Here is a 136,753-nt window from a genome sequence, read left to right on the forward strand (position 1 = left end):
AGCGGTAGGTATTGGAACCTTAAATGTCTATGTGCTTTAGCCTGGTGAGTCTAACACTAAGAATTTATTCCAAGGAAATAACCACTGATAGGACATAAAGATGTATTATAAGAACGTCCTTTACAGCAGAATTTCTGTCATAAAATGAAATTTTTGTTACTATAAGTAATAATATGTTATTACATGTTTATAATATGTTATAAAAATATAAATATTTGACAGTGGGGAATTATTAAATACACGGTGCTATACCCATATAATAATACTGAAAAATACATTGTGAAGAATTATAGGATGGGGCATGTGGGTGGCTCAGTCAGTTAAGCATCTGCCTTTGGCTCAGGTCATGACCTCAGGGTCCTGGGATCCAACCCTGCATCTGGCTCCCTGCTTAGCAGGGAGTCTGCTTCTCTCTCTTCCTCTGCCCCTCCCCACCATTCATGCTCTCCCTCTTGCTTTCTCTCTCTCCCAAATAAATTTTTTTTAAAAGGAATTAGAGGATAAATGCTTGCTTATGTTAAATCAAATTAGGAGATATGAAGGAATACTTTAGATGATTTTATTAAAAATTTACATTTATAAAAAATGGGTAAGAAAATACTCTATAGTAGAAGAATCTTTGTCCAGTGATGTTATGGATTATTTTATTTAATTTCTATTTTTCTTTATTTTTCTGTTCTACAGTGAATATGTAACACTGTATAATCTGAAGAAATACATATTTTTTAAAGATTTTATTTGTCAGAGAAGAGAAGCACAAGCAGGGGGAGTGGCAGGCAGAGCGAGCATATATATGACTAATAAAAATCCCATAAACATAATTCCTTCATTTTAGTCATCAAGGATATGTCCTATTAGCTGTTCTTATCAGCCAGTTCTCACTGGAATTACATGAGTCTTCATCTGGGGCCTCTTAAAATCAATCACATTTGTCAACTGTCAGTCTGAGATTTTCTGTCAGTTTGAGATTTTAACTTACCCAGTCTTTGCACAATTAAGATTGTTTTGGTACATCAATGGGTGACTCACGAAGTACCTCTGTTAACTAAAACCATTTCTGTCATTGCTCTTGGTAAAACCAGAAACACCATTAACTTGGTAATTTTTTAGATCAAGAGATTATAACTGTCAAAGTCTTCTAACAAATAAATATTTAGTAGCATCCAGATAAACACATATGGCCATGTACAAGATGGCACCCATGCACTCTTAAAACCCTCATGAATTTGATAAGTTCACGATAGACTTTGGAAACAAACTGAGGGTTGCTGGAGTGGTGGGGGGTAGGAGGGATGGGGTGGCTGGGTGATAGACAGTGGGGAGGGTATGTGCTATGGTGAGCGCTGTGAATTGTGTAAGACTGATGAATCACAGACCTGTACCCCGGAAACAAATAATACATTAGGTTAATAAAAAACAAAACAAAACTCATGAATTAGGTAGGTATGTGTAGAAAGCACCCTCAGGGTTTGTGAAGATAACTGGTCTTGTCAAATGATGGTTTTTTTGTTTTGTTTTCTGCCATCCAGACAGAGCTATGACATTCAGATTGTGGCGCTGGTAAACCAGACAGGCTTCAGATCTGGGAACATCCTCGATTTAAAGAATCCTTTCTTTAGGTAAGAAATGCTCTCATCCATTTCACACCCATGTATATAAAATCTCAACTGACCTCATGACCTGGTAAAGAGAGTCAGACTAATTCCATCTTTCCTATGAGGAGAAAAAGCATCCCCACTTCCTCTCTGAGGAGACTTGGATCTTGAGATATGGAGTTGAATGTTTTCTGTTCCATTAAATGGAATTCAATATGTACCAATCTAATCCTGGAACAGGGAGCACTGGAGAGTCCTAAAAAGTGAACTCTCATTCCACTTGAGCTCTAATGAGCTGTGTGACCTCAGGCAAAGTCACTTCCTTCTGGCATTCGGTTTTCTCATCTGCAAAATGTGGAGTTTAAATCTGGGCTCCTCTGACCTTCCCTCACTAACGGATGATTTTATGTAGCAGTTATTCCAATACATCTAAAACATCAAGTCCATTGAAAACATGTTTTTGAGACCTTTTTTGAGATCATGTAAGTCAGGACATACCTCTCTTTAGAAGCTATGCAGATTTTTTCTGATACAAAGAACTTGCCACAATGAGATGGACATGACAGATGTTTCTGGAAAAACTCCCCATCTTTACACCTAGTCAGTATGAGCCCACTCACAATCCACACATGAAGTCAACCCCGCAATTAAAACCACCGGACACTGTCACTCTTGACTTCCTTATTTAAAAAAAAAAAAAGACTTTTCCCTCATATTATAATGTCTCCCAAGGCTTTTATTCAAAGCATCATGTCTCTATAGTACTGAAAAGCCTAAAGAGAAGAAACACAGGAAACCAAACCAGGAATTCTTTGGTAGAGATGGGAAAATGAAATGGTGACCTTGACGCGTGGGAGGAGAAAAACAGGCAAGGCTGCCATTGTTTACATTGTGTGCAAGTTGTCACACATAGTAGGAATCTTTAAAGCCTATTCCCATTGAGGGATGTGGATGCCATCTTTAATTCTGAGGGAGGAGGGGAGTTCTCACTCCCATCCCCCTACACAGTCCTGTCACGTAAAGTCAAGGGCACAGATTGTGGCCCCAGAACATGCTGACTATTCACTAGGACAATTTGACCTGCCTAGGCCTCAGTCTTCTCATCTGTGAAATGGGATAAACAACACAAGGATGTCCATACCATGTCCAAGTACTTAACAGTTGACATAATGGGTGTTCAGTAATTGCTAGTTTCCTGTCTTTCTCCCTTTGCTTACTGGTCTCTGCGCTCCTACTCTCTCAGTAAGTAAATAGATGATGATCTGTAGTTCATTCCAGACAGAATCATTTGGATTTGGGGATAGAAAATGAATTTTCGTGGGGTTTTAGAAAACCCACATTTTGAGTGCAAGAACCACGTGAACTAGTAACTCTTGAGTCCCACTTCACTTCACCGTAGAAGAACAAGATTTTAACCAGGAAACACGGGGAAAGGGCCTTGGCCTTGGCCAGCCCTGCACAAAGACACAAACACAGTGGCTACAAGGTCAAAGTGAGGGCTGGTCCAGGTTCAGTGACACTCAAGACCACAGCACTGTCCAAACACACAGAATGTTGGGTCGGCGGGGGGACAGCAGATGCCCTTCTATCACTCAGCACCATGGCTGACTGATGTATTTAATTAATTAATTAAGTAGATAAGGGTGCTTAAAAATGTGACTCCCCTGGGAATTCCAGATCTTGATTCTTACTTTTCACTAACCCTTTCCTAATGTCTAGGCCTCAGTATCTTCAATGAGGATGTGTGCTAAATGACCAAATCTTTGAAGAGCACCTAGCATGTAGTAGATGCTCAGTTAAATGTTCAGCTGGGGTAATGCCCTTCTGCTCCCCGACAGTGAACTCCAATCTGCTATTGAGGAACTGAAAAGCGGCACAGGGGTGTGTGTGTGTTGGAGAACTAAAGTAATTGGCATTACCCAGAGGAATTATTGGTAATTTTCCATCAAAATAAGTAACTTTTTCTCCACCTGCTTTTTATTCTACCCATTCTTAGGGCTTAAAATAGACTTACACACGGGCGCCTGGGTGGCTCAGTTGGTTAAGCGGCTGCCTTCGGCTCAGGTCATGATCCTGGAGTCCCTGGATCGAGTCCCGCATCGGGCTCCCTGCTCGGCGGGGAGTCTGCTTCTCCCTCTGACCCTCCCCCATCTCATGTGCTCTCTCTCATTCTCTCTCAAATAAATAAATAAAATCTTTAAAAAAAAAATAGACTTACACACAAAAACAAAAGATTCATTTTTGTTTTTTGTCTGACCCCTGATATCATCTAAAAACATCTAATGTGGCATGCTAAAAACATCTCAAGATCAACAAGTTAATTACTAAAAACATGAACATCCACCATTACAGTCAATTGATTTTGACACAGTTGCAAAGACAATTAATGGAGAGGTGACAGCCTTTCAAAAGTTGTGCTGGAATGATTGGATATCAATATGCAATAAAAATAGTGACCTCCCACCCATATCTCACACCATCTATAAAAATTAGCTCAAAAGGGATCACGGATTGAAACAGAAAACCTAAAAATATAAAACTTTGAGAATAAAACATAGAAGAAAATCTTTGTGATCTTTGGGTTAGACAAAAATTTCTTAGATATGACATAATTCCTGAAAAGAGAAAAAGGATAAATTGTCCTTTATCAAAATTAAAAACTTACCTTTGAAAGACACATGATGAGAATGAAAAGATGAGTTACAAACTGAGTGAAAGTATTAGGAAATCACATATCTGAAAAAAAATAATATCCAGAATATAGAAAGAATGTATGATACAATAGTTTCAAAAAAGCCCAATAATAAGAAAACAATTTTGTTAAGGGCAAAAGATTTGAACAGACCTTCCATCAAAGAAGATATAACAGCAAATAAACACTTAAAAAAATGTCCAGCCTCATTAGCCAACAGGGAAATGAAAATTAAAACCATAATGACATACAGCTACACAACTATGAGAATGGCTTAAAATGAAAATTTGGACGATACCAAGTTCTGGTGAAGACGTGGAGCTACCAGAATTCTCATTCATCCTTGGTAGGAATACAAAATCGTACAGACACTTTTGAACATAGTTCACCAGTTTCTTCTATAGTTAAAAATGCACTTACCAGATGACCCAGCAATCTCACTCCTAGGTATTTATACATCTGAAATTAAACTGTATTTGAATGTTTATAGCAGCTTTATTTGTAATCACCAAAACTGGAATCAACTCATGGAGAATGAATAAACAAACTATGATCCATCCAGACAATGAAACGATTTTCAGTAATGAAAAGGAGAGAAATACTCATACATATAATAATACAGATGAGTCTCAAATAAATTAAGCTAAAGAAAGTGAAAGAAACCAGACTCAAAATGCTACATAATATATGATTCCACTTATATGACATTCTGGAAAAGGCAACACTGCGGATACAAAGACTAGCTCAGAGCTGGGCTTGAGAAAGGGTTAGCTATGAAGAGATGTGGCAACAGTTCAGGGCAGTGGAACTTTCTGTATCTTGATTGTCCTGGTGGCAGGACGTGTCTGGATGCATTTGTCGATACTTGCAGAACTACAATAAAGAAGGTCAATTTTACTGTATGTAAAATTTTTTCTCAGTGACATGAAAACTTACCAAAAAAAACCACCAAAAAACAAAAAACCCAAAACTGCATAAAGGGATAGCAGAAAACAGAGTGTTGGGCCAGACAGTGGCGAGGGATTGGATGTGAGTGTTGTTTACATTGAGTAATCTGGGAGGCTTCTCGGAAGAGGTGGCAACTGAGTGGCGACTTAAATGTCAGGAAGCAACTGGCACGGGCAGATGTGCAAGCAGAGCCTTCTACAAAAGCACAGTGAGGGCAAAGGCCTGAGGCAAAACAAGCCTACCGAATAGCAGGAAGAGCGAGAAATAAGTTGGTCCTTCATCTTTGCTGTAAACCTATAAAAGAAAAGAAAAGAAAAGAAAGTTCTTTCAGTGAACAAAAATCTGGATCATCATCTCAGATCTGAATTTAGGCTATGCATAATCAAACTTACTAAATATAGTGGGTAAATATAGATCTAAAGCTGCCCATAAAAACTCCAGGAAGGGCACGGAGTGGGAAGGAGGGAGGGGGAGGGGACGAGGAGGGAGGGAGAGGACGAGAACACCCAGCTTGCCTGCCGTGAGCTTTGGATCGAGATGGAACCTATTTACTCAGTATCATAGAAATCACCTTCTCTGTTTTAGGTTTGCTTAGAAGATAGCCACAAGCCAATCAATAAGTAAAATGAAGGCCTGAGAAGTCCCTCAACATCCAAGTTCATATTTCATGTTCCAAATATGCACTCTAAATTTTACAAGGATGATTATTAGGTTGATTTAAATTCATATTTTTTTTCTAACTCTAAAATGTGCATCCTCATTTTATTGACAAGTCTGTTTCTTGGTGCTTCTTAGACTGGCTCTTTACAGCTTTCCGCATGTCGCTGAAGAACAATTTTTTCTCAATTTGTGGTTTCTCTTTATTATTGTTTTAGTAAAGCCAACAGCTCTGCTTTCATTCTTGAAGCATTTACAACAGAAATTGAACAAAACCCTACCTCACGTTTATATGTATGCGTATGTGTGGCATAAGAGCATGTTAGGAGTGAGCTTCTATGGACAATTTTAAGCTGTTTTCACAGTTTCAACCAATCAACACTAGTTTCTAGCTCAGCAATGTGTTAAAGAATTTTTGCCTTATTCGTGTAATGGAATAATAGGACGTCAGGAATGTTCTTCATTGGTAATATTTGATGAATCTGTATGTAGTTAAGGAAATAAAGATGGAACCTTTGTCAGTTCTTTTAGGTTTACAATAAAAATATATAGTGCGAGATACCAATGGGGCCTCTCCTTTACTTTAAGACATTTGTTATATGTCACACGTCAAATGGTGATGAAAGATGATCTTTGCAAAGAGCAGGTTTTCCCCTGGCCCAGAAAACTCTTATGAAAATGGATGTCACATCAGCACAACAAGCTAATGAAGCCCACAGCAGCCCGCTCACTCGGGGGTGGGGGAGGGAGAGAAACTGGAATAACACCACAAGGACATGTCCTCACCAGCCAGTCAGTCGCCCACAGCTGGGAGCTGTCCACTGTGCTGCTTTGGCTCATTCTGGCCGCTCCGTTTGAGACAGTCTTGCCTTTCTATCCAGCCCAAGTCTTCCTTACATCACTGCGGGGCTTCCCATCCAGTGAACCCTCACTGCCGTGCCTTCTGCCACCTTCCACACTCACTCAGAGGATGCTTTCCTGCCTTTGACACATCTCCTGTCCCTCCCTTAGTCTAACCCTTTCTTGCAGCTCTGTATTCCCTCATACCCTAAACACACACACACACACACACAGTCTTTGTCTTCTATTAACCAATGTCTTTGTGGGTTGGAGTGAGTCGGATTCACTTTTTAATTTCCTACAATGCCTAAGGGTATGTTTCATGCATCAAAGGTGCTCAGTAAATGTACACTGCTTGAGTACATAACTTTATCCTGAAGTTAAGAGTCATTGTAATTATGGAATCAGGCCTGACAACCTCCTAATCACCTTTCAAGCAGAGTAGGCAGAAACTGGGAAACCCTGCACTGCAGGAACACTGTATTGCTGTCCACACCAACACAACCCACACCCAAGGCAGACGTTCCTTTTTTTTTTTTAATTGATTAACATAATGTATTGTTTCAGGGGTACAGGTCTGTGATTCATCGGTCTTACACAATTCACAGCGCTCACCATAGCACATCCCCTCCCCAATGTCTATCACCCAGCCGCCCCATCCCTCCCACCCCCCTCCACTCCAGCAACCCTCAGTTTGTTTCCTGAGCTTAAGAGTCTCACGGTTTGTCTCCCTCTCTGGTTTAGTCTTGTTTCATTTTTCCCTCCCTTCCCCTATGATTCTGTCTTGTTTCTCAAATTCCTCGTATCAGTGAAATCATATGATAATTGTCTTTCTCTCATTGACTTATTTCACTTAGCGTAATACTCTCTAGTTCTGTCCATGTCATTGCAAATGGCAAGATTTCATTCTTTTTGATGGCTGAGTAATATTCCATTGTATATATATACCACATCTTCTTTATCCATTCATCTGTCGATGGACATCTTGGCTCTTTCCACAGTTTGGCTATTGTGGACATTGCTGCTGTAAACATTGGGGTGCACGTGCCCCTTTGGATCCCTACATTTGTATCTTTGGGGTAAATACCCAGTAGTAAGGCAGACATTCCTAATTGATCCCAGCACTCATCTCCACCCAACAGGACAGGCCCTCACCATCCTTCTCAGCCCACACTCTAGGAAGACATTATCAGTTTCTGGGAGTGGGCATAAGAGAGAAAAACCATGACTTTTAAGCATGCCAAAAAAATTGATAGTATTTCCGAATCTTTCAATGATCCCAAAGATATGTAATATTTATGAATTTGTGATTTTGCTGAAGCACAAATTTGATATGGATATATATCCATATATTTAAACTGTGGGTGTGGGCGAGTGAGTGTCGTTTCTCAATCATTTAGAGAACGCCTCTCCATGTAATCAATAACTCTCCTGATGTATTCCTTGCAAATGTTTTTCATCCTCTTCACCTTATTTCTGGAAATGTAAGTTCTTAGTGTTGCTTTTTAAGAAATGATGTAATGTAGGGTAGAGTTTATTTTAGTGGAAAAATTATTAAGTTTACTACTTATTCCTGTCCTTAGATCTATAGAATCATTAAGAATCAAAGGGGATTGTTCAAGTGTTAACTTACTGTGTTTTATGGAGAAATTACATTGCCATAGTGTCTGCAAATTTGAAAGAGACTTCAAAGCACATGTGCTGTGAATATCAAGAGTAGATGGTGGATTTCGGGAGATCTTGGAAGTCTCGGAAATCTTGGCCTTTCAGGAAGCCATCCCATCATAATTAAGATAAGGCCAGCAATGGGGGCACAGCTGGTTGGCAGGAGCTGCTCTGGGAGAGTCCACAGCCAGCACACCTGTGGGACCTGGAAGGCACACCCCTAGAGGGGCTCTGGGACAGACACCAGGAAGCCACCCTTGATTCCAGGAACACGACAGTCTGACGGAAAACACCCTGAACAAGAAATGTCTAGCATCTCATAACAAGGAGTCCAGAGGTAGAATGGACTCCAGGATTGGTAACAGTGTCAGTGACTTCATCAAGGACTGAGGCTCTTCCTCTCTTTCTCTCCTTCTCTCCGCTTTCCTCCCTCCTAGGCCAACCACCCTTATGTGCACAAGGCCACAGTGGAAGTTACAGGAGTCACATCCAGACACACAGACATCCAGGGTCATGAAAGAGACTATCACCTCTGGCATCTCGTCTCAAAATAATGATAATGACAGTTAACACTTACATAACACTTACTGTGCACCAGATACTTTTCTAAGTGCTTTGCAAATATTTATTAAGTAATCTTCATCCTTGCCACAACCCCATTAGCTATGTATTATTATTAACCCCACTTAAAAGATGAAGAAATGGAGGCAGAAAGGTTAAGTGACTCCCCTGATGACGAAGAACTAGCCAGCGGTGGAGCCAGGATTATAAAGCAGGCAGTCCACCTCAGAGACTGCGCCCTTAACCACAAAGTTACCTCTACTAAGAAAGTCTTTCCAAAAGCAACCCAGAGACTTGCCTTCATGCTTGATGGGCCACAGCTGAGTCACATGGCCATCTCTAAGCCGATCACCAATGGGAGACTTTGCCACAAAGAGAGAGAAGCCCATCGAGATTTACCACTGAGCTGGAGAGAGACTCATCTTTCCCAAGGGACAGACCCTGAAAAGAAGTAGAATTCTATTCCTGAAGAAGGGAGATGGACCTAAAGCAAGGAGCTAGCATCTCCTGCCGTGAGGTCCTGCCTAACAACAGTCCAGCTTGACCACTAATTCCATTTGCTTTGCTTTGATAAGGAAAAGAGTGTGTTACACCACGGTTACCCAGACGTGTATCTCTACCTCCCCTCTTGCCTGTAAGCACTCCCAAACTAGGAACAAATCTCATGATCTGCCTATTCCCCACAAGGCCCGACACAGGGCCTTACACATAGAAAGTGTTCCAGAAATGTTTGCTCATTGTAATTGAATTTTCTTTCTCAAGTCTACTTAATTGAAGAGGTCAACAGTTGGGCATGCTCAAGACAGGCAGATAATGCATTTTCACATTGATCTAACAATCAAATGAATTCTGAGAAGCTTCCCTTGCCATGCAAAATAGCATAAAATCACACATTAACATAGGTCAATGCAAAAGCCTAAATTTATTAAATTGCTAGTGTCTTGCACTCAGCACCCTTGGAGGTAACCTTAATGTCATATTTTTATTACGACTTGACATTTCCACTGTATTTGAAGAAACACATCAGAGAATCCTGAGAGTAGGTTACATAATCTGCACCGCCCTGTGCAGAAAGAAGAAGCAGACACCGGTCTGGGTAGATCAGGGAATCTCCCCTTTCATGGGCCTACTGCTCTAACCTTCAGTGGCTAGGTGACCCCCAAGACATGGCAACTTCCTGGGATTGGGAGTGGGTGAGAAGGCTGCATGGAGTTGCCCGGTGAACTTGCTGTGGTCACCTCAGCCCAGAGCAGGGACTTGCACTGCCTCGCCCCACCCCAAGAAGCAGCAGGATGTGTGCCTGACCTTGACCCCACCTGTGCTGGGTGGAGTGTAACAGTAGAACTTGGGCCACCCCACCAGGTTGCTGTAGTCATCAGAGGCAGGAGCAGGGACTGGGAGGCCAGGCAGAGCCTGGAGGCCTGGAGTTGGGTGGGCGGATGAGAACTCATCTCAGAGGGGCACTAGGGAGGTGGGACCACCTGTGAGTTAAGGCTTCAAGCCCTGGGTGTAGGCTGCATAGACCCATCATATTTCACTTACAGAACACAAACTCAAAGATAAAAGTACTACAGATTTCAAGATGACAACCACAGGGCATTAAACCCCAAACACTTCTGAGCACAGGAGCCTGTGAGATCATGCTTATCACACACCCTGGCCATAGAGGTGTGGTGTAGTAGCTTGTTTCAAGTGAATATCCATCTGTGGAGAAGATAGACAGCATTTTAAGACATGCTGTAATGCACAGGCTTATTGAACGAATCAACTTATCTAATGAAATGGGAGAAGACCTCGGGCAGCAAGGAGGGTAATTGCTTGCTGTACAAGTGTTGATCCCATGTTCCATTCCGCAGCTCCTTTCCTAAATGTCTGCCATGGCGACTTTGGACTGACTGGCAATGAGGAGCCTATTCTGCATGTCCTAAGTGGAGGAGTGGCATAATTGGATCTCTTTGGTGGCAGTATGAGGAGGAATTCGGGGAAGAAGAGACTCTGAGCAGGCAAATCAATTAAACTCTAGACTGACTATGACTGAAAGTAACATGATAGCACAGCAGCTAAAGGTGTGGGCTCTTTAGTTAGAGACACCTGAATTGTCACATCCTAGATAGACTTGGGCCAGTCACATGCCTTCTCTAGCTTCACTTTCCTTATCTGTTGAAGTAATGGCGAGAGGGTTCTTTGTGAGGGCTGAAAGAAATGATTGTGTATGATGCATATAACACAGTGCCTGGGTCATTACAGGTAGCTAGTATTATACTATCATAGGAAATGGATTCTTACCAGTTTCTCCTAGTCTCACATTTACATACTTTCTAAAACTGCTGTGCTTTCAGTTACAAGAAGGAAAAGCCCACATGCCTGACCACCCCCATCTACGGGACTCTCTCCCCTCTGCAACCCATAATTGCTTGGGGCGGAGGGAGTGACTATTCTTTCTCCTGCTTCATAATCTTGTCTTCACCTTCTTTCTCCTGCTTCATAATCTTGTCTTCACCTTTAGGCAGCAGTCTCAAGCTCTCCCGTATGGAGTAGCATCCTCTCTACTGTACATGAGGAACTCTTGGTTGGGTCCCTAATATACGAAAGGAATTTAGAAAAATCCACTTTCCGTTCAGAGCCTCATTTTAAACATCTTGTCTTGCCCAAGAAATCACCTCATTCATGTATTCATCCCTTCATTTGTTCACCATCTCTTGCCCCCAGTCATAAAAGATGATCTAAAGGATGATGATGCAAGGAAGAAACAAAAATACGTTAGTTTGATATTTCAAATATATTGTCTCCATTAAAAACGTAATTCATCATTGTTAAAATAATGTAATAAGTAAAATAATTTATGGAAACCCCACTTATCTGTAACCTACCAGGATACAAGTTACTTGGGGGACACAAGTTATTTGGGGGACACAACAAAAGCAGTTATACCTCAGAAGCACCAGAGGCTACTGGCACCGTTTCCCAGGTATTAAGAAATAACTAGAAATCAGATTGAAAGAATATGTTCATCAAAACAGAAACTCTAGGGCCATATTCTTTCAAACACGGAGGCACCGTGAGCTTTAGAATCAGGCATACTAGGTTTGCTTGTGTGAGGGTGCCGCCCACCACTATTTCCAGTTTTCTTCTGCTTCCAGGCACAGAAGAGGATCACATTTCCCAGGGCCCTTGAAGTTAGGCATGGCCTTGTGACTTGCTATGGCTTGTACAGGATGAGCAGAAATGACGCATGTCTCCTCCGTGTGGAAGCATTTAAGAGATGGCGTGAGATTCTCCATGCCTGTTCCCCCTCCTTCCTCAGTAATTGGGGGACTCCTGTTGAGGTGACAGTGTCACCACACAGTAAAGCTGCCTTCAGCCTGGGTCTCTGAATAGCTCAGAACTCCCCTGCCAACCTATGTCATACATGTAGTTTGAGCGAAAACAAACCTTTGTTGTTTTCAACCCCTGAGCTTTGGGAGTGTTTCTTGCTGACGAATTATTAAGCCTCTCCTATCCAATACAGCATCATCCCAGGCTCCGAGGATACATAAATTACAAAGATAGACAAAGTTTCCCTTTCACATGATAGTGGGAGGGATACATAGAGTAGACACATAAGCAAAGAAACACATAAAATTTTGGAATGTGCAGAGTGCTGTGAAGAATATAATCCTGGGGGATGAGGTGTGGAGGGTCCTGGACGTTGCTACTGGGCAGCGGCCCTCAGAGGAACCTCACCAAAGTGCTTGGCCCTGAGCTGGGGCAGAGGGAGCCACCTCAAGATTTAGAGGGAAGAACTCAGGCAAAGACTTAACAGCAATTCGAGAGTTCGAAGCAGAGGGTGGTATGAGTGAATCTATCTCACCTCCTGCTTGCTCTTGAGAAGTAGACTGTATGTGGGCAAGAATGGAAACAGGAAAATCCTGCTGCAATAAAACAATGAGAGACAGGGTGTTGGGGTAGGAGGACAGGGATGAGATTCAGGATCTCTTTTGGAGATGACCGTAACAGAACTCGCTGGTAGATTGATGAATGGTGGTAGGAGAGGAAAAGAAGAATCAAGATCAACTCCCAGGTTTTTGGTCTGAGCAGCTGGTTGCTATTTACTAAGATGGAGAAGAGTAGGTGGGGAGCAGGTCTGGGGACAGAAATCAAGAGTTCTGTTGTGAGGTTGTGGGGTCCGAGATGGCCACTTGACATCAAAGTGGAGTTATCAGGCAGGCATCTAGATGTGCACATGTGGACTCAGGAGGACAGAGTCTGGAGTCAGGGGTTGGAGAGTCATGGAGCATACAGGTGGTAATTAGAGCGCAGACCCAAATGCGGTCCCTTGGAAGGTAGTATAGAGAGGAGAAGAAAACCAAGAGCAGGGAACTCTAATATGTAAAACTTGGAGAAGAAAGGGTCATCAAAAGAGACTAAGTAGTTGGCCCCGTAAGGTCAGAGGGGTGGAGTGACGTGGAACAAGAGAAGAGCTTGCTTCAAGGAGGAGGGAGGAATAGTTTGTGTCAAATGTGACCATCAGGTCAAATATGATGAAAATGGAGATTTGGCCATTGGAATGAGTAACATGGATGTTGATTAAAGCCATTGCAGGAGTGAAGAGTGAAGGGAGTAATGATAAAGTGGAGAAAGTAGATGAAGACAGCTCTCTCCAGGAGTTTGGATGTGCAGAACAGCAGGAAAATGGGGTGACAGCTGGGTCCCTGTATCCAGATCTGCTTTGACAATGTGCATAACTTCACATCCTCCAACTTTGGTTAGACTGGAGCCCATCTTGGTCTTACGGACTACATATGGGCTGAAGCCTTTTCCTGAATCTTAGCTCCTCATCTGGGAACATAAAACTAATTGTCTGCCAGACTACCCTGAGGACACTTCTCTGCCTATCAGTGTTTCCACTTAAAGTAAAACTAAACCACACATCCTGGAGAGATATGGACAAAAAGAGAAAGAAAAAAAAATTTAATCTTTTCACAAAACCAGAAAAGTTCCATGTACTTAATAGCAGTCAGTGACAATGCTGTGATGTCCCCAAAAGACATGGCCATCAAGAAGATAGATGAGTGGTGATGGTAAGGAAGTCAAGGGCCTCACATGAGCAGCAATTAAAAGCAAGGTGACAGATGGTCACAATACTGGGAATTAACAAAATTTAATTTTTGAATTGTCAATACAGTCACAGGGTTCAAAACTCAAAATGTAAAAAGGATGTACCACGAGGTCTCCATCAACCCCTGTCCCCCAGCCTTCTCATCCATGTCTGCCAAGTCAACTAATGTTCTAAGTTTCTTGCCCTTCTTCCACACGCACGTGCAAATACACTGGCATCCTTTCCTCTCTCCATCTTTTGGCTCAAATGCTATAACACCCTACGTATTCTTCTGCATCTACAAAGTCAGAAGTTTGGCAACATGTAAAGAAGTGGATTTTTGCAGCTTCACCTAACAGCTACTGAATTCATGCTAAATATTTTTAGGGAAGTTTTTTTATTAGGTAGTAGGCATGGTAAATGGAGTCTAAATTGAGTTCTCCTATGTCTGGGAGCATCTGTTGAATGGGGTGAACCTGTGAGGAGGGGGAAGGTTCCCAGGAGAACAAAAATAGGAGATGTGACATTTGTGCCTAAGCATCCTTATACAAGTTCCCAGGGACTGTCACGGAACGTAGTCATCACTGATGTGTTTGCTTGCCACAACCCCATCCCTCCCAGCACTTCTGGGAAGGCTCTTCCCTCCTGCCAGCACACCCACGGGGGTCCTTGGCTGGCTCTCTCTGAAGTCCATCAGCTGCCAAGATTACCACCTGTCCCCTGTCAAAATTGGCCTTGAATTGCAAATGCCCCCCACCTGGCTGACCATCCTCGAGGTGCCTCCGTCAGGTCCCCTGCTCCTGGTTTGATGTCCCAGCACCAGCTGCATGTCTGAGCCCCTCTCCTGCAGGGGGCATGTGCCTCTTGAATGTGAACCAAGTCTGATACTTGGGGAAAAAAAATAGGACCCAGCTTTTAAAATTGTCATCTGATATGCCAAGTGAAGTGAAGCTCATTTTCAAATGATTCCCGGCTGTCATAATAGCATCGTGCCTGGACGGCTCAGTCATCACAGAAGCAGAGAGGGCACTTTGATGTCATATTTGACCTGATAACAGGAATTGTGATTGGAAATCAGTTTGAGATACTTAGAACAGCTACTTAGAATCACATCAATTAACATTTGTACGTTGCTTTCCTGTTTATAAAGCACTTTTTATGTACACTGTCATAATATGTTAGGAGTGATGGTAGCTTTAAGGAGAGAACAGAACTGAACGATTTTATTGCCTCAGAAACAGGAAGGAAACAGGTTCTTACAAAAGGAAATAGCAAAAGCAGACCACGGTGCTAAGCATAAAAGAATAAGCATTACCTGTCCCAAACCCAGGGAAGTGGGAATGAAAACACTGCCAGTTCAAGAGAGACACTCCGCGGGAAGAGGGTCAAGCCAAACCGAGGTCCTGTACCAACGTGTTCAAGATTGAGGGCTGCTGAGTGGCTGTTTGACCAGAGTAGGTGGTTCTTTCTTTCATTTATTTTGTTGGTAATCCATAGCTTTGGGTTAAAGTATCACAACCGCAGATAAACCAGAAGAAAATACGTAGTACATTTAGGCCTCTCTGCCTAGCCTCTCTTATGACCACATTCTTGGAGAGAGATGCCGGACACCCACTCCCATGATGCCCCCATTTTGCTGCTTCTTCCCGAACTCTTTCCTGGAAAAGCACTTACCAGCTCCCTATCCAACCTGCTCCCTCTCCCAGTGGTTCTGGAATAATTATCTTCCTAGCTGTTGATGACTCAGTAACGGGCTTAATTGATGATAACTGCCATTTCCTGGAGAGTTGGTACTCATAGTTATCTTTTGTCTCGGAGGCTGAAATGCACAGTATGTCCATACAAACGGGGGAAGAATTCCGCTTGATTAATGTCACGGCAATGAATGCCAAGCAAAAGCGTGATTCAGCACATCTGGTGACTTTGATTTGCTAATTCTGAATAAATATTTTCTTTATGGGACTTTCCACAAAGAGTCCTACGGAACTGGCTCGAACACAGCTTTTTGTCTCTACTCTCCACCTGCACTGCATTTGCCTATCAGATTCTCTTGCATATGGCAGGTAATCGATAGATGTTTACTGAATGAAGGTTTTCTTGGTTGGAGTGTGATGAGGCACCACTGTTGAACTGACTCAGTAGGCTTTGCTTTCACATGAGCTCCTCCCGTATGAAGCCATTGCCCTGATGAGGAAACAAGAGCTGAGTTGTTGAGAGGATTGATTCTGCCCTCCTCAGGGGTAAAGGTAAGGACATGTGTGAGTGTTAATGGCATGGCTAGAATGTGACTAGCCCGGTTGTGTGCGTTTGCACATAGGTGTTAGTACTTTATTCCAGGTCTAGAGGAAGTTCGCAGCACGTGACTCTTCTCACCAGAAGCTAGCACGAGGACTTTCTCCTCTGACAGTTCTCTCCTCCAGGCTCCCCTCCCTCCAGAATTCTCATCCAACTTAATACAGTCATACCCAAATGCTTCAGGTAAAAATTGACCTTAATTCTTGGAGAAAACCAGACTGAGGCCATGCTGGGCAGGACACAAGGTGGAGGTAAGCTTTCCAAAAGGAGGACCAGGGATGGACCAGAGAATGGAACAAGAGCAGGAAGACTGTGAATGAGATCAAGACTGGCCTAGCATTACTGGTACATTCGAGGAGTTTTTTTTTTTTCTGGAAAGTTCTAATATTGCAAAGTCTGTAATTTCCCTAAACCCTATCCTGGCCCAGAGATGAGGAGAAGAGCAGGGATGGAGCACAGGAGGTAGGAGAGGAGAATGAGTGCAAGGAGAAGTTAAATTAGGAGAGAAGAAAGGGGATCTAAAAGTAGTATCAATGGAAATAGTCAAGATTTGTCAATAGCCTTTTTCCTAGGTGGAAATGCATCTATTTATCTTTCTCTCTCTCCATCCATACATCCATCCACACATCCATCCATCCTGCCCTTTTCCAAAAGGATTTACATCAGTTTCCAAGGATACATTGTAGATGATGATATAAACTATCATTGGGCAGAATAACAAAGAAATACTAGGATGGGGACAAAATGGAGCCAAGAGGTGGGCTGGCTACACACACTTGCTGGACTGGATTCCTAGCCTGTGACAGAGAGAAGCAGTGGTACCCAGAACCACAGAGAGCATCTTGCTACACCTGGGGCTCTGACCTGGTGAGATATGTCTTCCTCTTTAGATCTGCTTCTCCGGCTGTGTAGGGCCTGGACGAAGCACACCCAGTTGGGCTCTGTGGGGCCGACCCTCTGCACAGTGGGTGGCAGGGAGAAGGCAGAGCTAAATATCTGCGACTGTGAGTGTTGCAGATGTTAAAATCCAAATGCAAATATTGCTTCACTTGCATAAGGCAGATCAACAGAAAAGAACCCACCCAACTATAGAAAATACGCTGTCAGAAGTTATAAAACAACAATAATTTTTTTCCAGAGCTCAAAAACTAGCAAATTTTTAAAATCTTTTTTTTTTTTTTTTTTAAGTTAAGACCAAAAAGAAAAGGGGGTGGGGGTGGATTTAAAATCATAGTGACAGGGCCTATGAGGTTCTTTTCTTGTGTGACATCTCCCTCTACTGATAGCACCTTCTCTCTCTTTTCCCAGGCAACCCAGCAGGGACGTCCTTTAAAAGTGAGGTGCCCATGAAATAGCTTTGCATCCTTGCTCACAGATTGGAGGGGACAAGGGGGGAAGATCATAGGTTCTGCTTGGGACTTGGGGAATTGGGCCATCTGAGTGCAGTCGGCAATAGGACGCACATGTCTGGAGCTCAGAAGAGGGGTCTCAGACAATGAGACGAGGGGCAGAGTGGCTGGGGGGAGAGGATGAAAGATGAGAAGAAGGATGCCTTCATCTTGAGAGTCTCTCAGACATCAAGGTCAGGCAGACGGGTGGGAGCAAAGCAGCTCATTCCTCTGAAGGCTTTTTTACAGCACTTGCTACACAGGGCCATCCGTCTCTGGCTTGAATAATCCCAGTGTTGGGAAACCCATTCCTTCGTTGTCGAGAATTTTTTTGACATTGTTCATTGTGAGAAAGTTACCACTTCAGGTGAGCTGGGGTCTGCTCCCCCACATACCCCTCATTTTTATCATTCTGCCGTCCTGTATGATATGGATGCTCACCCCACACGTTTACCTGACAAATGCTTCCCCGTGAGAATCCCACCAGACAAAGCTGGCTGCATGGGTCATTCACCCAGTTCAAAGTCTATGCCTCCCCTCCCGTCCCTGCTGTTCTCCCTTGAGACCAGAGACTGTGTCTTATTCCTCTTTCTCCTCAGCCTCCAGCCTATCAAATCATTCAGGGAGGCTTTCCACAAAGTAAGTGCTTCACGTGCATGATCTCTTCAGACATGGCATCAATTGAGTGAGCTAGACATCACTATCACCCCACTTACAGATAAGGAACCTGAGGCCCAAGGAGACACATAACTTGCACAAAGCCACATAGAAAGTGGTTGGAAGAGCCCGGCTTGGAGTCCACGTCTATTGGATATCAAAGCTTGGGCACTTAAGTCAACATGATTCTCCCTGTTTTGTCCGTAGACAGCATCAGGCATAGAAACAAAACAAAACAAAACAAAACAAAAACCCTACATTGGTGTCCACTGGGTGGAACCAAACTGTGATAATACGTACTTGAAAATTGGTCATCTGGGGGCATGGGGCTTATAGATGGAACAAGTAAGACTTAGTCTCTGGAGCCAAGTTTCTTCCCCGTCGACCCTACTGACTCCTCCTGATCTCAGCGTCAGCATCCGGGAAACCGTCCTCCTTCCAGCTTTATTCCATCAGCTCAGCAGTTCCCACAAGGGCTGTTACCTGAGCCCACGTGCAGCATGTCCTCCCTCCAGCCCTCTCTGGGAAGCACCCTAGCCTTCCAGGGCTCCTGCTGTCCTACAGGTTCTTCCAGTTCCCAGCATTCTTTTCCGGCTTCCCCCAGAGGGCAACAGGCTCCCGCCAGCCATATTTTGGGTGTAACTGGCTCCCCACTAACCACTCCATAACCTGAGGTGAGTTACTTAACTCCTTTGAGCCTCGTGTTTCTTACTGTTACAAGGGGAGTAAGTACCTGAGGGTATGGTGTAAGTGTAATTGAGAAGTGAGTCAAGTGTCCAATAGAAGGCCTGCCCCCCACCATAGTTGCTCAAGTAGCCATCCTCAGCCTGGTGGGAAATGGAGAAGTCTGTGATTATTGTTTCTACCTGGAGGGGATGAACGATTAGGGGAAAGAGCGGCAGCAAATGGGAGAGTGAAGTCTTGGGGGTGAGAACATACAAAATGCATTTTCATGGAAGCCATTGAAAGAATGTTCTTCTCGGTTCCTATTCCCTAGTGGGTATTCATGAGTCCCTATCTTTCCTATGACTTCCAAGTCTTGTTTCTGTAGAAAAGTAGAGATAGAGACGGGTGGCAGAGAAACCAAGCAAGGTCTTAAGGAAAGAAAGGCAATTATTGATTCCTGGAAGGTTTGGCAGGAGAAGGAGGAGAGGGGCAGCAATCCAAAGGCAGTGGGTTTTGTTAAGTAGGTGATGGAGAAGAGCCCCCAGAATCAGTGGCTGAGGGAGGATCTGAGTGAGGGAACGTGAGAGTGATGCTTGGGGTTTCACGAAATGATTTTAATAATGTTGACATTGTTGGGTCTGTCACCTTTATGCCTTTTTGGTAATGGTGGGAGAAAAATTGGGAAGATTGTGCAATACTTTCAGCCAACTCCCCCCACCCCCATTTTAACCAAGAACATTAGGTAAAAAACCTTTCACCTGCTACCATCTGTGGCTCTCTAAACTGCCAAGCTTTTTCTAAGAGTGCCCTCCAATTGAATGAGAGCTGAAATAAGGCGTCTGTCAGAGAAGACTCAGGAATACCAGTTTTTGGTTGGAAGCTGGTCATCAAGGATTTGAAGATGTGTAAATGTGAGTTTGAACATTTAAACCCATTCAGGAGCACCTCCTGAGATTCTTATGCTCACATTGAGGGAGGCTGGATGAAAACCTATTCATCTGTTCCCCTCAGCTCATTACCTAGAGCCAGAGCCCCAGTCCTTGAATGCTAGTGGCTGGCAGAATTAGCTTAAGTTTTGCAGGGATGGGTGGTGAGTATCTGACGGGCCATTTACTACAGATCAAGGCTTCTTACACTTTAATGTGCATGAGAATCCCCGAGGGATCTTGCCAAAATGAGGATTCTGCCTCAATTAATGGGCGTAGGGAGATGGGGGTGCTGAAAGTCTATTTTTAACAAGCTCCCAGGTAGTGCTGATTCTTAATGCTGCTGGGTACCAGCACAAAGGACGATACCTTGAGGAGCAAGCGCTAGTGTATCTGACACTGGTTTGCCCACACCCACCTTTGTGACATTTGATGGGTACCTAACACACTCTTGGTGTCAGTTCACTTCTGGGACTGGCTTCCTTCCCCTTCCCCACCCCCCCCCCCCCAACAACAACAATCCCTGCTAGGAAAACGCAATAAATAGAATTTCAATTGCTTAGAATTCTGAGTTCACCACTTAGAGGTATTTTTTCTCTGTTTGCTTTGGGAGGAAAATGTTTTTTCTTCCTTTTTGAATCCCAGAATTCTTGATTTTTTTTCACCCCTTAATGGTTTGGCACAAACCCACTTTTGTTGATTTGGTATTTCCTCTGTGGATAAACTTCCTGGCTTTGGAAAAAGCCTCCTTCTTTTATGAGGCACTCTTAACCTGCAGGATTTCCATTTAGCTTAATTGGCATATTTATGTATTGAGATGGGTACCTAGAGGGCTTGGGCCACAGCACTTTTGTATAAATCGAAAAAAAATGAAATGAGCTGTTCTCACAGTTGTGTGCCCTTCAGTCATGGAGTGTGGTAAAAGGCTCATCATTTATAGGCTGTGAAAGCTCAGGAAGATCAATAGGCATAATGCAACCCGGAGTCATTTAGAAAAGCAAAACTCAGGATTTTCAAAGCCCAATTATTTCAGGAGCTTGGCCATTACTAATTCCCTGTTAAATCCTTCCTGGGCCTTCATTCCCTCGCCATGTTAAGGAATGGCCTTCGAAAATCCTGATGAATCATCCTCCTGAGAGGACACCACAGAGCCTTCTCCTGACGGTCAGACCATCTGTAACCTTGGAGGAGCTGACTGTTCCTGGCCAGCCCCTTGTGATCACAAGCCTGGCTGCAGACTGTGACTTTTCAGGTCGCTTCTGAAGCCTCTCATGTTATGAAGGCAAGTGTGGGAATTGATTGTTATTGGTTTCATATACCTATGGTTAATAGCTTATAGATTTTTATATAGTCTGGCCCCTCTAGGCATGTCTGTTAAGTCTCTATTAAGGTTGACAGAGAGGAGAGAAGGTTAAAGGACCTAGGACACATGTGTGGCTTTCCTCCGAGGCTGACCGAGGAAGAACTCCTTAATGGAAAATTCTAGTGACCTGAAGATTTGAGAAAGAGGAACCATTTGGTGGATACTGGAGGAATCTGGCCCCAGAGTGCAAGAACGCATGTTTCGTAAGAGGGCCAGGTGATGTCAGGAGCACAGATGCCCTGCTTACATGAATTAATGGAAACAGATAAAAGGTGAACCAGCTGCCCTGAGAGTTTTTAGCTTCTGCCAAGATGTCTACAGGGAGTTGAGTGGTGGTCCCAGAAACTGTGAATGTGACCTTATTTGGAAAAAGGGTTTTTGCAGATGTAATTAAGTTAAGGATCTCTAGGTGAGACCTTCCTGGATTATCTGAGCAGGCCCTAAATCCAAAAACAAGTGTCCTTCTAAGAAGAGGCAAAGACACAGACAAGGAGAGGCAATGTGAAGTTGAAGGCAGAGATTAAGGGCTGTGTTGCAGCCAATGAGCCCCAAGGATTGCTGAAAGGCACCGGAAGCTTGGCAAGAGGTGCCGAGCGGAGTCTCCCTCAGAGCCTCCAGAGGGAGCCAATCCTGCCAAGAGCTTAATTTTGGACTCCCAGCCTCTAGAGCTATAAGGGAATACATTTCTGTTGCTTTAAGCCACCAAGTCTGTGGCTATTTGTTTCAGCAGCCCTAAGAAATGAATACAATGACCAATACCCAGGCTGCTGGCTCTGTCCTCCACAAGCAGCCCTGGAGAAACTCATGAACCAAGAGGAGACATGGATTCTAGAAACCAGTGATAACAAAATGTGAGGAAGGAGACCGAAGGTCGTCTTGGGTCATGGTCAGGCAGGTGGGTGGCTGAAGTAATAAGGATGAGAGAAGGTGGAGGTAAGCTGATAAAATCCTGCACCCGCCTCTCCTCCAGGTCATTGGAGAAAGTGCTGACTGACCCTTCCCATTTCCTCTGTCCCGTGATGGGGACACAGACACCAAAGCCTTGTAGGGGTGGGTGGGGAACGAAAGGGGGCACAGGACTGAGCAATCTCTGCTTCTCCTCCTCAATCCCAGAGCTATTGCTTACAGCCTGGGGAGGAAACTCCCTGCCCCCATACTGCTTCCCCCAAGTTTTTAAAGATGCATTCCTGACCAGAGGGGTTGCCCTGTAAGATAACAACAAATGGCAAACACCAGCCATGGTTCTGGGGTGCCCAGGACTCCACCAGGGGGCTCAGTGTCCTCCTCTCCTCAAACTCATGGGAACTCACACAGATGAACCCTTTAGATTCTATCTAAAGCAGGAGTGCTGGAACAGTAATTGAAAATGAACGTGAAAAATGCCTGGCAAAAGGGATGATAGATACATGAGACAATAAGAAATCCAAAAAGAACCAGGTGAAAACTGATATTTTAAAGACAGAATATAATAGATGGAATAAATAATGGGGCAGATACAGCTGAAGAATAAAGCAGTGGATTGGATCGGTCTGTAACAAAGACAGTGGGGTGATAACCTCAGTGTACAAAGAACCTGTGGAAATTGAAAATAAAACCCCTTAACACTCCACACTCCAGTTTTTAAACATGAGGAGAGGAGCAAAAATTCCCAACAGAAATAGAGAAAAAAAAAAAAAAAAAGACCAAGAAACATGAAAAAAACCCAAGCTTACTAGAAATAAAATACATCTAAGATAAAGCAATGAAATACTGTTTTACTCCCAAATGGTAAAAAGTGTAAAGCAATTACAGTGATCCATTTCCAATGTTTTTGATGAGTGTTTACCTGGAACGATCACTGGCAGAGTCATGGGCTTCACCGGTGATACGGACTTTCTTGTCCTACCGGAAGCCAGGGCTTGGGAGCAACTTGGAGAAGAGCATGATCACACTGGGGGTTAGAGATGAGGCCAGGGATGGGGGCAGGGTGGGCTGTGAGGTAGGCACGCTCTGCTCTTAACGATGCTGGTTCACAGCTTCTCTGGAGAGCAACTTTCACACAGGAATCAAGATCCTTTTAGCTTACTTAAAATCTGAGATCTAGACAGAGATGCGAGCAAAGACTCGTGACATCTTTTGACTTCTGACCTCTGCTCTGTTAGGGGAAATTTCCTTCCCCGTTCTCTCGTCCGGCCCTCAAAGGCAAAGCCTCTCCATCCTCCCATTCTGGGACTTCTTGTAACCTGTTGACTTCGCTCAGGCTTTGCTAAACGACACGATGACGGGTTGCCTTCTGGCAGCCATGGTGCATGATGAAGCTTGAGTGGTCCAGCCATGGCCCATGGTCGTGAGGTTAGGTCCTTTAACCTTCTCTCCTCTCTGCCTGTGTTCCTGGTGACAGTGAGTTGCCATACCTGCCTTGTCCTGCCTACCTCTGGATCTTTTTTTTTTTTTTTTTAAGTTCCAGTATAGTTAACAGTGTTATAGTAGTTTCAGGTGTACAATATAGTGATTCGGCAATTCTATACATGACTCAGTGCTCATCTTCATCCTCTTCACCTATTTCACCCATCCCTCCACCCACTTCCCCTCTGGGAACCACTAGTTTGTTCTTCGTATTTAAGAGTCTGATTTTCTGTTTGTGTCTTTTTTATTTTGTGTGTTGGTTTTGTTTTTTAAATTCCACATATGAGTGAAATCATCATCCAAATATGGTATTTGTCTTTCTCTGACTGACTCCATTTAGCATTATACTCTGTAGAGCCATCCATGTTATTGCAGGTGGCAAGATTTCATTCTTTTATATGGCTGAGTAATATTCAAGTGTGTGTGTGTGTGTGTGTGTGTGTGTGTACCACATCTTCTTTATCCATTCATCTATCAGTGGACACTTGGGCTGCTTCCATAATTTAGCTATTGTAAATAATGCTGCAGTAATCGTAGGGATGCATATATCTTTTCAAATTAGTGTTTTCATGTTCTTTGGGTAAATACCTAGTAGTGGAATTACTGGATCATAAGGTCATTCTATATGTAATTTTTTAGGAACCCCCATACTGTTTTCCACAGTGGCTACACCAGTTTGCATTTCCACCAACAATGCATGAGGGTTCCTTTTTCTCCAGATCCCTGCCAACACTTGTTGTTTCTTATGTTTTTGATTTTAGTAATTCTGACAGATGTTAAGGTGAGGTGATATCTCGTGGTTTTTGATCTGCATTTTCCTGATGATGAGTGATGTTCAGCACCTTTTCATGTGTCTGTTGGCCATCTGCAAGTCTTTTTTGGAGAAATGTCTGTTCATGTCTTTTGCCCATTTTAAAATTGGATTCTTCATTTTTTGTTGTGTTGTTCTTTGTTGAGTTATATCAGTTCTTTACATATTTTGGACACTAACCCTTTATTAGATATGTTATTTGCAAATATCTTCTCCCATTCGGTAGGTTGTCTTTTAATTTTGTTGATTTTTTTCCTTTCCTGTGTAGAAGCTTTTTATTTTGATGTAGCCCCAATAGTTTATTTCTGCTTTTGTTTCCCTTGCCTCAGGAGACATACCCAGAAAGATGTTGTTATGGCTGATGTCAGAGAAATCACTGCCTATGCTCTCTTCTAGGATTTTTATGGTTTCAGGTCTCACATTTAGGTCCTTAATCTATTTTGAGTTTAATTTTGTGTATGGTATAACAAAGTGGTCTGGTTTCATTCTTTCGCATGTAGCTGTCCAGTTTTCCCAGCACCTTTGTTGAAGAGATTTTCTTTTTCCCATTGCAAATTCTTGCCTCCCTTGTTGAAGATTAATTGACCATATAATCATGGGTTTATTTCTGGGCTCTCTTTTCTGTTCTGTTGATCTATGTGGCTGTTTTTGTGTCAGCATCTTACTGTTTTGATTACTACAGCTTTGTAGTACATCTTGAAATCTGGTATTGCGATACCTCCAATTTTGTTCTCTTTCAAGATTGCTGTGGCTATTTGGGGTCTTTTGTGGTTCCATACAAATTTTAGGATTATTTGTTCTGGTTCTGTGAAAATTACTGTTGGTATTTTGATAGGGATTACATTAAATCTGTAGATTGCTTTGGATAGTATGGACATTTTAACAGTATTTGTTCTTCCAATCCATGAGCATGGAATATCTTTCCATTTGTTTGTGTCACCTTCAATTTCTTTCATCAATGCTTTCAGAGTATAGTACAGTGTTTTCAGAGTTTCTTTTGTCAGTGTTTTCACCTCCTTGGTTAAATTTATTCCTAAGTATTTTATTACTTTTGATGCAATTGAGATAGGATTGTTTTCTCAATTTCTCTTTCTGCTATTTCATTATTAGTGTATAGAAATGCAACATCAAATATAATTAAAAGTTGGAGGCTTTTAATAAAGTTTTTGAACTTAGCTCTATTCACTATTACACTTGCCATAAATTTCTCTAAGGTTGCAGGTATTTGGGTGACATCCATTTCCTGAAGTACTGTGAAACTTATATTAATCATCAAGTAGTTTGTTTTCTAGATGAATTTTTCAAATCCAGTTGTTCTGTGGCAGCTCCGGAGCAGGTGGTTGATGATGCATGGAGAGGTCTTACCCAAGTAATACACAAGAGTGAACAGATGTGGGCTTTCACGGTTAAACTGGAAAGAACATCTGTAAAATACATTTCCTCCAGTTTTCCACATGTAAATCAACCTCCCCCTAATGACTCTTAGTGGCCTCCAAACTTATGTGAAGGAACTGGTAAAAGATGAGCCTGACCAACCTCAGTGGCCAAATGTGTGGGCTACTTAAACAGAAGAGGTAAGGCGAGTGGCCCTGGGAGTGGGGCATGTGTGATGTGGTTTCCACGACACCAAGAAGATTCTTGCTTCCTCTCAGATATCTCAGGCTGGTGCCTAGACGTCCTTCCATGAATTTTTGTCACTTTACTTAGAACCTTGTTAAGAGACTAGAAGGAAAAGGATCGAATTGCTAAGAATAGCCAGGGAGAATAAGTTAATTATTAGAACTTACTCCAGATGTCTGAGGAATTTGGGAAGGACTGTATTTTTAATTGGAAAGCTGCAGCTCTGAAATTCATGGCTTCTAACCTTACATGTCCCTTGTGACATCATCAATATACCATTAACCAGATCTTTTCCATTGGTAGGTCCTTCCCACTCCCAGTTGCTAGGAGTGTTTACAGAATCAAGTTCATTAATATAGTCTGTGTTTAAAGCTTCCTTACCAGTTGGCCTAGCAGGGTTTCTCATGCCTCAGAGATTCTGCTCTTGTCTTTTGGGACATTGTCTGAGAAAATAAGATGCTCTATCTCATATTCCTTTTATCTACCAAGATCTCCTTGGGGATGGTCAAGTTGTATATTGCACTCTAGCATTCTAACAGATTGAGTCTCAGCACAGACACAGACCCTTACTTCTGCAAATTTTACCCCAGTTTTCCTAATGCTAAGTTATGTCAATGTTCTTATGTAAAGACAGCATAAAAATACAGTTAGAGCTTGTGAAATTCTGTTAGATGTCTTTGGTTATTGTTTGGATACAGGTATCACTGGGGGAGATAGGAGCTTTACAGGCAATAAAAATTTGAGCTTAATTCCTGAAACAGAGACTCAATAGAAAGTTAGAAGGAAGAACATGAGTGCCCTGGTTGCCTGGAAAGATGAGGCCAAGCATCACGAGGGAGGAGAGGGAGGGCTGGGAGGCGCAAAGGAGGTGACTGGGACCACCAGAGAGGTTAGCATAGAAGTGATAAGTGTGAAGGTACTGTGGTGCTCTGGCACTTTGCTGTTTTATATCATCTGGTTTCTCAAGTCACATGAACTGTAAAGTTGGTCTGAATGATCCATCGAGGTCATTTATAAGCAAGATGTGAAGGCATTACGAGAGTTCATCTCCTCTCTCATTTCCACTCTAATAGATATGTAGAAAAATTATTTTTTACTGGAAAAGTAGGAGACGGTAATTCTCTTTTAATTCAAATCTTCTGTGTCTAAAAGAAAGCAACAAGAATTGCATAAGCATGCATGTTGTTATGAAATGGATTTGGATGGAAATATTTCCTAGGGACAGTGAGTGGGAAGAGGGAGGAAAGAAAGAAATGAAGCTAAATACATCTACGTTTACATTACTGAAGATTCAGCACAAAAGCAAAGGGCAAAGGATAGCCAGGGCACTCCTGAAGAAGAGCAAGATGGCAGAACTTGCTCAATCATATATCAAGACTAATTATAGTGCTCTAGACACAAGATCTGAGGTGCTGGTGCAGGGATAGACAAGTAGACAGTGGTACAAAATAGAAAACCCACAGATTCATACATAAATTATCACTTAATTTATAACTAAAGAGCCACTAAAAGTCATAGGGGAAGAATGCCATTTTAAATAAATGGTGCTGTAACAGTTGAATATCCTTACGTGAGAAAAGGAGGAGGGAGGGAAGGAAGGACGGAAGGAAAGGTCTTGATTTTTACTTCAAACCATACAGAAAAGATCAGCTCTTGGGTATTAAAGCTCTAAAAGTGACAGGCAAAACAATAAACCTTTTACAAGTCAATGTAGTAGAATATCTTCGTAATCACAGAGTATGAAGATATTAAACAGAACACAGAAGGTGCTATTGAAGGAACATATTCATAAATTGGACTATATTAAAATTAACACTTTAGTTCACCAAAGGATACCATTAAAGAATGAAAATGCGAACCGCAGAGTGGAAAAAGATATTTGCAACACATTATTCAGAATAAATGAAGAATTCTTACAGGCAATAAAACAACTCTGTAGAAAACATGAGCAAAAGACTTAAGCATTTAATAGATGTGGGAATCCAAATAAAAATGTACTCACCTTTATTAATACAGAGGCCACATAAATCAAAGGCACAATGCGATGTCACTGCATATTCTCGAGACTGGCTGAATTTAAAAAGTCTAACAATGTCAAATATTGGTAAGAGCGCGGAGCATTGAATGAGATTTCACTTGCATTGTTGATGGGAATATAAGTTTGCATTTCCACGCTGGAAAATAGTTTGGCACTATTCAGTAAAACTTTAGATATGCATCCTCTTGATCTAGCAATCTTACTTTTAGACGTAGATATCCTAGAAAATGTTTGCATAAGCGCATCAGGAGACCTGGAGACCAGCCAGAGCAACATTGTTCCTAATTGCAAAACCAGAAAAAATGACCACCAGAGTAAAATTGATAAGTTGTGGAATTTTTATACAGTGGTATTCCATATAGCAACAAAAATCAAATCAACAACACGAGAAACAACAGGTGTTGGTGAGGATGTGGAGAAAGGGGAACCCTCTTGCATTGTGGGTGGGAATGCAAACTGGTATAGCCACTCGGGAAAACAGTATGGAGGCTCCTCAAAAAGTTAAAAATAGAACTACCCTATGATCCAACAATTGCACTACTAGGTATTTACCCAAAGAATACAGAAGTACTATTTCAAAGGGGCACATTCACCCTGATATTTATAGCAGTATTATCAACAATAGCCAAATTACAGCAACAGCCTGTGTCCATCGATTGATGAATGGATAAAGAAGATGTGGAAGATAAACAAATATATATATATCCATAATATTCCATTACATAAATGTATGTATAATGTATGTAAATGTATACATAATGGAATATTACTCAGCCATAGAAAAGAATGAAATCTTGCTATTTGCAATGACAGGGATGAAGCTAGAGAGTATTATGCTAAGTGAAATAATTCAGAGAAAGACAAACACCATATGATTTCACTCATATGTGGAATTTAAGAAACAAAATAAAGGAGCAAAGGGGGAAAAAAGGGTAGGATAACAGATCTTAGAATTTGGAAGATAGAAGAATGCCCAGTTATTTATTTTTAAATGCTCTGAATTCACCTCATTTGTGCTTAGCCTACGTCTTTCCACTTGTCAGAAAATATATCACCATTAGTGCAGTCCTCCAGCGTCTGTGAGAGGACTCGGGGACTTGGCATGCGGGTCCAGTGTAGCACGCTCTGCAAAGCGAAGTTCCTAAGTTACTGAGCGGCCATTTGTCCTGGGTGACTGCACGCTAGCTCCACCTACTGGCACCAGAGTCCCTCGCAGCTTCTCCAGGCGGGCTGTCTCTCCCCGCACAGAGACTCGGCTTCCCAGTCTGTGATTTGCAGAACTTAATTTTTCCCTTCTTAGAAAAGTAAAATGGTGTGGATTTTTCACGTAGACTCTTCTGTTACTCATGTTATCCATTAGGTTACAAAAGTACCACCAGGAACAGTTCAGTATCTCGGGAAACCACACCTATATTTGCCTGGCTCAAGACACACAAAGGTAAAATGATTAAATATCCTTGTCTATCTTGGCATGATGAGAAAGTAAGACAACTTGCAAAGAAATTATCAATAATAAAAGTACCAACTTGCATTTGGACTATTAAAAGACTATATATATATATATATATATAGTCTTTATATCCCAGCCTGTAAGACTTTGCAATATATATGTAACTCTTTATGATATATATGTATTCATTTTCATATTTAAAAGAAATTCACACAATAGAAATTCACAAGCGTTTGACAGAATATGAAATACAGGATTCCTTTCTTCATACTTCAAAAAAAGAGGAGAAAAACACTTGTTTTCATTAAATATTTTCTAGCCTATATAACAAGGCAAAAAATGAATTTGCATTACATAAAATGAAGATACATACGTTTCTATCACTTATAATTATCAAAGCTCATCCTCTGTTTTATTCCTTTAATTCTTAAGAAGTCACCTTCTTTCGAGACCACCGTCCCACTCCATTAATATGGCCCTGTACAACTCCCTCAGGGTGTTTTTATACTTCTAGAATCAATAAAACACAATGGTAGGGGAAAAGACTGAAAATTTGAAATGCTGGAGTTATTTGCATTCCCGTTCCATTCCAAACTGGTTCATTCCTTTAACAAATTATGCATCTACAAATAGTGAGCATCTACTCTGCACCCAGGCCTGTTCTGGGCACTGGAGAGATCAAGAGATCGTCATGACAGAGACATTCCTTCCCCCATGTAGCTTGCATTTTAGTGTGGGAAATGGAAAATCACAAAGTAAATACACAAATAATTTCAGGTAAGGATCGGAGCCATGAGGAGAATAAAGCAGGTAAAGGATAGAGACTAGTGAGGGGTATTTGAGGTAGACTGATGTAGAAAATCTCCAGCTGCCACATTTTCTGTTACTGTCATGAATGGGCTTTTCTGACTTTCATCCATTACCACATCCTCCCTCTTCCTCCTCCACCTCCACAGAGGGAAGGAAGAGAAGGAAAAGCAAAGGACAAATAACTGAGCATTATTTCTGGGACAGAGGGAGACTAATCTTTTCTTTGGATAAAGAAATAAGGGGAGGAACAAAGCAGTCCCCAAAAGTGGCTTTGGCTGCAGTTACTGAAGGAGAGAGAATAAATCCCGGGATGAAAAGATGGTAAAGAAATCTTAGAGCTTCAGAAGTGTGACAAGAGGGGCGCCTAGGTCGCTCAGCCAGTTAAGCGTCTGACTCTTGGTTTCAGCTCAGCTCATGATCCCAGGGCCATGATCTCAGGGGTCCTGAGATTGAGTCCCACATTGGGCTCCATGCAGAGCAGGGAGTCTGCTTGTCCCTCTCCCTCCTCCCCGCCCTTCCCCCTACTCATGCTCTCTTTCTCTTTCTCTCTCTCAAATAAATAAATAAAATCTTAAAAAAGAAGTGTGACAAGAAAGGATGAGGAGAGGAAGAACTGTAGGGCAGGGTTACACGGGGAGGGTGGGGAGGAAAAAGGAGTGTTGGATCCCCATACTGAACCATTTCTTCTTTAACTTGAGCCTGCCTAGCTTGAGCGATATTTTGCTTCCTTCAGTTGACAAATGTGTGATAGACCCATTAAAGAGACATTGAACCAAGGATTATTAACCTAGGGTCTTGCAATCTCCAAGAGGTCCCTGGATGGACTTCAAGAGGTTCATGGACTGTTGTTGTTCTGTGTTTTTGTTTTGTTTTGTTTTTAAAAAGGAAGGAAAAAATCTTTGTTTTCACTAAGTCCTAACTAAAATTAAGCAGTTTCATGAAATATGATTGTAGGCCACAAACATCACATTACACTGGTTGCAGAGAGCTTGAGATATCATTTTTGTGCATTACTATTTCAAAAGCACACTGATGGGAGGCTTGCCCCTGGATCCTATTCTTCCCTGCACTAAGAAGCACATAGATTACTATGTCTCACATTTTCTTAAATATTCTGATAACTGCATTTCAGTATAATTGGCTTCCTTTGTAGTCCTATGCCTTCTGTTTCATGCATTTAAAAGCACGATGCTGAGAAGGAGTTGAGAAGCTGCCAAAGGGGCTAAGAACCCCTGTATTAATCTCTGTTGAGAGCTTGATTGGGAAGAACAAAATCTTCAAGTCATTCATGCCAGGGGAGCCTGCAGAATTGATCAAGAAGAGACAGGACTACGTTCACCCCTTCGCTCTGGGGCTCCAGGCACTCGACTTTAGGAAAGATTAATGATCACCACTTGCTAAGAATCCTGGGGAGTAAGTCATCCTGTGGGTCTGAGTAGTCAGGCAGTTCAGGGGGAAATAGCGCCATCTGGTGGCAGATGTTCGGCCTCGGCCGCACGCTTCTATGTGTCTCGCAGTTGCGAACGCTCAGGGCAAACGGATTTGGCAGAGTGGTCAGTGCGTGGCTCTACCCTGTTTCCTTGCACCTCATCTGTTCCGTCCTGCCAGTTCCCACTCTCACAGGTGCAATGCATGATTATACTCGAGCAAGGTTGTGCAGAATCACATCTTATGTCTCCTCTTTAGAAATGTTCAGGCAGGGAGCAGTGATTGGCAGTATTTGAATTGCCGTTCTCACAAGGCTTCAGTAATAGTGAAGGTCTCCCCCCCATCAAGAAAGCATTTTCGTTTGTGAGAGCACCTGGAGCATTTCAAATACAAAGTGCACGAGGAGGTCGGAGGGCTGCAGGGGAAGGCCATTTCAGTCTGTCCAGAGGCTTCGGGTTGCATCGACCTTAGTGGATGGACTCTGGCTTTCTGACACACGGACACCGGACTTGCTTCCGTGCTTTGGTCAACTTGTCCTGGAATCATCAGTTGTGATGCGGGCGCCTTGCCTGAATGCTGCTCTTCTCCCAACATCCCCCAGCACTTCTCCCGACTTCGGCGGCTCCCTCCCCAAGCTTAGCTCCCATCCTTCCCTCTGGGATTATCAGGACAGCCTCCCGTCTGGTCTCTCTTTATCTACCTTTGTGCCCCTGAGTTCATTCTCCACATGGCAGAGCAGATGATCCGGCAAAGATGGAAGTCCCATCATCCACTCCTCTGCTCAAAATCCCTCTCACTTGGAGTAAAAATAAAAGGCTTCACGCTACCCCACAAGGCCCTGTAATCAGGCCCGCAGACAACTCTGATACTCTCTCCTGCTACACTCACTCTCATCAACAATACTGGCCTCCTGGTAGTTCCTCAAACAAACGTGGCCTGCCTCTGCCTCAGGACATTTGCATTGGCTTTTCCCTCTGCCTAAAACAGGGTACCTCCAGGTACCAACAAGACTCATTCTCTCCCTTCTTCCATAGGACCAGAGGCACCCTTACCCTTTCTTTGTTTCATTTTCCCCTACAGTATTTATCACCATCTAACATTTTACATCTTTTACTCACTAACTTTTCATTGTCTTCCTCCTCCTGCTAGAACATGATTTCCATGACAGCAGTGACTGTTGTCTCTTCAGTTTATTGCAGCATCCCCTGTGGTCTCAGAAGTGCCAGTCACGGAGCAGAAAATCCAATGTCTGTTGGATTAAAGACTCCTGTTTCCTGCCATCAGGGAATCACACTCTACCCAGAAGAGGCACCTTCTTTCACTGCCTACAATGAGATCCGTCCCCCACCCCTGACCCCAGACTCACCAAAAGCAAAACCCCAAATAGCAGAATGGCCCAAATCTACTTTTCATGTCACAGTTGAACCAACCTTGAGACACAAGTGTCGCTCAATGAGAAGTTTTGACTATGCATACTTGGGGAAAGTTACGGTATACAAATTGACAATGCTCTTATAGGAGGGCTGTGCTTTTGTTTCTCCTTGGGAGCTTTTTAAAAATACCCGTGCTTAGACCCCCCTCCACTAAGGGATTCTGACGCCATCCGTCTGAGCGGTGGGGGACAGGCTCAAGCATCGGTAGTTTATAAAGCTGTGCAGCCCGGGTTGAGCACACCAGCTGAGTGCTTTACGACTGACAAAGCAAAGCCAGGCATTACTGCTTTTGCTTCTCACCACAAGTCCATGTGACAGGTGGGATGGCGGGTGTTTTTGTTCCCATCTTATAGGAGACCCAAGAGGATGACTGATTGGGCCAGCCCGGAAGGGGAAGAGCTAGGATTTGAACTCAGTTCTGGCCCCAAATCCAGGACTCTTTCCCTCCGGAGTATAGCAAAAGTCACCTCTACTCCAGGTTGTGTATCCCTATGTAAACCACCACATCTTCTCCTGGATGACATTATTCCAATTGCGTTTCATTGTCTTCTCCTTTTTTGCTCAGCACCCAGCACATTCGAGGCCATCCATGAGGTAAGCGAGTGAATGAATGAGCAAGTGAACAAATGCAACCACCGTGCCCTTGACCCATTTGCTCTGTTGTCCTCGGCAAATTCATTGTCAGGTTTGTGTGTGTCTGTCCTGCTTCGGTGGCTATGCTTCTGGACAGCACAGTTAGACCCCAGGCTGGTTTCACTCCAGGAACAGCTGAGCTCACATTTTCCCCAGGTCCGAGGACCCCTCTTTCCTTTCTTTCTCTCCAGAACATTCCTGCAGCTGGAAGATTGACTGAAGCCTCAGCATGAAGAAATTAAATTTATGCCTGCTCAGAAATCCCAAAGCACTAGGCTTGTCATAAGTAGGTCTCGGTGGAATAATTCTCTTTCCCAGCAAGTCAGAGTGGGAAGAATGATCCTCATTAAGATGTTGTTACCAGTTGCTTTCCAGATGAACCTCACGGTGCCCCACAAACTGAAAAACACCCATCACCTTCCCGTCAGTGATGTTATAGTCCTGTTCCCAGGTGCGTGACTGGAGCCTATGATCTGAGGTTTCTCAACCTGGGCACCATTGACATTTGCAGCTCGATAATTCTCTGTTGTGGGGGCTGTCCTGGGCACTGTGGGATTGTAATGGCATCCCTAGCTGCCAGATGCCAGGAACATGAGGCTAATTTTGTGTCAACGTGGCTGGGGCACAGTGCCCAGCTCTGTTGTCAAAGATTATTCTCGATGTTTCTGTGAGTGTGGTTTGGGATGAGATTGCCTTTGAATTGGTAGACTTTGAGGAAAGCATGTGGATGATGCTTTCTCGATGATGTGGATGGGCCTCATCCCATCAATCAAAAGCCCAAGTAGAACAAAAGACTGACCTCCCTGAAGCAAGAGGGACCTCCCCAGGAGATAGCCTTTGCACTTGAAGTGCAGTATCAGCTCTCCCCCAGGTCAGCAGCATGGTGGCCTTTTGACATGAGCTACCAGTTTTGAACTTGTCAGCCTCCATAATTGTGTGATCCTTTAAAATAAGTCTCTCTATATGTGTACACACGGATCTTCCTGATTCTGTTTCTCTGGAGACCTCTAATAGAGCCCCGGTAGTAACAACCCCAAATGTCTTCAGACATTGCCCGGTGACTCCCAGGGGGCAGATGAGGCGGTCTCTCAAGGCACGGTTTCTAGAGTAGTCTAGAACCCAGCAGAAGCTGAAATATCTTCAGGGGTGTGTTCTCTCTGTATAATTTGGCTGGAGTTTGTCCCAAGCCTGGCCTGACTGCAGAGGTCTCAGAAATCTCCGGAATATCTTAAGTTAAAACTAATCAGCCCTAGGCTTGAGCCATCACATTCTCTCTTCTAGAAAAACTGTATCCTATTTACCTGAATTTTACTTCAAAGAAAAAGAAAAGGGAATCACCTTTGAATAGAATCCTTGCAAACATTCTCATTTATAGGGCTCTCTCTCAATTACTTTCCGTTGGAAAACAAAGTATTGCTTGGAGAAGATGAGCCATTAACTAGCTCCATTAATGTGGATCGTGGATGCTAATGGAGGGCACCTGAAAGAATTCGTTTAAAAAAAAGGCAAAAAAAATTTATACAGTCATTATTTCTTAAAGTTGTAAACTTTAATGTTCTAAGTCCTTTCTGAATACAAGTATTGGGTGACTTCAGAAGTGCCTCTCTTGATGACAAGGATACTCCCACCAAAAATGAATATGCAGATTTCATTCAATGAAATGGGACAGTAAGAGCAAACAATAGTTCCATGTTTGCATGTGTTTTTAAATGTGGCTTTAAATATGTACGTGTCACTAAGTAAATGAAGTATGACCAGGAGACATCTGGCTAATGCACCTGTGTCCATGAGCGTTTAACTAGCAAGTTGGTGCAAAGACACTTTGGGGAATTCTCCTTCTGACCAAGGAGGGAGCACTGAGCACCGAATATTCAGCTGTGTGTAGCATTTGCTAAGGCCAAAGGGTCAGGGGTTCAACAGTCCCCTCTTCCTTCTCCCTCTTTTCCTCTGCTTTTCTACTTTGCCTTTCTTCCCAGTCTTCTGTTCTGCTTCACTCTCTCGCTTTGTCTGCTTGCTCTTCTTGTTTTGCTCCCTCTCCCTCCCTGGTCCTGATTCCTCTCAGGTCTGTACCTTTCAAAGAGCTCCATCCCCTTGGGCATATGTACCCCTTCTTGTTCACATATCAAATCCTGATGGAGGAAAGAGAAGAATTCAGAAGAGGAGGGGAAACCAATTCTGTTCTGTCACTGGGGATGTGAGCGCTGAGGAGCCTGTGCAGATGGACAGGGTCTGGGAAAAGTCATGCAGGTGGTGCTTGCAACCATAGACTTGGCAAACCATCACCCACTGCCCCCGCCCACGTGAATCTCAAAATGGGGCTTCCCGGTGCATAATTCCAACAAAGCAAACAGAAGAAACAAAAGTAGAGGTGATGTCTCAGTTATTCTTCCTGCTGCAGGTGTGAATTTGCTGCAAAAATCAGCTTTTTTTTTTTTTAAATCAGATTGATTTGGCTACGCTCCCACTCACCAGAGGTAGTGAATACTTTCAGTTGGGCTTAGACACCCTCCCTTGTTCATGGATCATGGGGTCCTCTGGGGCTCTCACTGCCTATAAAATTGAGGAGCAGGGTCTTTGATGTTTAGTTCATCATGATCACCAAGGAAATGCCCGTTCCCCGAGCCCCATGACCCTCAGAGGCTGGTCCTTGTGCTCCGCCTCATATTTTCCCACATTCCAAGAGCCCCACCTGCCCTGACCCCACCTCCACCCCCCTTCCTATCCCCTCCCTCATTCTACCCTCCTAACACCTGCAGTAGTTTCCCTTCATTTCTGTTCCGTTCTTCCAGAATCCCGGCTGTTCCTTTTCCTTTTCCTTTTCCTTTTCCTTTTCCTTTTCCTTTTCCTCTTCCTTTCCTTTCTTTTTCCTTTCCCTTTCCTTTCCCTTCCCCAGTAAATTGTTCTCCAATGCTCCTATTATCTGATTATCAGACTTTGGTGCATTTTCATAAAAGCTCCTGCTTGAAATACTTGAGCCCACTGCCAGGTTGTACTTATCTTACTTTTTTTTTTTTAATCTCAGTTATTCCTAGGTAATGCTCCTTGATTCGCATTATTTCTACATTATTTTTTCTTTTGTTCCCATGAAAAAGGCAGAGCAGCTGAAATGAGCGAATCTGGAATTAGGTCGCATGATCCCCTGCTCTCCCGTGAGTGTGTTTATGAGCGTTATCACCCCTTTCTCCAGGTCCTGTCCTAATATGTGTAATTTATAGGTATTTTTAAATTAGTCTTATGAATACTTAAATTCCCAGATGTATTACAAAGGAGGCATGTGGGGCCAGGCCGACTTCTCTGAGTTTAATTCCAAACTCATTAAGCGGCTTGAGTTACTTGTCACCTTATAAGGCAAGAGTCTGTAAGACCAAGCTTGCAATTCTTCCTTTATAAAAGCTCTTAAAACCTGTTCCTTCTTTTCGCTCCCTGCTGTTGGCACATTGGTCCATACCCGTGTCACTCTCTGCTCAGGGATCTGCCCGTAGCAGATCCTGCCAGGAGCTGGTCCATACCTGCTGCCTTCACCTGTTCACTGCACACTGTCCATCCCCCGCCCCCTTGCCAGCAGATGCATCTTTGAGGGTTTCTCCCAAGGCTGCCACATGACATCTTATTGCCCCTATGGGGTGGGCTGAGTGCTGGGGGTCTACAGCCTCTGCCCCCAGGAGCAACCCTCAGCCAATAACTGGTGGGAGCTCATGTGTAAGCACCCCAACTCCTATACCCCTTGGGTGGGAAACTACAAAGTGTATGCTCTACATCGGTCCCTCCAGAGTTCCCCAACAAGATTATTCTCCAGTTACCTACAGTGGTAAAGAGCTTGACAAGAAACACTTGGTTGGCAGCCTTCTTTTCTCTCTCTCTCTTAGTCTCTTATGGGTATCTCCTGGCATCCCCTCCAAAATCAGTTATTTTCACTTGAATCTTTGTTTTGGGGTTGACTTCGGGAGGAACTCACTCTAAGACACTGCCTGTCATGGTTACCCCCCCACGAAACCATGTTGGCACAGACTTGTTATATTGAGCTTTCTTAAAAAGTTCAAAGAGATTTAAAAAAAAAAAAACACAAAAACTTTGCAAACATCACCACCTCCCCTCAGAAATTACTGTCCACTTCCCTTGGATCAAGTACAAATGGTCCTTAGTCTATGGCCTGGGACCCTATATAACACGGCCTTTTTCTACCTGCTGTGATTCTGTTTCCTCTAACTGCCACTCAAAATGGAGATTCCAACTGTTTGTGTCTATGCACCCATTCCAAGGGGGTACAGTGTTCATCCTGACCCCCAAGAATTTGCTGGCACTATTCCCACCACCTGAATGCCCCCCCACACACACACATGCACCCATTTCAGTGTATCCAAGACTACCAGCCATTACAATCATCATCCCCTTTGTGGACCTTTTTGCCAAACACACCATAACTTTGGCACCTTGCCTCTACTTTTTTATTCTGATATATATACCACAGTTCTGTTTATTCCTATCCTGGCCTCCCACCTGCACTGTGAGCCCTGCCTAGGGAATATAAACCATTTTGCATCTTTCAGACCTAGAATGTGGCCCCATAAACCCTAGATGAGGAGGCAAAATTCAGACTCTGCCATATATATATATATATGAACTCCTGTTTTTCTATTTGTAATATGTTTGTTATCTAACACCTATCACATATAGTTGTCATGATAATTTGAGTGACATAATAAATATTAAAAATGCTCTAGAAACTATCAAGGGGTATCTAAAAGTTGGTCGGGATTACGTGGTTGGCCAGCGATTCCTCTGCTGCTGTTGAAAGCAGGAATGATACAGTGGCATTAAGACCAGCAGCTCCCCAGAGATCGACAATGTGACTATCAGGAAAGGATCAGAAAAATATATATCCTTACACTGAATTTTCTAGAACCCGTTCTTGGGCAACGGAATTGGATGATCCTCTCTACTTCACATATTCATTAATTCTACAAAATTTATTGTTTTGTTATAAGTCGGGTCATTTTTCTCCACTGCTCATAACCCTAAGGTGGCTCCTCTTTTCACTCAAAGTAAAACCCTAAGTGCTTAAAAGGTCCAAAAATCCTTTCTCTCTCTGCCAAGCACTCCTGTTCTCCTTCTAACCTTGTCTCCTGCTAGTCTTCCCCTAGCTGACACCAGCCACACTGGCCTCCTCCCTCTTCCTCAAAGACACCAGTCATGTGTGATGACAATTCCCACCTTGTGCCCTTTGTTCTAGCTCTTTCCTCTGCCTGGAAGGCTCCTCTCCCAGAGATGTTTGGCAAACTCCCAAGTCTTCCCCCAAATCTCTCCTCCTCAATGGGACCTACTCTGACCACTCTATTTACTACTGCAATCTGTCCCCCCAACCTCGCTCTCCCATTACCCGGCTCTGTTCTTTCCACGGTAGTACTTGTAACATATCCTACAGTGCACTTAGCTCTTGTTTGTTGCTGTTTGATGTTTATTGGCAAGGATTCTTAGTTTTGTTGACTAATACATCCCTAGTGCCTAGGACAGAGTAGCCACTGAATAAATCTAGTTGCTGAATTTGTTGACATAAGTTCTTACTGTGTGCCAGGGAATACGATGACTCTGGTCCCTACACTTAAGAATTTATAGTTGAGCCACAACACTTATTTAGCAAATACTATGCCAACCAAATACATGCTAGACAATCTTCTAGGCCCTGGGGATGTTACAGAAAACAAGACAATTTCTGGGCTCTCATATGGCAAATTCTTCTGAAATGATACAATGATGTTTGAAAAAACAGATATTAATATATGTAAAGCTCTTGGCCACCAAATTTAAAATTCTAGATTGTTATGTTAGTGTTCCCTTCTTGCAGACAGGCACCAAGGGCACCCTCCCTTACATAGACTAAATCTCAACAAAGACACATCAAGACAAACCCTGGATTGTATAGCTCCCCAAAACCTAACTTCTACTTTCAATGTTGGGAGGTATTTTTGTTCAATAGTTTATATTATTCATTGTCCAAGGAGGTTTTCTGAGGGCTTATTGCTTTGAGTTGCTAAATACTAGATGATTCACTGAAGAAGATATGGCAGAAATTAATCTTGTCCAAAATATAAAAAGAGCAAAGGATTAGTCTTCTCAAACCCTAGTGATAATTCTGGTTTTTGTCCTTGTCTTGCCACTGAACTCATCATATGACTGAGGCAGGCAGAGAGTGTACTGCTCCCATCTCCCGATAAAAGCGAGCCTGCTGAGAGTGGTAAGAGGCTTGGTTGGCTGAAAGCCTCCAGCTCTCACACCCTCAGGTCCACCATGGCATGCAAACCAAGGCCACCGTCCCCCAGGGCTTCTGCCAGCCAGGCTCAGAGCATGGCCAACATGCATAAGCCACACTCCTGCCCAACTGGGATTCTTCCAATGGCACTTTGCTTTGCGGCTGCCCTCCACCCTGGCCGAAACTTTCTCAGCCTTTCTCTGATGTCTCTTCCCACCAATCCCTCCTTCCCACATTGCAGTTGGAGATTCTCCCACTTACCTTGTTCCCACTTTTCTTTATATTCCCTGCATAAATCTCTTACATGTCTAACTCTGCCTTTGCTTTTGCTTCCCAGAAAACTTGAAATAACACAAATGGTACCAGGAATGACTCCAGAAAGCTGGCAATAAGATGGGGTTTTGAGACGGGATTATTCACCATGGCTGGCAAGGAGGATCACAATCCAAGTGGTATGTGAGGCACAGCTAGTCCTTGGCATGAGATGATTGCTCAGTTGCTAAAAAAAAAAAAAAAAAAAAAAAAAAAAAAGTCACCACTGATGACCGGGGGACATCTGGTGGAATGGAATTGCCAATACAGTGGTTCAGGCATTTGAAAGTGAAGGGGGGGTACAATGTATTTAAGGATAGTGGAGTTGGAGGATTCCCTGCAGAGTGGTAATGAGAAACTGAAAGCAGTTAGGTAGTTAAAGGCTAGTGGGAGAGCCAGAGGCCTCTTTGGTAACTCACAAAGGTGGTCCACGCCTTCCACTTAAGAGCTAGACTTCTCTTGTGCAGGAAGACACTGCAGACACCTCTCCCTGCAAGACGACACCTGCTCCCCTCCCCATACCCTACCCCCTGGGGCTGCCTCAGCTGCCCCTCCTGGGTGGCAGACCAGTAACATGAGTTGAATCCCAGCATAACTGACCTGAGGACATGCTGGGCCTGATGACTGAGAAAAGAGAGTATGCCCCCAGAAGACCTGCAAGAATTGGCCCGCATATACTGTCAGGAGCAGAGGAGAAGCCAGGGAGTGGATTCTGAGGGTGCTTGGCCAAGGGGTTGGAGGGTGAAAGTGAACAAGCAGGGAAACATTGACTTGGAGTCACTTTCTCAGGACATGGGATTTAACACCCTGGCAAGGACCCCAGGGAATGGGGCAAACACATTGCCGTGTGGCTTTCCAAAGCCTGGAGAGCAAAGGTGTAATGCCGGAGTTTGCCATAGCAGATGGTGAAATAGGATGGAAAAAAAAATAGATGGAAAATAGGATCAAAAGCAGTTCACATTCGTTGGAATGAACAACAATATTCATTTACAGTTCTGTACCAGGGCTATGTTGGCTCGCCCACCTCCTGTCTTAATTTAGTCCGAAGAGATCTGGACCATCTGGGCAACCTGCAGAACAACACATTGATCCATCACGTCAATAAAATAAATCCATGGCTAGTATGCTAGAGACCTTGGGAAGGAACATGTGCTCCAGAAACTAGAAGACAAACCCTATAAGGATTCAGGGTTGAGCCACTTCAGTAAAGCTTTCAGGATTCCTAAAAGCTAGGACTGAAAATGAGGAACACGTTTTTAAGGTCAGGGATGTGTCAGGAAGTCCCCTCCACAGTAAAGACACATTGTTGTATCTTGCATTTCCTATTACAAAATAAAAAGTACAGTGCCTGGTGGGCTTCTTCTGGTTCTGGAGGCCACATATTCCACATGTAGGAATCCTGCTCTGGTGCGTACCCCAGAGGACATGGAAGGGTGCCCGCTCTAGTGGCGCCTGGGTCAGGAAAGTGTTGCACAGCATGTCCAGGCAATAATGAAAGCAGGTTTCCCACTTAGACCAGATCATCTGGCAGACCCTGTGGTGGGGAGGTGTTGGTGATGAGAAAAAATGCAGTGCAGAGTTCATGGTAACCCAATTAGGAAGATCACATCACAGGACCTTGGGGTTCTGGCTCAAGATCATGCCATCTGCAATGGAGAATTATACACATCTCAAAAAAAGAGCTTCTGGCATGTTACTGAGCCCTAATGGAGATAAGAGACCTGACTATAGCATACCAATGAGCCTCCGTCTAGATCTACCCATTAAGAGCCAGTTCTGTTTTGCCTGTCAATTCAAAAGCCAGATGGGCCCAGCAACATAAGATAGAAATGATACATCAGGAACTGAGCCCAAGTAAGACCAGAGGGCATGAGTTAGCTGCATGAACAGGGAGCACAGACCTCCATATCACCCACATGACTGTATCAGCCCTCCTCCCTGAGCTCTCATCCATGGTCTGATAGTAGGGTGCCACATAAACAGCTGAAGGAGGAGGAGAAAGCCCAAGCGTAGTTTACAGATGAGTTGGCTCAGTTTGTGCGTGGAGACTGAAACTGAACAGCCTCATACAGGCTGAAAGACAGCAGAGAGGGCAAATCTTTTTAAAGGGTAGGGAGTGCACCTGGTCATCCACTTTATGGGGAAAGAAAAGTGGCCAAAGATGGGAACATATAGAGATTCCTAATCATTGGCCAGTGGCCCAACCAGCTGGTCAGAGCTTGGAAGGAAAAGGACGATGGGAAATAAAAAGGTCCAGGGTAAAAGCATGTAGATGGACGGACACATGGTAATGGACACAGAATGTGTACATTTCACACATTAATACCCATCAAAAGGCATCCACCCTGAACACTGAACAACTACGTTGACAAAATGACTCAGTCAGTTGACATTAGTTTTCAGCACGGGCTACCCTAGAACCAGCATGATGGGTGCATGAATGGAGTGGCCATGATGTCAGAATTGGAGGCTACACACGACCCCAACAGCATCACTTCCACTCACTAACGCCAACCCAACTACTACTCCCTCTGAATGTAGAACCTGCCAGCAACAGAACCAGTGCTGAGCCCCTGATATGACACTATTTCCCAAAGAGACCAACAGGCCACCTGGTGGTAAGTTGATGACATTGGGTTCCTTTCATTCCAGAACGGCAAGCAGATTCACCTCATAGGAACAGAGTCCTATTCCAAGTACGGGCTGGCCTTTCTGCCCACAGAGCTTCTGCCAACATCACTCTCTAAAAGCTTATGAAGTGCTTGATCCATAGGGACAGAACCCTAGTTAACATAGCATGTGAACCAGGGATGCACTTCAAATCAAAAAAGACATGTGATCCACAAGTCATCTTACACACTCTACCAGCCAGAGGCAGTCAGCCTGATAGAGTGCTGCAATGGCCTTCTGAAAGCACAGCCGAAAGACCACCATAAAGGCCATAACCTACAAACATGGGGAGCTGTCCTTCAGAATGCAGAGTAAATGCAAATCCAAGATCTCTCCATGGTGCTGTAAGAAGAATACATGGGTCTGGGAACTAAAGGGGAGAAGCAAGAATGACCCTACTTACCATTGTTCTCAATGAAAACTCTGGGGGAAATTGTGTTTTCTGCCCCCCGGGACTTTGGGGCTCTGTGGAATTAGAGGCTCTTGTCCCCAGAGAGAATGCATTCTTGCATTCCACCGAACTGTAGATGCCATCTGGACATACTGAACTCCTTGTGTCCAGGACCAATAGTGAGAAGAGGAGTCACCATCTTGGCAGGGGCTATTAATTCTGATCATTATATGGAGGTAAGGCTGCTTTTACACAATGGGGCTGGAGGGATCAATATAGCCCAGGTGATCCACTTAGGTGCCTCTCAGTACTCCTCAGCCCCCACTATAACCGTAAATTGACCTGTGTAGCAACCCTCACCTTAGAAAGAGGTCTCTGGGTCTCTGACTCCCTGAGTAAGGGCTAAGGCATGAGCAGGTAAGCTACCAAGACCTGCCAAGTTAGTAGCTGAGGGCAAGCTAAAAACAGAATGGACAGTGTAGAGGAGATGATGAGTATCTGTTGCAGCCCCAAGGAGATTACACGTCATCCCTCGTCTGCCTCTTCTAGCTTTCCCCCCTCGGAGAAGAGAGCCATAGGAGTGATGGAGGAGCTACTCCCCTAGCATGGATGGAGAAGTATGTCTGTGCTGTGCAAGAGGTAGACCCTGGCAGCCATGGGAATGAACTGCTCTGATCTCCTTTCAAGAGAGAACCTGCTTCAAGAGGTGTGACTAGCTGACAGCCTACAAAGGCCACAACTTCAGGGTCTACCACAGCATCACACTGAGGCCATACTCTCCCTGGGTTGCCTAAACAATGACTGAGCACAGAGGGGTACTAGAGCTGGGCCATTCCTACACATTCCATTTTCCTTTGATGGGCAGTCTTTGCTCTGGAGCCCTTTGATGGCTCAGACTTCCTCAGAGCTCTACTGCAGTCTGGACATCATCCCACCACATCCTTGGCCCTTCCGTCTCTCCCTTTACAGGTGTCAGATCAGCACTGTGGTCTGAGGCTCTTCTCACTCATTGCTGTTCCCTCTCTTCTCCTCCCTCGTAGGCTTTTCTGCCAATAAATTTCTTGGCCTCCTAATTCTATCTTTGCATCTGCTTCCTGGAGAATTCAAACTGACACAATGGGTTTAGGCTAGTTGGTTAATTTTTTCTTTATCTCAAAAGGAGGAAGAAATTTGGGTAGGTAGAATTAGATCATCACTGTAATTCCTGACATAAACTTTCTATAGTTTTAAAAAGTTAAATGGAGGGAACAATTAGAAAATGTATAATTATCGAAATGCTTGGTTATCAAGACTTGATTGCTCCTAAATCAAGGAAATCAGAGGCTGAAACCAGTCACTACTTTCCAAAGGAAATACCTCTTATCAAGCCTATAAAGAAAATTTAAACATAAACTTAAAAACATGTTAATTGTTCTCATTCTAGCTAAAACCCGAAACTGGTACACGTTGCTTGAGGAGTTTTGTTTTATAAAACCATAGTGCATTGTAAGTGCTCTCTATATAAATGATACTTTGTGGGCTTTATGTGACATTAATTAACCTTGGTTTTTATTTCTCCATCACATGCGGACGTGATCTTTCATTAAAAGTGGTACTTTATACTGCAATCAGATACACTTTCATTTTGGTCATGTTATTTTTCTGCTGCCCCTAAGCATGGAACCAAAGAAAGTAAATTAGGGCCAAGATCGATTTTGTGTTTATGAGATAGCAACCAGGACATTATGAATGCACAATTAATGTTTAGACTCTATCAGTACACTTTGTAGCAAATTTATGGTATTGAAAAACATAATCCACCCTACTCAGAAGCAGTTCTTTTTTACTAAAAGAAAATGTGTTGGCAACTGCTCTGTTTCCATGGATTTGTGATTCTAATAGGCCCTGAAAATAAAACTCGATCTTTGCCAAAATCTCACTTAACGGTTTATATCAATAACATGCCCTTTATCCCCGCTTATGCATTTGGGAAACAGAGAAACAACACCAATTAGTTAAAAATCCATTAATTAGAACTCTAAAGAACTGATTTTAGGAAAGGGGAGATGTGTGGGAGCTAACACCTAACACTTTATTTTTATGAAAAAGAGAAAAATTGCACAAAATCATGAGAAAAAAAAAGCAACCATTTTCCAGAATACATTTGAAAGTATATATTTCAAATTTAAACCACTTTCAATATATCATAATATTAAATAACTAATGGAAACCTCAAGCAGCAAGAAAGATAGTTATGTCCAAGACATTCTACCTACAGAAACAAGTGTATTATACATTTAATTCTTTAATTCTGGTGGCACAAAAGGAGGGACCAGAGGGTTATAGGGCTTAATCCTCCGTTAACTAGAAAATCAAATCAACAACTAGAAATCCATTCTTTAAACAAGTGGCTCTTAATTTTAGCTACATGGTAGCGTGGGGAACTTTCCAAATCCTCAAAGCCCAGGTCCCACTTCAGACTAATTAAATCAGCATTACTGTTTTGTTCTGTTTTTTTTTTTTACTCTACAGGTGATTCTGATGTGTGGCCAAGATTGAATCGGCCACCTTGACTACTACAGTTATTTTAAGTTTTAAACCAGATTAGTTTAAATTGCAGATTAAATCCCTACTGTGGGATGGAGGCATATTTGCCAAGTGACCTTTAATTTTACTAGAGTACTGGAAAAATAATTAAATCCAAATGCCATGATTAACATTATGTTTTATGGTCTTTTGATCCTGAGGGTGGCCACGTAACCCAGTTCCAGGCACTGAAATAGAAGGTAAATCCTGCTGGGTCTTTTCCTTTTGGAATAAAAGGACCGAGTCCTTTTGGGTGGAAAAAGTGAATTTGACCCCTTTCCCCATTCTCCTAGTCCTAAACTCTGATATAAACCCTGTAACTGAGTACATCTGGCTTCAGAAAGCAACAGTAAAATAAGTCAGAGATAAACAAATACTGTGTGCTTTCACTTATATATGGAATCTAAAAAATCAAAACTCCAAGAAAGAACAGATTGATGGTTGCCAGGGTGAGGGGGACATGGGGGGACAAGAGGGGATAGGTGAGGGTGATCAACAGGTACAGAGGGGGAGGAAAAGAAAATAAATAAAAGCAAAAAGTGTGAATATTAAAAGTCAACACACTGAGGATGGTAGAGCCCAGAAACTGTGAAAGAGCTTGGGTCTTTGATGATATCATTGTGTCATTGAACTAGGAAACTAACTTTAGAATTTTTGTTGTGTGAAGAATTACTGCTTAAGCCACTAATAGCTGAAATTTCCATTACTTGCAGCCAAAAACATTCCCAATGGATATAGCTTGGTTCTCTCTCTGTGTCTTTTTCCTCTCTAAAGCTATGCATCACTCAACATTTACTACCGGTTAATATCTTTACAGTTATTATTTTTGAGTCATGCAGCAACTCCAAAAGATAGGTGCTACTATTCCCATTTTATATATGCAGAAACCATAGTCCTACAGACCTTGGATTCTAAGCCAGATTTGATTCCAATGCCAATCCTCTTAATTACAGTGCTAAAAAACCTCTTACACATGTAGAAGTCCAGGTGCTCTGATTAAGTTGTGTGCTCTATCATTTAGGAAGAGCATTTTATGCTTCTAGGAATACACATGTTCCTAATGCTCGACATTTAGACCATTAGATATTTGAAGAATTAATGGGCTTAACCTGGTTAACTGCAAAATTACAAGATAAGCATTTTTTTATTGCTATTCTGCAAAACCAGGAGACACTTTCAACTCATTCCAAACAAAAACATTCAAGTCAATTCATTTTTTTGGCAGCACAAAGGACTTGATAAATAGCATTATTAATAATAATCTAGGACTTAGGTATGTGATACTTTTCTCTCCCTCGTGAAAAAACAAATGAACAGTAGGGTTTTGATGTATATGTTTAAGATATTCACATGGATATGTCTGAGAGGATATGGGGTGCTGCTATCTGTGGCCTTAAAAAGAAAAACGTATCTCCCTCTCCTTCTGCCCCTCCCCCTGCTTGTGCTAGCTCTGTCAAGTAAAGAAAATCTTAAAAAAAAAAAAAAGAAAGGAAGGAAGAAAGGAAAGAAAGAAAGAAAGAAAGAAGAAAGAAGAAAGAAAGGAAAGAAAAGAAAAAAGAAAAGAAAAAAGAAAGAAAAACATACCCCTTCCAGCTATTGTGTGGTACGGCGTATCTCTGCTCTCGAGCATTTACTGGAGAACTAATGGATTAGGGAAAGCAGTCCAGAGGCAGCCTCGCTGAATTTGCAGTCAGGCTCACCTGGGCAACTCTACTGTGTTTCCCTTGTTTCCCTAAACCGAAAGGAGAAGACCTACTTCAGCTGTTCCTGTGAGACTTAAGTGAGCTGAAATGCAAACATACTTATAATAATTAGGGCAAAAAATAAGTACTTAGTAAACATCTATGTGCTGAATAAAGGGATGGGTGCCTGGGAAGTAATGATGGCCCCTCTTTAGTGAATTACCAGTCTAATGCCTTAAGGGACAAGAAGTGGCGTGGTCTGCAAGACAGTAAAATCTGTGCTTGACACACTTGAGATCATGTCCCAATTCCTCTTTCCATGTGGTCAAAAGACATGTTAGTGTCCCAACCCCCAGAACCTGTGAAAGTGACTTTATTTGGGAAAAGATCTTTGCAGATGTCCTTAAGTAAGGGCCTTCAGATGAGATCATCCTGTATTATCCCAATGGGCCTTAAATCCAATGACAAGGATCGTAACCAAGTTTGTCGTGTTAGTCTCTTCATCTGTAAAGTGGGGATAATATCCTAACTACCGTCTCATTTCCTGGGGTGGAAAATAGGATAACTGCAGTCCGGAGAAACGAGCAGATATTAAAAATGACATTCACTGAGCGCCCACCATGATCATTCACTGTGCTAAGCGCTTGCTGTGAATGACTTAGCGATCTCTATTTTATTGATCTGGTAATCAACGCTCAGCGAAATACAGCATTTTGCCCAAAGCCACACAGCGAGCAACCGGTAAAAAAAAAAAAAAAAAAAAACAGGATTAAAATTCAAACCGACTTCCGAGATTTTATCCTTCACGCTAGACTGCCAGAGAGGATACAAATGTACGCACTCTAACAAAGTCAATTATTTTGGTATTAGCTCAGGCGCCACCCGACATCACTTCAACAACCGACCACTGGGTGAGGAGCTGCCGTCTTTCCCCTAGCGCGGCAGCGACAGGGTTAATGACGTCACTCCCAGGGGCCGGTGATACGCGGTCGCCCGACGGATCCTTTCAAGGGCCAAAACCCGCGCGTGGCGCCTATAGATGAGGTCATAGAAGCGGACCAATAGAAATGCCTAATTTCCGTTTTCCGGGCTAATGCCTATCCTTTAACCCCAGCTCCGCCGCGGAAGAAGGAAAAGGCGGGCCTGGGGGCGGAGCAAGTCGAGGAAGCGGAAGCGGCCCCGCGGAGCGTGGACAGGCGCCGGCCTCGGCCCCACGCCTGCCTGGACCCCCACGTGTGCGGTGAGTGCGGCTGGCTAGGCGGCCGCCCTGAAGGGGTTAGCTCGCCCTGTCCGCGGCGCTGCAGGGAGGGGTCTCTCCGAGCGGTCCGAGCGGGGACAGGTGCTCACGCCTGTCACGTGCTGGACGGTCTTCTGTGGCCTTTCTGCTCTGGGGGTTTGGGGGTTTGGGGGTTGACGGGAGCTTGGAGACTCCTCTCCCTCCTGCTCTGCCCTGACAGTGCTGGGTTCACCTGAACTGCCTTCACTTTCTAAAATCCCGGCCCGTGCTGCTTGCGGTTGGCTCTTCTGTGGTGTGTTTGGCAAACATCCATTCCGCCCTGTGCGTGCTGGGTGCCGAGTTTACAACCTGAATGTACAGTTGCAGGTTATCGGCGCTGGGAAGGAAGCGCATTGGGGGCTGAGATGAGCGTAGGGGAATCTGAAGTGATGTTTAAGCTGAGACCTGCAGCAGGATGAGAGGCAACTCTGCAATCCGGAAGCCCAGGGAAAACTACTTTCAGCAGAGGCAGTACTTTTGGCTAAGTCCCTGCGGTGGGAGTTGTAGAAAGGGGACCAATGTGAGCTAGGAGTACAGCGATACAAGATGAAGTTAGAGGGGTAGGGCAGTTCTGTAGGACTTTAAGGCCGTGATGAGCGGTTGAGATTTTATTTCTGTACAATGGGAAAACATTTCCGTTTCTGTTCTCATTTGTAGGAAACATTGGAGGCTTATAAGTGAGGAAGGGACATGATAGACACAGGTACTCTTTAGGAATTGTATATAATTTCGATTATTACTGAGTATATAATTGGAAAGTATTGATGGTTTGGATTAGGGTGGTGGTAGTGGAGATGCAAGTTGGAGAGTTAGAGGTATTTTTAAAGGGAATTCAAAGGAACTAATGGAAGGATTGGGCATAGCAGACGAGGGAGAGGAACATGTCAGGGGTAAATCTTGGGTTTCTCCCTGAGCAGTGGAGTGGATGATGTGCCTGCCACTGGCCGAGAGGGGAAGAATAGGATGGGGAATAATAGATGAGGATGTTATTTAAAGGATTTCATTTTGGACTCACTAAGGGTAAAGTGCCTGTGAGACTTGTAAACGGAGGTGTCAGGTAGGCAGTTAGATACACAGATCTGGAACCCGGGGGAAGTTCCTGATGGGAAACAGTTTGCAAGTCCTCAGCATAGAATGCTGTCGGATTGGATGAGATCACTTAGCGGGAAATGTGGACAGAGAGGGGAAGACTTGAGAAATGCCACTATTTAGAGGTTAGGTATTGAATGTTTACCTCTTTCAAAGTGCAGTGCTAAGCCTGCTGAGAGGGTGGGATCAGTCACCTGTCCTATGTCTGGGAAATCTTTGCTGTTTCATTTCACAAGGCAAAATTGGGCTCTCAGCTACAGTTTTGAACACTTTATATATAATTCAGTTATAACACTGAAGTATGTTGTGTTTTAATTTTCCTTGCTTCTTTTCCACCACTTTGAATTTCTTTTTCATATATTTTTTTCAACCTAATAGCTTTCTAGCACATAGTGTGTTTGTATGCAATATATTTCAGGTCCATGGTGTGAAGTTATTAGAAGGCCATCAGAGTGTTCCAAAAAAGATTAAGAAGGAGAATCATTTGGGAAAGAAAGGAGGCATGTAGGGGAGAAATAATAAGAAATTGTCATTTAAGCTGGATTTGAAGAATGGGTAGGATTAATATTAATAGAATGGCTTTTAAGTTTGGATCCTGAAAAAGAACAATGAGGAAGTTTGGCTTCTGTGTGTTGTTCATGATTAGGGTATGTTAGGACTAAACTTTGAATGGCTTTGAATGACAGTGTGAGTTTGAAATGTTTCGTGGAGTCAGTGGGAAACTTTTGAAGGTGTTGGAGCAGGGAGATGGCACGAAATTGGTGACTTTGTGGAAGATTAATCAGGCAGCAGCATGTGGTCCCAGCAGATTAGATCCTCAGCAAAAAACAATCTGAGTAAGAGATACAGCCTGAATCGGGAAGAGGGAGAAGGGAAAAAGAGGAGACAATTTTGAGAGCCACAGGAATGTGATGGTCAGATATGATGGTACAGGGTTCCCAGCAGATACATTTTGTTAAGTGAAAGAAGCAAGACCCAACAGGCCATATATAGTTTGATTTCATTTATATGACATATTTGAAAAGAGGCAAAACTAGAGGGATGGAAAATAGATCAGTGATTGCCAAGAGAGCCAGGAGGGGGTAATTGCAAAAGGCTCCACTGGGGGACTTTTTGGTGTTAGGAAACCATTCTCTAAGGTACTGTGGTGGAGGAGACGTGACTGCATTTGTCAGAATCAACACTGTACACCAAAGAGTGAACTTGACTGCAGATGAAAAAAAAAGTCAGCCAACGTGTCTGGAAATGGAATGCGGACTGCGAAAAATCTAACTTGTACAAAAGTATAAAATAACTTCACTCAACAGGGTGGTGGTGGGGGAATTGACCTAAGTAATTTTGGAAAACAGTATTTTGAATTAATACTGTGAGGGAAAAGAAAAAAAGCTGTAAATAAACTCTGTACTAGAGTTGGTCAGTTTGTTTCCCACAGCCATCCAGCTCAGCATTCTGAAGCTCGTGTGTACTAACAAATCAGTGGTGGATCCTGGGAGGCAAGTTTCTCACTGTCAAGAGAAAAAAGTTACAAGTAAAGTAAGAGGGGAAGACGAGAGTGAATTAGAGTTGGAGACATTAGGATGAGCTTACTTCACAGATAGATAAATGCAGGCTCCCGTGTCCACATAGGTTAGTGTATAGATGTGTGTCACCAGCCCTTTCTGGTGGAAAGACCTAGAAGCAGTGACGGCAAGCACACCTAGCACTCGGACCTTAGCATTTTCAATAAAGGGAACCAGGGTTCCCTGGAGAAATGGCTGGTTTCAGGGCTGGTCAGGGAAAATAGAAGATGAACTTGGAACAAGTGCTAGGAAGTAAAGACATGGAAAACAGGATGGGGTCATGTCACCAGACACGGAAGCGACCTGGAAGACTTCACCACTGGCCAAAGCTGGAACAGTTTGAGCAACAAAGTCACTATAGGATTAGGTTCTACCCCGAGTAGCAAAATACGTGTGAGACCATACTGATGTAAATAAGTGATTGAATAAATAAATAGAGAAGAAGAGACAAACTTACCCTACAGAAGAATTAAAAATAGTAGAGGTAGACATGATGAGAGAAATAGAAAATCACCATGAAAACACCACAGTAATTGCTGCAGGTGGGATCCACTGGAGAACACTAAAATCAGAGGGAGACAATTAGGATATTTGCATAATCTCAAAATGTATCACCCCAAATATTTATTAGTTGCTGTGGTGATTTTAACATACACATTTTTAACAGAATTCTTTAGGACTCCTCCCCCTAGGAAGTGGAACTTAATTCCCCTCCCCTGGTGTGGGCTGACCTTGGTGACTTCTAATAATATGGAAAGGGACAAATGGTAACTTCACAGTGGAGGAATCTGGCAGACGTTACCTTAACCAAGTGATCAAGGTTAATAGTACCAGTATGAGCACTTCACCTCTGTGATACTCTGCAGAAACATCCATCACACCAGTCCAGTCATGAGAACAATCTCAGGCAGACCCCAGATGAGTTTTCTGCCAAGTGCCTGACCAGTACTATTGAAAAGTGCCTTAGTCGTGAGAAAGAAGACCAAGACACGGCCACCTGATGGCTAAACGCAGTGTGTCCTGGCACAGAAAAAGTACTGGCAAATCCGAAGTTACTAGTATCATAGTATCGTACTAATGTGGTCTCTTGGGGTGGGGTGTTAACTTTAGAGGAAGCTGGCTGAGAAGTGTACTGGAGCTTTCTGTTTATCTTTCCAAACTCTTCTGTAAAACTAAAATTATTTCAAAATAGTTAAAACTAATGTACAGATAAAATCTGTAAATGACTGCATTTTTAGACAAATACAAGCACAGAAGAACTAAAATGCTGGTGTGGTTATAATAAAGCTGCCAAGTGATAAAATGACCCTATAGTTAGCAACCAATGACTTAAGGAAAGGGAGTAATTCAGGCGCCATCCATGGTTAAGAATTATAATGGTAAAGCCTAAGCCAAGCTGCACTTTCCAGAGAGTTCTTTGGAACCTTACTGGTCCCTTGAGATGTTTCAAGAAAAAGTGAGTAAGTATGCAAATCTTACATACTTTAGCCCGTGCTTAGTGGTCAATTAGCAAATGAGAAGAACCTGAAAACCTTTCTTAAAAAAGCCTAGTTATTTTCATTCATTTGACTATTTCTCAAATCCATGCCATCTTTGAACCCTTCTTTTTTCCCTATGCCCACTAATAATCTTGCAAAATTAGTTGTTCTTGGAAAATTTCCAATTCTTGGAAAATCTTGGAAAATTCTTGTTTTAGAAATATCCAGTATTGTCCAGGAACTTCTCAGGTCTGCTCTAGGGGATCAGCTTTAGAACTTTAGAAATGAATTGACTGTACAGCTTTGGAAGGTAGAGAAATCGCCAGGTGGCATTTTTCTTGATACACTCTCTGCTTTCAGGAGCCTTGGGTCACTAAGGGGTTATCTGTTGTATGCCCTGGGCATGGTGAGGTCTCTGTACCCAGAAGTGACCTGTTAGATTTCCTCTAAATGAAATATTAAATATTCCAACATAATCTTACTTTGGAGGGCACTGAAAATTACTGGTCACCTCTAAAAAAAAATAACAAAATAAACATTAGAAGTTTTTGTTTTAGCTACTCTGGATTACATAGAGAATTTGTAGGCAATCTTTGATTTTCTTTCATTAATTCGAATATATATAAGTGCAGCCTATTGTTTGTTCTGGACTTTTTAGGATGGAAACCAGGAAATCAAATGATATGGTCAGTCTCTCATCACAGAGTCGTCCTAGGTTGTAAGAAACACAAACACTGACACTTGTATCATAGTTAACGTAAATAATGGTCTATTTTTACCCAGAACTATTGTTGAATTGTTGTCCCCAAATACATCACACACTAGCCAAGGTGTGTGTATTCCTAGTTTTTGTGTTGGTATCTTGTTTATTTTCATTTTTAAAATCTTAGAAGCACTGATTGCGTAGTTCCTGGACGCTAGGGCCCACGGTGGACCCAGGTGGTTTTGTCTTGCATCTGTGAAGCCCCGGGATTAAGTGTGGCACTGGTGGGTGCCACCTACTGGTTGAGAACAACCCAGTGATCCTTTTGGGGTTTTGTTTTTGTCTTCCAGAACTGCTATGATGGAAGTTAAAGGGAAAAAAAAATTCACGGGAAAAGGTGCAAAGACGTCACAAGAAAAGAACAGATTTCATAAAAGCAATGGTAAGAGAACCATACCAAACCATGCTTCCCATAGGTGGTGGCCCCTATAGTTGGAGAGGGGGGTTGGTGGGATGAGGAGCCTAGAGCAGAGTCTGTTTTCATGGGTTAGGATTAGGAAAAAGCAGGAGTTACTGTGTCCGAGTTTGCGTGTTCCCCACGAAACTGAGACATTTAAGAAATTGCCAGGATAATCAGAGAATGCTATTCTCACGGGAGACCCCCAATCTTAGCTGGGAATGCCTTTTCTTTATTTATTAATTTGCTGCAACATTTTATGTTCATGTTCAGTAAAGTGTGCCTGATGAATGCCTGCTACTGGGGAACCAAGTACTTTCATCCTCAGTGTTTCTAGTTGTGGAGTCTTTATTATTCCATCAGGTGTCACTGTTGCGGAGGAGGAAAGTCAGGGACTCTGTAAATGCCTAACTGATTCCTAAGGCGTCTTTGTTTTTTTTCTTGCAACAATCTTAGGGCTTAGCTGTTGCAGTTTTCATCTCATTTGTTAGCTACTTCATTTGCAAGCTTAGTTAGCTAACAATTTTTATCAAATAACTGTACTATAGGCTTTGAGGAAATTTTTCCAAAACTAGCAATTCTGCAAAATTAATGTCTTTAATTTGATATGATATTTAATAAAATAATAATGACATCCTTAAAATTTTTTAAAATAAATTAACATCTTTAATTTTAATTTGATATGTGATTTAATATGGCATTTCTAAGTTTTAGGCATTCATTTTATTTTTAGATTCATTGTTATTGAATCATTGAAAATTACGTATGAAGACTTGAATGACAAGAAGTCATTAAAGTAGAATACAAGATAATACAAATAATATTTTATCTTATTAAGTAATGTTAACATGCTTAAAACAGAAACATACCTGACTGACAACAATGGTTATCCGTAGCATTATGGATAGTTTTTATTATGCACTTCTCTAGTTTGTCCATTTTCTATAGTGAATCTGTATTATAATTTTATAAATCAGAAATTTATTTGAGAGAGAGAAAGAGAACGCCCACGTGCAGGCGATGGGGGAAGGAGGAGGGGGGGAACAGAGGAAGAGGGAGAGAATCTTAAGCAGCCTCCACGACCAGCATGGAGCTGGACCCGGGGCTCGATCTCATGACCCCAGGATTGTGACCCGAGCCATAATCACGAGTCAGACGTTCAACCGACTGAGCCACCAAGGTGCCCCTAAATCAGAAAGTTTTAAAATTTTGTTTTGATTTTTTAAAATCCCGTTCTCCATATATTGAGAGTAGGACAAAGTACGTTTCACTGAAGAGTGTGTAATTTTGTGTAATAAATACAGCCCAATAGATAACAGAGATCTAGGCTCAGGATCACTGAACTCTGATAATTATTTACTATTGTCCCTAGATTCTGGTTCGTCAAAGACGTTTCCAAGGAAAGTTGGCAAGGAAGGTGGACCTAAAATCACATCTAAGAACTTTGAGAAATGTGCCACAAAACCTGGGAAAAAAGGTGTAAAGCAGTTCAAAAATAAGCAGCAAGGGGATAAAATACCAAAGAACAAATTCCAGCAGGCAAATAAATTCAACAGGAAGAGAAAATTCCAGGCGGATGGTAAAAGTGATGGTAAGCACTGATTCCTTCAGCATGGTCTTTGCAGAAGCCTTGCTCCGCCCGAGCTCTGCAGGAGGGAGAGGGGGGCTCTAGAAGTCTGGTGGAGACCTCCCGTTCTTGCTCCTTGACAGGCAGCATTTGGGGTGGGAGGAGGGTAGCCCGGATCAAGTAAGCACCGGGAAGCACCTTGCCTGCTCAAAATTGTCTTCTGGCGCTTAGAGTACCTTACTACCTAGGCCCTTGCTGAATTATCCGAGCTGTGGAGTTCAGCTAAGCTGGAGTGGCTTCATATAGTAGAAGCCCAATGAAACATCCCTTTCTGTAGGCCGAATTTTATTGATTGATTCAACAAACAAATATTTGAGTTTTCTGTGCACTTTGCCAGGAGATGGGAAAGAAAAATTATAACAGCCAGTAGGGGCACGCGCCCCAGCTCAGCTAGAGTTCTTGGCACTGCATTTTAAACACACATGGTTCCTACATTAAGACCCGTCGTGGTGTAGCTTTGATTCCTTTTCTGTGGGAGCTAGGTTCCTGACATGTCAGAACGGAGCTCTGATTTTATTGTCTCAAATTTTTATATCAGCAGCTGAGGGGAATTGGATACTAGAGATCCCCAAAGTTGTTAGATACACGGCAGCCCTAGCACGGCAGATGTCAGGGTGCCCGGAAGTTGGTGGGATTAAATGAGCTCTGGGTCAGCCTTTCTCTTCTGCTGCGCAGTTCATGAAGCCCTGATACAAACAGGAAATATGCCCTCTGCTTCCCGCAGTCTCTGATGACCACCGGGGAACAGATAAGTAACGGGAATAGTTAAGTACATTGCAGTAAAGTGTATAGCCGTTAAGAATTATGTTCTTGAGAAATAATTTAGTTTTGTGGAAGAATACTTATAGTAGAATAATGTTTAAGCGAAGCAGTGAGATTCTGAATTTTTAAAGATTAATATAAAACATACATAGGGAAATGGCAGGAAGAAAATAAAATGTTACTAGTTATATGTGGGTTTTGAGATGATAGGGGAATTTTGTTTTTTTGCATTTTCCAAGACTTATAATGCGTGTATTTTCTAATCTGAGAGGGGGAGACGTTTAGAAGGCAGTAATTCTCCAAAGGGTTCCTTGCAGGACACTCAAATAATATCCATTTTATTAAGTTGTTCTTTGTTGGCCTCAATGGGTTTTTGGATTTATTTGGTGGGATACTTAGCTTTTGAAGACAAAAAAAAAAATGCTAATAGAAAGATACTGGACTTACAGAACATTACTCTGAGAAATTTTGACTGGGCGCTGTCATGAGTAAGAGGCAGCAGAGCATGAAGTTTCAGAGTTGTCTCTGGGTTTCAGCCCTGGCTCCACCACTGAGGACTTGTGTGACCTTGCACAAGGAACAGAAGGAACTCCTTAGTGCCTGTGTCTCCCCGATGTGAGAAGGAGCATATTAATAGGGTTGTTGTGAGAATTAAATGATAGATAACAACAGCATACTGAAAATTTTAATACATTTTTCCCTGTTTTAGTTTGGACTAATTTTTGTTTACACTAAGAACTGATTTTGTTTACAGTAAGAACTGATTATACCTAAAGTCCAAGGACTATAATGTTTTAGAGTAGAATTTTTATTTCACAATTGAAAAGGAAGCTGAACATTTTTCAGTTGCTTTTACAATCCTTTCGATTTTTTTTTCTTAACAGGTGTCCTGTTAAGAGTCAATATGTAGCTGTTGAATGAATGAATGAGTGGTTGTTTTCAACCAAATTTAAAATGTATAAACTGCTCAGAAAATGAAATTAAGTCTCAATTTATAGGGAATGATATTTTTACAGTGAATATTGATCCTGATCAGTGTTGCCCTGTGTCCCTAATTTGTACTGGTTTGTGACATTCAGAATGTTAAATGTACTTTATTTCTACAATGACTAGAATAATTTCTCTAATGACTAGAATCAGCAGCCAAGAAACCTAAATGGGATGACTTCAAAAAGAAGAAAAAAGAACTAAAGCAAAATAGGCAACTAAGTGACAAAGCCAACTATGACGTTGTTGTTCGGGCGAAGCAGATTTGGGAGATCTTACGAAGGTAATGCTACCTCGTGGCGTCACTGTTAGTCCTTTGAGAGGATGGAGGAGCACCCGTGTACCTCGTAAACAGTGAGCTGTCCTCTGCTAACCTGCACTGCCCTGGGGGTGTTCGGGGAACACTCAGCACGCCGCTAGACGCGTCAGTATTGGACGTCTGCCCGTGGCAGAGGTGTGCGGAATCATGAGGATGGTGTCAGATGTGTTTATGGAAATGTATGAGAATTAAAATGGATTGGAAATCCTTCCTGACAGAGTTCTGAGAAAATGAAAGACAATTTCTTATCGGCTCGCTTTTGAGATACTTAAGTATTTGGTATCTTGGACATGTTTTATTATTTCCTTTACTTCCGAGGTTCTGGCTGTGAAGATTTAAATTGATGCATAAAATTACACCTTGTGAGATGAGTTCTTGTCTTTGAGAAAATTACTTTTCTCTGGCTGCTCTGGAATAGTAATTTTAATGTCAGAGGTTTGCTGCCTCCGAAGAGAAAAATCACACCTAACTGGGTGAACGTACACTGGTAGGGTTTTTAGTTTCTCCTGTTTAAAATAATGTCTTTACTTAAGCTGTGTTTCCCCCTTTATTCTCATTTATAGAAAAGACTGTGACAAAGAAAAGAGAGTGAAATTGATGAGTGATTTGCAGAAGTTGATTCAAGGAAAAATTAAAACTGTAAGTAGGGCAGGCTCATAGTTGCATGTATTAACAATTGAAATCAGCTCACTCTTAGGAAAGGCTAGGGGACCATTCGTGATCTGTGAAACTGTTTTAAATGTATTTGGCCACAAATTTCAAGTACCTTTTAGAATACTGACTAAATAAAAATATTTAATAGTGGGGACCTTACTGCTGGGAAATTATTAAAATATCAAGTATTTGGCTGTGTCATTTTTTCCAAAATTAAAGTAAATCAGTGTTCTTTAAAGTTGCCTTGAGGAATTTATTAGTTCATTAGTATTTGTCAGAATGTCTTGCTCTGAACTCCATATGCTTTCATATGTTCTAAATTGCTGACTTTTTGAATGTATGTAAACAGATGATTACTTTCATTTCTTCATTGCTTTTACAAACATCATACAGAGATCTTTAAAATATAGATTTGGGAGTTCTAAACTGATTTTCATTGTTGCTGCTTAATTGTATTTTATAATAAACCTCTGTTGACAACTTGTGTATTTGGATAAATACTTAGTGACTATTCACTTGTAAGACACAGACTTTGTAGTTTTGGGGACCCTAGAGGGGTAGTCTTTGCCAAAGCATACATAGGTCTAATCAGATGCTATTTTCCAGTTTGAAGGAATGTCTTGAAATAAGCAAGTTCCCAGCAACTGCTTTCTTCTTTATCTGGGAAGAAAGGTTTTTTTAGGCTAGAACTTCTCCTCAGCTCCAGCAGTAGTCTGTTATCCTTGATTTAGAAGTATTTTACACTCAGCATCCTTTCCCAACTACCCTTAGGTTAATACTGCATGGCCTTGGGTGTTAATGTGGTGTTCAGATCCTCCCTCTGCTGCTTAAAATATGTGTGCCTTTGGACAGTAACAACGTCTGTATCGATAACGGTGTGCTAGGGGTTATGCTAACCATTGCATACTCTGTCTCCTTTAACTTATTGTCTTCATCCCTGATGGACATTTGAGACATCTGGGACTCAGAAAAATTAAGTTTTGTCCCCAGGGTCACAGGGATAGCATGTTCCTTAACTTCTCATAAACTTGCTTTTCTCATCTGCAAAATGGGCATAGCAATAGCACACTCTTAAGGTTGCTTTGAGGTCTAAATGAGGAAAATGTACTTGAGGCATCAATCCTGGTTATATAGTAAATAATCAGTATGCACAAAACAGACTGCTTGTTAAAAAATTTATTTTTAGTTAAAATATCTCTACAAACCTCCCTTAAGAAAATTCTTCTGAAATGCATGACTTTGATGGAGGTCCACCTTCATCTTCTGATTTGTTGGAATTAAAATTTTTAGAGACAGGATGAGCAGCAAATAATAAGCACTATTAAAGTAGACTGGTAATGTAAAAAAATAATTTTGCTTGACTATTTGTGGTTATTGCTGTAGAAAATTGATCAGCAAGTCCTGTAACGAGGATCTGATTTATCCAGTAGTTGGGGGTAGGGGGTGGAATTTTGAAATACAGCAACTTTTCTAGGAATAAAACAGATATATATTCAGGAATTATAGTGAAAATGTGAGAAACAGAGGGATTAGCTTATAATTGCCAATGTGTATATAGAAACATTTACTCATGTAGCAAGGCTTTTAGATCTGTCTTCTTTCTATACCTTTGGTTGCCAAGGCCAAACATTCCTAGATTGCTTACGTAAGAAAAAAAAAAAGAGTAATAAAATTTTTGAATTGGAAAATTTCCGTTAGGGAAAGTAACTTTCAGCGAAATGAGAAATACAGTGTGTATAATCGTTAGACAGGTTTGGTTTGATATGGTTTGTTTTTAATGATAGGAATCGTGCAAAATGGTTAAATCTATCCCTTTCTCTGTGTCGCAAAACCAAAGAATGCCATTTTGTACAATTAAAACATGTATTTCTTCTCCTGAGCAACCTAGGTTTGATTTTATCCATGAAGACTCTACCTTTTTTCTAGCAAGGAATTCTAAAAGCAGTAGCAATAAAACATTAATACTGTGATAGAAACATACATCGTCAAAAAGAATTAGTCTAAAGGCCCAAACTGGTCTTTCCTACAGATTGCATTTGCCCATGATTCCACTCGTGTGATCCAGTGTTACATTCAGTATGGTAATGAAGAGCAGCGAAAACAGGCTTTTGAAGAACTGCGAGGTATTTCTTATATGTGGAAGATTATTTATAATAAGTCACTGTTTTTTTCTTGAAATACCCAAAACTGCCCATGGTAATTCTTGTTGAGGGAAAGCTGTGTGTTCTCTGCAGGACCTTTTTTGGTTTTTTTTGTTCTTTGTGTGGGACAAGTTAAGAGCGTGGTCTGTGTCCCCAGGATTGTGCATTTATGTAGTTCTTTGCTTCTGGAGGACTGAAATGAGGTTAGCAAATCATTGTAATGTATTTTGTTTTTCAGATGATTTGGTCCAATTAAGTAAAGCTAAATATTCCAGAAATATTGTGAAGAAATTTCTCATGTATGGGTGAGTTGTTTTATTTATAAAATATATTGTCATTAGCTTTTTAAAGGTGGGGATACCAGTTGTGCCCTTGGTCTGGGATCATAATAATGGCCCTAGGCAGATGCTTGTAATGTTTCTGGGGCACGTGATCTTAAAAGCAATTATTGAGGTAATGTAAATGATGGCCTTACCTTCACCACTTTCGTGAGTGTATTTTGACACCCTGGAAGAAGAGATGACCAGTATTCAGAAGGTGGATGGCTGGGAGGGGTAAGGTGAGGGGAGTCAGCAGGGTCGGTGGGTTAGGAAATGTCAAGATAGGAAAATTTCCTAAATTAGCTGGAATTGCTACTTGTCCTGACTTTTTTTTTTAAGATTTTATTTATTTATTTATTAGAGAGACAGAGAAACAGCATGAGAGGGGAGAGGGTCAGAGGGAGAAGCAGGCTCCCCGCTGAGCCAGGAACCCGATGCGGGACTCGATCCCAGGACTCCGGGATCATGACCTGAGCCGAAGGCAGTTGCTTAACCAACTGAGCCACCCAGGCGCCCCGACTTCTTTTTTTGAGTGGAAGGTGCCAAAACGTGCTCACCGGCAGTAGAGAAGTTCGGTTGACAAAATTTCCGAGTATTTCTGGCTGTAATCGTCAGCTGTTTGATTATGTTAGGATGTAATGTCAGTACTGGTGACTACGTGCTGTTTGAATGGAGGATCCTAGATGTGTTGTATTCGTGTTTCCCCGTGTCTTCGACTTTTACTTTCTCCTGCCGAAGAGTTTAATATGGGGAAGGGACGCGGGTCACAGCTCCCTGTGCCTCTGAGGTCACTCGGTCCTCTCCTCAGCTGCATTCTCTCTGTTCTGTGACCGAAGAAGCTGCATCACAGAGAATTCCAGTAACTTGCTCGGGATCTCTCAGCTGCTAGGCAGAGTCAGGTCTCAGACGTCAGTAGCGGGCTGGCTGCCGCGGAAGCTGGCAAGCTGGAGGTGGAAAGACCACTCATCTCGGCTGGCCTTCTCACAAGCGTTTCTTGGCCCACCGGTGGCCCCACATTTTGATGGGTGGGCTTCAGGGGAAGTTATATTTTGTTGCCACCCGGCTTTCTTCTCCTTTTGAAGAGGAGGTTCCCACCTCCTCTTTTTTCCACTGATTTTTCCCACCGTCGCATTGGGTTTAGGAGTAAGCCACAGATTGCAGAGATAATGGGAAGTTTTAAAGGCCACGTGAGGAAGATGCTACGGCACGCAGAAGCGTCCGCCATCGTGGAGTACGCGTACAATGACAAAGCCATCCTGGAGCAGAGGAACATGCTGACGGAGGAGCTCTACGGGAACACATTTCAGCTTTACAAGGTGACATCCCAGGACATTCTGCGAGCATTTTTACTTTCTCTGTGTGCTGTTCCTGACCTTCTAGTGCCCTGTTCACAGAAAATAGTTTTGCTTTGGCTGGCCCATTAAGAGACTGTCTCCTACCCCATATTCTCTTAGATTATTTTGTCTCTGGTGTGATGAGCAAGTGATCAGACTTTGATTTCTCTTACTCCCAGAGCGCTATCTCTAAATCCCCTTTAAATTAAACTACATTGTTATACTCCCTCCTGAGTGCTCTGTGTAATGCTTCAGGACATCCGTTTCTGATAGGCTGAGGTAGACCACTCTTAATAGTTAGTAAAGCTTTGTACCCGCCCCCTAACCGGCTCTGGCTGAAGTGCCTCGGGCTCCCCATTCCTACCTTCTGTGTGTCTCCATGGTGTGGACTATCCTTCTCTAGGTTGTATCCAGGGAGAAGAGGGAGTAGAGAGAACCAGTCTTGGATATAGTACAGGGATTAATCAGAAGAAGGCCAGGAAGGGGACTAGGACAGTTAAAGAGGCGTAAACGCACACATCTGTCTTCAGGGATATGGGTTATTTCCTGGCTTGCTTCCCCTGGTCAGGTTCAGCTCCTGGGCTGAACTGAGTGCTTTATTGCTTTTGTAACTGTCACAGGAATATCCACCTAATTACAAAGCGCATGGTGGCAAGAATTTGTGAGCTGACTGCTTGATCTTACGATTAGGCATGTGCTAGCCCCTGTCGACTGGTTGAGTTGGGGTTGTTTGGGCTGGCTCTTCAAATACATTGGTGGGTATATAGAGTGAGAATCAGATAATCAGGTTACTCCATGAGTGTATCTACAGCAGGGCCTTCATTATATAAATATGGGAAATTTGAAGTTTATATTAAGTTTACTTGAAATAATTATAATTGATTTCCTTTGCTCTGAAGTTGAAGGAACTTGATTAAATTTAGAGGGGTTTGATTTTTCTCGTTGCAGTCAGCAGATCGCCCAACCCTGGACAAAGTATTAGAGGCTCAGCCGGAAAAGCTAGAGCTTATCATGGATGAAATGAAGCAGATTCTAACTCCAATGGCCCAAAAGTAAGAAAGCTGTTTTTGTCCTTTCTTAGCATTTGAAAGAAGAAAATGTTATATAACCCTTGCATAGGAAAGGTAGATAGTTTCCCAAATAGATTGTGTTATTTAAATTGGATCGTAAAGCTTAGATGCTCAGGCGTGTGGCCTTCTTAGCATTTGTACCGCAGCGGAGTGGTTAAGACGTGGCCTTCGGGACCCAAGCTGCCCAGGTGTGAGTCCCGGTGCCCCCCTCGCTTACTGTGTGACGTTGGGCAGTGGAACCTCTCTCTGCCTCAGTTTCCACATCTGTAAGATTGGGATATAGTAGTACGTGTTCCGTGGAGGTTTATGAAGATTAAATGGGTTAATGTTTCCGAAACACTCAGAAACAGTGCTTTGCCCATAAAGGCAACCTGTGTCTGCTGGCTACTCAGGTACTCCGTGTCAGCCTGACGTCTTGGGTGCCTCGATCATCAGCCTCCCCTGTACGTCTGCATTCCACAAGCACCACACTGGGAAGCTTGGATCACTTAGGGGTTGTTGCAGTTGCTGGTGCTGTTTCGTTCTGTTCATGTTTTAATTGTGCTAAAATCATTTTATGAGGCTAAGCATTGTGAAGGGTGCTTGACAGGAAGAAAATAAGCCATAAAAAAAAATCGGTGCACACACGGAGTTCTAATCACGTGTCCGTTGTTGGGTAAAAGCATAGATGTCCTTACTGAAGGTGGTAGAGTGTATTTGGAATGATGACAAATCTTGGCTGACTAGATACTAAAAATTCGTATTCTGGTTTTGATTGTAGAGGCTACTAAAAGATTTTTGTAGTCTGAAAGTTTGTTTTTTTCCTTAATTCTTAGTATATTGCTGAAAGATGTATTCTGTCTTATGACAGGTTACATTTGCTAAGACCATTTCACTTGCTCTGATTATCTTAGGACAACTGAGGCTGCCTCTGTCTCTCTTACTGTATGTAGTGCTAGATCTGACATAGTCTCTTTTCCCTTTTCTCTCTTTTCAGGGAGGCTGTGATTAAGCACTCATTGGTGCACAAAGTATTCTTGGACTTTTTCACCTATGCACCCCCAAAGCTAAGATCAGTAAGTTGTTGCTTTTGGTTTTTAAACCAAACATTAGAGGAAGAGCCATGTTAAAATGTAAAATGCTGCTTTGATGCACCTTGTCTTTTGGAAATTTTAAAGAGTTGTTTCCTTATTTATTTATTTGAGAGAGACAGAGGGAGGGAGGGGCAGAGGGAGGGAACCTTAAGCCAGCTCCACGCCCAGCATGGAGCCCAATGTGGGGCTCGATCTCACGACCCCGAAATCATGACCTGAGCCGAGATCGAGAGTCAGACACTTGGCCGACTGAGCCACCCTGGTGCCCCTGTTTCCTTATTTAGAGAAGAGAAGGCACTAAATGTCCTTTGAACAAGCCTACTAATTCCATTTAGGTATTTGCCAGAAGGCAGTGGAATTGACCATAGTTTTATCAATCTTACTGGATTTTTATATTTTGATTACAAGCCAGAAACTATCCTCCAGCTGACCATACTGAAAATTAACTCACAAATAGATGTTCGGCATTCAGGTAGTTTGAAATTCACCTGTGCTGATAAAAAAAAAAAATCATGTCAACGTTAAAAGGTTAGGGGAGGACACTTATGTAAAACTAAATGGACCATGAAAACTGGACCTCACAGGCTAGCAGGATAAGGAGCAGAGAGTGAAGGTAATTTGTACTGCCCTTCAAGTCAGTGGTGGGAATACAAATGAGAATTCATCATTTAGTCCCCTGAACTTGCTTGCCTCATCAAACTGAACTCATTGCCCATTTGTCCTCATTTCAATAGTAAGAGATAACTCATAATAATGACCCTAACTTCTTTTTAACAAATATGCCAGATTAACATTCATAGGAATTTTGACCCTCTCAAAATTGACATAGAGAAAAGACTTTTCCAAGAGTAGCTGTTCACCTAAGCTTGTGGTCCAGTGAACATAGCAGCTGCTTTTGGGGATTTCTGTCTCTTTTCTGCAGAGCACAGTTTCTGACTGGTCTGGATATATTAAGGCAGGACTACATTTGGAGAAGTGAGAATATGAGCACTTGGATATAGTCAGTGATGGAAAATATTTTTTTAGTGTTGAATGTATTAATAACACAAAAATCATTGGGAACTTAGTGTGAATATACAGTAATGAGACAAATCTTTCCTGGCCCTGGGGGCATTTCACTCTCCAACTGGGTAGCTTTGAATAGATTTGTAAGTTTAGATATGTAAGCTGAGAGCTGTGTTTTTGAGACCCATCCTGGGAAAGGATTGAACAATAGTTAAGGACGAAATCGCTTGTTCCTTACTGATGAAAATAGGTACCCACCTTTCTCTTTTGTGGTTGGAGACTTTGTGTTTATTTTATGGATTTAATATAAAATTTTGAATCAGGAATGGACTAAAGTGGGGCCCTGCAGCTTTTAGCTGTCAGAACGCATTTACATCTATAGACTAGACCTCCCAGATATAATTAAGAAATTATGTACATTGACAATGAAGAAGAAAGTTTATAAATAAGCTAAACTACCTTGTAAAAAATTACTGACTGGGTTTTTACTAAAGGGGTCATTGAGAAATGAGGACCTAGTCTAACAGACTAATTTCTCTTAGGGAAATGTTATTTAAGTGTTTCTATGGTGAATTATTAAAATGATTTCTAGAAGTAATCCAGTGATGAACTAAAAAAGGGAAACTTTTTCAGCCAAAATTAGTGTTTGGTTCTCTGCTCATTATATACACGATTCTCTTATGGAAGAAGATTTTATTTATTTTATCTGGTTTTACTGTTAAAAACTCCCTTCTTACCACAGCCACTTCCTAGATTTCTTTTTCTTGAAAAATCTTTTGGAATATACTACACATACATACACTTGTTTGAATAGATATTGGTGAGACTCAGGTATCTTAGTAGAAATTGCTACCGCTCCTTGCTGCTCTTGATGGGGAAGAAACTGTTCAGACCGAAGTTGTTTCCGCATGCTTCTCTACAAAATGGAAAATGCAGTTGTTTACTGCCTGTACTCTGTCATCGTCCGTGCATCACTGCCCCTCAGCGGACAGGTTTTAAGAAGGCAGGAGAAAGAATAAGATAAAGCCCGGCGGTATTTGTTCCGCAGGAGACGGTCGAGGCCATCCGCGAAGCCGTCATCTACCTGGCGCACACACACGACGGCGCTCGGGTGGCCATGCACTGCCTGTGGCATGGTACCCCCAAGGTGAGCGGTCCCTTCGGGCCGAGGCGCCGCCCCTCACACGTGCCCTCGCCTGCCCGCGGGCTTCGCCCTGGTGCGTAGGAACAGCGTGACCTTGGCGGAGCTGCGCCTCCTTGGGGCCTCCCCGGAATTGGATTTTCTTAGGGCCTGGGGTTTCTTTGCCGGAGTTTTCATGAAAGTACAAAAAGCTTGAGTTGTCTTTATTTGGGAAGGGACCCGGTCGAGCAAGTAAATGCAGTGTTTATGTCAGGCTTACATTTATAGAAGTTTGGGTACCTGTCGGATTCTTTGATTCCTCATCTACTGATCTTCATGGGGGCGGGGGAGGCAAGGTGCTAATGAGCAGCTACACGTTTGCTCATGTGGGTGTTCAGTACTTTGAGGGGAAAGGTAAAGATCCATGTTAAATACAGAAGTTTCACAGAGATGCTCCTCATTTCCTTGATCGGTATAATGTTGCCTTAAAAAGAGTTGCACTCTGCCCACTTTTTAAATGAATACAAATTTAATTTCCGTTCAGCGAGTATCGAATACCGTCTCTGTTGCACTCTTAGGCATTTCAAGTCAATTCAGACACTGAAAGAGTTCTCTCCATTCTCACTGTTTTAAAAGAAGGTAGTTTTGCTAGATTTGCCTTTCAGCTAATTTATGGTTCCGTATTTATGTCTCAGTGCATTGTCACGAACAGCTCTAAGGTTGTAATAGTTCTGAAAGGACTTAAAGCATATTACCATTTCTTTTTTTTGTTCTGGCTCATAACTGTTTTCACTAGTGAAGAGTATGCCAGACTGGTGGGAATTTTAGTATTATATAAAATTTTTGACTCTATAATTATTAAGCTGTCACTAAAAGTTATAACAAAAGTTAATTTTTCTTTTTAAAGGACAGGAAAGTGATTGTGAAAACAATGAAGACTTACATTGAAAAGGTGGCTAATGTAAGTATAATAAAACCACAATTTGTTATGTTTTTGTTTGATTTTGGCTTTTCTTTTAGGTTTTTTTTTTTTTTTTAAGATTTTTATTTATTTATTTGACAGAAAGATAGCGAGAGCAGGAACACAAGCAGGGGGAGTGGGAGAGGGAGAAGTAGGCTTCCCGCCGAGCAGGGAGCCCGATGCAGGGCTTGATCCCAGGACCCTGGGATCATGACCTGAGCCGAAGGCAGACCCTTAACGACTGAGCCACCCAGGTGCCCCTCTTTTAGTTAATTTTAATAATAAAATGAAATCATGTCTATTATAGAAAACTTGAAAACTGCAGAAAATTGCCAAGAAGAGAATTGTTCATTGTTTTATTACCGTCTTTTAGTACACATATGCCTGTATTTTAATATTAAATTTACACTAAATAAGATTTCTCCTTTTTTCATTTAACATCCTACTGTAAGTTTTCCATTTCTAGTAGATATTTTTTGAAGTCCTGATATTTACTTCTTCAATGAATTTGTCCAATTATGTTATTAAACATGGAAATTACTGCCTAGAATAAATTTGTAAGTTTTATAGTTCTTTGGGATCCTTTGGAGATGCTGTAACAGCTCTCCAGATGAAATTATAGAGGACACGAAAAGATTTTTCTAAGGAATTAATTGCCTCAAAAAAATAGTATCTCTGTGTATTTAAATACTAAATAGTTTTCCAGGAGTGTATGTAGTAGTGAATGTTTTTTCATTCTTGAGTTACTTTATATGTTTAAGCTTCTGATTTACTGGGAACTAAAATTGGTGATAACTGTTTCCTACGAAAAATCCAATGAGAACTGCTAACATCTGGTGAATACTTGATTTAGTCAATGCTGCTTCAAACACAGATAAGCTGGTGCTTTGTGACCATATACGTCCCTGTCATCTTCTGTAGGGCTGGAGACTAGAGAGAGCTGTGGAAGGCCACGTGGAAGGCAGCTCGCAGAGTCTGTAACAAAATGAAAGAAGAGATTCTCTAGGGAGTTGTTTCCAGAGTATGACAAGATTTTATTATTCATTATTCACCATTAAGTAAATCTTTGGTATAACGTTTTGAGTATTTTAAATTAGAAATGAATAAAAATAGAATGTTAATAGAAAATTCTGAAAAGTATTACTAGTAGAAGACATCATTAAATAATAAAATTAGATTGTTCTAATTTTACAGTTTAGTTGTATAAACAGGTTGTTTTTTTTTTTTTGTCTTTGAGAACCTAATCCCAGCAAGGCATTATGATGGTAATGAGAAATTAACAGTGCAGTGCCTTTTGCATCTCAAGGAGTTGTCTCTAAAGAGGGGAGATAAACTAATAATACCCATGGATATGATTTATGGTTATTTAGAAGTGTTTACATTTCCAAATATTGGGGATTCCTGACATACTCTATTTTTTCGATCCTTTTAAATTTTTAAAGACTAATTTTGTGGCACAACATATGGTCTATCGCAGTGTCTTGAGAAGAACTTTGTGGAATTGGTGGGTGTGGTACTCTGCAAATGTCAATTAAATCAAGGTAGTTAATAGTGTTCATACCATCAGTGTTTTTACTGATGTATCTTAGGTAGTTCTATCAATTGCTGAAAAGTGTATTAAAAGCTCCAACTGAAATTGTAGAATTGTCTTTTTCTCACTTAAATTCAGTTCCAGTTCTCCTGTATTCATCCAGAGATATTTTGTGTTTGGGCATGTTTCTGCGTGTGGAACTTAAAAAAATCAGAGACCAGTGGTTCTGTACTCTGTGCACTTTGTTCTCTACTTCGTTTCCTTCACTCAGTCCACCTCAGGGGTCATTTTATTTCAATATACATACATTTTATCTACCTCATTCTTTTTAATGACTGGATAATGTTTTATTATATGAGTTACATAATTCACTTAAACCAGTCCCTACTGTTGGGCACTTGGGTAGTTTCTAGTTTTTTGTTATTTCAAATAGTACTCAAGAACTCCTTGTGCATTTGTGGAAGCACATCTGTAAGATAAAGCCCTAGAAATGGAATTGTTAGATCAGAAAATACATGCACTTTAAATTTTTATAAATGTCGTCAGTTGCTCTTCAAAGAAGCTGAGCCACCGTACATTCTCACCGACGACAAAGAAGTGTGCCTGCTTTTTCCCAGACTTTTGCCAAATTAGTATATTAGCAGGGGTTTTCACTTTTGCCTAGATGATAGGTGGAAAATGGTATTTCATTGCTTTAATTATTGTCCTTAATTAGTGAGTATTATTTCATATGCTTAAAGCCACTTGTCCCTTTTTTTCTGTGAACTGACTCTTCGTGTTCTGTGTCCATTTTTAGTAGAGCGTTGGTCTTTATATGGTAAAGATGTTAGACCTTTGTTATTTTTCTCCAGTTTGTTTCTAACTGAAACATTATCACCTGCCATGTTCTTTAGACCTGGCTCTGAATGAGTGTTACCAGAAGTCAGATACCCTTCTCAAAGTAAAAGATTGCTATCGTTATCTAGGATACAAAAAGAATATGCCACAAGCTCTGAAAACACTTTTTTTTTCTTTTGTCATAAAAGTAGAAGTTCTTAAACTTTAGAACAATATCAGCACAGAAGTAATTCTGTTATTTCAAGAGATGACCATTGTGAAAGTCACAATGTATATATTTTTTTATTTTTTATTTTTTTTATTTATTTATTTGAGAGAGAGAGAATGAGAGAGAGAGCATGAGATGGGGGAGGGTCAGAGGGAGAAGCAGACTCCCCACCGAGCAGGGAGCCCGATGCGGGACTCGATCCCGGGACTTCAGGATCATGACCTGAGCCGAAGGCAGTCGCTTAATCAACTGAGCCACCCAGGCGCCCCCATAATGTATATTTTTTGATCTTGTGCTGCTATACTTTTTAAAAGCGGTTACTTTTACCTTATTCTCATAGTATCTAAGTATATTCTTCTGGTTTATTATTTCAGTATTTCAATTCTCATTATATAGGATTATTTTGAAGAAATTAGTACACAAAAGAAAATGAAAAGTCATTTATAATCCTTTAACCCAGAGGTGACTATCACATTACAGTGTTTTTCCTTCCATGATTTTCTTGGTACACATACTATATATATTTTGTACATATATGTGATTCTATCTGAGTTTATATGCTTTCTTTTTCATGATTAAAGTTCTGTATATATACATATATATAGTTTTATATTCTTAGGGTTTTTTTTTTCACTTACGCTTGAATTTTTTAGTGTAATTTTCAAGTAGTTATTTATTAACAGGATACCTGTTTTTGAGAGGTGTTATATCCTGGTCAGTTAAAAAAAAATGAGCCTCGGCTATTTGATGTTGAAGAATGTGCTTTTGTTTTTCTCTGTTTTTTTTTAAATCAACTTAGAATATAATTAACTAGGCCCTGATAAGAGAGGAAGTTCCTTTGAATGGCTTTTATCTGTCTTGTTTGTGTTATGGTAGACAGTTGTCAGGTTGGTAACCTTTATAAAGTGCCTCCATGGGGGGAATAAAAGGGAGAAGCAGTATATTTTTCTAACCTTCCCTGGCTTCCATTTCTTACAGGGCCAGTACTCCCATTTGGTCTTACTGGCGGCATTTGATTGTATCGATGATACTAAGCTTGTGAAGCAGATAATCATATCAGTGAGTAATTCTGATGGTCTTGCATATACATTAAATTGATATATTGTTTGCAACTACATCAGTGTGATTTTATACCGGTATGTGTAAAGACGTTGAAGTGTGCTTTCTACTGGTATTTTGTTATTTTATTTTATTTTTTTTTGGTCTCAGTTCTGTTTTGGGGCATTTGCTTTTTTCTTGTATAAACCACAATCTTGTAACTTGATACTAATGATTAATATTATTTTAATTTTGCAAAAGACTGGTTACATTAGGATCACATGGCTTTTTGACCACATGATGTGCTAAATGAAAAATGAGCAATATAGTGTTGAGGGGTGATCAGAAATTCATCGCCATCATAATTCTGCAGTTATTCGGGGACTCACAGGGAGAGGGTGTCCTTTTTCTCCTTGTGCCTTTGGAGAAACTACCTCTGCTCAGTTCCCTGGTTTGTCATTGCATCGGTGCTGGTCGGAGCTGGAGAGGAAAAACTGATAAAACTCACTCAGTTGTGATACTCCTTAGAGCTTCTGTGAAAGCTTCTTCAGAGTCCTATTAAAAAGTCTTACTAAAATTAACAGACCAGCTTCCTTTTCTCATTTCAGCAGTTCCTTCTAGTGTGGTACAGTGACCACAGAGTGGTAATAATTAAATGCAGTTCATTTAACCCTAAGTTGGCCCTCAGAAGAACTGTTGTCCTTTGGGTAAAAGCACTTCAGGGTAAAAACTGCATTCTTCAGAAGAGTGCTTGCCTCTTTTTCTGACTTCTGAATATGTGATCCTTTCTTCCTTTCCTCTCTTTCTGGTGTGCAAGTGGCGTGGGCTTTGTGATAGAGGTTGCAGGGGCGGGGATAAGCAGTTGCAACATTGGTAGCAGTGACCAAAGTTAGAAACATTCTTAAAACCATATGATCTGTACAGACCTGGATTATTCATCTAGGCATCATGCAGACCTTTGTTGGATACACACAGATGGGGCCCTTGGGGAGATCTTAGTGACAAAAGCGACTTTCCCACCATGAGCAGGGAGAAGCCATGTGGATGTTCAGAAAGAGACTTTACCTGTTGGCACGTGGGAGTGCTGTGGCCTCTCTGCAGCCTTTCTAGAAGAGCAGAGCTGGTGTAGTGGGAAAACGGGCTGGCGAGGGTTAGGTGCCAGCCACGGGTCCCAGTGTGTGTGAATTTCTCATGCCCTTGCTGTCATGTTCCGACTTCCCCCTTGACTGTTTTAAGATTGCGATGACTTTCTTTGGGATGGGATTGTGGGAAGAAACAAGTTGGCAAGACTTTCATGTCACAGATGGAGTATTTTGGCATGTTCCTTGTGACTTTATTACCCTTTTGACTCCAATCAATAATGGTTGTTTTTCATTCTGGTGACAGAGATGTGAGGCCATAAATTGGCAAAATGAATCAAGTTGTTTCATGAAAATGGAAACAGGCTGGGCTATTGAAAGTTTGCTTTTGTTTAATATTTTCACGACAACTAAAATTTGCATAAGTGTTCCAAATGGATTTCCAGAGAAACCAGACTTCCTTCAGAATTTACCACCATTGTCTGCTAGATTAATTTTTTCCGAACATTCATCCCACTTGAAGTTGCTGTTGAAACAGTTTTAATTCCTTGTGCTTATCGGTTTGATTCCCACAACTACTTGAGCTACATTCCTAATGACTTTCTCATACTTAGGGCAGCTTTCCCTGAGAATGGCCTGACGTGCTGAACTCTTGCTTCTAACTGACAAAACGCTCAACAGGTTCTGTGTATCATTAAACTGTATAGCTGGTGATAAAATCCAGAAATGCTAATTGCTGTTGAGTCTTTCCCACCACCACAAAACCTGTTGCAGTATTCAGTGCTTTTTAAGAATACCCAAGAAAGCATAGCATTGCTAATAAGCATTCTGTTCAGGGTAACCAGGCGTCCTGAAATGTCAGTTCGAAATCACAGCCAGGTCAGCGGAGCCGTCATCTTTTCCCACCCACTTGACTTTCCGGAATAAACATGCTTATAAGATTTGATCCATTTACCCCTGGAAGTGTTGGTGTGATGCAGCTGCTTTGATAGCAGCTTTCCTCTGAAAAGGAGAGAAGTGCACTGACCAGTTGCTGTTTGAAAGGGAATAAGTATTGCTGCGTATTTTAAAATTTATTATCTTTTAAATATACAGGGAGGTACTAAGAATAATACAGCAAACACCCAGCCTCCCACCGTCTGACAAAGAAGTAAAACTTGACAAACACGCTTTAAGTTCAAGCCTTCAAGCCTGTCCCTGATTGCCTGTCCACCCCCACGCATACCCACTGTGATGAGTTTTGTTATGTATTGTTTGCATACAGTTCCTCATCCTTTCTCTGAATGTAGATGAAATGGTACTGTTTTGCATGTTTACAAATTCTATGTAAGCGATATCTTGTATGTTTTCTTCTGCGACTTGCTTTTTTCTTTTGGCATTATGTCTGTGAGATTCATCGGGCTTGGCAAGTCTTTTTTTTTTTTTATAAAAGGCCAGGTTGTAATTATTTTAAGCTTTGTGAGCCATTATATGATCTCTGTCGCCTATTCTTGGGTTTTTAGTTTAGTTTTCTTTATTTTTAGCGACGTTTAAAATATGAAAACCATTCTTACCTCATAGGATGTGTGGAAACAAGCTGCAGGTTGGATTTGACCCATGGGCTGTGGTTTGCCCACCCGATTCTAAACCACCGACTTCCAGTGCCAAATAGTATTCTATGAGTATACCGTAAATTATTTTTCCCTCTTTCTGTTGGTAGAGACTTAGATCATTTACAGTTTTTAAAACATTGAAATTTTCATTATTTTTTGCCATTCAAATTTTATTTTTTCTAAGGCATTTACTTAGCACAATCGATGGGTTGCCAGAGACGCTGCACACATGTTTATATAGAATCATGTGCCACATTTCCCACCCAGCCGCTACAAAACCTGTTGCATTATGCAGTGCTTTTAAAAATAGCCAAGATGGCCTAGTGTTGCTAAGCATTCGACTCAGAGTAGCTGGGTTTCCTGAAATGTCAGGTTGAAATCATAGCCTAATAAACACTCCTCTCTTTTGAGAACAAGCGCCAGTTCAGTTTCTTATCTGGTCTCCCCATCCTTGCAGCTCCTGTAGTTAGTCTCTGCCATCCGTTCATTTAGCAGTTGATGGTGATGTGCCCCGGGCTCCGGCCAGGTAAACGAGGAGGCAGGCCAGGTGTGGGGGGTGGGCTGTGGGGAAAGGGGAGGCCAGAGCTACCTGTCCAGGGTGGTAGCTGCCAGCTTCTGGGAATCTGAGCTCCACAGTGATAGATTCTCCTGGTTTTGTTTTTGTTTACTTTTAATTGTGGTAAAATACACATAATAAAAAATTTACCATCTTAACCTTCCCCTCCTTTTTTTGCACACTTTTTTTTATTGAAGTAAGGTTGGCATACACTATTTTATCAGTTTCAGGTGTACAGCGTAGTGATTGGACAATTACATACATTACTGTGTGCTCACCACGATAAATGTAGTCACCGTGGGTCACCATACAAGGCTATTACAATATTGCCGACTCGGTTCCCTGTGCTGGACTCTACAGCCCTGTGACTTACTCATTTTGTAACAACAAGTAAACAAACATCAGAAATACACTCATAAATACAGAGAACAGGTTGCTGGGGCGGGGGGTTGGGGGGGTGGAATGGACGACATTGGTGAAGGGGTTGGAGAGAGAGGAACTCCCAGCATTTTGAAGTTCAGTAGTAGTAAGCGTATGCACAATGTTGTGGAGCCAATCTCCAGAACTTTTTCATCTTGCAAAACTGAAATGACAGTCATTAAACTCTATCTTCCAGTTGAGTGATTACAGTCAAAGAGGTGTACTTCTGGATGGAATCACCATAGGTTTAAAAGAAGCACTTAAGGGGCTGCAGTCCTTGCCTGGCGATCTTCCTTTTATACTTCTCCATTCTTTACCTCTCATTGGTACTATTCTCTTTTTATTACATTTCTCTTGCCTCTTCCAGTAGATTTTGGCTCTTTGTAGGTTATGGCCAGCATGCATCTCTTGCTGGCCCCGCACGCAGCACCCCAGGCTCTGTTCTCGGTATCGTGCGCTGCTTTCTGCATGCCCTCCTTCCACCGAAAGTGCAAGACGTGTGCTCTGACCCTGCTTCCAGGGCGCACCCTTTATCATGACCCTTACTTTTCCTTGGCAAAACAAGAATGCCTGTGAATCTCCTAAGGGTCCAACACAAGTTGGACAGTCAGAACTGGGCAAACATGTCTTCGGAGGGAGAGTTTTGTTTTTTTTTTTTCCAAGATTTATTTATTTATTTATTAGAGAGAGAGCATGAGAGGAGGGAAGGGCAGAGGGAGAAGCAGACTCCCCGCCGAGCAAGGAGCCCGATGTGGGACTCGATCCCGGGACTCCAGGATCATGACCTGAGCCGAAGGCAGTCGCCTAACCAACTGAGCCACCCAGGTGCCCCGGAGGGAGGGGTTTTATTCTTCCACCACACTCTGCTACGGTCCACACGCCTGCCCTAGAGTGAAGCACACAAAGAAGTTACAACAAATGGGTCTTGGGATTTTCTCTGTGTTAATTCTTGTAAGAGGGATAGCTGAGTCGAAAACCTTTAAAATTGAACCTTCGTTGTTGGGGGTTCTCTCTCTCGAGGATGCCAAAATCATGACCCCAGCAGCTTTACTTAATTTCACAGTTAAAGATCCTGTAAATTGAGAGGTGTGTTTTTAATATGGACATAAATTACTTTAAAGCACTTTTCAGTTTGCAGTGTGAATTTTCTCATTTGCTCCTGCTAACGACCCACAAGTGAGGCAGGTGTATCATTTCCTTCTACAGATGAGGGAGTTGATAGGCAGAGAGGTTGGCTGATTTGCCAAAGGCTACACAGCTTGAGCCCAAAGATCGAATCCAGCACACGGTCATCTGTGCCATAGCTACCCCTTACCTCTTTCTACATGTTACTGTACTCATTAGTGTTTGGGGGGGATCATCTAGAAATTTCTCTCCTCCTTCTCTGTAATCCACGTTAAAGAGAAATGAATTAGCACTCCGTAACGTAGCCATGCTCATACTATTTTATTTTTTCCAAGATGAATGTTTTTGATGGTAGGAAAGCTGGCTGAGAGTGAGATGGGGAGAATTAAATGACATCACATTTTTTTAAGGTGGGGAGGGGCAGAGGGAGGGAGGAGAGAGAATCCCGAGCAGGCTCCACACCCAGCGCAGAGCTCCACGGGGAGCCCGACTCGCGGCTGGATCCCACGCCCCTGAGATCATGGCCCGGGCCGAAATCAAAACTCGGCTTCACCAGCTGAGCCACCCAGGCGCCCCTCATGATACCACATTTTTAAGTAAAGATTTTTTTAGTTTCATATGATTGTTAGTTTATAAACATTGCACTCTCTTAAAAACCTTAAATTTAGAACATAAGTTTAGATTCTAAATTTCCTAATGACACACTGAAAGGAAGGAGAAGTTCAGTGAAGTTGGGGACTAGTCCTAAGTAGTAGTTGTGCTTGGGTTTTGTGTGTATTTTGGAAGCCCTGGCTTCTTGTGTTGAGGTGAAGCCCTTTCTGTCCAAACTGTGTGCCTTGTACTAGCCCTCAAGTGTCACCTCCGCAGAGGAAGTACGTCCAGGAGTACGTTGCGGGCTTCATGTCTCCCCTTTTCCCCTTCACACCAAAGGAAAAAACTTTAATTAGAAATAAATCAGCAGCCATTTGTAGCTCTTTACTGCATACTCCCCTGGGGTTTGGTTTTGTTGGTTTTGTTTTGGTTTTTGATTCTTTGGGTTTTTGTTTTTCAAAAAAGCAATTGCTCTAAAGATATTATACCCCAGAGTGGTTTTCCGAAGGACAGCAAGTGGGCGGGGGCGGGTTAATGATCGTAGGAATTGACCTACGCTGTGTATCCACAGATTAAAGCATCTGTCTTTTATGAGTTGGTTAAACCTTAAATCGGAAAGCCACACTAAAGGTAACCTCTATCTGTGGTACCAAATGCCTCATTATAAAAAATACATACCCTGAGCCCACTTTGGGACATGTTTACCTTGAGATTACAAAAGAGCTCCCTCCCTCATGATAAGGTATGAACATTTTTTTCTGTCTTCCTTTTCTTACTGAAATTTTAAGTTCTTTTTTTCCTGGATGGTTGAAATTCATATTCATTTCGAGATGGTTACATTTTAGCACCTGTTCTCTACAAACCTTTACGTTGTATGGGGAGATCTTCATATGTAACCTTAAACATCTTCAAAAGTAAGAGTACAACGGGGTTTAAAACCATGGAAACCTGTGGTCTTGGGTCAGCCATGTCCTGCATGAGTGACCTTTACACATCTACTACAAGTCACTTATCTAAACCTCGGGCTTCTTGTTAGTAAGACAGAAGTAACTATACTCCCTCTGTCATGGTGTTGCGAAGAGTATTTAGGATAATGGGTATACTGCTCTTCACGTTGGGTCTGGTTCCTCTAAGTGCCTAACAAGCACAGTATACTTTTGTGCAGACAATGAGGGAAGGTTGGGATTTTAAAAAGAGAACTGTGGTGTGTGGATTCTGGAGTTGCATTGCCAACCTTGGGGCCACAGATTTTGTACTATTGGGATCTCCTCGATGACCAACTTCATTTTAACTTGGCTCCTTGCATTAAATTATTAATCTCATTATAATCAATGGTTACTTAAGAAAATAGCACATCTGAGTATATTATCTCATGGAGAATTCCCTTCCATGGAGTCAGGGGACCAAGACGAGTGAGAGCCCCGCCACTGACAGGCTGTGTCCTCTGGCAGGTCACTTCTCCCCTTCATGGGTCCCTCATCTGTAAACCTGAAGACTTGCACGGCATTCTCTCTGTGGCCCCAGCCCGTTGTGCTGGATCTGTGCTGCGCAAACACCTGTGGCTGTGAATATCTGTTAGGCTTGTTGCAAGGATTAGGAATGTTAGAGGGGAAAACAGACGATTTTTTTCTGTTGCAGATTCTCTATTAAGAATAATAGAGATTTTCTTTTCTTTTTTTCTTTTTTAGAATAAAGGAATTTTTAAACCATGACTTTGTCTGAGAACATTAGCACATTTACACAGGAGCTTAGCTGGGCTGGGGATGACATTGCCTTTGTCAGTTCAATTCAGACAACTAGAAAAGGAGATTATTGTTCTTGGGAAGTTGATTGGAGATGTCATAGAGCGTAATTATTTGTAACTGCTCCGTGGACTCTTTCTGCATTGATCCCCGTCCCCCTAGTTTTGTTTTCAATGCAATACTTAAACAGCCTTCATTTGCCATGAATAAGCAACTAATGTTAAAAGCCTTTATTCACTGGTTCGATGCAACAGAGTTCCTTTATCTCTCTTCACATACATCTCAGTGGGGAAATTCTAATAAGAATGTTCTTCATCTATGCCGATTCTACATGTAAAGCAGCTGCAAATTAACTATATCTGCTCGGTGACCCCAGCAAGCCGTGTCCCTAGTAATAGTGGCCTGAGAACTATTGGTCATAGTGAAAGAAGAGAACTCCTGTAAAGATTTTTAAGTCTTTGAGCTCGGTCAGTTATATAAACGGCTTGTTCAGCCATGCTGGTCACAGTCCAGAATCAGTTCTGAGTGTCAGTCTTTGTGCTTTAAGGACCAGATTTCAAAATTAGCTCCACATTTTCTATTAAGTGCATAGGAGAAAATAGTTGGGCATGGATCCTTCTGTGCCCTGCAGATTTCAAGTGTACATCATTTTAAGCACATAGGTTCATTTTTTGTTTCTTTAATTTTCCAGGAAATTATTAGTTCTTTGCCTAACATAATAAATGACAAATACGGAAGGAAGGTCCTGTTGTATTTACTGAGCCCCAGAGATCCTGCACATACGGTGCGAGAGATCATTGAGGTTCTACAGAAAGGAGATGGCAACGCACACAGGTAAGAAGAGTCGAGTCACCGGAGCCCTTTGTTCCCCTGCTCTGCTTGCTTCTGAGTTTCGAGTAGCTGATGTTTCCAGAAATCTGCTCATGCACGCATACCCTCTATCGTGCTTCTTCTCTGCTTAAAACTCAGAAGGTGAACCCCATTTTTAAGCCTGTAATTTTGACAGATTCTTAAAGTTCTTACCTGGAAAAGAAATAAAAGTATTGTGCCAAAAGAATGCCTCTGAGTGCCTGGCACATAGTAGATGCTCAGTGTATGTGGTTTGGCTTGGTTTTGCTATTTATTTGTTTAAACTATAGCAATTTTTTTGAGGTTTGTTGTTTTGTTTTTTTAACTCAGGTATAGTTAACATACAGTGTTATATTAGCTTCAGGTGTACAATGTAGTGATTGAACAGTTCTGTGCATTACTCCGTGCTCATCATGTTAAGTGTGCTTTTTAATCCACTTCACCTATTTTACCCATCCCCCCCCCCCCCACCTCCCCATTTGGTAACACTTCGTTTGTTCTCTAGAGTTGAGAGTCTGGTTTTCAGTTTGTCTCTTTTTTTTCTTTTTTCATTTGGTTTCTTAAATTCTACATGCGAACGAAATCATGTGGTATTTATCTTTCTCTGACGGACTTATTTCATTAAGCATTCTACCCTGTAGAGCCATCCATGTTGTTGCAGATGGCAAGCTCTCAATCTTTTTTCTTTTTCATGGCTGAATGATATTCCATTATATATATACTACCTCTTCTTTATCCATTCATCAATCAGTGGACACTTGTGTGCTGCTTTCATAATTTGGCTGTCGTAAATAATGCTGCACTAAACATAAGGGTGCATGTATCTTTTCAAATTAGTGTTTTCATATTCTTTGGGTAAATACCTAGTAATGGGATTACTGGGTCATAAGGTATTTCTATTTGTAATTTTTTGAGGAATGTCCGTACCATTTCCCCACAGTGGCTGCCCCAGTTTGCATTCCAACCAACAGTGCACGAGAGTTCCTTTTTCTCCACATCCTCGCCAAAACTTGTTTCTTGTGTCATTGATCTTGACAGATATGAGGTAGTATCTCGTTGTGATTTTGATTTGCTCTTTCCTGATGATGAGTGATATTGAGCATCTTTTCATTTGTCTGTTGGCCATCTGGATGGCTTCTTTGAAGAAATGTCTATTCATATCTTCTGTCCATTTTTATTGTTTTTCTGGTGTTGAGTTGTGTAAGTTCTTTATATATTTTGGATACTAACCCATTATCAGATATGTCACTTGCAAATATCTTCTCTCACTCCGTAGGTTGTCTTTTAGTTTTGTTGATTGTTTCCTTTGCTGTGCAGAAGCTTTTTTAGTTTTAGTTTATTTTAGCTTTCCTTTCTCTTGCCTCAGGAGGCATATCTAGAAAAAAGTTGCTATGGCCGATGTCAGAGAAATTACTGCCTGTGTTCTCTTCTTGGATTTTTGTGATTTCGGGTCTTACATTTAGGTCCTTAATCTATTTTGAGTTTATTTTTGTGTATGGTGTAAGAAAGTGGTCCAGCTTCGTTCTTTTGCATGTAGCTGTCCCGTTTTCCCAACACCTTTGTTGAAGAGACTGTGCTTTTCCCATTGCATATTCTTGCCTCACAATCCTTTGTTGAAGATTAATTGACCCTATAACTGTGGGTTTATTTCTGGGCTCTCTGTTCTTTTCCATCGATCTATGTGTCTGTTTTTGTGTCAGCATCTTACTGTTTTGATGACTCCAGCTTTGTAGTGTATCTTGAAATCTGGGATTGCGATACCTCCAGTTGTATTCTTTTTCAAGATTGCTTTGGCTATTCAGGGTCTTTTGTAGTTCCATACAAATTTTAGGATTATTTGTTCAAGTTATGGGAAAAATGCTGTTGGTATTTTGATAGGGATTGCATTACATCTGTAGATTGCTTTGGGTAGTATGGACATTTTAACAATATTTGTTCTTCCAGTTCATGAGCACAGAATATCTTTCCATTTGTTTGTGTCACCTTCAATTTCTTTCATCAGTGTTTTATAATTTTCAGAGTACAGGTCTTTCATCTCCTTGTTTAAGTTTATTCCTGTGTGTTTTCTTCTTGTTGGTGCAATTGTAAATGGAATTGTTCTCTTAATTTTCCTATTGCTTCATTATTAGTGTATAGAAATGCAACAGATTTCTGTATATTGATTTTGTATCCTGCAACCTTACTGAATTCATTTATCAGGTCTAGTAGTTTTTTGGTGGAGTCTTTAAGGTTTACTCGATACAGCGTCATGTCATGTGCAAATAGTGAAAGTGCAGTGGCTAGCGCTTCGAGTACTCTGTTGAATAAAAGTAGTGAGAGTGGACATCCTTGTCTTATTCCTGACCTTAGGGGAAAGCTCTCCGTTTTTCATCACTGAAGATGATGTTAGCCGTGGGTTTTTAATATACGGGCTTTATTATGTTGAGGTATGTTCCCTCTAAACCTACTTTGTTGAGGGTTTCTATCATGAATGGGTGTTGTACTTTCTCAGATGCTTTTTCTGCATTTATTGAAATGATCATATGGTTTTTATCCTTTCTCTTGTTTTTGTGATGTATCATGTTGATTGATTTATGAATACTGAACCACCCTTGCATCCCAAGAATAAATCCCACTAGATTGTGGAGGATGATTTTTTTTTTAATGTATTAATGGATTTGGTTTGCTAATATGTTGTTGAGGATTTTTGCATCTGTGTTTATCAGAGATACTGGCCTGTGATTCTCTGTCTTTTTTGTAGTTGACTTTATCTGGTTTGGTATCAGGGTAATGCTGGCCTTACAGAATGAATTTAGAAGCTTTCCTTCTATTTTTTGGAATAGTTTGAAAAGAATAGGTATTAACTCTTCATTAAATGTTTGGTAGAAATTCACCAGTGAAGCCATCTGGTCCTGGACTTTTGTGTGTTGGAAATTTTTTGATTACTCTTTCAGTTTCATTGCTGGTAGTCAGCCTGTTCAAATTTTCTGTTTCTTCCGGATTTAGTTTTGGGAGGTTATATGTTTCTAGGAATTTATCCATTTCTTATAGGTTGTCCAGTTTGTGGCCATTTAATTTTTCATAAGATCCTCTTGTAATCCTCTGTATTCTGTGGTGTGGGTTGTTATTTCTCCTCTTTAATTTCCAATTTTGATTATTTGAGCCCTCTCTTTTTTTGATGAGTCTGGCTAACGGTTTATTAATTTGTTCATCTTTTCAATGAATCAGTTCCTGGTTTCATTGATCTGTTTTTTTTTTTTTTTTTTAGTTTCTATTTTGTTTATTTCTGTTCAGATTTTAGTATTTCCTTCCTTCTACTGGTTTGGGGTTTCTTTGTTCTTTTTTCTAGCTCTCTTAGGTGTAAGGTTAGATTGTCTTTTTGAGATGTTTCTTGCTTCTTGAAGCAGGCCAGTATTGCTATATATTTACCTCTTAGCACCACTTTTGCTACATCCCAAAGATTGGGGATTGTTGTGTCTTCGTTTTCATTTGTCTCCTAGCATTTTTTGATTTCTTCTTTGACCTCTTGGTTGACCCATTCATTGTTTAGTATCATGTTATTTAATCTCCATGTATTTGTGTTCTTTCCAGATTTTTTCTTGTGGTTGATTCTAGTTTCATAGAATTGTGGTCAGAAAAGATACAGAGTATGACATGATTCTTTTTGAATTTGTTGAGACTTGTTTTGTGGCCTAATATGTGATCTGTTCTGGAGAATATTCCATATGAACTTGAAAAGAATGTGTATTCTACTGTTTTAGGATGGAATGTTCTGAATATATCTGCTAAATCCCTCTGGTGCAATGTGTCACTCGTAGCCACTGTTTCCTTGTTGATTTTCTGTTCAGATGATTTGTCCATTGATGTAAGTGGGGTGTTAAGGTCCCCTACTATTATTGTATTACTATCGATTACTTCCTTTATGTCTGTTACTAACCGCTTTATGTATTTGGGTGCTCCCACGTTGGGTGCATAGATATTTACAATTGTTATGTCTTCTTGTTGGATTGTCCCCTTAATAAATATTTAGTATCCTCATTTGTCTCTTGTTGCAGTCTTTGTTTTAAAGTCTATTTTGTCGGATATAAGTATTTCTACCCCAGCTCTCTTTTTACTTCCATTTCCATGATAAATGTTTTTCCGTCCCTTCACTTGCATTGTGCATGTCTTTAAGTCTGAAATGAGTCTTGTAGGCCATGTTTAGATGGGTCTTTTTTTATACATCTGTCAACCTATGTCTTTTGATTGGAGTGTTTAGTCCATTTACATTCAAAGTACGTTTTGATGGATATGTACTTATTGCCTTTTGTTACTTGTTTTATGGTTTTTGTAGTTCTCGGTTCCTTCTCTTGCTCTTTTCTTTCACAGTTTGTTAGCTTTGTTTAGTGATATACTTGGATTCCTTTTTCTTTATTCTGTTCATATCTATTACTGGTTTTTGAATTGTGGTTATCATTAGGTTTATATATGACATCTTATGCATATAGCAGTCTGTGTTAAGTTGATGGTCACTTAGTTGGAACCCATTCTAAAAGCGCTAAGTTTGGTAGTTTTCCCCTCCCCCCTCTCATTTTAGGTGTATGGTGTTATACTTCACATCCTTTTATTTTGTGACTCCCTTGACTGACATTTATAGATATACTTAATTTTACTGCTTTTATGCTTCCTACTTTTCTTAATTCTGCTTATGGTCTTTCCTTTCCACTTAGAGTCCACTTTAACATTTCTTGTAGGCCTGATTTAGTGGTGCTGAATTTCTTTAACTTCTCTTTGTCTGGGAAACTCTTTATCTCTCCTTCTATCCTGAATGATAACCTTGTTGAGTAGAGCATTCTTGGTTGCAGCTTTTTTTCTTTGAGCACTTTGAATATATCACGCCACTCTCTTCTGGCCTGTAAAGTTTCTGCTGAAAAATCCACTGATAGCCTTAGGGATTTCCCTTGTATATAAATGTTTTCTTTTCTCTTGCTGCTTTTAAAATTCTCTCTTTATCACTACTTTTTGTCATTTGAATTATTCCTTATCTTGGTGTGGACCTCCTTGGTTTGAATTTGTTAGGGGCTATCTGTACCTCCTGGATTTGGGTATCTTCTTTCTTTCCTAGATTTGGGAAATTTTAAGCTGTTATTTCTTCAAGTAAGTCTTCTGCCCCTTTTCTCTCTCTTCTTTTTCAGGGATCCCTATAATGTGAATATTATTACCCTTGATGATGTCACTGAGTTCCCTTAAATCTATTTTCATTTTTTATTGTTGTTTTTTCTCCTCTTTCTCTCCTACTGCTTTCCATCATTCTGTCCTCCAGGTCACTGATCTGTTCTGCTTCCTGTAGTCTACTACTTATTCCATCTATTTTTTTTTTTTAATTTCAGTTACTATATTCTTCATGTCTGATTGTCTTTTTATTTTCTATCTTTTTGTTGAGGGTCTCAATGAGGTCCTCCACTCTTTTCTCAAGTCCAGTGAGCATCTTTCTGACCATTACTATAAAATCTCTATCAGGCATATTAATTTTCTTTGTTTCATTTATGTCTCTTGCTGATTTTGGTCCTCTTCTTTCATTTGAGACATATTCCTCTGTCTCCTCACTTTGTCTAACTCCCTGTGTCTGTTTCTGTGTGTTAAAGTCAGCTATGTCTCCTGCTCTGGCAGGTAGTGTCCTTATGCAGAAGAGGTCCTGTAGTGCCCTGCAGTGCCGTGTCCCCTGTTCACCAGAACCTGGCACTCAGGGGTGTCTAGTGTGTGTGTTGTGTGCACCCTACTGTTGTGGCTGAGCCACTTTTTCCTTCATTCCAATTATGTGCAGTGGCTCTCTTTCCCTGTTGTGGGCAGGGACTGTGTTGTTAGTGGGCCGGCGGGGGAGGGGCGGTGCCTTGGACTTGATTTGTCAGACCAGGAGTTTGCCAGAGATGCAGTGGCGCCGAACTGCAGTGTTGTCCCCTGAGAAGCTTTCGTTGGTGGGCGGGGCCTGTAGCCAGACCAGATATCTGCCCCTAGACACTGCTGGAGCTGCATTGGACTGGTGTGTGTGTGGTTAACATTCGCTCTCCCCAGGGCAGGAGTTGCTTTGGAGTGGTGCTGGCCCCTGTCAGCTTGCAGAGCTGCTTTGGATGGTCTCTGGCCAGGGGTGTATTGGAGGGAGGTCTGCAAGAGAAGGCCGTGTGGAGCATGTGGTGTTAGCAAGGTCTGCAGTGGTCTTCTGTGGGAGGGGCCCTGGAGCAGAGGCCTAGCTGGAGGGGGTGTGTCCACAGAAGTGCGCAGGGCTGGGGCGCGCTGTTAGCAAATCACGTGGAGAGTGTTGTCCAGGCACTGGTTCCCGCAGGTGTCCACGGATCTTGGCTGGGGGACAGGGAAGGGGAATGACCCACTCTTCTTTGTTCCTGGAGACGTCTCCCAAGGGTCCTGGCTCCTCCGCCCCTCCGCCCCAGGCTGTGAGATTAGTAAGCAGACTTCCCTCCCGTGTTTCCCAGATGCTTTTCAGCCTGCTGGCTTCTATGCTGTGTCTCCACAGGCGGCTTGTTGTGCTGTCTCCTTGAGGCGGGGACTCCCATTTCCTCTCACCCTCCCACTTCTCCCAAGCCAAGCACGCTCCTTCTTTAAAGTTCCAGGTGTTAAGCCCCACTGACTGTAAGAACTCATGCTGAATTTCAAAGCCAGATGTTGTGGGGATTTGTCTTCCCCATACAGGCACCCCGTGCATGGGATGCCTGACATGAGGGCCTGTTTCCCTCCCTTTTCCACGCCCACTGCACCCCGCCCTCCTATAGACAGTCCTGGAGGTCTTCACCCTTCCTTCCTCTCTGTTATGGCCTCTTCTCCACATTGAGCTACGGAGAGTCCGTTCTGCCAATCCTGTGGTCGTTCTCTGGGTTATTTACATTGATGTGGGTGCTACCTAGTTGTATCCGTGGGAGGAGGTGAGCCTAGGGTCCTCCCACTCCACCATCCTCACCGGAAATTGATTTCCCTTTTAAGCTACTGGTATCACATAATGAAGTATTCTAGAGAGTAGAGTCCATAGAGTGGTCTAATCCTGTCTTATAATTTGTTGTTGCTGTTGTTTGGGTTTTTGATGGGTTTGGGCTGGCTTGGTATTACGTAAGTGCTTGTTCTGTGCCAGGCACTGTTCAGATGCTGGGGACACGAAGATGAAAGAGGGGTATGCCACCCTTAAATTGCTTATTACCTGCATACACAATAGAGACAGACAATTACGATAAGTTTGACACGGACTGTTTTAAGCCCTTAGAGGTTTTTGTGGTGATAAGATCGTTGTATTTCCTTTGCTGTTCATCTTACCTTAACGCCTCATTCCCCGTGTTCCGACAGTAAGAAGGACGCAGCGATCCGCCGGCGAGAGCTCTTGGAGGCCATCTCTCCCGCTTTGTTAAGCTACCTGCAAGGACACGCCCGGGCCCTGGTGCTGGATAGGTCTGCGTGTGTGTTGGTGCCCGACATCCTGGGAGCCGCCGTCGGAGACGTTCAGCCTGCCATGAGCGCCGTTGCTGGCTTGGCAGCGGCCGCACTCCAGCCGGGTGGCAGGGACGGAGAGGTAACGTGCTACCGCCGGGCAGGGGGGAAGCGCCTGTCCCTGAGAACATTGCCGTAAAGAGAATTTGAATGCTCATTGTCTCAACTCACCCCGTGCTGACAGCACATCTGATCACTGTGAATTCAAGATACAGTGCCGTGGCAGCACCGTCTTCCTCAGAATCTCCCCGCGACTTCGTGTTACCTACAGAGGGGGGGGAGACAATCTCCTCCGTGCGGCTCTCTGTTGTCCACGACTGCCCCACACTGCTTGTCCAGCGTATTTCTGTGCTCTTGATTCCGTCCTGAGTTTGCTGTGGATTTCGGCACCTCTCTGCGTCTGCACACGTCCCCTCCCTCAGCCCAGATGCTGTCTGTGTCTCTGCTTTGCTGTGCTGTCTCTGTAGAAGGCCCACCCATCCCGCAAGGTCCCCGGAGTCCTTCTCGCGGAAGTCTTCCCAGTTCCCTCTCATTAAGGAAGTCTGCTCCTTCTCATAGCTCCTGCCCTTGATAGTTCCGCCTTACACCTGAAGTTCATGGATTCACGTACCTGATTTGTGCGGGGCCGTGGTTGGCACCGTCCCTCCCCCGCCCCGCAAGCTTACTGTTTTGTTGAGCACAGTATTTAAATGAACATGTACACAGATAATTACGTAAGTTAGGATCGAGATGAGCGCTGAGGGAAACTGCGGGTTCTGTGGGACTGTATGAGAACGGGAGCCAGCCTGTCTGCAGGAAGGCTTCCCTGAGGCAGTGAAAGCTACGCCGAAACCAGAGGGTTGTAGCTCAGTAGAGAAAGGCAGAAAGAAGACTGTAGGCGGAGGGAAGAGCACGTTCGGCCGTCTGAAGGAAGAAGGGGCCCGGCACGGGTGAGAACAGAAGGCTCAGGTGTTCAGGGTAGGAGATCAGCTGGCAGAGGGAAGAGAGGAGGCAGAAGGCAGACGGGCAGGGCCTTTGTCCTGCACTAGGTCGTAAGCTTGGCGAGCAGACGTGTGCGTGGAGCCCGCGGTGTCCCGACGTGGCCCATGCGCCTCAGAGAAGGCTGGGACCTGCCCTCGTAGAGCAGAGCAGATTATCAAGTTGGGAAGATGTAGGTATGAGTTTTCTCCCTAGGAGATTGAGCGTTGTCCCCCATGCTCCATAAGGAGAGATCCTAGGTATGTGGGACCAGCTGATATCTAAACATCATTCAGCCCCAGCTTCCCGTGTTTCTCTGCTGTAACGTTTTGTCCCACAGGTTTATTTGTACCTCAGAACTGCTATTGCAACCTGAACGGTGGTTAGCGTGATCTTGAGACGGGCACTGTGCTGGTGCCATTCAGCTGGGGGCTCCTGAAGCTGAGCCACGGTGCTTTTTAGTGGTTCCCTTGAACATCCGTCTGAGCGTCAGTCTGGGGATTAGACGAGGTCGCTGGGCCCTTTGGGTATTCGTGGTCATTCTCCCTAAAGACCTCCTCAGCATTGCGGAACTTTCCACGCGGCCGTGTCCTCACCTGTGCGAGGTAGAGAACAGATGGTAGGCCAGGGCGTGGCTGAAGACAGCTTTGTATGTTTTCCTTCCAGCTTCACGTTGCAGAGCATCCCGCAGGACATCTGGTTCTGAAGTGGTTAATAGAACAAGATGAGAAGATGAAGGAAAGTGGAAGAGAAGGTAGGCTATAAAACTTTGAACTTCTCCCGTATCGTCTGTGGAATTTCCTAATCCCCGGCAGCCCTGAACTTGATGCCCGCCATTTACGTTCAGATGAAATTTGTTGAGTGTTTAGAAATGGTGTCTCTGGACAAGAAATGATTTAGTGCTTGCAGATAAGCTTTAGTAAATACTGGAAATTTATGTCCTGGAGTCCTTTAATTTCCTTTCTCTTCCCCACCCTCCCTCACTGCCTCTCCTCCCTTGCTGCCTCAGACTTCTGAGCTGGAGCGACCAGGGCCCTAAAATGCCATTCCGTTCCATGGGGGGGTGATAGCTGGGGCGGGGGGACATTTGTGAGTGTCACTACCCCAGCTGAAAAGCAGGATATCTATCTCTAGTTTGGAGGAAGAGATAAGCAAAAGAAAATTGTCCTCATCAGAATTTTGAACTGAGGCCTGTTTGGCATTGAAATACATGTGACCACAGAGCAAGCCAGTCCTTGGCCTTTGTGGTCTTTCACAGCCTTCCTGGCTGCTCTGTGGAAGCTCAGCTTTCAAGAGAAGGACAGTGTCTTTTAATCGAACTGAAAAGTTGCATACCATTCCTTTCTCGGCCCCGTCTTTGAGCAGACCTCCTGTAACTAAATTCAAGCTCCATCCAGCGTTTTAGCCACTAAGGAGATCTCCCCCACTGAGTTCGAGCAGTTTGTGCTTTCTGTCATCGTGTCTGAAAAAAGGGACAGATCGTGAATTTATGTGTTGAGGCAAGTTGCAGTTCTAATGGCTAGTGAGGCAATCAATACAGTGGAGCTGTTGCTTCTCACTCTGCCTTTAAGAATAGAGACTCGGGGCTGTTTTTCATCACAAACTTTTTGTGAAAGACAAAGCTGCTTGTAACAAATTTTGAAGAAAAAATAACATATTGAATCCTCTTTTTCATTATTAAGAAGTTGGTGCACAGTTGAGCTGAGTTCGTATTTAAAGAATTGTCTGGCTTGCTTTTAAAATCCAAAGAATGTTCTAGTGATAGTTTTCCTTAATTCAGTTACACTGACAGCTCTAAAACACGCCTGTATGGCCCTCACGTGCGTATCAGATTCATGCAGCACCAAACCAGTGTGGCTGCCTTCGTTATCTCTTGCTGTGTAACCAGCCACCTCAAAGCTTGGTAGTTCTCGAACAACATCAGATCAGAGTTTGGTGGAGCTTGGTTTTGCTCCGCTCAGTCCTCTGGGGCTGCTACGCTTGGGGTCGGCGTGTCCATTTGGACGATGGCTGGCAGTGGCTCAGTCCGGCAGCCTCGGTCCCACTCCCGGGGCTGCTCGGGCTTCTTCACAACATGGTGGTTGGGTTTTAAGAGAAGAAAGCAGGTGTGCAGTGCTTTCATGATTTAGCCTCAGAAGTTATTGAATGTAACTCTTCCCACACTCTCTTGGTTAAGTCAGTCACAAAGGCCCACCAGAATTCAAAAGAAGACATTGATTCCACCTCTGGCGGGGGTGGGGGGGGGCAGCATTCTAGAAATATTGTTGTGCTCACACTGTCTGCCTCACTAGCTGATTACGGTCCTTCCTTAACGTGTGCTGTGAAATGCTAAAAAGCCATAGGCCTCTTGGCTTTTAAAGAGTCCTCACATTTGGGTCTCTTTGGATGAATTACACATGCTACCTACCCAAGGTACTTGCCTTCAGTATAGGTTTCCCACACTTCCATCTGCACCAGATCCTAGCTTTCAGAGTTTCTCCGTTGTCCAAAATTAGTTACACTTAGATGGCACAGTGAATTGAAGATGATATATCAAGAACTGAGGAATCTGATAACAACATACGAAATAATTAACAAAAGATGAATAATATTTTTGATGGGTGAATGTCCAGCTTTGTGGAGAGAAATTACCAGGTGTTAGCCAGAACACCACCTGACCACTAGTGTTATTCGTGGCACCTTCCGAGTGAGCATTTTTCACAAGGGAGACCTTGATTCCATCCAAGCATGAAGTGCTGCTGTCAAACATTGACTCCCTGAATACCTTTCAGGTCAGGGTTAAATCATTAAAGAGTACAAAGAGATGCAAACATGAGCAAGTGAGCGTTTTATAAGAATTCATTGTTTGTCTTGAGTAATTACTGCTAAACATAGTTTAAGACTCGGACCAGAGTTGAAAGAAATAGCTGTATTAAAAAGACATTAAATAAATCGGAGCTGGAACTTTTAGTGTTAAGGGAGGTTGAGTGAGAACTCTTTTTATGCACTTTTTTATTAAAATATGTTTGCAGACTTAAGGGCTGTAGGGACAGAGATGGGGAGTTTAAATCTTGTATGGTGTTCACTGAGTTTCAGTATATTTTTCAGGTTGTTTTGCAAAAACACTTGTTGAGCATGTTGGTATGAAGAACCTGAAGTCCTGGGCTAATGTAAACCGTGGTGCCATTATTCTTTCTAGGTATGTATGATGTGCGCCTTTCTACGCAGGGCCCTCCTCCTGAATGCCTATTCACGCAGAAGGCGCTTCCTTCACCTTCTTTCTCGCTTCCGATCTTTGTTCCTAATCGTTCACAGTCACTCAGGGTCTAGACAAGTGTACCAAATAGTAGAAACCAGGCCTAACTCTTCCAGTCAGTCCTTACTCATCCGCCCTCTTCTGGATTCAAGGATTGTAAAGTTGTGACATTCACAAGGTCTCATTTGGTTGTTTCACCCCATTTATGGTTTCAACCAAAATATAATTGTATTCTCTCTCTCTCTTTCCCACTCTCAGGAAAGCTCTTTACATATGACTAATTTATAGAGATCCCTTTCACTACCTCCTTTTCCCCCCAGATTATGGAGCCCTCCAACACCCAGTTATTACAAATTATATAATTCATAGGACTTGCCAAGTTCTGGAGCTTTATTCTTGCCATTATTAATTACTTATCTCAAAAAAAGAGATCTATACCAACTAGTTCACCTAATGCATTTAACATTTGTTTGACTTAAAATAAACATTACGAAATAATAAGCCTTTAGTTCAGCTAATATCACAACTCCTAACCTGGTCCTCCTTCCTGTAAGCCTATTGCAACCCATTTCCACCATCCTGAGAGACAGATGCAGAAGAGACCACATCACTTTTTTTGTTTTGTTTTTTTCTCTTCAAAATGTTGTTTTATTATTATTACCACCTTTTGATCTCCTTTATCCCTATCCACACCTTCCCCCGGACCCTCCCCCAAACACACATACTTCTTGCCTCTGGCAACTACCAGTCTCTTCTCTGTATTTATGAGCTTGGTTGGTTTTGGTTTTTTGAGTTTTGTTTTTTTTGTTTTGTTTTTCATTAGATTCCACATACAAGAGGGGCATCTGGGTGGCTCATTTGGTTAAGCACCTGCCTTCAGCTCAGATCATGATCCTGGGGTCCTGGGATCGAGCCCCATGTTGGGCTCCCTGCTTAGCGGGGAGTCTGTCCCTTTCCCTCTACCCCTCCCCCCACTCATGTTCTCTGTCTCTTTCAAATAAATAATATTTTTTTAAAAAGATTCCACATATAAAGAGAGATCATACAATATTTGTATCATTTGATGGTCTCACCACGTTTATGGTTTTGACCAAAATTGTAATTGAGTTCTTTTTAATGGATTAGCCTTGTCCCTCTGAAAACTATGACAGAGTTGCTTTTTAAATCATGACTGACTTTACATGCACTTTTCTTTTGTGATTTCCACGTATTCTTAAAAGGATTTTGGAGGCATTTGCTAGTGAAGTCTGCAAGCTAATTGTTTATTTCTAATTAAAATGGTAGAAAAGTGATGATTTGTGAATCGTGGCATGCGCTCCACTTGTTTATTATTCTCCAGACAGAGTTATGTAGAGTTTATAATTCACAGGTCATTGAAACTTCAACTTCCATGCGTTCTATTCCTGGATGTGAAAGCCTTCTATTGACAACATCCATTTAAAATAGATTGGTTTGTGAAGCAATCACTGTTGATTTTTTTTTTCCCCCTGCTGTGTTACCGAGGTTTGGAAAAAGATACCAATCTTAAATTTGAATTTCCCACAGTGTTTCACGTACAACAAGCCATGCAATTTAATCTGCATTGTTTGTAAATGTTACAAGTCTTTATTCAGTATATAATTTGACTTGGAACACATAGACTCACAGATACACTCGGGCATTCATTTCTTTGGGTAGATCAGGATCTCCAAATATGTGGGTGGTGCAGATCATTTTGTTCATTTCTCATTGAAATTAGCTAATTTTCCAGTTGATGTTGAATAGTCAGAATCCTTTAGCTGAAACATGGACGTATTTAATGTGAAGTTTTTTTACCGGGCATTTAGAGTGTTAACATGTCCTACTGACATATCCTTTCATTAACACTCAATTAACTAAAAATTTCAGCCGTGCCATGCAGTTAATTTGTAGAGCTTGCTCGTCGATCATAGCTCCATTTGGGTGGATTTCAAACATCAGAAGGCTACTGCAGGTTTATTGTGGAACACTACTTAGAGGTGGACCACTAGTACAATATTTGAGGTTCTGAAGGGAAGTTGAACTCCAGATGACCTAACACTTGATTAAGACAATAATATAACAGTGATTATAAAACATAATCAGTGTTATGTGGTTTTAGAATAACTGTCACGTGCTTGACTTGTTTGGTAAAATTCTCTGCTTCTTTATATTTTACTTCAAACTCATGCAGTGTTTTTCCCCCGTAAATCTTTTTTACAATAAGTGAAAAGGCATCATGGGTAAAAAAAAAAAAAAATTTTAGTTTCAGCCTTGTATGCAGTCTGAAAATGACTCAGGGAAACAGAATTTTCTAGCGTTTAGAGCATCATGGGCTTTAGGCTCACTGCCTGGGTTCTAGTCCCAGCTCACTGTGTGGTCTTGGGCAAATTATTCAGCTTTTCTGAAACTTAGTTTTTTTGGTTAGAAAACCAGATTCGGGATCATGACAGGTCGTTGTGCAGACTGCATGAGATGGTTACATCCAGTGCGTGTGTTCGACAAATACTAACCTTTATTACTGCTGTGCATTATGTCACTATGTGCTTAGCTGGTATAGAAAATAAGAACCGCCCAGGGAGTCACAAACCTGTTAAAAGGGACTTGTAACAACTTCCTCGGCTTTGCAGGTGGCGGGCTGTACTTGTCGCTTGTCTCCCGCAAACAGCAGCGTGCTGCCTGGCGCTGCTGACTCACCCTCCTCTCTGTGCACGTGGTGGAAGGCCTCAGGACCAGGGGCTTTGGGAAGTGCCATGTGATTGGTTCTAGGATGCATATGAGGTCAGCATTAATGTGTGGTCGTGAAGAGGGGGGAAGCCAGGAGACTCAGCCCTGGCGTTCTACAGGCAGGCCCCTGTGTCCCAGCCCCTGTTTAAAGTGAAAGGGGCCTTCCCGTTGCCAGCCTCCAGGACTCCCCTGGACTCCATTCACTTGTGGGGATAGAGCTTTCTAGCAAGGTTTCAGAAAGTGGAGCTGACTTGTTTATTTGTTTTAATGGCTCACGTGTATTGAGTGCTTACTAAGGGTCAGGCTCTGTGTGGGTGCTTTAGGTACGAGATCATTTGAGCCTCAAAAACTCTCTGAGGTAGAAGGTGGATTGTGTTGCTGATCCCATTTATAGGTCAGGAAACAGTCTTAGAGAATTTAAATAGCATGCTCCTGCTTGTACAATTACTGAGTGGCAGAGGTAGATTTCACATCTAGGCCATTAGGCTCCAAGGTAAAGCTGCTCACCCCTTCCCACGTTTTAGCTACAAAGTTGAGGAGGCTGACTCTTCCCTGCTTCCCTGGCGGGCCCTCTGCCTTTCCTCTCTGCACCCCTCCGCTCCCGCTCCTTCGGTCACATGGCACTTCTCGGCCATCTGCTCTGCACGTGTGCTGCCACGAAATCAGGAAGTAAAACCCAAGGTTTCTGTTCTTGAGTTCATCTCGGTGGGGAAGGGAAGATAGAATACATGCAGGAAATACTTCTAAGACAGGGTGTCAATCACAGTGAATGTCGGACCAATTCTGTACGGGGCGGAGTTGCGCCTACGTGGGAGTGACTCTCCCAGCAAGATTAGAGAAGGTTTTCTGTTGATGTGGTTTCAGAACGTAGGCTACCAGCCCCCATCATTCAGCTGGAGAATTCAAACGATGTACTTATAATTACAAGACTTGTCTCACAAATCAATGAATTGTTTATACCTTGTGTCGTGATAGTAATTGCAGATGATTAGGGGTTTTTATGAAACATGATTTCTTTGTTTGTTAATCTTTGTCTTCTCTCTTCAGCCTTCTCCAGAGTTCCGATCAAGAAGTTGCACACAAAGTCAAGGCTGGATTGAAAGGCCTCATTCCAACACTGGAAAAAAACAAAAACACCAGCAAAGGAATAGAAATGCTACTTGAAAAACTGGCCGCATAGTGGACACAGTTAAGAACAAGAGAGAATCATTTTTCCTGTCCTCTTTTCCCAGTGTGGAGAAGAAAGGCTCGGGTCCACCTTCCTGGGAATCTGGGTGCTCTGTATATGTTTCTTTTTTGTATAAGAGGTCTATTTATAAAACGATTTCTAAAAATGGTCTTTTTTTTTTTTTTTAATCCCAGCCAAGTCCTCTATCATACTGAGTAGTGAGCAAATTAGATGTGAGGCGGTAACATAAGAGTTTAACCATCCTAGACATTGGGACCAACCAAATACATACCACGTAGGAGCATGAGTTGATTCAAGAGAGAAGACGTCTTGAGAAGCAGTAGTCTGAGAAGGCTTCATGGAGGAGGTGGGGCCTGGGGACCTTGAAGGAAGGCAGGGCTTAGCAAGAAGGAGCCCAGGGTAGTCTGTGGTGGGAGCAGAGGTGAAAGTGAATAGTTTTGCTTGGGGGAACTTCCGGTAGCCTTGGGGTTTGGGGGCTACAGGGAGGGGGATACCCTGCAGCCAGAGCAGCCGCCTTCCCCGCTTCCTTAGGGATTGGGTTCCAGGTTAGGTTTTGTTTGAAAGGCCCTGGAGTAAGGAAAGGCTCCTAGGGGGACATGTGCTACAGAAATGAGGGCATCACCGTGGTAGCGGTGTTAAGATCAAGGTCACTGGGAGAATCTCCCTGTCTCTGGAGCCAGGTCTTCCAAGGAGCTAACCCCTTGTGATAAGACTTTCTGCCTTGAGACTTTGCCTGAAATAGTTGAAGCCTTTATAGGGTCTGCGTTAGAAGAAGGGAGATGCACGTTTGTTAACAGTGCTGCAGAAGTTTAAGTGTGAGGAGGTTGTTTGAATTTTCTAACTGTGCTTGGTGGTCAGCAGCCCAGGGTGGAAGGGTTGGTAGACTCCTCAGGGCCCCTGTAGCCCCCACCTGCTTGGATTCCAAGCCTCGGGGCTTTCTCTAGCCCGGGGTCAGGACGCCCCCGCCCGTCTGCCCCTGCGCTCCACCTGCTGGAGAACTGCTGTGCCTTGTTGAACCAGACTGCGCGGCCCAATCCCCCACATATAAGACACCAGCATCCCTCCCTCCCCCTCTCCTGCCGGGAACATGGAACCCACCCGGGGAACGGAAGAGCTGATACCTGTAACTGGCCTTTGGCTTGGAGCCTCAGGCTGGAGGTGGGATGGGATGAGGAGGTAGATGGGGAAAAGGCCACATCAGAGCTTGCTTTCGTTTGAGGAACACATTGTGAGTGTGTTTTCCATACAAAGGGCGCGTTGAGAAGCGGAGAAAAAGCCCTACTATTTGTTCCGTCTAGGAGACTAAACAAAGTACCATACATCATTTTCAAATTGGAGCAGAACCAAAGCAGCAGCCCTTCCTCCGCACCCCTGCTTTGCCCTGTCCACCCAGAAGTAAGGACTTCCAGTTCTTTTCAGCTCTGCTTAGTTCGTAAATGCAGATGTGGGTTTTTGTTGGTTTTTTTTGTTTGTTTGATCTATTAGTTGTAGGCATTTTCTTTTGACTTCTGTTATAGGAAAATATAGATTAAGACTTTTCACTGCCCTGGGGGGGCACCTGGGTGGCTCAGTCGGTGAAGTGTCTGCCTTCGGCTCAGGTCATGATCTCAGGGTCCTGGGATCGAGCTCCCGAGCCCCGCATCAGGCTCCCTGCTCAGCAGGAGGTCTGCTTTTCACTCTCCCCTCTGCCCCTCCCTCCCACTCGTGCTCTCGGTCTCTCTCCAATAAATAAATAGTATCTTTAAGTCATTGGTGGATTTTAAGGAGCCTGGCCAGTGAACCTTGGAAGTGGTGTTCCTGGGAAAGGTTTCTTAGACCATAGACCCCCAAGGAACAGTCCCTTTCCTGCCAGCCAACCTTAGATGTGCTGACGATGCTTCGAGCTGGTGTCGTCTTGCGGCCGTGGTAGAAGAGAGCGTGCTGATGACGGCTGAGCCAAAGGTGGGAAGTCGAGCTGCGGATAAATCAACACCTGGAGCTGTCCTACTGCTGGACGTGTGGTTAGGTGAGACAGTAAGCCCATTTATCAGGCCGTTTTGAATTGGATCTTGAGAAACTGTCAGCTGAAAGTGTGCTAACCTGACTATCTCTGAATCTTAATTTCCACACTAACACATTGAGTCAACTGGCATTCCTGTTTTTCCCTTAAACACTCCTCCCGGAGCCAGCTGGCTTTCTGGATGTCCTGAGGAACTTCGGTACAACCACCACCATCATCCTGGGCCTTCCCTCCATTTCTCCTATGGAAAGCCCATTTCCAGGATCCCATACATTTCTCTTTCTTATTTAACACTCTTGAATGAGGCACAATCTGTAATAACCTCCTATGAAAGAATGCAGATAAAATTTTAAAGTCCGCATGTCTTCATTCACACCCTTTCACACCTGGGTACCTAGTTTAGCTGGATATAGAATTCTGGTTTGAAATTAATTTTGCCTCAGAATTTTAAGGACATTGGTCAATATTTTCTTTGATGTAGAGTTGCTGTGGAAGCCGAACGCCATCCTTATTCTCAGTTTTTTTAATATGTGGCCTTTTGCAGGGGAGCAGGGCTTCTGGGGGAGGTTAGCACTGTTTCTAATCCCCAGCTGCCTTATCTTGCAGGAAACTGTGCGTTGGTATATGACACGTGTCTGTTTTCCATGCTTCATGCTGGGCACTTGGCAACGTTGTAGAAGACTTAGGCTCTTCCATTCTGGGAGTTACATTATTCCTCTGACTTTTTTTTTTTTCTGTTTTCTTTCTTCTTTGGAACTCCTGTTAACTGCGATTTTGAGTGCTTGGTTTGATCCTCTAATTTTTACTTCTTGGGCTTTGGCTTTTTCCTTTGCCCAGAAATGAGTGACATATTTCCTCTGCTTCTTCCACCAGCCCTTCCCTTCCCACGGAAGTGTCCTCTTTTTGTGCCTTGGATGTGCTTATGTCTCAGGATGTTGTCTTTTATGTTTATTTTACTTCATTGTGTTTTACTTTGCTTTGTCTCTCTTGAGACTGTTATCTGCTCTTTGTTTATCTTGGTCTCTGTCCTACGTTTGAGGCTCTCCTAGAGAGATCTCTGGCTCTCCCTCTACATTTCAGACACTGGCAACTGATGAGAAAGGGGCAGGTGTTTTCCTCTTCTCTCCTGCTGAGGGTTCACTGCACAGGTGTGGAAGCTGCTGTTTCACCAAAGCCCTCCAGATGTCAGGATCTGTTGGCCTTTCATCTGGGGCCTTTCAGCGCCTCTGGAGAGAAGTCCACCTGGCAGCCAGTACCCTGGCTGCTCAGCACTCAGGGCGCAGATTTGAGTTAACCCAGCGACTTAGAGTAAGGAGAGCGCCTCTCCCTCATGCTCTCTCGTTCCTGGGCCCCAAACCTGGAGGAATTGAACCCGTGCAAGTCCAGAAAATACACTGTCGGCCTTCTGCCAAGATACAGAGTGATAGTAAACCAGTTTGGGGCAGTCCCCGTTTTCCTCCCCAGGCGTCTCCGCAGTACCTAGAACCTCACACTGCCAGCATTTTGCATCTATCATGGTGAGAATTCGCTTGCTCCCCACATGCACTTGGCATTCACCTTTCTCTGCCCTGCCTCTTTCTTCACTGCTTTCGCTTCTTCCAGATTATTTGTTGCTAGTGCTCACTCACCGATAGCTTTTCTCCTCTTTACTCTGTTCTTGTGAGTTTGGACCATTTTTATTTTTAGCAGAAATCTACAAATGGTTTTAACCAAACCGAAAGCAACCGGGCTGGCTGAAGGGTTTATTTTCCACGGAAAGAGCTTGATTTGAGAATGTCTTTAATTTCCAAATAGAGCTTTTTGCAGTTCTCAGATTGCACCAACCCCATACTTTTCCCTGGAATCAGACGTTGCCTACAGGGAAGGAAGAACCTTGTTTTCCTTTTAAGCCTGGGGTGCTGTGCGTTTGCATAATGGAATAAGGACTCCTGCAGGAAATGGCTTCCTGCATGCTCGCTCTCAGAGGACTGGCTCTTACATGAGATGGCACTTGTCTTACTATTTTCAAAGAAGTTTTGAAAAGATTACATCTTAAAAGTCTTGGAAAGATGAGGGTGTGTGTGTATTTTTAGAATAAGAGAGCACAAGGTCTCAAAAACAGCAGTTAATACTGAGTCACTAACCATAAACATTCTATACCCAAACTAATGAACTAAACGCAAAAATCTGCTGCTTGAGCTCTTTTCTCACTTGTGACCTTGCTTAACCCAAGGAAACTAAGTTTATAATAACCTGCACCTGGTACAGGCTGACTTCTTTGAGTTTTTGTGTTGGAATTCTAACCCCCCTCCCCCAAGTGCCTCAGAATGTACCGTATTTGAAGACAGACCTTTAAAAGGGTAAGTCAGGTAGAATACAGCCCTAGGGGTGAACCCCAATCCAGTATGACTGGTGTCCTTACAAGAAGATGAGGACACAACCCACATAGAAGACCACATGAAGACGGAGAAGACAGTGTCTACCAGCCAAGGAAGGAAGCCTCTGGACGGAACCCACCTTGCTGACCCCTTGATCTTGGACCTCTGGCCTCCAGTACCGGGAGGAGATGAAGTTGTGTGGTTGAAGGTACCCAGTCTGTGGTATTCGTTATGGCCACCAACGAATCCATCTTTTCTCACCTCAGTTGAAAACCACCACCACCAAAGTGACCCAAATTCCCTAACCTTTTCCCCAGTGAATTCTTAAAGCTTTTAAATGACCATTCTTACCCAAGAGATAGAGCTTGCTATTTGGATCCCACGACTCCCACTTTTCTGAGCAGGAACTAGATGGCGGCTCTGCTCTGCATTCCAAAGTGTGCAAACAGACGCTGATTGCTGTGTACATGTTTGTACCCCAAGCAGTGCCTCGGAAGATGTGCTGCTGGTTCCACTCCCATCCCTATAAAGGAATAGTGTTTGGAATCTTTTATCAAAATGTTTTATCCAATTTTTAAACATGGATTCATGCCCCCTGCTGAATCTACGTGGACAAAGCTGCAAAAACGTGGTACTGAGAAATTTTGGTCCATGCTCTCTTGTTCTGAGGGGAATTAATTATGTCTTGAGGGAGAATAATTAGTGCTGAGTTGTGCCTGCTGGGTGATGACCACTTGAATGGAAGGTGATAGGAATCTGGTAAGGTTATGAGAATCATCTGACTGTGCTCTTGATGATTATAATCAAGCATAATGAATAATTCAGATATTTTAAATGATTTCCAGATGCTTGAAAACAGACTTGACTTTTAGATAGAAATCCTCCTGCATTTGGAACGCGTATTTTTACTGATACACCTACCAGTAAAGACATGACTCGCTGTGACGTTCAACAGTGTGCGGTGGTGGGAAGAAAGACCAGGCTTCTTCAAGATGGGTGTGTGACAGCAAGAAAGCCACGTGGGGGAGAAAAGACAAGTCAGGTTTTCTTTTTCTTGCCAAATCAACAATTGTGCTCCATCCTTATTGCTTAATACCTAAGTCTAGTTCCAAATATTGAACTGTTGGAATCCACTGTGTCTGCTTGTGTTAATAACCTGGTGGACTTATGTTTTTGTCTGGCACCCCTGGGGTTCCCCTCCCACCTTTCACGGGCCTGCCTCTACCAGGTGCATATGACCCAGGTCTCCCAAATCACCACCGTTCCCTTGGCCACGATGATTAGTTAATGGGTACCGATACTCTCATAAAGTAGCATCTAGTTAGCCTCTGGGGTGGGAGTAATACCAGCTTGAGCATCCTGGGCCTTTGCCAGAGAAACTGTGGAATCTGCTGCCCCCACCCCTGGGACCTCAAGCTCCTTCGTCTGTCATCTGGTGCTGCCCCGCTTGGATCTTACTCTGTTTCTTCAGTTGTAACAATGCACATTTTGATCACAGTTGAACAAACCCAAAAGGATGCATCTTAGTTGATGGCATCTTAGTCTGGTCATTTTTAACAGGCAGCTTGCTTTCTCTGTGATACATAAAATAATGGTGGGTCTGAGCGTCAGGGCCTAGTACAGATGGTAAAATACAGTGTTCGGTATTTTCCTCTCTCTCTACGTAAGCCTGCTTTCCTTTTCCTTTTTTTTTTTTAAGATTTATTTATTAGAGAGCGAGCACGAGTGGTGGGGAGGGGCAGAGGGAGGAGCTGAGCAGGGAGCCCGATGCGGGGCTCGATCCCAGGACCCTGGGATCATGACCTGAGCCGAAGGCAGACGCTTAACCCACTGAGCCACCCAGGTGCTCCCTGCTTTGCTTTTCTGTAGTAGCTTTTCAGCTAAAATATATACTATTGGAATATATATTATATTGGAATATATATTTGGAAGGATGTGAACTTTCCAAACTTTTGTTGATTGCCGGACTCCTAGAGGTGAACAGGGTTAGGATGAGGTGTCTTCTGCTCTATGTTTGCATGCAAAGTACACCCCTTTTGAAAATGAAAATCCAGTAAAATGAGAGGCAGGGGCACCAGCTCAGAACCATGCTGCGATGTGAAGCCTGGCTCTCTCCACTGGGCATCCTTGGAAAAGATCCATAGCCAATAGCTTCAGTTTCTTCATTTACAAAAAGATAATGCACATGTCATGTGTCACTGTGAGGATTTAATGAGCTTATATATGTGGGCTTTTATTTTTTTGCTTTAAAACATTTTAAAAATTTTAAATTGACATGTAGCGTTGTCTAAGTTTAAGGTGTAAACATGTCAGCGGACAGATTTATATGTTGCAATGTGAATGCTACTGTAGCATTGCCAACACCTCACTGTTTTTTGTGGTGAGAAATACCTAGTCTCTTAGCAAGTTTGATGTTTATAGTACAGTACTGTTGCCCATATCACATACCATATTTTAGTTCATTGCAGCATTATTTGCAATAGCCTAGAAACCAACTAAATGTCCATCAATATAGAAAAAATATATGGTGTATATATATATATACATATGTACACATACATACATTGGAATATACTTCAGCCACCAGAAAGAGGAAAACCCTGCTATTTGCAACAATGTGAATGGATCTTGAAGGCATTAGTGCCAAATGAGATGTCAGACAGCCAAGAAATACTGTATGCTATCACAGGTGAAATCAGCAAAAGCCACCGTTAGTAAAAACAAAAGTAGATGGTGGTTACGACGGGCTGGGAGGATGGGGAAATAGGATAGATGCTGTTTAAATACATGAACTTGAAACTGGTAAAGTGCTTACGTTTGGTAAAGGACATACAGCTGGGGCTCGCTCAGGACCAGGCTTCCATAGGGGCAGGTAGGCTCATGGTGTTTGGGGATTGCTGGAAAAGTCCCGGTGAGGACTCTGGAAGTCATGACTTGGAAATCAAAGTTCCCATCTTTGACATGTTCAACATCGAACATTTCAGCAACCCTTGACCCAAAATGCAGAATAACACCTGTACTTTTGAGTTACATATTGGCTAAGAAATCACATAGAAACTTCCCCAAGAATTCATTACCATTTTTAGGTTCATATTTTATAATTTAAAACAGCGATGTACAGTAGGAAGGTAGTCAAAGGTGGGGCGCCTGGGGGGCTCAGCTGGGTTAAGTGTCTGCCTTTGGCGTGGCTCATGATCCCAGCGCGCTGGAATGGAGCCCTGTGTCAGGCTCCCTGCTCAACAGGGAGTCTGCTTCTCCCTCTGCCCCTCCCCCTGCTCACGCCCTCTCTCTCAAATAAATAAAATCTTAAAAAAAAAAGAAGTCAAAAGTGTAAGCCATAGTTCCATTTGCAGCTAGTGCCTGGGGCAAGAGGGTCTGCAGGGCTCTCAGTCCTCTCTTCTGCCCACACGTTAGGCAGAGGGCGAGAAAGCAGCTCAAATCAGCTTTTAAAATGCAAATAACCCTGGTAGGAACCGCAGCTTTAGCTGCTGCCAGTGACCAACACCTTAGAGTCTTATCAGCCTGCTCCAGGAGGAGGCTGGGAGCTAGACGGGCTGGAAAGGGAGTTTGCTTGGGGAAGGAGTAATTTGAGGTCACTTAGCAGGGCCACTAGGCCTGGGTAGAGCAGAGGCGTGGGGGGACTTCAACTTGTCTAGTAGTCTTGGCATCCAGAGATGGAGTATGGGTCAGCAGCAGGAGACAGCCTGGCTGACTCCGGGGGCTTGTGCAGAGCACCTGGGCCCTCTATGGGTTCTGCCGTTTGAGAGCAGGTGATCTTGGTCCTCGGTGTCTCATCTGTAACACTGGCCACCTGCCTCCTGTTCCCTCAATAGAAAGACTATTTAAAACGAGATTCTCTACAAGTGTGCGGGGATGCGGAGGACAGTACTACCGAGAGACGTGCTTGGGGTTTGGTCTCAGAAGATCTGGCTTTGAGGCTGTGTCCCGGCTCTGACCAAGAACGTGGGTAAGTCACAATCCTTATGAACCGTTGTTTGCTTACATGTAAGAATAAAGATACCTGAAAATCTCAGAGGGCTGGGGTCAGAAGCATGTGAGATTATGCATGTTGGAGGTGCGTGTAAATCTGTAGGTGTTTGGGATTCCTCGATGAGATATTCCTTGCCAGAGTTCGGTGACCAAGTCACAGGGTTGCAGTATTTAGAGCCAAAAACTACGTTAAGTAAAACTACGGAAAGCCTAGAAATAGGGCAACAAGATTTGCTACATTTAAAGACCTACTAGAGCATTATCTACAAAACCACAGGAGTCTTTGACTTTTTTAGGGAAATGTAACTTTGACATACTCTTGTATTAATTAGAGCTCAGATTCTGGAAAGGTGGGTCATAAAAAGTAGAAATCAACGTGCTGCAAACAATTTCTGTCCAAAGTGAAGACAACCCAAGAGATTAGTCTTATTGCCATTAGTGTTGATCTAACTTTGCGATCTTCTTCTTCTGGTCATTCATTGAATATATATGTGTGTATATGTGTGTATATTTGTATTAGAGGAGGAAAAATTTTTCCTCTATCATTCTGAGTTCTTCTAAGCTACCTTCGAAGCTGGAGCTCTTATAGCAAAAGACAGATTAACAGGAGAAAAGCACACAAGTTTATTTAAGTTCTACATGACATGGGAGCCTTCAGAAGGAAATGAAGACCCAAAGAAGCAGTTAAACCTGAGCATTTTTTTTATCATAGTCATCATTTTATTGAAATCTTCCAAAAACTATTAATTTGGTATCACTCTTATTTAATGGAAAGTGTCACTGACAGCATGATATTGCTTACACAAAGCATGTGGAACGTAAGGAATGGCATGGAGGACCATAGGAGAAGGGAGGGAAACCTGAGCATTTTTATGCTAGGCTTGACGAGGAGTGGAGAGTCATGGGAAAATAGAACAAAAGGGAGAGTATAGTAAACTGGGGGAAAAGCAAGGTCTGCTCCATCAGATTTCTCTTGGTGTCCCTCCCCTTCAGAGATAAGGGTGCTCCTTTTCCTTCAGATGTAGGAGGGTGCCTCTCACCTGAGGGTCTTGGGATCGGCTTCAGGGGAAGGTCACAAAGTCTTCCTGCACCTGCAGTTTCTCAGATTCCTTCAGCTTTCACATTTGCTTTGTATGTCCTGAGCCCCATCAATATATGGGGCTTTTTTTTCCTCATTGATGAGTTCTATCAACCTTCAACATATTACATATTTGTAGGAGAATCGGGTTTTTACTGTTCAGAAAATACTTCTGACATTACAAACTAGCCTCTCTTTTCTGTATGGCACTTTAGATGTAATTATCTCGTATTTTGCAACCTTTTAGTACCAAAACCCCTAGGAGATTTATTCATCCTTTCTCAAAGGTATCAGCCAGTTGGTGCTCCTTTCCAAATAGGAGAAGCGAACTACAGGATTCCCCCCCACTCTCTGAACGTAAGGCAGTCCTGCGAAAACTTTTGGAAGCTGAAATAGGGTAACACGGAGAAAGCCATGATCCTTAATTTATATGGAAAATTTTTTGAGTGTTCCCAGATCCCAGAAAATAACCTCTCTTGGGCTTTTCTGCTACCTTAGGCCCTATCTTGCTAATGGATACACAGACTCGATGAAGATAAAGCACACACACTCCTGGACGCAGTACAAAGCCAGGGCGGCCTGCCCCTCAGGGAGGCTCTGGGTCCTGCAGCCGGGGTCGGCAGGGGCCACTGCCCCTGCTCCGGTGCCCGATGCTTCCATAGAGGCTCAGTCAGTGCAACACAGACACGCAACACTTGGAGCGTTTCACCGCCTTTTTTTTTTTCCCCCTAAAAGTGGAAATCCCTTTTGTGTTTCACTCAGTGAGCAAAAGCAGGTACCGATGTAGGTCCTTCAGCAAAATGAAGTTGCGTAACATGAACTTGAGAAGAGTGGGTGATACCTGCATTTCCGCGCACCATTTTGTTGTCAGCGGCAGTCAACATGACTCTTCTATGGAACACTGTTAGATTCAGATGGCATGAGAAGTGTAATTTGTTTCAAAGAAAGCTTTAGGGATTCAAATTGTGGTTACAGGAGACTATTAAGATTTCTCACCAGCCTGAGAGTTGTAAGGGAGGTGGGATAATTGAGAAAAGAAGGGCCTGACAAGAGAACTTACCCTTTCTGATGAGAAGATCTGAGTCGGGCGTCCAACCCACACAGAACTCACTTGAGAAGCGTGTGGACCAAGAGAATCTGTGCTAGAAAAAGCAGCCGCATGATGGGAAAGTTAACTGTGAGACCAAGGTGGGAAAAAACTACAGCACTGCTTCAATGGGAACAAGCTACTTCAAATGAAAGGTCTCTCTAGAGAAGTTTCTTAGGTTTCTCAAAGTTCTGCCCAGACCGGAAGCGCAGTCAGCAAGACTTGAAATCCCAGCAAATGAAGAGGATAGGTGTGCAGCTGTATTTAAGTCCATCAGCAATAAAAATTAAAGACAAAAGAAAATCTCTATGGTACCTACTTGCAAGATGTCCTTGAATCTTGTCTTTTTTCGTGGTATTACGATAGCTTCTATCTATGCTCAATTCATAAATACAGTTAATGTTCCTTTGACCCCAGGGGTTCCTGCTTTTTCCCCTGCCACTGGTAAAACTGCCCACTGGTGCCATCCCCTGCCTCTTGCCTTCCCTGGGTGTGGGGAAGGACCAGTAGTTCAGGGGAAGCAGTCTCTAGGAGCTTCAGTGGAAGGACCTGGCCCTCCTCCACCAGGACCGCACGGGGAGGGGGGGTTTTCTGAGTCACCTTAGATGCAGGCAACCCCTTTGATTCTATAGTACAATACTGCATTTGCGATAAGGTGTGAGAGAGCTCACTACACAATTTTTGGGGCTGGCCTAGGAATCAAAGGATTATTATGGTAGAATGAAAAGACCTGTGGACAGGTATGAATTCTAGTACCCAACTTGCCAGCAACCAGATGTGTGACCTAGGTTGCGCCATTGAAACTTTCTGGATCTTAACTCTGTCCTCAGGAAGAAGAAGGGCTCCGAATAGATATTTTCTGAAGGGATCCTTGAAGACCCAGGGTGTGCTGAGATGCCTTGGGAGCTGGAATGGCGTGGGAGGTAGGGGCAGAGCAGATCAGGTTCCTGGCCAACTGCCTGGACTCCAAGTGGGGCAACCGCACTTATATCTGTTTAATGTGTTCAAATTTGAAGCAAGATTTCCTTTGGTAACAGGGTTTAGCTGTTACAAATAAAACAATGTGGGCCGCCTGGTTGTCTCAGTTGGTTAAGCATCCAGCTCTTGATTTGGGCTCAGGTCATGATCTTGGCGTGCTGGGATTGAGCCCCCAGTTGGGCTCTGCATTCAGCGGGGAGTCTGTTTGAAGATTCTCCCCCCACCCCCTATCCCCCACCCCCACACTCATGTGCTCTCCTTTGCATTCGCTCGGGCGCTCTCTCTCTCTCTCCCTAAAATAAGTAATAAATCTTAAAGAAAAATAGAACGAGTTAGGAAACCACTGGTGAATGTCCTCTCCAATGGCTCTTCTAAATGAAGTGCCTACTTGCGTTCAGCCAGCAGTGCCGGGAGGGAAGCGTCAGTCTGGAAGCAGATTTCCTGTGAAGCCAGTGGGGCTTAAGTATGAGAGTCCCTTGATCGTTGGGCATTCTGAAGCCTGCTACCTAACTTTGTATTCAAAATCTTCAGGGGAGATCTTAAATTTTACAAGCTTCAGGCCCCACAAACCCTGGATCCTCCTTCACATAAGGCCTGAGCTGCTTAATGTGCACCAGTCACTGCGGACCTGTCCTAGTGAACTGAAAATGCCGCAAAGCTACCATTTGCAGTGGGGTGAGGGTTGCTTTGCAAGCTCAACCTCATTAAATATTGGTAAAACCAATGCTATGTTATGCCTGCTAATGAGGAATGGATGTGAAATGACAGTTACGACTCAGCTTTCATCTCCTCTACCAACACTTATCAGAGCAGCACAGCTTTGAGGCTAAGAACACACGCTCTGCAGATGGACTGCCTCGGTTGGAATTCTCCACCACCTCCTAGTTATGTGACGTCAGGACACATGAGCCCACCTCTGCAAGCCCCAGCTCCCGCATCAACAAAAAGGACTAATGATTCCCTGTGGAACTGCAGCACCTGGACCTATAGAAAGCCCTCCTAAGTTTTGGTTTTCCTTATTACCATTGGTGAGTGATTAAGGCAGAAGTAGCTAGTTTCTTCAATCCCTCAGAAACAGAACCCCAATTTTTAGGTAGATGGTCTGTGCCCAATTCAAAGACAGTATTTCCACCTTTTTTTTTTTTGCCAGTGAGAGAAAGTCCTGTTAAACACGTGTACCCTTCTTTGGTCTTTTCCCCATCCTACTCTTTTGAGCTTGGATGTGATGGCTGGAACTCCAGCAGCTATGTTGAATCATGTGGACAAGGTTCTTACCCTTGGGATGGAGGAACGGTGAGCAGAAGGGAGCCTGGGTCCCTGACTACTTCATGGAGTCGCTAATTTAGCCTTGGAATGGCAACTCTCAAATTGTTTTATCAAAGCAGGGTTCTCAAGTCACCTGTACGACTTGTTAAGAGAGATTTCTGGGCCCTACTCCCAGAATTTCTGATTCAGTAGCTATGCTTTGGCACCTAAGAGTCTTCATTTTTAACAAATTTCCAGGTGATGTGGATCCTGCTAGTCCCAGGACCATGTTTTGAAAGCCAGGGTTTTATGTGTTAGGGAAATAAACCTTTCATTGTTTAAACCACTCCTATTTTGGAGTATTCTGTTAAACAGGTGTCTAATATATTCAACTTAAGTAACTCTCCTTGCTCTGCTAAGTTATAAAGAACAGCAAACTGATTAAAATGCTACTCAAAGTGAAGCAGAGAGATGGGGTGAATTGCAAGTTGAATTTTTAGCTTCTGCAGCATTCATTTGTCAAATGAGTACTGAGAACCTAGTATGCACGAGGCATATACCAAAACAACTTGAAGACCTGGACCATGACTTAAGAACAGTTACCTCCTCCCTGATACTCCTGTGGAATTCAGTTGAGTCAGATTCATTTTAACCAGTGTCTGCAAGAGAGCGATGAGCTAAGCCAGTGATGTCCCGTCACTCAATTAGCCTGGAAAAGGGGAGAGAGACACAGGCACAGGGCTGGAGGGGTCCTGAGCAAACTGCCAGACGCAGTGGTAATCAACCTCACCTGCACATTGGAATCACCCGAGGAGCTTCAAATTCCTGCTGCCTGGGCTCTGTCTCCCTGGATTCTGATTTAATGGGTCTGTGGTGGAGCCTGGGTACCTAGATCGCTGAAAAGCTCCCTTGGTGGTTCTAATGTTGAAAATCACTGATCTAAACCAATTCAGAAAGATGAGGTGACTGCTCCCAAGTGACATAGAGGGTCAGAGGCAGGTCTCCTGCTATCCAGCGAAGGGCTTTTCAGATGCTTGGCTGGCCCTCAGAACCTGCCCACGGCCGGGTACACCACCAGGTTAATTCTCCCTCACCCTTAATTGTCAATGACGTAGGACGGATGGTGCTGTAAGCACACATCTGCTCCCAGCTCAGTGACAGAGCTTACTGCAGCTCATCAGTTTCCCTAACAAGATTTTCCTTGGTGACAGCAAAACAAATCATTTTAATTAGCATTAGATAATGAATTTAAATGGCATTGAAGTAATTCCAAAATCTCCCTTAACTGCCCTAAATAACATCATGCAGGAGGTACTCTAGCGGGATTTATTGTTGAGAAATTGCTGTGCTAAGGGCACAGCTGAAAGGTTTCCTTGCCTGGGATTATTCTGCCTGGTTTTATTTTGTACAAACAGTCCAGTTAGCACCAGATGCTGGGCGAGCTGCAAGGATTCAGATGTTGTTTGGTGTCCTTGCCCCATATCAGGTGCACACATCTCCTCGTCCGCTTGTCCTCGTGATGTGGCTGTGACCCTCGGCTTGGAGCATGCTGCTCACAAGGAGCGCATTCTCAACCTCCTGAGAAGCCCCCTCCACTCAGAAAGTCCTTCCTTATGCTCAGCTGAGACGGTACCCCTGTCACTTGTCCCCTAGATCCCAGTACTCTCTGGGAATTCATTCCTTGCCCCTGAGTGCCAGGGGCACAGGGCAACATCTCTGGGTGTCCCAAGGGGTTTGAATAGATGTTGTGTTTGGGTTGAATACTGCTGCTGTTAGCCTCTGACTGGTAGGACTGGGAAAAGAACGCACTGTCCTCGGGGTCCTGAAAGAGCTGTGAGTGGATTGCCCCTCCCCTTCAATTTCTGTGAAATGGGCAGTGGATAGGTTTGATTTCACATTTTTCTGAAAGAAAAAGGGAAAAGAGTGACCTTGCCAAACCCGAAGTCCTCGGGCCTTCAGGATGCCTATCTTCTGACTACAGTGTGAGTGTCTCCCCAGGCCTATTTTGATTTAGGAAGAGGGGCTCTGCCTTCTTGCTCTAACTGGCCGAGCCCCACTGTAGACCATCTGTTCCATCACTAGACCTTAGCTGCTTTATGGTAACACGAGATTACAGGAGCTGCAGACTCCTAGGTGACCGTCGTCTTGCATCTTTAAATGTAAATTTCATAAAGTGAGATAGTAAAAGACCATTACCTAATAGCTTTTCTATGGGCAAAGGTCAAAGTATTAATTTTGTTTCATGTCTACTTTGAAACAGTATTTTTGGAGTTAAAAGACTGGAGGTACTGTAGTCACATCCCGTGTTTCTCTAAGTTTTGATTGCTCTGACACCAACTGGTGTTCAACTTTGATGCTAATCACCCAGAGTTAGAGTTGGGCTCCATGGGTTTAAGGGCATGGTCCCCAACAAGAGTGCCCATCTTCAGATGCCAGCCACACTTGGGGAGTCTGGAGACCACTGCGTTTCTAACAACTGGCTACAAACTCAGAGGTTCTCACAGCACCCTCAGGTTTGATAGTTCACAGGAGTGATGCACAAAACTCAGGAAAGCACTGTGCTCATGACAACAGTTTTACTACAAAGGACAGGCATTAGGACTAGCCAAATGAAGAGATGCGTAGGAAAAGGCTTGAGAGGACCTGAATGCAGAGCTTCCTTGCCCTCTCCCAGTGAAATCAGGGCACACTGTCTTTATACATCCGCATGTTCACCGATCAGGAAGTTCTACTCAGCCCGATGCCTAGAGCTCTTATTGGGGTTTCCTTATATAGGCATGATTGATTGGTTGGGTTACTGGGCATGTGACTTGATCTCTATTTGCCTTCCCTACCTTGATGTTGGGCTGGCTCAAAGCCCCAACCCTCTAATCACCTGTCTTACTGGTGATCAGCATCATCCTGGGTCATTGCATCTCTTACCATAAGCTCAGGTGTGATCCAAGAGGCTCATGAAAAACAAAGACCCTTCCATTACTTGGGAAATTTCAAGATTTTTCATTCTCTATCCTTAAAGAACCAGGAACAATGGCTGGTCAAACTTTTTATTAGACAACAGACTTGGATCAACCAAATGTGCTTTAGAGTAGAGGGAAGGAAGAGTAGGGTGCTGTCAACAATGCACCCACCATTGCACGCCATCAGCATGTGTCCCAAAGTGGATGCAAAATGGGAAAATTGCTTTATTTGGTCACCATACTTCTTTCACAAGGTTTTGCGATGCTGGTGTTTAAATGATTGTACTCTTCATTATATTGTGCATCATAAATTCATATATTTATACATATATATCACATGCACCAACCCAGAATCTATATTAACATGTGCTATAGGGAATTTTCAAAGTGATTTTGGTTAGATGTTATTTTTGCCTTACCCACTGACCTGAGAACCTAACTTCCATGTAAAATACTATTCTATGCAATGTCCCAAGGCAATTCTATAGCTTTCCAGAAGTCGGGTCATCCAAATCCTGTTTGAACCTTTCTGGTAACAAAGAGCTCCCTGATTTAAGGGTCAACCCATTCAATTGTTGCACAGCTTCATGGTTAGGTAGTAGTTTCTTACGCTGAGCCAAGTCTGCCCCCTGGTCCCCTGACTCTACCTTCTACAGTCACATGGAGGACACTGTCTGTTAGAAGAGGACTTCAAATACTTGAAGACCGATATCCTGTGTGTTACAAAGTCGTCTCTTTTTCCTAAGCAAACATTCTCTGGTTTCTTCAACTATGTTTTATATGTTCTTCTACATAGACGGTTTTAGGACAACCTCATCAGCCTTCCCATGGCTAGTTAATGCCTCTTGTAAGGTACAGTGCCAAGAACTGAATACAATATTCTGAGTGGTTAAACATTTATAGCATAGCTCTTAGATTTCCTGATATGACATTCTAGGCCCATTAATTCAATCATCCTGCGATTACACTTTTTTAGCTTTAATTACAATTTCTCTGCCTTTTCACAGATGAAGTAAATATACTTGGTAGACACATGTCCCTGGGATGCCCAGCACCCACCTCCCTTTCTGCTGGCAGCTTCATCATTATTTTCCTTGGGCTAGCCAGCCACTTCCCCATTCTTAGTCTCTATACCCAGAGATGAGAATGTAACCCAGACTAAACAATCAGAGCATTCTATTCCCCTTACCAAAGTGATTGGATCTTTTGCTCAAGGTATTAGGAAAGAGGGTTTTTCTTTCCACTGGGGTTGCCATACTGATATAAGAGCCTTGCATTACTACTGGATGAAGCCAACATGGTAGAAAGCAGAAGAGCAGGATTGCAATAGAGGGAGAGAGACTGAGTCTTGTGACATTAGGAGTCCAGCTTCTAACTCTGCCTGAAGCCAGATCTAATGTGGACTTGACAGTTTCTTGAAATTGGTTTAAGCAAACGAGCAAAAAATCCAGCTTAGGCAAGAGTCCTAACTAATACACCTATTTTCCATTCAGTAGTTCAGTAGTAAATGTTTAACAACCAGTTCTTGCGGGGAAGAGAAAGAAAAGGCCCTGATTTATAGTGCTTACTAATTTCTGTAGTCGAAATACCCCCCATGAACAATTAGAAGCTAACAACATGATGTCAGCAACCATGTAAGTTTTCTGAAAACTTAGCGATCAGCTCTCACAAGGTAGCTTCAGCACACTATTGCTTCTGTGTCTGCACTCAAGTTATTAATAGAAAATTGATCAAGACTAAGTCAAAGATAAAGCTCAGAAGCCAACTAGAGAACTTTCCTCTGTTGCCCAACTGGACATGGACACAGCAATCAACACTCTGGGCAAGTCCAAATTTAGCTCTTTTTACTAACATCCAACCCATCTTTCTACTTCGTCCGTTATCATGAGAAAATGTCAGAAATTTTGCTAATGGCTGGTCTTCCATATCCTTTGATCCCTGTCCTCTGTCAGTTCAGTCACCATGAGAAATAAATTCGCGGTGTCATGACTTGTTCTTAATGACCCATGCTGCCTCCTGATGATCACTGCTTTCCATTCTGAATAGCAAACCACCTGCTAAATGCTCTGGTAGGATTTTTTTTTTTTTTTAGATTTTATTTATTTATTAGACAGAGAGATAGAGACCACAAGTAGGCAGAGAGGCAGGCAGAGGGAGAGGGAGAAGCAGGCTCCCTGCTGAGCAGGGAGCCCGACGCGGGGCTCGATCCCAGGACCCTGGGATCATGACCTGAGCCAAAGGCAGCCGCTTAACCGACTGAGCCACCCAGGCGCCCCTCTGGTAGGATTTTTATTGCTTGCCAGTGGTCTATTGTTTCTGGAATCTGTCCTTCTCCCCACTTGGAAAACATGAACATTGCCTGTGTCCAGTCTTCCCTCACTTTTACAGATTATTTTGGGTATGTGCCATGGGAGAAATCAGAAATGATTAAAGTTGGAATGTTTTCTAACATTTGTCATTTTCATTTTTGCAATTTTGCCAACATCTGTTTTCCTTCCAACAGATCTGCTATTTCTTAGGGGTCTAGAGGCCTGCCTTATATAAAGACACTGGAGTTCTCTTCTAATCTGTTCTCCAATCTTGAGATCTGTGTCTCTCCTAATAATGTTTGCTATAGCCTTTTTGATCAAAAGCATACTCCCACTGGTCAGATTTTGGTTTCTCTCTCCTTGGGCTTTACCTACATGCTTTTCACTGTCTATTTCATGTCTATGGATTTCCAAATAAGACTATACCCTCTAAACATTTTATGTGACTCCCCTTTCCCTTCTACTAGGTATTTCTTTTGAATGATTCAAGTTTGCATTGGCTCTCACAATTAGATGAGATTCTCAACCCACCAAGTTTCCATGATACCTATAAGACCATAGTTCTCATCTTGGATTGAAATTCCACGATCATTCCTACATTTTTTGATGCATCATTATGAAGACCTCTGAGGTCATCATCACCATAGCTAAACCCATGCTCTGTGGTTTCTGAGTTAGAATTACTGCCATCTCATCCAGTCATTTTTATTTTGTATTTTCATCTTTCAGTTTAAGGAACTCTTTCTCAGGTTAGATATCACGAACTGGCATATGCATAGTTGTTGCTCCTCCGGTGATGATGATACACTCACAGCCCTGGCTGGGCCACAGTTTTCTCAGGGCTTTGTCATAGCCTTCATAGCCAAAATGCTGTTTCTGGACACCATCTATACAGCTAGCTCTTCACCTCCTAAAGCCTCCGTACTTACTCCAGCTGTCCTTGGGCGGGGGTGTGGAGAGCATGACAGTAAGGCCTATGTCACCAAGTCCCTCCATCAGCAAACCAGGAAGTGGTAATGGCATAATGGCTGTAACATTCAGAAAGGGATCATTCATTGTTCTTGGGTTCTTGCTCCACCCTGGCTACTTGCTGACTCTGTGACCTTGGACGAGCTCTGGGCTTTGCTTTTCTCATCTGATGGGTGAAAAAAGTAAAGTCTGCTCTGCCCAGATCTCAGAGTCATGTTTAGAATGAAATGAGATGTACATGAAAGAGATGGTGAGTTGAGCATTATGCACAGCTGACAGGTAACATTATCAAGGTTTCTTGTGAAGCGCAGGATGTGAAATTGAATGAGATTTGTGGAATTTCATCATTTCATCCCCTCATGATCAGGAGGTCCTGTTTCCCTAATTGAACACCACAGTGGAAGGAGAGGAAAGACTTACCAGTTTTCTGAACTTATGAATCTTCATTTGATCTTTAGTTGGTATCTCCACTAGGAGAGGCACTCCACTAAACAGAGAGCAAGGCAGGTTTGGGACTGGTGGGGTGGTTTTGATTGTAGACAAGCCTAAATGAAACAGTGCCCGCTGATAAGCACTGCAATTAAACTGCTTCCTGTCACTTTAAATAAACCTTCTCTCCATTCCTGGCCTCTGGGGAGAGGAGGGAGAGGAGGGGGAGGAGAGGGAGAGCTAAAAATACTGGCTTGTGTTCATGTTGGTAATTTGATGTTGGTAATTTATAACTGATAAAATTAATTGCTGCCCCTCTTAGTGGGTTGTCAAGAAGGTTTGTTTAAAATCCACTGGCTACTCATAAAGTCTTAAGGAAGGGAGAGGTGCCAGGTCTGGGCCTGGCCTGTGCCATAATTCCTTACCAATTTGAAATAAAGAGTAGGAGTCAGGCTTTCACAAGTAACTGAACCGTCCTTGGTTGCGTGGGAACATTATTTTGTGAATAATATTCAGGAAGACAAATGATTGTGGAAACACAGGGCATAGGGAACGTGTTTCTCCCCCAACCCTGTGTCCTTGCCACCCCCCCCATGCCCAAGCCCAGCTAAAGGTGCTTCAGTCCCCCTGACTCCATCAACCATGGATCCGCCATCAGATCTTCTTCACCAGCATATGTAATTTTGCTAGATAGACCACCAAAATTTAAAGTACGAAAACAATAGAGCAAACTGGAGAGGGAGGAGTTCAATCTAAGCATCTCCTATGTTAGCAAAAATCAGTTTTAACAACAACAAAAGTTACCAAAATAAATTACTCTGTCATATAAAAATAAATGCAAAAATGTAGACATAACATTTGTTGCCCTGCCTAATGGTTTAAGAAATGCAGCAAGGTAAAAAAGCTGTTGAGGGAGGCCAGTTTGTGGCCAGGACTGGGCCCTTGGGAGGGACAGTGATGTCATGAAAGTTCACAGGTGGTCAGCCTTGTAAACTCTGAATCATAATTCTGTCTTTATTCAGTGGATGATTGATTTCTTAGACTGTTAACCAAGCTCACAGAGCCCAGTGCATAAACCAGAATGTCAACTTACTGATTTGTATCATGAACATATAACTGTCAGGCAGATCAAAGCTTGTGTAAGGTCAATTAATGAAGATTCATCAAGTGTCTGCTGTGCACCAAGTGTTGTAAATACAGCAGTGAACATGACACACAGGGTCTCTGCCCTTGCGTGTGGTTGGAATCTGTTGGTCTGTTCACTCTCTCTGTAGGAAAGCTACACCCAAAGCCAATTTGTGATCAGAAAGCTGCTTTGGGAGCCTGAAATCAGAGCAAAGGTAGTGAGGTGAGGGACCTTGAACAACTAGTGGCGTCTTGATAGTCCTACTCTGATAGTGCAAGAGGGTACACCCGTCCAAATGTGGGTCTGTGGGTCCAAACACCTTCCTCTGGAAGATGTTAGCAACAATGTCTAATTTGGGGTCCCAAATTTTTTTTATTAACTCCATCCACGATTCTCATTTTTTAAAAAATAAAAACATTTTAAAATTTCAAAGATAAAGTGATCATCATCCATACCAAGATGAACCACTTGACCCATTTATTTTCAATCTTCTTTTAAAAGAAAATCATTATATTGGTTTTTTAAAAATAGTATGCTCAATAATTCAGAGAAGTGCATAGATAGTGAAAGAACAACCATCTAAAATATGCCACCCAGAAATACCCATCACTGATGTTACTTGAACAACTGCCCATGAACACACACAGTTTGAGGGAAATGTGGGTAGGCTACATGGTAAAAACCTTTATTTAAAAATGACGTCCTGCTATATGTGTTATTTTTAGATGAAAATAATTAAATAGAAGTTTACCTAAATTAATAGCAGAATAGAAACAAGCAAAAAATTATTTTTTAATTATAAGAAATAGTATTTCTTGAAAGATACAAGTTTTTTGAAAACCAGTTGTGAGAAACATTAAGAATTCGGAGGTGTTTTCTAAGTTTATGTGCCAATTTTAAACCGTGTTAATTGTTTCCCTGTTTGAAACAGAACATTTGAACATTGATTCTTCCTTCTGTCACCCCTTCTCCAAACTTCTGACTATGTTACATTTGTTGGTTTACATATGAACGTATGGGTGCATTTGACGCCTGGCTTCATGATGCTCACCCTGTCTGTCATTGCCATTCCTATGCCCTCTGGGTTTAGATGTGTAATTCATGTGATTCAGTGTTAGTCCCCTCTTTTGTCTTTGCATCCTCACTGCTCAGTTCTGGATTAGTTCTTAATTAGCTGGATACTTGCTGTGTATTGGCTGACATCTTTCATATATTAAGGTATTTTGTCTGTTGTCTTTGTTTTGAAGACTATCTGGGCTGGGTATAATATCACTGAGTTATACTTTCTTTTCCCCCAAACTTTGTAAAAACTGCTTCGCTATCTTACAGCATTAAAATGGAGCTGGGGAGGAGTCTGGAAACGAGTTGAATTTCAACCCTTGCAGGTGGTTTGTTTTTCTGTCTCCATGCTTGCCTTCTTTATTTTGTATATTCAATGGCTTAAGAGGGAGATCGATCCAGAATTCAATTACAGCGTGCCCATGGATCTGCCAATGACTTTCTTTCTTATATTTGTTAACCCATCTTCTGTTCCATATTTTGGATTTTCCATTTCAGGGAACCAGTCACCTTAATGTTGGATCACCTTAGTCTGTCTTTATATCAGTAGCTTCCACTTACTCACAAAGAAAGATAGAATTTCTTTCTTTGTAATAGGTACTCATGATTATCTCAAGACTTTCCTCTCATTTTCAGTGTAGTGTGGTCCTTTCAATTCCTTGGTATTCCTAATTTGTTCATTAGTTCTGTAGTTGGTTTATTATCTTACCCTAATTCTTATAATAATGCTTTTCATGTCCTTTACCTCATTTTTAGAATCCCACTTTGGGCTCTGACACAGGTGAATAAATAAGTAACAATATGAACATTTATTCACCTGCATAAAGGTGAGGAAACAGATTCTTCTCTAGAGCCTCCAGCAGGGACACAACACTATGAACAACTTGTTCTTAGCCCGTGAAACCTATTGCAGACTTCTGACCTTGAGCACTGTGTAATAAGTTTATGTTGTTCTAAGCCACTAAATTTGCAGTAACTTGTCAGCAGTATTAAGAAATTCATATGCCATGGGGTGCTTGGGTGGTTCAGTCAGGGAACATCTGACTCTTGATTTCAGCTCAGGTCATGATCTCAGGGTGGTGGGATTAAGCCCTGGGTTGGGCTCTGCTCAGCTGGGAGTCTGCTCAAGATTCTCTCCCCACCCCCACCCCACTCACACGTGAGTGCAGTCTTTCTCTCTGATAAATAAAATCTTAAAAAAAAATTAATATGCCACTCACCTGTTTTTTTCCAGATTTCCCCTTTTTATGTTGTTGGCTCCTGGTTTGTTTTATTACATTATGTTATGTCCCTTTTCTTATTTGATAGCTGTTGATTTGTTTTGGGTGGGCTAGCCTACTTTTTTGCTTATTAAGTTTACTTGGGTAGGGAATATTTATGATGCTATTTGGGTCTGCTCTCTTAACAAGAGGCCCTCACAAACTAGATTCAGATACATTAATATCAAAGTCTAGACTACGGAGCTTGACTTTCTCGTCTATGAAGTTAACTGTGTGGTTCTTCAAATTATCATGTCCCCAAATACCACGTGAATATTTAATGACTTGAAATCGAGTGTGAAGGTCCTTAGGAAGTGATGTGCACAGGACTAAAAGGCTCCATGACGTGCTTTGGTTTAGGTGTAGAAACTTCCACCCCTAGTCAAATTAATTTTTAACTATTTTTTAACTATTATTAATATTTAATTTCTTTTTCTTAAATTTTATTATGTTAATCACCATATAATACATCATTAGTTTTCTAACTACGCTAAATTTTCAGACTCCATAGGTGTAATTTTTTTAACAGAAAAAACTCAGAATGGGAAAGACAAGAGAGCAATTAGAGGCCTTCTTTTACTTTTTTTAAAGATTTATTTATTTTAGAGAGAGGGAGGGAGAGAGAATGCAAGTAGGGGGAGGTACAAAGGGAGAGGGGTAGAGAGAATCTCAAGCAGACTCTACACTACATGCAGAGCCTGTCACAAGGCTCCTTCCCAGGACCCTGAGATCATGACCTGAGACAAAATCAAGAGTTGGCTGCTCAACAAACTGATCTACCCAGCTGCCCCTAGAGGTCTTATTCTTAATCTTTTTTTTTTTTTTTTCCTCCCTAGCTCAACAGTATTATAGCCATGGTCAATGATGTTAAACTTTGGGAGTTTAATTTGAATATAATTTTTCAATTATATTCAATCAGACATGCTCAGCCTGGCAATTTAAACATGTATGGGTGAAATTTACCTGGATACTCTGAAATGTGAACAGCAATTGGAGAGATGCTTTGAAGTTGGTAGCTCCCTTGAGCAAATAACCACTGTCTTCTTTCTGTTTGGCCACCCCCACCCCACCCCACAAAGAACAGTAAAAGTCCTGGGCATTCTGACCTATCTTGGCCAATCAAGACACAAAACTGTCCTCTTGGTGCCAGCATCTCTTGAGACAATCAGCATCCCTCTACCCGATCCATCTTGAGATGAGAAACTCAAGAACAACTGACTTGACCTACTCTAGGAGCTTCAGAGGCAACTGGAAAAATAGATGGGAACTGGAGATGAAGGCTGTATCTGGAAGTGTGTGTAGCAAAATCCCAAAAAGTGAACAAAAACATGCAGGGCTTCCCATTTTGGCAGCCTGTCCTGGAATCTTTGAACCTTAGAGGCCGACTTCATGTTCATGCAGATGCAAAATTAAAAACCTAGAGAGAGAAAGGGTCTAAACCAAGGTTTCCCTGCAAGGTCTGGTTGAATGTGACGATTATAACCAGGTTTCCTGTCTCTGGTCCAGTTCTCTCTCCCCCACTGGAATTTTAAAGCAGAGAGCAAGGAAAGTGAGAGAAACAAGTGTTGCTTTATTTTGGTGGAGGGAGTAAAATTTGAAAACTCACAGGAAAGTTGCAAGAATCCTACATCCTATTCCTTACCCAGATTCACCGATTGTTTATATTTGCTCCATTCTTTCTTTCTTTAAATATATTGTTAAATTTGCATATTATATATATTTTAGAACTATCTGAGGGTAAGTTAGATGTCCCTTTGTCCCTAAATACTTAGATGTGTCTTTCTTTAGACAAGGACATTTTTTCACACAAAGTACAATTCTCAAAACCAGGAAATTTAGTATGGATATAAACCTATTTCATAATCCACAGTCCATATTCCAATTTTGTCAGTAATTGTTACAGTAATGTTCTTGATGGCTTCTTTTTTTCTGGTTCAGGGTCTAGTCCAGAATCACATTCTGCATTTAGTTGTTGTACCTCTTTAGTGTCCTTAATCTGGAATAGTCCTACAGCATTTCTTTGTCCTTCTCGACCTTTATTTTTAAAAAGCACAGAAGAGTTATTCCAGTATGCCTTTCAACTTGGGTTTGCGTGATGAAATCCAGAGTTTGCATCTTGGGTAGGAGTAGCTGGGAAGTGAGTTTGTATGCCAGGTGCATCAGGAGGCACCTGCCTTCGGTTTGTCCTACTGGTGATGTTAACTTTGATTGCTTGGTTAAGGAGGGTCTGTTATCAACTTCAAAGCTACTTTTCTTCATATTAAATTAATAAATAATTTGGGGGTGGTGGTGCATGCTGAGACTATGTAAATACTGTGTTTCTCCTCAAAATTTGCTTAGTAGTTTTAGTATCCATTGATTATTTTCTGCTTCCACTATATGAAAGGGTTTTTCTTTAAGTATAGCTTGTTCAAATTTGAAATACTCCCTGATGTATTTTTCCTTCTTGATTTCTTTTCCTTTTCTTCCTCTTTGTTCTGTCATCTTTCCACTAGTGTCCGAGGATGGATGCTAGAGACCTTTAATGACAGAGTAAAATTCTTGACTTGGTGTTCCAAAATGAGACCTTGAAAGCCACAGCAATCAATCAATCAATTTTATTTACTTACTTATTTATTTATTTATTTATTTATTTATTTATTATTTTTTGTTTCAGGGGTACAGGTCTGTGATTCATCACTCTTACACAATTCACAGCGCTCACCATAGTACATACCCTCCCCAATGTCCATCACTCAGACACCCCAACCAAACTACCCCCCCTCCCCTCCGGCAACCCTCAGTTGGTTTCCTGAGATTAAGTCTCTTATGGTTTGCCTCCTTCTCTGGTTTCATCTTGCTTCATTTTTCCCTCCCTTCCCCTATGATCCTCTGTCATGTTTCTCAAATTCCTCGTATCAGTAAGATCATATGACACTTGTCTTTCTCTCACTGACTTACTTCGCTTAGCATAATACCCTCTAGTTCCATTCACGTCGTTGCAAATGGCAAGATTTCAATTTTTGATGGCTGCATAATATTCCATTGTATGTATATACCACATCTTCTTTATCCATTCATCTGTTGAGGGATATCTAGGCTCTTTCCATAGTTTGGCTATTGTGGACATTGCTGCTATAAACATTGGAGTTCATGTGCCCCTTCGGATCACTACATTTGTATCTTTGGGGTAAATACCCAGTAGTACAATTCCTGGGTCATAGGGTAGCTCTATTTTCAACTTTTTGAGGAACTTCCATACTGTTTCCCAGGGTGGCTGCACCAGCTTGCATTCCCACCAACAGTGTAGGAGGGTTCCCCTCTCTCCGCATCCCCACCAACATCTGTCGTTTCCTGACTTGTTAATTTTAGCCATTCTGACTGGCGTGAGGTGGTATCTCATTGAGGTTTTGATTTGGATTTCCCTGATGCCGAGTGATGTTGAGCACTTCTTCATGTGTCTTTTGGCCATTTGGGTGTCTTCTTTGCAGAAATGTCCGTTCATGTCTTTTGCCCATTTCTTGATTGGATTCTTTGTTCTTTGGGTGTTGAGTTTGATAGGTTTTTTATAGATTTTGAATACTAGCCCTTTATCTGGTATGTCATTTGCAAATATCTTCTCCCATTCTGTCGGTTGTCTTTTGGTTTTGTGGACTGTTTCTTTTGCTGTGCAAAAGTTTCTATCTTGATGAAGTCCCAGTAGTTCATTTTTGCTCTTCCTTCCCTTGCCTTTGGTGATGTTTCTAGGAAGAAGTTGTTGTGGCTGATATCGAAGAGGTTGCTGCCTGTGTTCTCCTTTAGGACTTTGATGGACTCCTGTCTCCCATTGAGGTCTTTCATCCATTTGGAGTCTATTTTTGTGTGTGGTGTAAGGAAATGGTCCAGTTTCATTCTTCTGCATGTGGCTGTCCAATTTTCCCAACACCATTTGTTGAAGAGACTGTCTTTTTTCCATTGGGCATTCTTCCCTCCTTTGTCGAAGATTAGTTGACCATAGAGTTGAGGGTCCATTTCTGGGCTCTCCATTCTGTTCCATTGATCTGTGTGTCTGTTTTTGTGCCAGGACCATACTGTCTTGATGATGACAGCTTGGTAATAGAGCTTGAAGTCCGGAATTGTGATGCCACCGGCTTTGCTTTTCTTTTTCAACATTCCTCTGGCTATTCGGGGTCTTTTCTGGTTCCATACAAATTTTAGGATTATTTGTTCCATTTCTTTGAAAAAAGTGGATGGTATTTTGATAGGGATTGCATTAAATGTGTAGATTGCTCTAGGTAGCATTGACATGTTCACAATATTCTTCCAGTGAATGAGCATGGAACATTTTTCCATTTCTTTATGTCTTCCTCCATTTCTTTCATGAGTATTCTATAGTTTCCTGAGTAGAGATTCTTTGCCTTTTTGGTTAGATTTATTCCTAGGTATCTTATGGTTTTGGGTGCAATTGTAAATGGGATCGACTCCTTAATTTCCCTTTCTTCTGTCTTGTTGTTGGTGTATAGAAATGCAACTGATTTCCGTATATTGATTTTTATATGCTGCCACTTTACTGAATTCCTGTATGAGTTCTAGCAGTTTTGGGGTGGAGTGTTTTGGGCTTTCCACATAAAGTATCATATCATCTGCAAAGAGGGAGAGTTTGACTTCTTCTTTGCCGATTTGGATGCCTTTGATTTCTTTTTGTTGTCTGATTGCTGTGGCTAGGACTTCTAGTACTATGTTGAATAGCAGTGGTGAGAGTGGACATCCCTGCCATGTTCCTGACCTTAGGGGAAAAGTTCTGTTTTTACCCATTTAGAATGATACTCGTTGGTTTTTCATAGATGGCTTTTATGATATTGAGGTATGTACCCTCTATCCCTATACTCTGAAGAATTTTGATCAAGAAAGGATGCTGTACTTTGTCTAATGCTTTTTCTGCATCTATTGAGAATATCATATGGTTCTTGTTCTTTCTTTTATTAATGTAGTGTATCACATTGATTGATTTGCGGATGTTCAACCAACCTTGCAGCCCAGGGATAAATCCCAACTTGGTCGTGGTGAATAATCCTTTTAAAGTACTGTTGGATCCTATTGGCTAGTATTTTGGTGAGAATTTTTGCATCCATGTTCATTAGGGATATTGGTCTGTAGTTCTTGTTTTTGATGGGGTCTTTGGTTTTGGGATCAAGGTAATCCTGGCCCCATAAAATGAGTTTGGAAGTTTTCCTTCCATTTCTATTTTTTGGAACAGTTTCAGAAGAATAGGTATTACTTCTTCTTTAAATGTTTGGTAGAATTTCCCCGGGAAGCCATCTAGCCCTGGGCTCTTGTTTGTTGGGAGATTTTTTTTTTTTTTAAAGATTTTATTTATGTACTTGACAGAGAGAGACAGAGCGAGAGAGAGAATACAAGCAGGGGGAGTGGGAGAGGGAGAAGCAGGCTTCCCGCTGAGCAGGGAGCCCGATGTGGGACTCGATCCCAGGATCCTGGGATCATGACCTGAGCCGAAGGCAGCCGCTTAACCGACTGAGTCACCCAGGCGCCCTGTTGGGAGATTTTTGATTACTGCTTCAATTTCCTTACTGGTAATGGGTCTGTTCAGGTTTTCTGTTTCTTCCTGATTCAGTTTTGGTAGTTGATACATCTCTAGGAATGCATCCATTTCTTCCACATTGTCTAGTTTGCTGGTATATAGTTGCTCATAATATGTTCTTATAATTGTTTATATTTCTTTGGTGTTGGTTGTGATCTCTCTTTCATTCATGATTTTATTTATTTGGGTCCTTTCTCTTTTCTTTTTGATAAGTCTGGCCAGGGGGTTATCTTGTTAATTCTTTCAAAGAACCAGCTCCTAGTTTCATTGATCTGTTCTACTGTTCTTTTGGTTTCTATTTCATTGATTTCTGCTCTCATCTTTATTATTTCTCTTCCCCTGCTGGGTTTAGGCTTTATTTGTTGTTCTATCTCCAGCTCCTTTAGGTGTAGGGTTAGGTTGTGTATTTGAGGCCTTTCTTGTTTCTTGAGAAAGGCTTGTATTGCTATATACTTTCCTCTTAGGACTGCCTTTGCTGCATCCCAGAGATTTTGGACAGTTGTGTTTTCATTTTCATTTGTTTCCATGAATTTTTTAAATTCTTCTTTAATTTCCTGGTTGTCCTATTCATTCCTTAGTAGGATGCTCTTTAGCTTCCATGTAGGTGAGTTCTTTCTAACTTTCCTCTTGTGATTGAGTTCTAGTTTCAAAGCATTGTGGTCCAAAAATATGCAGGGAATGATCCCAATATTTTGGTACCAGTTGAAACCTGATTTGTGACCCAGGATGTAATCTATTCTGGAGAATGTTCCATGTGCCCTAAGAAGAATGTGTATTCTGTTGCTTTGGGATGGAATGTTCTGAATATATCTGTGAAGTCCATCTGGTCCAGTGTGTCATTTAAAGTCTTTATTTCCTTGTTGATCTTTTGCTTAGATGATCTATCCATTTCAGTGAGGGGGGTGTTAAACTCCCCCACTATTATTGTATTGTTGTTGATGTGTTTCTTTGCTTTTGTTATTAATTGCCTTATATAATTGGCTGCTCCCATGTTAGGGGCATAGATATTTACAATTGTTAGATCTTCTTGTTGGATAGACCCTTTAAGTAGGATATAGTGTCCTTCCTCATCTCTTATTACAGTCTTTGGTTTAAAATCTAATTTGTCTGATATAAGGATTGCCATCCCAGCTCTCTTTTGATGTCCATTAGCATGGTAAATGGGTTTCCACCCCCTCCCTTTAAACCTGGAGGTGTCTTTGGGTCTAAAATGAGTCTCTTGCAGACAGCATATCGATGGGTCTTGTTTTTTTATCCAATCTGATAGCCTGTGTCTTTTGATTGGGGCATTTAGCCCATTTACATTCAGGGTAACTATTGAAAGATATGAATTTAGTGCCATTGTATTGCCTGTAAGGTGACTGTTACTGTATATTGTCTGTGTTCCTTTCTGGTCTGTGTGACTTTTAGGCTCTTTCTTTGTTGAGAGGACCCCATTCAATATTTCTTTTCAAGCTGGTTTGGTGTTTGCAAATTCTTTTAGTTTTTGTTTGTCCTGGAAGCTTTTTATCTCCCCTATTTTCAGTGGCAGCCTAGCTGCATATAGTATTCTTGGCTGCATATTTTTCTCCTTTAGTGCTCTGAATATATCCTGCCAGTCCTTTCTGGCCTGCCAGGTCTCTGTGGATAGGTCTGCTGTCAATCTAATGTTTCTACTGTTGTAGGTTACACACCTCTTGTCCTGAGCTGCTTTCAGGATTTTCTCTTTCTCTGAGACTTGTGAGTTTTACTATTAGATGTTGGGGTGTTGACCCATTTTTATTGATTTTTTTTTTTTTTTTTTTTTTGAGAGGGGTTCTCTGCACCTCCTGGATTTTGATGCCTGTTTCCTTCCCCAAATTAGGGAAGTTCTCTGCTATAATTTACTTTAGTATACCTTCTGCCCCCCTCTCTCTCCTTCTAGGATCCCAATTATTCTAATGTTGTTTTGCTTTATGGTATTACTTGTCTCTCAAATTCTCCCCTCATGATCCAGTAGTTTATCTCTTTTTCCTCAGCTTCTTTATTCTCCATCATTTGGTCTTCTATATTCATAATTCTCTCTTCTGCCTCATTTATCCTAGCAGTTAGAGCCTCCATTTTTTATTGCACCTCATTAATAGCGTTTTTGATTTTGACTTGGTTAGATTTTAGTTCTTTTATTTATCCAGAAAGGGATTCTCTAGTATCTTCTATCTTTTTTCAAGCCCAGCTGGTATCTTTATAATCGTCATTCTGAACTCTAGTTCCAACATCTTACTATGTCTGTATTGATTAGGTCCCTGGCAGTCGGTACTGCCTTTTGTTCTTTTTTTTTTTCTTTTTGAGGTGAGTTTTTCCATCTTGTCATTTTGTCCAGAGGAGAATAGATGAATGAGAGAACAAAATGCTAAAAGGTTAACAGAGACTCCAGAAAAAATACGCTAAACAAATCAGAAGAGACCCAAAACTGGGGGGGAAAGAAAGGAAAAAATATATATATATGATCAGGCTGGTGAATAGAACAGAGGCACACACTACATTTTGGGTGTATTTTGGTCTGTTAGAAGAAACTGTATCCCAAAAATTTAAAGAAAAAATTTTATATTTATATATATATATATACACACACACACACACACACACACATACACACATATAAATATATATATGTTATATATATAAAATAAGGTTAAATATAATGAAGGGATAGAATATGACTGTAAAAAATGAAATGAAATGAAAATTAAAAAAGGTTTTAAGAAAGGAATTGGTAAGATAAAATGTTGGTTGGAAAAGGAAAGAAGAAAAATTTAAAAAAAATTTAAAAAATTAACTTTGGAAAGACTAAAGAATCATGGGAAAAAAGCCATGGATTCTATGTGCAGTATTCCCCTAGCGCTGGAGTTCTGCCGTTCTCATTGATCGGTAAACTTGGTCTTGGCTGGCTGTTCTCGCTGATCTTCTGGGGGAGGGGCCTGTTGCTGTGGTTCCCAAATGTCTTTGCCGGAGGCGGAATTGCCCCGCCCTTGCCCGGTCCGGGCTAAGTAATCTGCTCGGGTTTGCTCTCGGGAGCTTTTGTTCCCTGCAAGCTTTCCGTACAGCTTTGGAGGCGGAGAGTGAAAATGGCGGCCTCCCAATCTCCGCCCCGGAGGAGCCGAGAACTCGGGGTCCCGCTCCTCAGCGAGCCCCCAGAGAAAAGCCGTCAGTCACTCCCGTCTCCCCGGTCTCCGGCCGCACTCCGTGCTCACCCGGCCTGTGACCGAGCCTTTCTATCTGGCACCCGACCCGGGTGGAGTCTCCAAACCCAGCAGATCCCCGCGGTGCGCTCCTGCACCTCTCCTCCCGGGGGAAGAAGGTGAGTCTCCCCGGATCTGCCGCTTGTTGGGTCCCTGCTGGAGGAGCAGTGGCCCGACTGTGCCGCGGATCACGGTCTATGACAACCCCGAGCTGAGAGCCCGCGCCTGGGCTCCGTCTCTGCAGCCGGCTTCCCTGCTCCGATACCTGGGAGCTCTGCCGCACTCAGGCACCCCCGGTCTTTCTGTGACCCCGAGGGTCCTGAGACCACACTGTCCCGCGAGGGTTCCACCCCCCACTTCGCCACCAGAGTGACGTCCCTCAGCGGAGCCGACTTCTAAAAGTTCCGATTCTGTGCTCCACGGCTCTATCACTTGCCAGAAGCGGCCGACGGAGGCCCCTCCCCCGCCGTCTATCCTCCGAATATCGCCTCGGATTCACTTCTCCGCACGTCCTACCTTCCAGAAAGTGGTCGCTTTTCTGTTCAGAGAATTGTTGCTCTTCTTTTCTTCGATCTCCTGATGAGTTCATAGGTGTTCAGAATGGTTTGATCCCTATCCAGCTGAATTCCTGAGACCAGACGAAATCCAGGTCTCCTACTCCTCTGCCATCTTGCTCCTCTCCCCAAAATCTCTACAGCAATCAATTTTAAAAGGCTGGCATTTTTATAGGAAGAGAGACTTGTTGCTGATTCTTCCATCTCTTCTTTTCATTCTTTCATTCTTTTATTTTTAAAAGCTTGGCTTTGATAATTAGTAGCAAACCCTAACCCCAGTGTAAGAATTCATTCAGGGACAAATCATCAGTAGGTACTAAACATCAGTAGATGTTAGGGGAATAGGTGATTTTCTCGATGCCAAAAGGATTACATCTCAGATTTCTTACAGGTTTCTAAGGGGAAATGGTAGCTTTGCCGGAGAGATCGTGCAGTTGTCATCTTATCCAAGTGGTCACTTAATATCATTAGTAGGAAGACGACCTGGCATGTGCTTCCTGATCTGATGCGTTCTCACTGCATTTAAAATAAACGTCACATATGAAGTGTTTTTCCCAAAATAGATTAATCTGAATCTGATCTATCTCTAGACTCCATTTCTAACTTACCAGAAATATATAAGGGAGAGGAGCAGGTTAAATGATCTTATAGGAAAGTGATCAGACAAATACAGAATGTGAGGCTTTTTTTTTTTAGTAAAAAAAAAGGGGGGGCTGTACCCCACAGAGATACTGAAGAAACAAAACAACCAAATGTAGTTGTTAAACTTGAAAGGTTTCTGGTTTGCACTTTTTTTTTAAATCCATAAAATAGATTATTGGGGTAATTGGAGAAGTTTTAATATAGGCTTGATATTAATGACTTGTTGGAATTAGGAAGTTATGGAATCATTGTCAATTTTCTTATTTGTGATAATGATAGGGTAAGTGTACATGAGAGTACATATGCTGGCATATTTAGACGTGTGTCGTGACCACAAGGGGGACAGTTCTTTGGGTTGCTTGGATTTCTGCACATCTTGTGAGCAAAGACACCAACAGCTTTTCAAACACGCTTTTCGGTGTTTGACTAGCAGACAGCCTTGTTAAATACTCTCTAAGTCAAAAGGAAAATGTTTTCATAATGTAGCGTAAGAAAAATACCTCATTTGAGGGTAAAGTCAAGCAGGTTTCCTTGCCACCCTGGCTTTCTCAACCTGACCCAAATGCACTGTGTTGCAGCCCCTGCCCAACCATGCCTCGCTGTGTTACTCCCATGGGAACTGGACAGTTTCCATTCTTGTGCACGGAGCTGTCCACTTTTCCCAGCACCATTTATTACAGAGACTATTACCCCCCACTATATATTCTTGCCTTCTCTGTTGTAGATGAATTGATCATATAGCTTGGGTTTGTTTCTGGGCTCTCTGTTCTGTTCCATTGATCTAGTTTTGTGCCTGTTTGGCTTACTGCTGCTTTATAGTATAACCTGAAGTCAGGGAACATGACAGCTCCCGCTTTGTTCTTCTTTTTCAAGGTGGATTTGGCTATTTGGGATCTTTTGTGGTTTCATACATATTTTAGTATTCTAGGTCTGTGAAAAATACTATTGTGGTTTTTTTTTTCCCCCCTAAGATTTATTTATTTTAGAGCGCACACAGCAGGGTGGGGCAGAGGGAGAGGGAGAGAGAAACTCAAGGAGACTCCGTGCTGAGTACGGGGCCCAACGCAGGGCTCAGTCTCACGACCCTGAGATCACAGCCTGAACCGAAACCAAGAGGTGGATGCTAAACTGACTGCACCACCCACGTGCCCCAATTGGTGTTTTAATAGGGATTGCGTTGAATCTATAGATTAGTGTGGACATTTTAACAATATTAATCCTTCTAATCCATGGGCATGGAATATCTTTCAACTTATTTGTGTCATCTTCAAGTATTTTCTTCAGTGTCTTACAGTTTTCATAATAAAGATCTTTTACCTCCTTGGTTAAATTTATTCATAGTTATTTTATTCTTTTGGATGCAATTGTAATGGGATTATTTTCTTAATTACACTTGTTGCTAGTTTGTTATTAGTGTATAGAAAGCAACAATTTCTGTATATTAATTTTGTATCCTGCAACTTCAATGAATTCATTTATTCTAATAGTTTTTGGTGGAGACTTTACAAATATTTTTACAGGGAGAAATGATTTAAAAAAAACAATTCAGTTATGGAAACTTTGTTTAAAAATTAGGAGAAGCCTAAAAACATTTTACAAAAGGTAAAAGATCTGGAGTTAAGCAGAGAATTGCTCCTAAAATACAAGATCTCTCTAACTATATCAAAAATCAATTCAAAATTTGAAAAATTCCAAGTACTTCTCTTTAGCTTTATATAAGTCATGTGCTATAAAAGATACTGGCCAATTAATACTTTGGGTACACTTTATATCAAAGGACTTCCAAATTTATGGGAAAAATATCAATATAAAGTGACTCTAAATTCATGATATAGGTATTTTTGAATCTTTTGCCTGTTAAAGAAGAACTTCTTCTGATAAAGATTAGTTTGTATTATGATAGTTCTCTAGCTATGTTAGGTCCAAAGTTTGGGTTTTTTTGTAATTTTAAAGTAAGAGATAGAGGTTTCCCTTTACTGCTTCATTCTACTGTATAATATTGACAGTGTTGAATTTTACCTGAGACCTGCGTTCCTGGTAAAGCCTACCTGTAAAGGACCACCCTGTTCTCACCTATTCTGAGATAAGACTCAACTCCACCTTTCCTCTGTGACTCTGATTTCCTTGGTTAGCTGGCAATGTATCTCAAGGCCCCCTTCCCATTCCTTGAAGGAAAATAAATATTTTGCCCTTCAAAGAAAAGGAAGGGGGCTTATTTTTTTTCTTTAGAGTTCATGAAATGTTACCAAAATATGCTACAAAAAGATACAAGTGTTGAGTATCCATAAGGTAATAATCCATTGTATTTTCATCTCCAAATGTTTGCATTTCTATAAACAAGGATCATTTGCATCCTGTTAGACCTCCAGAAGTTAGCTTCTAGCTCTACAGAATTGCAAAATAGTCCATGAAAGGTACAGACCTCTTCAGAATCAGATAACCCTGGAGAGTTCCTCTAAATACCTAACATTGTTTCGAAAGGACACTTAATCATCTTTTTGCCCTTTAAAAAATTTTTCACTATTTTTCCTGACATATTGTATGGATTTAAAATCTGCACGGCAAAATTCTGTACATCAAGAACTTGGCAGAGAATAGTCATTATCAACTGCCCACCGTCCAATGATCAAATTAGAGAAAATCTTCCTCTCCCCATATACATATGTGGGCATACTTACACCAAAAAAAAAAAAAAAAAAAAAATCCATTCATTTTTCTTGAAGACAGATAGTCTAGACTTGAGCTTTGGAGCTAGACAGGCATATCCAAAGAGAGCTGTGTGTCTGGAACACAGTGTCTTGGCACCTGGAGAAATGCACCTACTAACTTGTATCCTCCACTCACCCCTAGGGAAACCATAACAAGCAGATACACAAAACTCAAATTCTGTGACTATAGAGATGTGCTAAAATGCACACTTGGAATCAGCCCAACCATTCCATCCTTGGAAAACTTTAAATGCAAACAGAAGACTGTCCTCTCTCTCTGACATTCACAGACTCTCGGGGTAAAGACTTCAACACCTTTTGGGAGGATGCAATTCAACCTGTAATAGACTTCAACTCCTGTTCTTGCAAGGCAAGCACACCTGTGGGCAGATGTATATTGCTTTGACCCACTGATTCTGGAGTTGGAAATGGAAATCTGTACCCAGGCCTTAGGCAGAGGGATAAAAGGAAACTTTGCATTTCTTTTCCTACCCATTCTGTCTTCCTGGTCCTTATCACTCCATCCCATGCCTTTAGGCAGTCTGAGCCTCCTCAGATCCTAGGGAGAGAAAGTTGTCAAACCCTCCCTTGCCCTGTGGCTCCCTTCTTTTCTGATCCAAATCCTGCCTGTTCTCAGCGCAGTGGAGCTGCAGAGAGGCCTCAGCTTTCCACTGGGTGTCTTGGGTGGAGGACGGATGGGATGTGTGGGGATGCTTCAGGGCACGGATGGCTTCCTGGGAGGAAAGTGACAACTGGGCACACACAGTCAGAAAACACCTGCCACCATGATTTTACTTGCTCTTTTTTTCTGGAGGTGAGCCTATAAATAGGAAAACACACTACCATTTGTTAACTTGATATGGTGAGCTAGGCCCTGTTTTGGGGTCTATATATACAAGATCTCACTTTGTTGTCATTATCATATTCACTGTTTTATAGTTTGCAAGGTGTTTTCTTGTCTCACCTTTACTGCATCCTTTTGAGATGGTAGAAAAGATTCCATTCCCATTTTGGGGATGGGCAAGTGACCTAAGTGATGTAGGTAGAACTCAAAACTAGTTCACAGAAGCAGCCAGACTTTTCCATGGGAGCAGCTAAAGGTTCTACTCCACAGAAGCTATTTTATTTCTACCTGTTTGGGAACCTTTTAGAATCTGCCTCCTTCTGGGGCGCCTGCGTGGCTCAGTTGTTAAGTGTCTGACTTCGGCTCAGGTCGTGATCCCAGGGTCCTGGGATCGAGCCCCGTATCGGGCTCCCTGCTCTACAGGAAGCCTGCTTCGCCCTCTTCTACTCCCCCTGCTTGTGTTCCCTCTCTCGCTGTGTCCCTCTCTGTCAAATAAATAAATAAAATCTTCAAAAAAAAAGAAAATCTGCCTCCTTCTAAGGGCCATGTGGAAGGCAGTCCTGTCTTAGAGCCCTGCCCCATCATGATATTCATGTATCATTTTCTTTCACATACAGGCACACGTATGAACCTTGTGATCTCACTTGGGGCAAGAAACCATGGCTTTCCTTTGATAAGCTCTCTTGGGAAATCTGCTTTCTTTCCATCAGTGTAGTCCACCTTTTCCCAAGGGACCAATCCAAGGGCAGGCTCAGTGCAATGCTGTCATAATTCCTAGCTGGACCTTCTGTCTTGAGGTCTTTGATACTTATTCAAGTAGCACTTGGGAGCACTGGGCTGGTACACAGTAGTTACTCTATGGAGAATGATGATGGTCTGTGCTTATGTATTAGCAATCTATTGCTGCATAACAAATTATCCCAAATTTAACAGCTTGAAACAATATGTATGTATTATTTCATAGTTCCTGTGGCGCAGGAACCCAGGCAAGATGAGGGTTCTGGCATAGGACCTCTCATGAGGTTGCTGTCAAGCTGTCACCTGGGTGTGCACCGAGGGCTGGTGGATCTGCTCACTGCTAGGGTGGGATTATTAGTAGGACTCAGTTATTCTCTGGCTGTTGACTGGAGACCTCACCCATATAGGCTTCTCTATCACTTTCTGAATGTCCTCATGACATGGCAGTTGGCTTCCTCGAGAGCAAGTGGTTCAGAGAGATCCCAAGATGGAAGCTGCAGTCTTCTGTTACCTAAGTTCTGGTGCAACCTACCGTTACTTCTGCTATAGTCTATTGATCACCAAGATGAGCCCTGGTACCATGTGGGACGAGTCTATGCAAGGGTGTGAGTAGCCAGAAGTGGGGTCACTGAGCCATCTTGTAGTTAGACTACCACAATTTGTCTATACAAATACCTTAGATTTTTCAGAGAACTTCTCATATGTTATCTCATTTTTAAACTTTGGTATTGGAGTTTTTTGTATTTTTATTTTTATTTTTGCGTGGATTTATCTTGTTTTCCCAATAAATCAAAAGCCTCTCAAGGAAAGAGAATGCTGCATTTCCAGATAGCTTGCCTTTTCCCCAACCCCAATCCTCCATACCAGGAAACAAAGTCCATACTAGGAAACAAAACAAAGCAAAGATAAACCAAGCTCATGTGGCTTTGGAAATAGTGTTCAGTTCATGAATTAGGCAGGCTGCCTTATATTCTTGGCCTCAAATTTTGCCTCTGTAAAATGGGGGTCAGAGGAGAAAAGATGGGACCAGATGTTCTCTAAGAACCCTTAAACCTGCAAGGGCATTTTCTGAAATAGATGGAACTCTCCCCATTTGACAGATAGGGAAACAAAGGCAGAGAGTTGTGGTGTTAACCCAAGGTCACCCAGGGTAGTCTCTGGCAAAGCTGGGAGCAGAATACCAAGGACTGTGGGACTGGTTAAATCTGGGCCAGCTGACACTTTACCTGTTGTCGTAGTAGAATTACTATTACTACTAGTTCTACTAGTTCTACTACCCACAGCCACCTCTGCCATTCATTTAGCATCTGCTAATTGCCACACCCATTTCAAGGGTTCGTATTATCCATATGAGTCACAGCAATCCTATGCCATAGGAGTTCTTCCCATTTTACAGGGGGAAAAACTAATCCTCAGTGAGTTTTACCTGGATGATTGATTCTAAGGCACCAAGGAAGGAGTGGAAAGCAAGAGTTTGAAATTTGGAGGCTGGGTTGAGGGCAAACTGAAGTAGGACACCATAGAGGCAGGGTGCCACCCATGACATTTGGCAAGGCAGCTGCCCCACCCCATGCTGAAAGGGTGAAGCAACTTCCAGTGCCACCTGTGTGCAGAACGACCTTGACTCCATAGCTATCTAATGGCATCTGGAGCAGGTGGGCTGCTATACTCTGAGCCAAGAACAAGATGGGATAAAATAGGCAGCATGCTTGTTCTACACATAACAGGGTGCCCTTGACTTCCAGGCTGCCAAAATGTCCACCAGTGTGGCGGGGCTGGAAGGAGAAGTGAAGACTGAGGGCTCTATCCCAGGAGCAGTTCCATACCTCCCCACATCTGCCTTAGGAGCCATCTGGGCCTCTATCCTCTCCTTGCAGACCCCAGGCTGCTTCTGTCCCCCATCTCAGGAAATTCACATCTCTTCTCCTGCATTTGGGCTCCTCATAGCTCAAAGTCAACCCCAAACTCCAGTCTCTGTTGCTCTCCAGTTCATTATGATCCCACCTTACCCCTTCGTGTGCTCCAGCCTCCCAAACAAAGGCCTGAGTAGTAGCACTGACAGCAGCTTAAGAAGTTCCTAATTCTCCCTGGGACAAGGTTGCCCAGAATACAGAGGCCTGGTGATTCACTTGAAAAATAGGGGTGAAAAGGAGGAAATTGCTTTCTTATGCTTTGGGATCTCTTCTGGCAAGGAGAAGGCAAAACTTAACAGCTTTTTACATTATCCTTCCATTTATTCCTTACAGGAGACCAACATACTTGGTATTATTCTCCCAATCTTACATGCAAGAAACTAAGACTCAGGCAGGTTAAATAACTAGCCCCAGGTCATATCCTTAGTGAGAGGCTGAGTCAGGATCTGAAGTCAGATATGTGTAACCTGAGCCACAGGCCATGGTCCTGATAACAGGGAGCACCCATCACATGCTGGACTCTATCTTCGAGATGTTTTCTGGACGTTGTCTAATTTTAAGCCTTGCAACAACCCTGTGAGACAGGTATTACTGGGCACTTTATGGATTATGAAACTCGCTCAGCAAGGTTAAGTAACTTGCCCAAGGACACAGAGCTTAGACTGTGGCAGGAGTCAAGAGGAGTTTGGAATCCTTCCCCCAGTCTCCAAGGCCAAGAGGAAATTCTAACCACTGGGTGTTACAGATTAGATTCTCTCTTACCCCCACTCCATGCTCCCATCAGTATGAGTGCATGGTGGATCCAAGACTTCATGTCCCTCCCACCTTCTATACCAAAGGTTCACCACCACCCCCACCTGCCCTGAGACCAGCAAGGCCATCTCACTGCCTCTTCATCCATGTTTATGAGAGTTACCATATGAAGCCTAGGCCTCCAGGATCAGCACCTGGACTTTTATTCTGACACACCTTATTCCGACCCAACTGCTACCCTTCCCAAGTTCTACAACCCTTCCACTGGGGGTCTTAGAACTAGCATCAGTCGTCAGTAATTCCCCCTATACCTTAACCTCTTCTTTGAATTTTGAATGCACTCACTTCCTAAATGTATTACATGTTTTTTAATGGAGGCACCATTGGATGGGCCAATCAGCTATGGGGTATTCCATGCCATGTAGATTGTTTAGTGTCCTTTGTCCACCTGCACGTTAAGTACCCGTTGTATTCCCAGTGAAATGATGATGTTCACTGATATCTGGCTCTCCCCTGAGGACCCTGTTCCTTGCAGTCCTCTCAAGCAGTGGTGGTAGTGGTGGTTTCCATTCCAACAGCCCTTACCTAGGGGCCCTGGAGTAAGATAGGTGTCCTCGTTGCTCCTTTCTGCTGCCTCCAGATCATTCTCCTCCAAACCAGATTTGAATTGCTAATCGTCAGACCCCTCTCCCTTCTTACCACAATCCTCTAGAGATCTCCAGGCCCTCCCTCTAATTCCTTGAAGAGTAGGACCCAGGTCCCCCTTACTCTCTTCAGCACCACTCTCGTCCAGTTCTTGGTGACGTTAACACCTACACTTCCAATGCCCTTGTTTCCGGGTTCCTTTAATAGCTTTATCTTCTACTTCAGGTCCCATGCACATGATTTTACTCTAGAACATGTCGCTAAGGGAACTAAAGCTGTACCTTAAAGTCAATTTCAAATTTCCTACTTTTTGTTCATCACTTCCTATTTTTCTAGTTCACTTTTGTGTCTGAGCTACGAAACTTCTACAGCAGCAGGACCTATAATCCGTTGATCCTTATGCCCCCACTAAGTATGCTCTTGACCCAGGGTGTTTGTACTTGGAGTTTGCTCTTCCCCCCAAATACCTGCAGGGTTCACTCCTCTACTCCTTCAAGGCTTTGCCCCAGCATCATCCTTTGCCACAATCATTCATTTAAAAGTGGCCCTCCCCTAATATTGTTGTTTTCTATGCATTATTTGTCTCAATGTACTTTTCTCTAAAATACTATCCATTTTCCTTTTTATTTATTTCTCTGGGATGGAAGCTTTATGAGGGCAGAGAATCTAGTTCACTATCGCCCACTGTCTAGAACAGTGCTTGGCACATGCATGGTAATCAAAGTTTGTTGCTGAAAAAGATATGCTAGGGCTGCATTTTGAACCTAGTTCTATTGGACTAGAAAGTTCCTCCTTTCCATTATTCTGTGTCCTTTCAAGATAAACCACAGTTATGAACTAGACTGTGAGAGATATTGAGCCTTTTCTGAGGGTGTGGGTGGGAGCTCAGGGAAGGGAACCCCATCAAACACCTAGGTATGAGTCATTGGCAGGCAATATAGTACCAATTAAAATTTTGAAAAAAGATGAAAATTTAGATGGGTTGCTGATCTCATGAAACCATGAAACAGTATTATTGCTACTCTACTCTGTTCTCATTCTTCATTCTCTTCCTTCCCATCTTAATCTCCCTCTCTTCCCCTGTTTTATATATCTATTTTCCTTCCCACCCTCCCTCCCTCCCTCCATTTCTTCCTGCCTCTCATTTTCTTCTCACTCCTTGACCCCTTTTCTCCTCTCCTTAGCTTATTTGAAGAACAAAGCAAATTATTTTTTGGAAATAATTTTAATTTCCAAGGTGTGGGGAAAATGAAATTGTCCCCTTTCCTGAGGTTCCCTTGAGCATCCTGTGCTTTAATGAAATAAATGGCCTGAAGGAAGATGTAGTGAGTGGAGGTGGGTTGGTAGGTCTGTCCGTGTTTGGGTTCTCTCTCTGCCTCCCTCTTTGGCCTCAGCTGTAGGGGGATGGGCAGGACAGGGCAAACATCTCACTGGTCCCTTTCCCTGTGCTACATCTGAAATAGAAGTAAGTGACAGCCTAAAGATTTCAAAGGAATTTGAA

The 136,753-nt window shown here is 42.5% G+C and overlaps 2 protein-coding genes across 3 annotated transcripts in view; both read left to right on the forward strand.

Annotated features, from left to right (window-relative positions):
• LOC116646688 (histone-arginine methyltransferase CARM1-like) overlaps positions 1–6,444 on the forward strand; it is a 281,582-nt gene extending 275,138 nt beyond the window's left edge. The window contains exons 12-13 of one of the 2 annotated variants that reach the window (XM_032427556.1): positions 1,530–1,619; positions 5,821–6,444. In XM_032427556.1, the coding sequence (XP_032283447.1) occupies positions 1,530–1,619; positions 5,821–5,830 (100 nt within the window). In that variant the 3' untranslated portion in view covers positions 5,831–6,444. Of the gene's footprint in view, positions 1–1,529; positions 1,624–5,820 lie in introns of those variants that run through there. The other variant, XM_032427557.1, reaches the window with a different exon arrangement.
• A 42,497-nt stretch (positions 6,445–48,941) lies between these two features.
• PUM3 (pumilio RNA binding family member 3) lies at positions 48,942–95,006 on the forward strand. The gene is made up of 18 exons (XM_032427540.1): positions 48,942–49,045; positions 54,261–54,352; positions 55,740–55,958; positions 57,891–58,026; positions 58,626–58,701; positions 60,746–60,839; positions 61,096–61,162; positions 62,319–62,493; positions 63,460–63,563; positions 64,558–64,636; positions 66,708–66,806; positions 67,687–67,740; positions 71,295–71,375; positions 79,151–79,293; positions 86,614–86,836; positions 88,378–88,465; positions 90,799–90,889; positions 94,718–95,006. Exons 2-18 carry the CDS (start codon positions 54,268–54,270, stop codon positions 94,848–94,850), a joined length of 1,947 nt encoding a protein of 648 aa, XP_032283431.1. The 5' UTR covers positions 48,942–49,045; positions 54,261–54,267; the 3' UTR covers positions 94,851–95,006.
• The last annotated feature ends 41,747 nt before the right edge of the window (positions 95,007–136,753 follow it).

Source organism: Phoca vitulina, unplaced genomic scaffold (assembly GCF_004348235.1).
Source record: "Phoca vitulina isolate PV1807 unplaced genomic scaffold, GSC_HSeal_1.0 scaffold37, whole genome shotgun sequence".
In the NCBI taxonomy this organism is placed as follows: Eukaryota; Metazoa; Chordata; class Mammalia; order Carnivora; family Phocidae; genus Phoca; species Phoca vitulina.

Coding starts and splice junctions, on each gene's coding strand:
- PUM3 (XM_032427540.1), top strand. CDS start 54,268: ATGATGGAAGTTAAAGGGAAAAAAAAATTCACGGGAAAAGGTGCAAAG. Junction 54,353..55,739: donor CAGATTTCATAAAAGCAATG/GTAAGAGAACCA, acceptor TATTGTCCCTAG/ATTCTGGTTCGTCAAAGACG. Junction 64,637..66,707: donor CACCCCCAAAGCTAAGATCA/GTAAGTTGTTGC, acceptor TTTGTTCCGCAG/GAGACGGTCGAGGCCATCCG.